At 55.4% G+C, this 121,896-nt stretch overlaps 2 protein-coding genes across 11 annotated transcripts; both read left to right on the top strand.

Moving 5' to 3' along the window:
• The first annotated feature begins 13,469 nt into the window (after positions 1 to 13,469).
• Positions 13,470 to 87,894, top strand: POC1A (POC1 centriolar protein A). 3 transcript variants are annotated; one of them, XM_057705580.1, is made up of 11 exons: positions 13,470 to 13,864; positions 17,436 to 17,520; positions 18,502 to 18,673; positions 19,058 to 19,237; positions 20,646 to 20,753; positions 21,724 to 21,839; positions 29,421 to 29,554; positions 40,840 to 40,908; positions 43,181 to 43,279; positions 67,081 to 67,224; positions 87,690 to 87,894. In XM_057705580.1, exons 1-11 carry the CDS (start codon positions 13,643 to 13,645, stop codon positions 87,786 to 87,788), a joined length of 1,428 nt encoding a protein of 475 aa, XP_057561563.1. In that variant the 5' UTR covers positions 13,470 to 13,642; the 3' UTR covers positions 87,789 to 87,894. The 3 variants fall into 3 exon arrangements, with proteins under 3 accessions (XP_057561563.1, XP_057561564.1, XP_057561565.1); XM_057705581.1 differs by lacking the exon at positions 67,081 to 67,224 and having other exon boundaries at positions 13,503 to 13,864; XM_057705582.1 differs by lacking the exon at positions 13,470 to 13,864 and having other exon boundaries at positions 17,437 to 17,520; positions 18,506 to 18,673.
• A 1,031-nt stretch (positions 87,895 to 88,925) lies between these two features.
• DUSP7 (dual specificity phosphatase 7) lies at positions 88,926 to 121,461 on the top strand. 8 transcript variants are annotated; one of them, XM_057704502.1, is made up of 4 exons: positions 88,926 to 89,327; positions 102,026 to 107,790; positions 109,266 to 109,700; positions 118,893 to 121,248. In XM_057704502.1, the coding sequence occupies exons 2-4, from the start codon at positions 107,274 to 107,276 to the stop codon at positions 119,429 to 119,431; spliced, it is 1,491 nt and encodes a 496-aa protein (XP_057560485.1). In that variant the 5' UTR covers positions 88,926 to 89,327; positions 102,026 to 107,273; the 3' UTR covers positions 119,432 to 121,248. The 8 variants fall into 8 exon arrangements, with proteins under 8 accessions (XP_057560485.1, XP_057560484.1, XP_057560482.1 ...); XM_057704501.1 differs by lacking the exon at positions 88,926 to 89,327 and adding an exon at positions 92,165 to 92,224 and having other exon boundaries at positions 102,023 to 107,790; XM_057704499.1 differs by lacking the exon at positions 88,926 to 89,327 and adding an exon at positions 92,179 to 92,224.
• The last annotated feature ends 435 nt before the right edge of the window (positions 121,462 to 121,896 follow it).

Raw genomic sequence — 121,896 nt, forward strand, 5'->3', positions numbered from 1 at the left:
ATTTCTCTTTGCTCTTTGTACTTAACACTATAGCTTGGAGAGGGGCCTGTAAGTGAACAGAGAGTGTCCATCCTTTTTCATGGCTGCATAATACTCTACTGCACTGTGACTCATGGTTCACCTGCCTAGCCCCTTAGTGATTATTTGGTGGTTTTCAGTAGGTTGCAGCTACAAACATCCTTGAACATGCCTCCTCATATGGGGTGAGGACCTCTGTGGGATATTTAGAAATGAAATCACTAGGTCAAAGGTCACATTGAAGGTCAAAATCTTTGTTTTTTGGCTTTTTAAATTTTTAATTTTATATTGGGGTATAGTTGATTTACAATGTTTATTAATTTCAGGTGTACAGCAAAATGACTTAGTCATATATCTATTCTTTTTCAGATTCTTTTAGCATATAGGTTATTACAGAGTATTGAATATAGTTCCTTGTGCTCTACAGTAGGTCCTTATTGATTATCTAGTTTATATTGAGTTGGCCAAGAAGTTCATTCGGGTTTTTCTGTAACCTCTTATGAAAAACCCAAACAAACTTTTTGGCCAACCCGATATGTAGTAGTATGTATGTGTTAATCCCAACCTCCTAATGTATCCCCCCTCCCCCCTTTTCCCTTTGGTAACCATAAATTTGTTTTCTAAGTCTATGCATCTGTTTTTGTTTTATAAACAAGTTATTTGTATCATTTTTTTAGATTCCACATATAAGTAATATTATATGATATTTGTCCTTTTCTGTCTGACACTTCATATCATCCTCTCTAGGTCCATCCTTATTTCATTCTTTTTTATGGCTGAGTAGTATTCCACTGTATATATGTACCACATCTTTATCCATTCCTCTGTCGATGGACGTTTAGGTTGCTTCCATGTCTTGGCTATTGTAAATAGTGCTGCAATGAACACTGAGGTGCATGTATCTTTTCGAATTATGGTTTTCTCTGAATATACGCCAGGAGTGGGATTGCTGGGTCAAATGGTAGTTCTGTTTTTCGTTTTTTAAGGAATCTCCTTACTGTTCTCCACTGTGGCTGTGCCAGTTTACATGTCCTCCTACAGTGTAGGAGGGTTCCCTTTTCTCCACACCCTCTCCTGCATTTATTGTCTGTAGAGAAGGTCAAAATCTTTGATTCCAACTTTGTTTTTCTCTCATATGGAATTGTATGTGTTCTTATAAAAAGTCTCAGATTCTTGATGGAGTGAGGTAGTTTTCAAGAAAGAGATAGATAGGTTTACTCATTCAGCAATTACTTATTGTGCACCTACTGTTTACCAGGCATTGAACTAGGTTCCGGGGTGGCAGCTGTGAACAAGACAAACGTAGTCCTGCTCTCATGGAGTGGACAGTCTAGTGGGGAAGACAGACGTAAACACAAGCCCATCCAAGCACGTTCTCACATGAGAGTGAGAGCTCACATGAGTGGTCTGAGTGGCCAGGACAGGGACTGCTTTTTTGGGGGGGCTTGGAGAGGCATCCTGAGGATGGGACTTTCCAGGTGAGTCCTGAAGAACGAGAAGGGCCAACCAGGTGATGGTTGGGGAAGAGCAGGCCGGGCCGTGGATCCATGATCTCGGGTGCCTCCAGCTCCGGTCACGGTGCTTCATGATATGGGCAGTTGGAAACATCATCCATCATGCCAGGCACGAAGGAGGTGTTGGATACATCTCATTATATTGCTATTATTATGAGTAAATTGCGAACAAGGAGGCATGGATGAGAAGTTGGCGGCCGTGGGCAGTACTCAGAAGATGGGCTCCGGCTCTCTAGGCCTTTGAGGACCCTGAGGAGGGAGGGTGAGAAGGAGCTGGAAGGCCTCCAAGAACTTGTTGAAATGACAGAGGCTGGTGTAGCTGGTGGGAAGGGGCACAGGGGGCAGCAAAGGCAGTCTGGGCCCAACTGAGGGGACCCCAAGAGCTAGTCAAGAGGTGGATTTTATTCTGTGGGGTCTGGGATTGGGGGAAAGCTCTGAAGCTTTGCAGCCAATCCTAGGTGAAACAGACCCTGGGCTTCAGGTAGAGTGAAGTGCCAGGCCCAGCCAGGAGAGCCTGGGGTCAGAGCAGGGCAGTCATGGCATTTACCCAACCTGCACAGCCCATCCGGCTTGATGCAGAGACCTGGTTGTGACACCAGCTCAGAGCTTCCCTCCAGCTAACGGGCACCATCCCACCCAGCCCCTAGGTTCCTCTTTTCTGAGCCACCCACAATGAGGTCCGTTGGGACTTCACTTTCATTGCTTTAACTTGGGGGGCCTGGGCGGTTAGAAGGGTCAGCAGAGCTGGTGGCTCAGAGGAGGTGCTCCATGGGCATTTGGTGAATAAATGAATGCATGCGTGCATGCCTGAATGAATGGAGTGGGTAAACAGATGAGGATTCTCCATGGACTCTGTGTGAATGCCTGTGTGTGGTGGGTTCTCAGGCCCCAGAGCTGGGGACAGTTTGTGGGCAGGTTGTGTCAGCAAAGAGGCAAGTGTGGAAAGTGGGAAGGCGATGGCTGGTCAGCAGATAGCCCAGAGATGGGCAGGAGAATCTAAGCAACGTCATTACCAGGCAGCCGGTTGCTTGGGCATTCGCGCGAGTCTGCCCCCCAGGGGGATCTGTGAGCACCCTGCCACCGCCTACCCTCTCACCCACGCACAGGCTCACAGGGCCCCCCCAGGTGTCCGTGCCATCTTCTTCCATGCTATCGCCCTGGGGCTGGCTGTGTCTGATCCTGGTCCTGGTCTGTGGACTGAGTGTGTGATCAGGACCCAACTGAGGCCCCATGGAGCTGGGCTGGGGTGGGGGTCGGGACAGACTTGGGGCAGGTGGCAAGTCTTCACCATCTCAGACCCTATGCTCTCTCCTGGTCCTTCTCCCGCTGCCGTCTGTGGTCATCAGAAGACGACTGTGGGTCTGGGTAGGAAGGCTCCCACTTTATATCTGGGTAACTACACTTAGAAAATAGTTTTTCCACCGCCTGCCCATATCTTAGCAAACAGAAAATTACTGGCAGCTCTGAAGTGACGATTCAGGTTTGGGAGCTCTTAGGGCCAGAGCAGCCTGCTGGCTGCATTCACAGTTGCACACACTGGATGTCTCTCAAATTCACACGTGATCCCAGGCCCACAGGTGCCAGAGTCGCTAACACCCCCTCGGGCACAGCCACACGCCCAGACACTCTAGTTACGGGAATAGCAACATACATAAAAACAGCCACATGTAGGGGCAAAAGTCACTCTTGTTGCAGGCAGACATACAAGGACGGCCACCATCCACCATGGTTGTGACATGGTGACACGTAGCGTCTCACACACACGTGGGCTGGGCAGTGTAGAGTCACAGGGTTGTGCATATTTCTTCACCTCTGCCCTTTACTGCTCCCCCCACGAGTGCTCACTAGCTCCCTGGGATGTGGCATCACTAGCCCATCCCCCCCCCCTGCATCCCTGATGAGCTCGGGGCTATGATGTGTGTCCCCCTCGGGAGCGCGGGAAAGGCCAGTGGGTTTGTAAATCACCCGAGTCCTTGGGACGTTCATGCACTTTCTAAAGGGTTGTTGCCTGTTAGGCACAGGCAGGAGTCCAGAGAAGACACATCGAAGTGCACATGACCTAGCACTGGTCTGCAGTCAGGCTGTTTAACAGGTGTTCTCTGAAGAAAACGTTCTGTGGTCAAGCAAGTTAGGAAAGCGTGTTCTATAATTCAGCTGGGCTGAGCAAAGGTGAACCGGTTTCTCGTCTGTGGGTTTTGGCAGGGCCGTGTGCTGCCACAGCCTTCAGCAGGGTGTGGGGGATGACAGCGTGGGTCCCATTTCCCACCCACGCTTTCTTCTTGGAGCCTCTGGTGGGCTGGGACCACTTGAGCAATGTGCTTGGGGGGCACCAGCAATCCCTGGACTGCCCTGCATCCCACCCCAGGGCTCCAGATTCAGCAGCGCATCCGAGAATCTGCATTTCTGCAAGTTCTCAGGTGGTGCTTCTGGGACCACCCTTGGAAAACCGCAGACCTTAGAGCAGGCAGAGGGACCTTTTCAAGGCAAAAATTGCCTGGGGGATTCTTCCTCTGCTCAAAGCTCTCCTGTGGCTCCTTCTCACTCAGCGGAAGCCAAGTCCTCATGGGAGTCTGCCAGGCCTACGTGGCCACCCCTCTCCCGCTCTCTTTTTCTGTCCCTTACCCCACCCGCAGATCCTCACCTCGGGCCTTTGTGTTGCTGCCCCTCCTGTCTTGAGATGCTCCTCTCCCAGATCTTAGTGGGGACAACCCCTCCCTCCCTATTCCTTCCTTCTCACCCCTCCAGCCCTGTGCTCGTACCCTTGCTCTTCCAAGAGGCCTGCCGTCACCGCGGCAGCCTTCTGCAGCCCTCTGCGTCCACTCCATGAGGTCAAGGCCATGACGTCTTGTTCTCGGCTCCATTCCCAGTGCCGAGCACGGCTCTGGGGGGCAGGGAGGGTTGGGTGCTCTTAGATGAACAGAGCTAGAGCAGCCCAGGGGCCAGCAGGGCTGAAGCTCGGGCCAGCCTGGCCTGAGCAACTGGAGCCCTCACTCAGGATGACCCCAAGTGGCGCTCTCTGGTCCGATGACAGGTCTGGTACCCTGGGAGGCGGGGGAAGTGGGGAGAGGTGCCCAGACTGGGGCAGTGGGGACTGGCCCAGTGGGCAGCCAGGCTGTGTCGCTGGCTCCATGTTCCTTATCAGTGCTGACCTGTGTCCTCTCCTTGGAGCACTTGGTATGCTGTCACGTCTCCCCAGAGGTCATGGCAGTGCAGATGAACTCAGCTCACCCCCACCTCACAGTGACCCAGGCGAGGCAGGAGAGTGTTCCATGGCAGAAACCAGAAGGTTCTGAGGAACTGGGGCCAGGCTTGTTTTCCCCATCACACCCTCTACTGGCTCTGGCCTGGCCTAAAGGTGGCCCTAGTGGACAGCTGGGAGAAGGAGGGTTAGTCCAGGCCTGTCTGACTGTCAGGTGCATAGGCGTGATGGGGAGAGGATGGGGGAGGGGCGGAACCCCACTAACCTAGTCCTCTGTGGGGTCTGTGGGTGGCTGCCCAGAATCTGGGGTCCCCGAGGCCTGTCTGATTCTGTGTCCTGCCTCCCTCTGAAAGTGGCTGTGCTGACTGTCCCCTCACAGTCCTCCCCCATAATGCCAAGGCTGTGGGTTTAGGCAGCCTTGCGTGTCAGGATAGTCTGCGAGTTTGCCCATGATGTCAGTGGTGGCCTTGCTCAGGACTCCCAAGGAATCTTCTGACAAGCAGGAATCTTTAATTAATTAATTATTTTAAAATATTTATTCTTATTTTTGGCCATGCCATGAGGCATACGGGATCTTAGTTCCCTGACCAGGGATCAAACCGGTGCCCCGCTGCATTGGAAGTGCAAAGTCCTAACCACTGGACCGCCAGGGAAGTCCTGACAAGCAAGGCTTTGACTTTAGTGTCCTCCTGCCCAGGGAGCTGGCATTAGGCCCCGAGCCTTGCTCTGAATGGCTCTGCTTGGCAGGTGGGCTGCAGGCTGAGGTCTCTAGGTCACCGGTCCCGGCCCTCCTGGGTGTCACTCCGTGAGCAGTGTCCTGCTTCCCATGTACCCATATCTACCCAGACACACATATGCACGTGCAGGAAAAGCCTGCAATCTGCACCCCTGCACCCCCACCCTCCACCCCTGCCTGCCGTTCTTCTTTTTGTTTTAATTGACAAAACCTTAGTTTCAGATGTACAATGTAATGATTCGATATTTGTATGTATTGCAAAATGATCACCACAATAGGTCAGTTAACATCTGTCACCGCACACAGTTACAAAAAAACTATTTTTCTTCAGATGAGACCTTTCAAGATCCACTCTCCTAGCTATGTTCAAATACGCAATAGAGTATCATTACCTATAGTCACCATGCTGTACATTTCATCCCCACGAAGTATTCATTTTATAACTGCAAGTTTTCTTTTTTCAGCTACCATTTGCTGAGAGCTGATTCTGTGCCAGGCCTGTGGTTTAATCCTCCTGCAACCCTATGCCACAGGGTTGTGTGCTCCCAAAAGATATGTTGAAGTCCTAACTCCCCATACCTGGTAATGTGACTTTGTTAGGAAACAGGGTCCTTACAAATGGAATGAAGTTAAAATGAGGTAATACTGGATGAGGGTGGGCCCTAATCCCACAACTCATGTCCTTATAAGAAGAGGGAAATTTGGACCCAGAGGCACATAGAGAGGAAGGCCATGTGAAGAAGGAGGCAGAGACTGGAGTTATGTTCCACAAGCCGAACTCCCGGGTCTACCAGAAGCAAGGATGGGTCCTCCTTTGAGAGGCTTTGGAAGGACCCTGCCAACACCTTGATTTCTGACTTCTAGCCTCCAGAAGTAGGAGAGAATAAATTTCTGTTGTTTTTATTTATTTTTATTTTATTCTATAAATTTATTTATTTATTTGTTTGTTTATTATTGGCTGCGTTGGGTCTTTGTTGCTACACTCAGGCTTTCTCTAGTTGTGGCTAGTGCGGGCTACTCTTCGTTGTGGTGTGTGAGCTTCTCTTGTTGCAGAGCACAGGCTCTAGGCACGTGGGCTTCATAAGGTGTGGCTCAAGGGCTCTAGAGTGCAGGCTCAGTAGTTGTGGCACATGGCATTAGTTGCTCTGCGGCATGTGGGATCTTCCCAGATCAGGGCTTGAACCCATGTTCCCTGCATTGGCAGGTGGATTCTTAACCGCTGCACCACCAGGGAAATCCCAATTTCTGTTGTTTTCAGCCAGCCAGTTTGTGGTGCCTTGTTACAGCAGCCCTGGAAAACTCACACACCTAGTGTCTGTTAGGATCTCCATTTTACGTGAGGAAATAAGGCTCGGAGAGGTAAAGCTCTTGCCCGGCAAGTCAGTGTTGCACCTGGGATTGGAACCCAGATCTGCACAACTCCAAGCCTATGAGCTCAGCCTCTCCCCTACAGACCCCCCTCGGCTCCATTCCCTGACCCACTATAGCACCCCACCCCCTGCAGCCTTAGGGGGCACCCCATCCCCTCCCTGCTGTGGCCTCTGGTCCTCTTCACCAGCTCTGAAAACTCCTCCGTGTCCTGGCTTCCCCATGCTCTTGTCTTAACTTCCCCAGCAGGCTTCAGGGTGCCCTTCACCATCCCCCTGGGCCCCATACGGCCTCAGTCCTTGGTGCTGTTCTCAACTGTCCCCGTGGGAGTTCTGGTCCCCGCACTGCCCAGACCCCCGATCCTCCTGCACATCTCTGTGCGGTCATGACCTCCCTGCGGCTGCACCCCTTCTTGCTGCTCCTTGGCCTCCAAAGCCAGGCCTCCTGTCCCCAGACCTGTTCCCCCTCCAACCCTGCTCAGGATGGACCTTCTGAAGGGGAGCACTGACTGCACCCCCTCTCTGGTGCCCCTAACTTCCAGCATGCCCCACTGACCCCGAGTGGCATTTGAGGCCACTGTCCAGGCTCCTGTGGGCCGCACGGTTCAGACAGAGGAGGCCCCGGTTGTCTTCGCTGCAGTAGGGCCTCCCCCATCTCCCTGCCCCCAGCCTGCTTTGACCCACCGCCTCCACCCTGGTCCAAGAGCAGAAGCCGCTCCTGCCCAAAGCATGTCCAGGTCTATTCAGCCAAATGTGGCGGGGGCCCGGCTTAATTTGACAAATCCTGAGCCAGCCTGTTCAGGGGAGGGAAGGAAAGCAAGGCCAAAGCTCGTCTGATGTTGTGATGACCTTCCCCTGGCCCAGCGGAGGTTTGCACAAGGAAAGTTCATTGGAGTTCGTGTGTCCTTGTGACGTAGCTGGGCAGCGGCTCGTACACAGGAACACAGACACGTGGTGTAGCGGCTGGTGTCAGTGCCCCACCTACTCCCTCCCACTTATCGTTTTGGGTCACGCAAGGCTGACTTCTTGCTGCCAGTACCAGAGACCCTGTGCTGAGGGCTTTCTTTGCCCCAGAAGCCCCTAAGCCTGGTGTAGGACCAGCTGGAAGTGCCAGGTTGTCGAGTGTGGGAGGACCCTCAGGTGAGAGGACCCTGAGGCATGTTCTGTACTGAGTCACGGGCTCTGCAGCGACATTGGACCCTGGTCACCCGAGGTGGTAACTTGCTTAATAACACCCTTCACTGGCTGCTCTCCCTCCTCTGTCTCATGCTCCGACTCCCTACTGGTGTTTTCTAGAGTCACCTCCCAAATAAATGAATTAGGCTTGAATCCTTTCTCAGCTTCTGGAGGAACCTGAACCAAGATACACAGGCACAGGTACACACGTCAAGGGTCTCCCACAGGCATTCACACATGTGCAATGGACACACAATCACATACAAGCAGTCAGAGTCACATGTGGGCACACAGACACACAGTCACATGCCTTCATCCATTCCATATGCTCTCGAGAGGGGGCCAGAATGAACTGACAGGACCCTCCGTCTAGAAGCACTGGGATCCTTAGTATAAAACCCCTCCTGCTTGTCCTTCAAATCCCCTTCTCCTGGAAGCACCCCCATCTCTCCTGCCAACAGCAGGACACCTTCAGTGCTGAGCCAGAACCCCTGGAAGGACACTCAGAGGGCTCAGGCTGCTCGGTGGTGCTTTCCCTCTCTGGTTCCCCTGGAACAGAGGCTCTGGTTCATGACCTGCCTCCCCCACCAAGCCCGGCACAGGGGCAGCTATATAGCTGACCCTCCGTAATGCCCGGTGACCCCAGAACAGCGTGGGGCATGCAGCTGGCATTGCACGGACCCTGCTGGAATAGAATTGTCTGCTCCTGACCCCATAGCAAGCCCCTCTCTGAGTCCCAGCATCACTGGGGACCTTGGGAAGGATTTACTGGTGTTCCTCAGGCCCATGGGTTCCAGGGATTGAATTGTCAGCCAAGTTTGGTGACTTTTCCCTGTGCCAAGCCAGGGCTGAGTGCCCAGGACCCCCCTGTGATCAGTAGGGTGTGGTCCCCGCTCTCATGGAGGTCATAGCCCAGGGGGAGACAGATGAGAAAGCTCTCCAGCATATAAGCAGTGAGGGGGATGGAGGCATGAGGGGTGTCTGGGGTGGGGCCAGCAGAGGTGTCTCTGAGAAGGTGATGTCGAGGCTGAGGCCCGAAAGACTGAATGAGCAAAGTGATCAGCTGGGGGACGAGCAGCCAGGCAGAGGGAACAGCCAGTGCAAAGGGCCTCAGGAGGGTCTGAGCATGAGGGAGGCCAGTGTGGCATGATGAGGAAGGGGAGACCAAAGAGGCCTGCCTACAATTGCCTCCAGCCCTTCCTCCATGAAGTCCAGCTGACCACATCCACCCATTGAGGCCAGAAGGGCCTTAGAGGACACCTATGGGTGTCCTTGTTGTACAGACGGGGAAACCGAGACCTGAGATGTGATCACAGAGCAGGTTGGGGTCAAAGCTGGGCCTTGTCGAGTCTGGGTCCCTGGCCAGGGCATCATAGCTGAGTGACCGTCCCCTGGCTCCTCAAAGGCAGGGCAGGGCTGTCCAGGCCCTCATGGTGACTAGGGTACCTCAATCATGTCCTGGGACTACCACATCAGGATCACCGGGGCACTTGTTATAAATGTGGGCTCCCAGCCCCACCCAGACCCTTGGTGTCAGAGGCTCTGGCTGGTCTGGGAGTTGGCATTTAAACCAGCTGCACACTAGATTCTGGAAATGCGTGCCCCAGGGGCCTGGCCTCAGCAGTCTCACTCTCTTTGATGACCAGCTGAATGACCCTTCTATGGCCCTGCTTCTCAAACTGAGGGTGGGGGGTGGTCATGAAACCACAGGATAAGCTGGGGCATCTTCCTGAATGTCAGTGAGACTTGGAATTAACTGGTCCATCATTAAAACATTAATTTGATATTAAAAATATATTAAAAAGAAGAGTAGATGCTAAGCTTACTTGACGATTTAAGATGAAATACAAGACAACAAAGGACTTTCTGGTGTGGTGTTGGCTGCCTTGGGAAAGTTTCAGCCCCCATCCCTGCTGTTGGGGCTCTCTTAAATTTTACCGGGGCCTGAACTATTTAAGGGTTCTTTGTTCTTCTTCCTGTAGTCGTTAGGATTAAGGGTTCAGGCTGTGAAGACAGACAGGCTTGGGTTCAAATCCTGGCTCCCTATTTACTAACTCTGTGCCTCAGCATCCCCATCAGTAAAATGGGCATAATAGTGTACTGCTCCTGGGGTTGTAGCTAAAACTTCACACAGCTTTTGGTCTTCAGTGACTCCTTGGTAAATGAAAACTGTCAGTTATCTTTTTTTGCTGGCCCTATTGCAGGCTGGTTCACCATACCACAATTCAGGGCTGCCTGGAAGAGAGAAATCTGATTATCCTCTGGTTTCTTGGGTACCTGGCCCTATCTTCCCACCCCAAATGTTCTGGGGGCCCCGAGGAGCTGTGGCCTGCATCCTTCTATCTTGCCCAAGTTCCCTGGGCGTGGGCTGATGTCTCCAAACTCCCCTCGTCTGGGCAGTGGGACATGAGGACAAAGAGTTGCTCTGGCTACTATAGACAGGACACTGTGCTCCCCCTGGCCTCACCAGCAGACTGAAGTCCAAGGGGTTCCGTGACTTGCCCAGGGCCACAGAGCCAGCCCACAGTCTAGGGCTGTGCAGTCCTAGGGCTACAATACTGTAGCCACCAGCCACATGTGGCTGCTTACATTTTAATTAAATAAAATTGAACAAAATTTAAAATTCCATTCCTTAGGTATAGTAGCCACATTTCAAGTGTTTAATAGTCACATGTGACCAGTGGCTAACTTGTTGGGCAGTGCGGAGACAGAACATTTCCTCATCACAGAAACTGCTCTCGGTCACACGGATCTAGGGGGGCAGTTCTCAGCCTTGGCGCCCACTAGACTCACCTGGAGAGCTTTTAAGAAACACTGGCGCCTGGCCCCACCTGCAGAGGTTCGAGTGGCAGCCAGGTCTGAGAACTGCTGCTCTAAAGCCCTGTTTGCATTGTCTACTGGAGTGGTTTCTCAAACGGAAATGGTTCATATTGAATTCAGACCTTTTGTGAGTGTCTTCATCCCACTGCCAGCCCATGTGTACAGAGCCAAGGCTGGGGGGTAGGGCTCAGTTTTGTGGAGTTCCCTCTCTTACCACAGTCTGGCTGCCTTGGCCCTTTCCCCTTTCCCTGGGCAATGTGAAAGGGAGGCCCAGCATCTCTCATGGGGTTGCCTGAGGCTATGGGAGAGAGGCCATGCGTCATGCTTGTCATGCTTACAGGAGGCTGGTAGAAGTACCCAGAGGCGTCCCTATCTGACTTGTGTGGATGGTGTGGAATGTGGCTACCGGCCAGCTCTGTGTCTTTCTGGAAACTTGTCCCAGGGACCCCTGGGTCCCTTGACATTACTGTCCCAGGAATTGCCATGGCAAGTTTAGTCATGCTACCCACTGTTCGCTACATGCAAGCACAGGCCCAAGCTGGACGCTTACCCAGAGTGGCCACTGCTCTTGGATGGAGGTGCAGGGCTAGATGAGGTTGAAGGTTTGGGGCTCCATGGGACCTCTCCCCACTTTGAGGTGGGCCTGCCACATAGAAGGCTGACCTGCAGAGGCACGCCAATTTCACAGCGGGTTCCCCCAAGGCCCAGAATTGCAATGGGTCTTCCAGGAGACGGTCACCCAGCAGGGGTCACTCTCACAACAGACCTGGTACCAGAGCTCCATCTATGAGTGGTCTCTTTTGACTCACCTCAGCCCTAGGAGAGGACATGTACCCTTGAGCAGGTGGTCTGGGAGTGATGACAGGGTGAGAGGCCCTCGCAAGGGGCCCTGTGTTTGTACCCTGGGCTTTGTACCAGGAGAGAGACACTTCTGCCATAGGGGGGCTTGGAAAAGAAGCTCTCTTTGAGCCCCCTCACCATGGAGACCTCCCCAATATTAAAGCTCTTCCAAACCTGAGCGTCCCCTCCTCCCATGGAGGTCCCAGTGAGAAATGGAGTTCAATCTGGTCAAGGTGGCATGGGGTGGGGACTGCTCCACCAGCACATGGAGGCACCGATCTTGGTTTATGCGGCTGTGCCAGTGGTGGATCCTAGGTTGTCCATGTGGTTTTGGCAGAGCTGACCTCTGCATTTTTATAGTGAGTAAATGAGCAAGAGGGAGTGGGGCATCCCCAGCTCCTCCTCCCTGAGGGGTAAGGAGAGTAGACAGTGGGATCTGGAAAGACCAGCGAGGGTGAGTAAAATCTTCCAGTGCCTTTCATTTCGAGCAGAATTGACATTTGAAAATCATTTTACAGAAGGGTTTCATAAATTCAATTCTGTAGATTATGAACTTTTGTAGACCAGGGGTGTTCTATAGCTAGAACTGACAAAAACCAAACCAAACCAAAGACAGCACCTAACAAGAAGAATGAATGAACCCTTATGTGTAATACATACATTTTTTTGTATTTTAATTTTTTTTCTTCCTTAATGTTTTCACTTTAAATGTTTGGCCAGTAGGCAAGAGAATAACTGAATAAAATGCAAATGTTGGTGGGAAGGCTTGAAAATTGTCATTTGAACGGTGCTGAACAATTTCAGGGTGTGTGTAAGTGATACTATACATGTTTTAAGCGGAATTTCATATGGTATAACTTAAGTGAGCCTGAACATTTCTAATATACAGGAACCAATTTTAAGTCAAACCACAGCAAAGATGGGATTAAATGTATTTATTTCCTGTGTCTGGCCCCAGACCTTCCAAGTGCAAAGAGACTCTCTTCTCCACATGTCAGCTCCCCCCACTGCCAGTCTCTGAGTTCACTGGATTGGGCTCTGGTTTGGAGGTCCAGGGACACACCATCTTAGGTCTCAGTATGTCATGAGAAACCTCAGGGCCTGGCCAGATCTTAAGCAGTGTTGAAGTACGGCCAATCCATACTTAACCAGAGAGGTCATGGAAGGTTCCCAAATCTTGAAAAATTTCCAGTCCAGATCAGGTCCAGGTTGGGAAGATGCCCAGAGTGAGGTGGAGGGATGGGGGCGGGGAGGAAAGGTCCAGGGACAGCAGAAAGTGAGCAAGGACGGCCTCTGGTGGCCAGGCCCTTGGATTGTCTCCTTCTCTTTTAAACATGTAATTTACAAGCGGACCCTCAAGGCTGAGGGTCCTGAGACGGCCAGGCTGCGTCACGCTCTCATATCACAAATGGGGAAACTGAGGTTATTTTTCCTGAGGTCACACAGCGAATCAGGGCAAGAACTCAGAACAGAACCCAGGCAGGCCTCTCCACTCCACGGATGTGATTCCGAGTGACTAGCGTCCTTTTAAACGGACACCTGTTTTAAGCGCGTTCGGAGGAGCGAACCACTTAACAGAATTCCCGAAGGGCGAATACTTGGCTCTTAATGGGGTACTGGGACAAAAGCCGGCCTCGCGGGCTCTTTAAGAGGACACAAACACAACGAGCCACAATCTCCACTTCCGGGATCTTTAACGCGTTCACTAAGGCTGGTTAATCCCAGCCCCGCCCTCATGGCATCTTGGGAGATGTAGTCCCACCTTCCTCCAGACACAAGGACGAGGGCGCCTCGGAACTGCATTTCCCAGAAGGCCGTGGTCGCCATCTCGTTAGCCGGGCAACGGGTCGGTAGGGCGAACGCCTCATCCTGGACTTTTTAATTTCTCAGGGGGGATGAGTGACGGTGGACATAGGCCTTTGGCGGCACCGTCCGTAGGCTGCCTGGCCTGGTGGCGCTGGACGCGGAGACTATGGAGCCAGCCATACAGGTCTCCTTCCGGTCGCGGGGCGAAAAGCCGAGGCGCCGCGTTTCCTTTAACCACGGTGGGCGGGGCGAGGCGAAGCGACCCGCGTTGCTATTGGCGGCGGTTGGGGGCGCGGAAACTGAACGGGACGCAACGGCAGCCGCTGCTTCCTCAGGCTCGTCCGGCGCCTTGGGCGCTCCCGGCCCCGCCATGGCCGCGCCCTGCCCGGTAAGTTCCTGCCAGAGGCGGCCGCCCGGGCCTTAGTCTCCCCGCGTAGCCGGACGCAGGGTTCGGAGCCGGTCTTCTCTGGCCCCAGTTTACCCTCTGAGCAGGGGGCGCTGAGTCTGGGCACCTGGTGAACGCTTCCTGCAAGCCAGGCTCTCGAGCTACCCGGGCTGATAAACCAGACTCTGCTGCCAGGATTTGCATCCTTTCGGGGGAGACACTAGTACGGCCCTACTGGAGGTGTGACCTGGGGCCAGTGCCGGGTCTCTGGCTTCTGTCTCGTTATCCTGAGCAGTGGATGGCTGAATGGGGGCTTGTTGAGGGTGCACCCTGTTCCGACGTGTGGGAACAGAAGGCCCCCGGGATGCCTGGGACAGCCCAGGCCTGCAGTGTGACCTGGGTCAGGCTGCCCTCTCAGAGTCCCAGGACCTTTCGGAGGCTAGAGGCGAGCGCGCCAAAGCCCCTCTTTTTGAGAGGTTGTTTTGAACATGAACCTGAACCTGCCTGGTCCTCTGGCTGGGTTGAAAGTCAAGGAGACTGTGTGGGGGCCTCTTGGCTTCCTTAGGTGTCTGGGTATGTGAGTAGAGGGCCCAGAGGAGGAACCAGGCCTTTTGACTCCTAATGATGTTTCCTCCATCACCCCAATATATAAACCACCTTTGGGGGAGATGAGGAACCAGCAAACCTGTGGGATTGGAAGAGAGGGTGCTGGGAGATTTCAGGCGTCCCTTGGTTAGGGGCGGATTTGAACTTGCCTCTAGAGAGTGTGCTGTTTTACCCTTGTTTTTCCAGCAAGCTCAGGTGGAGCAGTTTCTGCTCTGTGCCCTGCTCTCCTCCAGCTGCCATTCCTTCTTTTGCTGAAAGGGGGACTCAGGCAGGTGTGCTGGGGGTGGAGCTGGGCACGGAGCCGTGGGAGCCTTTGTTCTGGTTACAGCTCCCTGGAGTCCTTGCTCTGCCCCAAGGACATTTTTTACCCCAGGAGGAGGCTTTGCTGGGCTCCCTGGTGCCCCCAAAATGCTTCTTCGAGGTTTAAGATATTTGGGGTAGGGGGAGATGTTTGCAGGACTGGGCTATAACTCTCCAACATGAATTGCTGTTGGATGGAGAGAGTCTGGAATATTATCTCCATGTCTTCCTAAGCTACTGCTTCTCTAATGTAGGGTGGAGCGGAGATAGTTGTAAAGCCACCCGGGGCTTCTCAGGGTTCACTGGCCAGTCCGAGGTGGGATTGAAGGTGTGGGATCTGATTCCTGAGATGGGGGGTGCTGAAAGTTCCCATTTTCTCTCCTTGGGTCTTTTTTTTTTAAAGATTATTTATTTTTACTTATTTTATTTTTTTATTTTTTGGCTGCATTGGGTTTTTATTGCTGCGTACTGGCTTTCTCTAGTTGTGGAGAACAGGGGCTGCTCTTCTTTTTGGTGCGAGGGCTTCTCATTGTGGTGGCTTCTCTTGTTGCGGAGCATGAGGTCTAGGTGTGTGGGTTTCACTAGTTGTGGCACCGGGGCTCAGTATTTGAGGCTCAAGAGCACTAGTAGTCGTGGCACACGGGCTTAGTTGCTCCGTGGCATGTGGGATCTTACTGTCCCAGGGATCAAAGCTGTGTCCCCTGCATTGGCAGGCAGATTCTTAACCACTGTGCCTCCGGGAAGTCTCTTCTTGGGTCTTTTGAAAAATAACTGAGATGTTATTCACATAAAATTCACCCTTTTGAAGTGTAAAATTTAGTGGTTTTTATTTTATTTATATGTATATATTTTACTACAATTTTTTTTCCCCTTTTGGCTATGTTGGGTCTTCATAGTTTCACGCAGGCTTTCTCTAGTTGTGGCGAGAGGGGGCAACTCTTTGTTGCAGTGCACCAGCTTCTCTTTGCAGTGGCTTCTCTTGTTGAGGAGCATGGGCTCGAGGCGCATGAGCTTCAGTAGTTGCAGCACACAGGCTCTAGGGCACAGGCTCAGTAGCTGTGGCACACGGGCTTAGTTGCTCCACCACATGTGGGATCTTATATAACAGGAATCGAACCTGTGTCCCCTGCATTGGCAGATGGATTCTTAACCACTGCACCACCAGGGAAGTCCAGTTTGGTGGTTTTTAGTACACTCACAATATTGTGCAACCATCACTGTCTATTTCCAGAACCTTTTTGTCACCCCAAAGAGAAGTCCATACCCGTTAAGCAGTTGCTCCCCTTCTTCCCCATTCCCCCATCCCCCCAGTCCCAGCAAACACTAATCTGTTTTCTCTCTATATAGATTTGCCTATTCTGGACATTTCATATAAGTGGAATCAGACAAAATGTGGCCTCTGGTGTCTTTCATTTAACATAATGTTTTCAAGGTTTATTCTTGTTGTAGCATGTGTCAGTACTTCACTCCTTTTTATGACTGAATAGTATTCTGTTGTGTGGATATACCACATTTTTTTTATCCATTTGTCTGTTGATGAACATTAAGGTTTGTCCACTTTTGGACTATTATGAATGACACTGCTATGAACATTTGTGTACAAGTTTTTGTGTGCAAATGCTTTCAACTCTTATTGGTATTTTCCTACATTTGCTGGGTCATTTGATAATTTTGCTTAACTTTTTAAAAAATTTTATTTATTATTTATTGGCTGCATTGGGTCTTCGTTGCTGTGTGAGCTTTCTCTAGTTGCAGTGAGTGGGTGCTACTCTTCGTTGCCGTGCTTGGGCTTCTCATTGTGGTGGCTTCTCTTGTTGTGGAGCACGGGCTCTAGGCTCTCGGGCTTCAGTAGTAGTGGCATGTGGGCTCAGTAGTTGTGGCTCGAGGGCTCTAGAGTACAGGCTCAGTAGTTGTGACACACGGGCTTAGTTGCCCCACAGTGTGTGGGATCTTCCCAGACCAGGCATTGAACACGTGTCCCCTGCACTGGCAGGTGAATTCTTAACCACTGTGCAGCCAGGGAAGTCCCTATGTTTAAGTTTTTGAGGAACTTCCAAACTGTTTTCTACAGTGACTGTTTTTCCTTTTTTTTAAAAAAATATTGTTTTGTCTATTCTGGCTGTCATACATTTTAAGTGAATTTTAGGATGAGCTTGTCAATTTCTACCAAAAAAAGGCACCTGAGATTTTGACAGGGATTCTGTTGACTCTGTAGATCAATTTGAGGAGTATTGCATCTTAACAATATTAAGTTTTCCCAGCTATGAACATGGGACGTCTTTCCATTTATCTAGGTCTTTTTATGCTTCTTTCAGTGATGCTTTTTAGCTCTCATATATATATGTCTTGCACTTCTTTTGTTAAGTTATTCCTAAGTATTTTGTTCTTTTTTACATATCATAAATGGAATTGTTATCATACTTTTATTTTTCACATTGTTCATGGTTGGTGTACTTGATTTTTGTATATTGATTTTTGTATCCTGTAACTTTGATGAACTTGTTTATTAGTTCTAATAGTTTCTTAGTGATTCCTTGGGATTTTTCTATGTACAAGATCATGCCTTGAGCATTTTTAAATGCTCCTGGCTGTTATAGGAAGAATCTTGGCCCTGGGGAAGCCCGTTTCTCATCCATGCTTCATACATTTGACCCTGGCTCTCCCTCAGGAGGACCCCTCGTTGGAGAGGCATTTTAAGGGCCACCGAGATGCAGTTACCTGTGTGGACTTCAGTCTCAACACAAAACAGCTGGGTAAGAGAGGCATCTTGTCCTAGGCACTACATTATGAGCTGAGAAGGTCGAGTTTCTACCCGGGAGGTGTGGCATTGGGGGAGCAGGGCACAGTGAGGACCCAGGTGCCCTGTGTAGACTTCCCTCCTGCTTCAGCCAGCCAGCTCTCTGGGTGCTAGGCTCTATGAGCTCCATTCTGCATGTAGAGTGTGAGGCTCAGAAAGGTTGGAGGCCTTGCTAAGGTCTCACAGCCTCTGAGGGTAGGACCTGGTTCTGGGCTTTTCCCTGCACACCCCATCCACCTCTCAAGTCTGGCCTGCAGAATGGGCCCTAAACAGTGGCTTTTTCCTCAGGTCTTTATTGATTCTGTTGCCCACAGTAGCACGGGCACAGCTTCTTGTTGGAGATGCCTCCCAGTGAGAAGGATGTGGAGCAGAGCCGGGTGCTCCCCTCCCCCCACCGCCCTCATGCTGCAGCTGAGCTCCCTCCTTGGCCACTTGTGGGTTCATACACAGCTGTCATGGTCGCAGCTTTCCTGTTTCTATGGACCAGGCTCCCGCTTCATCCAGTTGGTCAAGGTCCCCTGCTAGAGGCGGCTGGTCTCACGATAGGCTGGAGATTAAGAGGAAACCAAAGTCATATTTGGTCTGTTCTGGGGACCTCCGCTAGGCTTCTGATGGGTCCTCTTAATGGTAAAATGCCCACTGGGTCGAGCTGGCGCCCCAGTTTTGGGAGGACTTGCTCTTTAGAACCTCAGAGTGTGCCTGTGGGGAGACCTGGGGCCCTTGGTTACAGCCCAGGGCTGGTTCCTGTGTGGGCCTGCTGCCTGGAGAGGTGACAGGCCATAGGTTCTCCAGACTCCCCCTCAGCAGTCACTGGAGGTGGCCTGTCCCCATGGGGCAAGCAGAGCTGGACTGTCCCAGCTGCCCCCCCGCTCCGGCGTCCTGGTGGAGGCTCCAGGCCCTCCTGAGCCGAGGGTCACGGCGTGCGCTCTCTGCTCAGCCAGCGGCTCCATGGACTCGTGCCTCATGGTGTGGCACATGAAGCCCCAGTCACGCGCCTACCGCTTCGCCGGCCACAAGGATGCTGTCACCTGCGTGAACTTCTCCCCTTCGGGACACCTCCTTGCCTCGGGCTCCCGCGACAAGACTGTCCGCATCTGGGTACCCAACGTGTGAGTTAAAGACTTGAAAGGGCTTATCTGAGTCTGGGCGCTGGTGCTGGACTGGTCACAGTGGGACATCTGCCCCACTTCCGAGAGGTGCCATCAGAAGCTGGGGCCTCCAGTGGGGCCCTCCCTGCAGGGCCAACAGGGAGATTCTGGGCTGACCTCAGCCACCCGGGAAGGGATCCCACCCGGTGCTGCTTGCACGAGGGTGAGGCAGGCGGGGGGCTTTGCTTCTGTGGGGGAGGCTCTGGCTTCCCTTTTGGGGGACTGGGGTACTTAGGCCTGGATTGGCTTTGGGAGGGTCCTCAGGGGTAGGGAGAGCTTCGATGTGCCCTTATGTTGCTGTTATGTGTTTATGGGCTTCCTGACCCTGGATACCTGTCCCTGCAGCAAAGGCGAGTCAACAGTGTTTCGTGCACATACAGCCACAGTGAGGAGTGTCCATTTCTGTAGTGATGGCCAGTCCTTCGTGACAGCCTCCGACGACAAGACAGTAAAGGTGTGGTCGACTCATCGCCAGAAATTCCTGTTCTCCCTGAGCCAGCACATCAACTGGGTCCGCTGTGCCAAGTGAGAATCATCCTATGTGGAGACAGTTGGAGGGACCCTGGGGGTTGGGGGGACACAGAGGAGTTGCCAGGTGCCAGCATCACAACCTTGGACAAGTTACTTAGCCACTCTTTAATCTTCCTGAGCCTCAACTTCCTCATCTGTGAATAAGAACAATAATAGTTCTCACATCGTATGTTGTCCGAGCTTCACGGAGCTAACACGTGACAAGTAAGTTAGTCCGTTGTCAGCCACGATTGACCCCTGACGTCCATGCTGATGCAGCCCAGGGTGAATCGTCAGGGGCCATCATTAGCAATAGCAACAACAAGATAACGTCGGTACCACCACTAGACATTTTCTTCTAACTCCTCATAGCAGTCCTGCAAGTAGGTAGCATTGTTGCCATTTTGCAGATGAGGAAACTGAGACTCAGAACAGTGCACTATCTTGCCATGGGACACATAGGGAGTAAATGGTAAAGCTGGAATTGGAAGCTTCTGCCTCTAAGGCTTGCCTCCTTTCCCCTGGGATGTTCTGCTCCTCAGAGGTTGATTTTCCTTCAGAGCTGCCAGATGGGGGCCCAGGCTTCTGAGGGGAGTAGGTCTGGAAGCCAGTTCTCCCTTTGGTGTAGGGGCCAGTGCTGTGGGGATGGGGCCAGCTGATTCAAAACACTTTTCAAGGTCTAAGAATTGCAGACACAGCTGTGCCTTCGTCTAGCTTATTCTGTTCTTTTCAAACAGCGATCTCATATGCCACATCTCTGTGCTCTGGAGGAAGAGGTTGGGGTGTGTGGGGACACTGGGAAACCATGGGAGTCTGAGGTCGGGGACTGTTGAGCTGTGTTCTTCTGGGGACCCCGTGAAGTTACTTGTTCTCCCGGGCACCCACTCCTCTGTCCTGGGAGGTGCCTGATTGTTCTGAGAGGCCCTCACCATTGGGCTCCTGAGAACAGAAGAGGCCCGGCCAGCAAACAGGTGTCAAGCCCACACCAGGCCTTTGGTGGTGGGTCCCCAGAACCTGCACCCCTGTTTGTTGGCAGGTTGGTTTTGCTGACCCATTCTCAGAGTTAGGTGTGGGCTCAGGGCACCTGGGAACGGGGTAATGATGCCATTGGTGGGCTCTGGGCCACCTTGATGCTGTAGTACCAGCAGTCAGCACGCATGTTGCCATGTGCCGTCTGCACTGTTGGGGGCCTCGTGTGTGATGCTACTGTCTACCTGCTTACCAGGAGGTAGGCACCTTCTGACCCATCTTGCAGAGAGAAAGGCACTTGCAAGATCATTCAGGGTCAGAGCAGAACATGTGGCCCCTGCATGTTCCTGAGGTCAGGTGGTGGGCAGCTTGGGAAGGGTGGCTGTGGAAGGTGATGTGTGTTGCGCGTGACGTCTGTTGATTGGTGGTGTGACTCGTGCCACTCCTGGTTCAGGTTCTCCCCGGATGGGCGGCTCATCGTGTCCGCTGGTGACGACAAGACTGTCAAGCTGTGGGATAAGACCAGCCGGGAGTGTGTCCACTCGTACTGTGAGCATGGCGGGTGAGTCCCCAGACCCTGTCCTCCTTCTGTAGGCGCTCGAGAAAACCACAGACCTGGGCGTGAAGAGGCCTTAGGGGCCTCCGGTGGCGGCAGTTGGTGCCCACAGCCACGTCTCTGCTGCACCCTGGCTCCGTATCTTTTCGTGTGTGGGTGGAAGGTTCTGCCTCATCCCCATCCCCACAAACAGTAAGGGCGCTTAACATCAAGGTATGAAACTTTTGGGGCCTCTCTTTTCTCTTCACTTTCTAGTTCTCAGAATTGTGACATGTCTGTCTAAAGAAGTTGAATCCAGGCCCCCAAAGGGATGTTAGTATGTTCTCCATGGTGACAACTCTTTAAGTGAAAGGCTAATCAGGTTCTCGAAGCAGATGGTGGCTGTTCATATCATGCTGCGTCATTGAGTGGGACGAGCCTGCATCTGAGCAGGGATTCACCCAGCCTGGGTTCCTGGATGAACCCCAGCTTCTGCCCCTTGTTAGTCTGGGAGCCCCAGGTAAGGGCCCCTCCTGACGGCTGGCCGCGATACCAGGCTGGGTGTCACACATGAGTACATTGAGGGCCGTTGGCTTGTCTCCTAGAAATAGGCGAGCCAGGGGCTCTGGGACCCTGCGGGCCCTTCACGTCTGGGCCTCAGTTGGCGGGGCCTGCCCTGCCTCCTGCTCAGGTGGGGGTGCCCGCTCTAACGGAAAGCCCCTGAGCAGCTGGCTGACCTTTGGCCTGAAGACCACTCTCCCTGCTCGCGTTTAGGAGCGGGTGCTGGGGCTTGCTCCCTGGTCAGTGCCCCTCAGGTCCCTGCTGACCTTCCTCCTTGCCCTCCCTTGGCTGCCTGGTAGAGACACAGGGCAGCAGGGAGGTGTTCTGAGCTGAGGGGACAGCGTGAGCGGCCCCGCAGGGGAACACTGCGTGTTTGGGAGTCTGTTCTGAGCTGGGGCAGACCTTCTACAGCATGTGGTGGCGCCCCTCTTTTCAGCTTTGTCACCTACGTGGACTTCCACCCCAGCGGCACGTGCATTGCCGCTGCCGGCATGGACAGCACGGTGAAGGTGTGGGACGTCCGGACTCACCGGCTCTTGCAGCACTATCAGCGTGAGTGTCCCCTAGTGGCTGCGGTGGGACTGTGCCCTGCCGGGCGCCCGGCTCGGGGCTGCAGGGCTTACATGGGCCTGAGGACAGCCCTGGCCGGCGTGGGGGAGTCCTGGGGCTGCTGGACTCTCCAGGGGTGGGTAGTCTACGACATGGCGGTCCTGGAGCCTCGGCTGGGAGAGAGAGTGTGGTGCTGACTGGCCTGCGCCGGTCCTTTGGTGTCCACTTATGAGGTGGCAGGGCCTCATGCACGCTGCGGGTCAGGTGGGGCCTCAGTGGGGCTCTGGCCAAGGCTGCTCTTGAGGGGCACTTCTCAGGGGCTGCCTGTGCCACTTGCCTCCCCCTGTAATGTGCGCTCTGTCCTCCAGGGCCAAGGTGACAGCCCTGGAGGTGGTGAAGGAGACAGGTCTGTCAGAAGAGGTCAGTGTTGGTAGGACCCTGACCACCTCTGGTTTCACGGTGTCCTCTACAGATGTGGAACCATGAGCTATATGGAGGGTCGATGTGGGGGAGGGGCAGGCTTGGACATCAGCCCCTGGGCTCTTTCCCCTTATTTAATTGTAGCTCCTGGAAGGCAGGCCAGCGGGCTGTCAACATGGGCTGATGTCAGGCTCCAGGAGGGAGGTGGGGGTGGAGGCGGACTTCGGTGAGCTTACAGTGTGAGAGCTGAAGGTACTGGGGTATGGAGCTGGCCCCAGAACAGGTGTGACTGGGCAAAGTCATGAGTCACCCCAGTTGTGGGGATGGGGTCCAGGGAAGGGAGCTGACGAGGGGCCGTAGGAAGAACTGGGAGTTGTGCAGGAGGCAGAATGGGTGGGCAGGCCTGGGGGAACGCTCAGGCCCAAGACCAGGGAGAGTCAGAGCTGGAGTTGTTTGAAGAACTGTGGTTGTTGACTTGGGACTAAGTTTCAAGTCCATGGGCTCACTTCCAAAATTTGCACCTGAAAATGGAAAGGACATATCTGGACAAAGGTGTGGGTTGTGGGGTTTAGAGCTCTCCCCTTGACACCCCTTACAAGCCCTTCCAATTCTCAGATGTTTGAGGCCAGCACTTTCTTGGGATAACAGAGGGAACAGACCTTCCAGGAAGGGGGAGTGGATCCTGGTCTTGAAAAGCACATGGTGGAGGGTGGCTGTGCACCCAGCTTCAGCATTTTTAGCTGCGTGACTTTGGGCAGGTTACTTGATTCCTCTGGGCCCCCTAGGACAATGATAAGACCTGTTTCATAGGTGGTGTTGGGAGGGTAATGGGTTGGTCCATGACAAGAACTTACAGAGGGCTTTGCACAAAGAGGGAACCAGGTACAGTGTTAGTGACAATGAAAATGATGCTAAGCCTCAGTCCTGGAGTCAGGAGATCTGGTCTCCCAGCAAGGCAGGCCTAGTTGGTCCAGGCCTGCAGTACTGTACATCACCACCAGGTGGCAGGGGCTGGCTGCAAGAACGATTCTTCCCTCGACAGGGAGGCCGGGGTTTGTCACTGATGCTGTTTCAGACAGAGGTTTCTAGAACAGAGCCCCAGCGGGGCCTGCGCTCTACTTGGAGACCATGCCTCTCCCTCCTCTCCTTCAGCCTGAGAGGCCTTTCTCCTCCTGCTCTGGGCCAGGCCTGAGCTGGAGACGGGTGCATCTGCACAGTTGACGGTGGGGAGGCTCAGAGGAGTGCTGGGTGGGAAGGCTGCCTCTTGAGTATGGGGTCAGGAGGGAGTGCTGAGACAGGGAGAGATGGGAAGGGAGGTGATGAGGCAGAGCAGTGGTTAGGAGTACGGGCTCTGTTTCCTGTCTGTGAAGGGCTGGTGGCAGACTGCCTGATGGAGTTTGTGAGGCTCTGATGGGAGGGTCCCCATGAGGATTACAGTGCTGTACTGGGTGCGTGGTTTGGACCACATAAATCTTGACAGTGGTGAAGAAAACCTCCAGGTTTCCTCGGGAGAGTCCAGGCCTACGTCCAGTGCATTGGGAGCCTGGGTCTGGTGGTGGCGGGGTGCAGCAACAGGTACCCCAGGGGAGGGCCTTGAATGCCATGCTCTAGCCCAGGGTCCTAAAGATACAGCCTGGTGGGAAGTGCTGGGACAGAGGCGAAGGGGTGAGGGGCATCTGAGAGGACAGCGGTGCTGAGAGCCTGCTTGATTAGGAAGCCGTGTGCCTGGGTGACTGGAGGGCGGGCTGTCCATGCCCGATGTCGGCTGAGGGCTGGGCATCAGAGTGGGGCAGGGGCCAGGCCCAGGGGGTGGGTTTTGGAGACTGAATAGAGGCAGAAGCTGATGCTATGGGGTGGAGGGGCCCGCTGGGCCTGGGGATCTGGGGTTTGAGAAGGGCTGAGGCCACATCTTGCATCCCTGTGATTGAGGGGCCGTGGAAGAAAAAGGTCCATAAGCAGCCAGAGTGAGGGGTGGGAGCTTGGTCTCCCTGTGATGGAGGGCCAAGGAGAGCAGAGCCAGGGGAATGAAGGGAAGCGGGGTCTCCTAAAGAGGGTGGTCAGGGGGTGGCATGACGCAGAGCAGTGGCGGAGAGTGGAGGGTGCTGGGAGAGGTTCCTGGTATTCTTGGGGGAGCAGGCTTGGCAGTGGGTGGGGGTGGGAGGTCAGTGACTGGCAGGGGGTGGGGGTGAACTCAGACGGCATCAGAGGTCAAGTCCTGAGGGGACCTGAGGTGCATGAGGCCGACAGGCTCCGCAGAGAGATTTCAGTCTGCTTTTGCTGCTGTCCTTTCCTCCTGTGACAGAGCCACTCAGCGAGCCTGCAGCATCTTATTCCTAAGCCACCCCTAATAGAGACCAGAGGCTTCGGGGGGCCTGGAGTACCCCATAAATAACCTGGTTCCCTCTGACTCCCTGCCCAGTGCATGACACACGATGGGTGTTCACAAGGCAGCAGACTCCTCCCACCACCTCTGGGCTCAGCCTCCGGGGCTCAAGGAGAGCCTGGCAGGTCTGGGCTCATTGGTTGGGGGGATACCTCTCACCCTCTTTGCTGGGGAGGGACCTGGTCAGGTCTGCTCAGGTCCAGCAGCTCCCCTAGAGTGCTCCGTGGCAGAACCTTCTACCTGAGAGGCGCTCCTAGACCCTGAGTAGCAGCTGTCCCTCCACCCACAAGAGAGGCTGGGGGATCTCTTGGGAGGCTGATTCCCCAAGAAGGGCCCCCCACCCCTGGCAGCAGGCACCTGAGCTGTTTTCTGTCCCTGACTCCTAGGACACCCCTAGGACTACTCAGGGGAAGTGTTTAAGGACAGTGACATCCAGTGTCTCCCTTGATTGGGCTTTGGGTACATAAGACTGTTGGGCTCTTCTGAGGGAAATTGGTTCATGGTACTGCAGTGTGGCCAGCAAGCCCAGCCTGCCTGTGGCCAGCCCCCATGATCTTGCTCCATGGAGGGCACTTCCGGTCCCGTGTTGGGTTGTTGGAATCACTTTGGGCTACAGCAGGCAGGTGGCACCGTTTGTCTCAGGCGAGGAGTTTCTTGCTCTCGCCTGTCACTGCAGGGAGCAGTTCTGATTTCCCAATTCAGCATGGAGTTGGTGGGGTGCTGGAGCCCTGGGCGTGCCAGTCCCCACGGAGGTGGGTTGGGCTCCATATGCTCTGAGCCCACACTGAGACTGTTCAGACATCTGAGCAGCAGCCCTGTCCCGGACTCCTTAACGTGCTTTGCAGTTTCCGGGCACGGGTTCATTATCCAGGGATAGGCCTGAGTGGTCAGCAGGGCAGGGCTACTCCCCGTTTCACAGATAGGGTGTTTGAGGCTTGCCCAGGTCACGCAGCTGGGAAAGCTACGGGTTCCTCACACCGTGTTGATTTTAGTCATTTGTTTGCCCAAGGCCCCTGAGTGGGCTTGGCTTGGCTCTCTCCAGAAACTCCAGTTAGAGCTCAGAGTCCCAGCTTCTCTGTCCACTGGTCCTTAGCACACCCCTGGACCCCCTTCCTACCCCAGACATGGTCATGGAGGATTTTAAAGCTGCTATGCAGCCAGCAGGGCAGGCCTGCACGCTTTTTGGTGTTTGGAGACCGAAAGGGTTGATCAGGAGGCCGGGCACTGTCCCACGTTATCTGGCCAACTCACCGGCCCTCCCCCACCATCCCTGAGCGGGCGTTCATACAGCACTCGTGAAGAGGAGTGTTTGGGGTGTCCTCTGCTGCTGCGATCAGAGCACCTTCATTATGTACACCCACAGCCTCTCGTAAGCCCGCAGCCGCGTGTCCCTGGTCAGGCCGCGTGCATTGTGAGAGGCCACCCTGGCAGAGCGAGCCGAGCCCCTTGTGATGGGGAACGTGGGGGGCTCGGTGCTGGCGTGGCCTGCCCCAGAAAGAGGCCTCCTGCTTGGGCACCTGGGGTCTGTCTGGGCCCCTTGGCCAGTTTGGAACCCATTGGGCAGTGGGCCAGGTTTGCTGAGGGTTCTACAAGCAGAGCCGGGCGGGCAGTCGTGGATACCCAGCTCTCTCCTTAGGCCACCTGCTGCCCGCAGGCTCTGGCCTAGTCCCAGTACTTGGGGGCAGGATCTGCCATGGCCTCGGTCCCACCCTCCCTGGCATCCTGGTGACCTGTACCGCTGGTGCATCTCTGACCCTGAGTTGGAGTCCCTTCTTTGGGGTAGCCATGGGGGTGGGGTGTAGCCCACACTGTGCCCGAGTGGCAGCCTGCCATCAGCCATCACTCGTCTCTGCCATGGAGCCAGCCGGAGGGCCTGCAGCTTTGGGCGTGGTGAAAAGTGGATTGTTCGTGTGCCGTCACTGCTCAGGGCTTCGTGATGGGAGGCTCACCCCCTTGTGGGGCACCTGGTCCTCTGTGGGGGGCTGTTGTGCAGGGCTTATTCTTACAGTGTGGCCTCCCTGGCACAGCCCCACCCTCTGCAGAGCCGGAGACGCTGCTCCAGGCTGGCAGGGCGGGTGGGTGAGGCAGGAGAGCGAGTGGGGAAAGGTGGGTCTGGCACATCCTCAAGAGCCTGACTTGCCAGGCTGAGCCCTCTTTTGGAGTAAATGGTTCCAGATATTTCTACCCCAGCCAGGAGGCCTTTGCTATTCCTGCCATTTATAGTGGAGCAGGCCCTTGGGCACCCTTCCTCGGGCTCCCTCCCTTGGGTGGGCTTGAGTGGGTGGGAGGCCCTGGTGTGGTAGCCACGCCCTGCTGGTGCTGGGCAAGCCCTGTGCTCCCTGAGCTCGCCTCCCCCAGCCCACCGTGCTGCCGGCTCTCCCCTGCCAGCTTCGTCTCGGGTGGTGTGGGGGTGACCTTCGTGCCAGCACAGGCTGCCGGGGCTGCGGAAACAAGAAGGGCGCGCTCTTCTCCAGGCTCAGGGAGGCATTTAAATGTGCCAGGAGCAGCATTTAAGGAGGCCCCAGGGGAGATTGGGGCGTGGTGCAGGGCGGCTGCCTCTCAAAGCTGTCCTGCTGTGGGGCCTGAGGGGTCGGGGTGGGCAGGACTCGCAGAGGGGATCGCGCGGTGTTTGGGCCCCTCCCACCTCCTTCCCCTCCGGTGTGAACCCTCATCCTGGGGAGCACAGCCAGCCCCTCAGGAGCAGGGCAGCGGCTCGCAGCCTGTACACGCACAACCGGAAGTACACGCACAACCGGAAGTGCCCGCGGGACCTGGGTCTCCTGCTCCCCAGACATGACACACTTTTTTGGCGGGGGGGGGAAGGATTCACTTTTTATCATTCGCTCAGTTGTGTAATCATAGTGACTGTACTCTGATGCTGAAAAAGTCTCTTCTGGAAGTATGTAGAGTAACAATTAGAAGTCCCCCTATTCCTCTCCTCCCCAGAGAGAACCGCTGCTCTGTGTCTGGAGCTTCTGTCCACACGTTCCTCTGGGTCTGCACACGTGGGTGTGCCCTCCCACACTTGGGGACTCGCGGTCACACCGTGTGCCCTGTGCGCCACTAATATCCTTTCTGTTACTGCTTGTGGCCCATGCCTGTTCAGTTCTGCTGGGGTTGGCTATGGCTGTTTTCTTCTTCTCGTCATGGCCCACTGAGGGTGCCGCCCCCTGCCTCACGGCCCTGAGTGTGGGAGTGCGTCTGGCTGTGGGGGCTGGACTCTGCCTCCGGGGGCTGGCTCTGGAGACCCCATCAGCCCCGCTCCAGGCCGCCTCTTGGAGTTCCTGGTGCTAAGAGAGTGTTCAGACCTAAATGTCGTGTTATGTAAAGCCCTGGCTGTCTCCCCGAAGTGTGCTTGGGAACATGAATCCACGCTCCCCGGTACGTCCGCACGTCGGCTGGGCTGGTGTCTGAGGGGGTCCCCGCACCTCCGTCAGCTCTGCTGAGGGCGTTTCGTGGTGGGTGTGCTTGCTGACCCAGCAGAAGCTCCTGCAGTCTCGCGGTGCCAGGGTGAGGGGCAGGTTGGGGACTTGCCTTTGTGTTTGTGGCAGTCCTGGCTCGGTGGGGTCATGGTTCTCTTAGCCCTGCTGGCTTCACTCAGGAGGCCTGTGCTAACGGGTACGAAGGCACTCAGGTCTTCCTCAGCAGCTCCTCTAAGAAGCTGTGATGTGGCTGGTCGACACACTGCCGTCCCCATGTGGCCTGCCTGGGTCTGGTTCACCCACTCACCAACTGCTTTTTGAGTCCCACCTGGTGTCAGGCACCGAGCCAAGAGCCAGGCGCCCAGCACAGCCCCTGTCTGATGGAGCACGTGGTCTCACGGGGACCCAGCCGGGAACCAAACAGCTGCACATAAATGTAAAACCTCTGCTGTGAAGAGACTCATGGTGCTTCAGGAGGACCAAACAAGGGGGCAGCCCTGATGGCCAGGCCAGGGGAGGCTTCCCTGAGGAGGTGACTCTGAGCAGTGAGTGGCAGGGTCGGAGAAGAGGCGGGCAAGCGTCTTCCCAGCCCAGGGGGAGCAAAGGGTGGGAAGGCCCCACAGCTAGGGAGCTGACAGGGCTGGGGGGGCCGGATCTTGGAGAGCGAGGGACAGCAGCATGGATGATGGGGCTTGGGCTGGAGCAGTGGCGAAGAGTCACGGATGGGCTTGAGTTGTTGAGTGGGTTCAGTGGAAGGACCTGGGGTGCCTGGGACAGTGGAGGGGGACATCAGGGCTCACTCTGTACAGAGGCCTCACAGGCTTCAGCAGCATCCCCGCAGCACCCTAGCTTGTGGGCGCTGTGCCATAGAAGGAGAAGGCTCAGTGTGTCAGGGTGCTCGCTCAGGGTCCCGGGGTGGGCCAGTCGCGGGGCTGGGATCAGAACCCGGGCCTGACTGGCTCCCGAGAGCATGTCTTAAGCCGTCTTCTTGCCCAGCCTCACGCACATCCTTTCCCTCAAGGCAGGGGCATCATATTGGCATTGCAAGGGCTTTCTTTTCCATTTGGTTTCCCTGAAGTAGCCGCATGTGAGACAGAGTGAGCGTTATGCTTGAGCACTCTGTTCGGCTCCAGCTTGACTGCTTGGTGAGGAGGGGGAGGCGGAGGAATGGCTTGATCCCTCCGGCCTTGCCACACGTACTCCCGCCTGCCCTGCGTCTCCTGCCTGCCCTCAGCTCTGGATGAGTCGCTCCTGTCCTGTGTTCCTGCTGCCCTCCTGGGAAGTCCTTGCAGGGCTCCTCATAGCAGCTCTGGGCAGTGGCCCTGGCCAGCCTGCGCCTGACTGACCTCCTTTCCCCAGTGCACAGCGCAGCGGTGAACGCCCTCTCCTTCCACCCGTCGGGAAACTACCTGGTCACGGCCTCTAGCGACTCGACCCTGAAGATCCTGGACCTCATGGAGGGCCGGCTGCTCTACACACTCCATGGGCATCAGGTGAGGGTGTTAGCCTGGGCAGAGTGGCATGGAATGGGGTGGAGGCCCTTCCTTTGGAGCCTGATGGGGGGTTTCTGTGTGCCCCTCACAGCCTGGGCAGTGGAGTGAGGTACAGAAACAGGTTTCCCACCCACAAGGCTTGTGACCTCTGGCAGAAGTGCTGGGCCTGGTGCTGCAACTGAGAAGGGAGTACAGGGGTTCAATTGGGTGGGGGGTGGGAAGGGAGGCATCTGGACACGGTTGACAGATTTTTCCCAGGGGCTGAATGGAATCTGTCCCCAATGACTCAGGCATCACTTGGTCCAGCAGTTGAGTACAGCCCTGGAACTTATGCCCTGAATTGCCATTGGGCCTCCTGGGGCCTTTTGGAGGCAGAAACAACAGGTGTGTCGCAGAGGCGGGTGTGAAGGAGGAAAATCTTCCCTCACATTCGTTGGGGAATTCCCAGAGTTGAATCAAGGGAGAGGGGCCTTCTCTCTGAGCAGCTTTCACCAACGCATCTGGTGCCCTGGCTCCCTATGTGGGCAGTAGCTGGGCACGGGCCCTGGTGGATAGGCTGTGGGAGGTGGGCTGCTTGCGGTTCTCCCCTGCAGCTGGCCTGGGTGTGGCTGAGCTGTCTCCTGCCAAGCAGAGCAGTCCTCAGAGCATCTCCTGCTGGGACGTAGTTGCCACACCCAAGTGGGACATGGGTGTAGAGGCCAGAGCGTTTCAGTTCGTCTGCTTCTGCGCCCGTGAGCAGGGGCAGGTGGGATGGAGAGTGGGGACAGGTTCTCGAGGCCTAAGGGAGGTCCTTGGGGTGCTCATGTCTCTCGGACCAGCAGCCAGGTGTGAGGTGTGTAGCCCAGGGCTCTCTGGATCCCTCTGCCATCTGAGTTGGGTGCATGGGGCCTTGGCCATGGCTTGGAGTGGGGGCATGGCCCTTTCTTCTGCTTCCTTGGGACCTGGAGGCTGCTTGCCCGCAGCCCGTGGTGACCTCTCCTCTTGTCCTCTCTGTCAGAGACATGTCTGGCGTGCAGGACCAGCGGGCCTGTTCCCCTGGTGTTGACACATCTAGGTGTCATGTATGGCCACTGGGCCGAGGTGACCCCTGTTCCTGTTGTCAGCCTGTGGGGGAGCCATCTTTATTAGCCTTTTGGCAAGTCAGTCATTTAGATTCACACGTAACCAGCTTTGGATCTTATAACCAGGAGAGCATTTGAAAACCACGTGAACGCTGCTACCTCTCCTGAAAAGGAAAGAAAAGCATTGCACAGAAACACCGTGCAGGCAGGTACATACCAGGTGATCACCCAGCACTTTCTCTTTTCTTATGAGTGTTCTTTAGACAGCTGACTCACCTCTCAGCATAAGAAGCGTTGAATGTGGCATCTAAAAGGTCATTCCCATGTTCAGGCCCAGCATCAGACCATACAGGAAACCTGTGGATGTTGTTCTCCTAGAGTAGTGAGACAGGGGCCAAGAGAAACCGTGCCGTTGCCTGTCTGCCATTGAACCTGGAGATGTGGGAGATAGGCTAAGGGACAGCTGGTGGTTTGGGGGTGTGGAGAACGGGAAATGGCTCCAGGAATCTGTTCTTCCTTAGGGCACCAAGCTCGCAGTGCCCAGAGGAAGGGGGAAGAAAGAGAAGTGAGCTCACTTCTGTTCACCCTGCTGTCTGTTTGTTCATCACCTGCTCCCCAGCTCACTGGGCTGGGTACAGGGGTATGAAATCGATGTCGTGGTCCCACCCCCTGGGGCTCATGGCCTGGAAGCAGGGGACTCCTTGGAGATATCAGCAGAGCCGAGGTGGCATGAGATGTGTTAGGAAACCAGGAGAGGCACGTTGAGTCTTGTGTGCTGCTTGGATGGGTGGGCTTCTCCCCCCAGGGTGCTGCTCAGATGAAAGTGGGAGTTGGAGTGTGAGGCTCACGTTTGTTTCTGTTCCAGCTCCCCAACATCCCTATCAAATACAGAAACTTAGCATTGGTGTGCCATGGGTCTTAAGGGCTCTTCTTCCTGGGATACCCACAATGAAGCCCTACTGTGGGGTGCAGGGGGTGGGAGCCCTGGGGCTTGCTCAGTGTTCTGCAGACCGATTCTGGGAGGAAGGAGCTGGCTAGAGCACTGCACTGGCTTTAATCCCTCTCCTCCTCCTGGAGAGCTGATTCTTTCCCTTTCTCTTCCTGCTCCTCTTCCTCAAGGCCTGTGGGGAGACTGCTGTGCGCTCACCCGTGCCGGCTCAGTGCTGTGTTCTCCAGTGGGCCATGTGAGCAGGCCTGGCCCACTTGCTTTGCCCTCAGTGCCTCCAAGGCACTTTCTTTTGGGCACAGACTCTTGAAGAGTCTGGTCTCCGGGCTGATGTCTGGGGGCAAGTGCATGGTGCGTGTTTGGGGGTGTGGTGCTGCAAAGCCCAGCACGCTCTCTGTGCCCCCGGTCTGCCAGGGTTTGCTTTGGCTCCTTTTTGGGTCTGGCTCTGCCCCCAGGTTTGGAGCGATTCAAAGTCAGCTAAGGGTGCCTTCCTAAGGAAGGGTAGTGTGGTTGAGCAACCTTGATTTGGGCAGTTGTTAAAAACAGCCCGCTAGCTGGACCAGATACCTAGTGTGGGCGGACGGACATCAGGGCCAGGAGCGGCTTTGCTGTCCCCAAGGGGACAAATCTGTGAAAGTTGGGCCTGTGTTGTCACTGGCAGCCAGTGTGCTCTGAAAATGTCCCTGACCTGTGAGGATTTGTGACATGCTGTCAGGCTAGAGTGGCTCAGCTCCAGGAAGAAGTTCTTTGACACCCCTTTGGAGGATGTATTGATCCCTTTGGAAGATATATCACCCCCACCAAGCCGCAGGGAGAGGGCTTGCACCACAGGCTGAGGAGTGGGCTGGAGCCCTGCCCAGATGCTCTGTGCAGTGTCTGGTCCTCTTAGGCTCCCCCCTTGTGAAGTCCCCTCTCTGTCTGCTCCTTCCAGGAAGATGCTATGCTCCTTGGTGACTTGAGCTTCCACATTCTGTTCCAGGAGGTGGCTAATGGCCTCACCAAGCACAGCTGTCACCAGCCACTTCCTGAAGCCTGTGGTGCTCACAGCTCCCAAGTGGTCCCGGATGCCCAGGGAGTCTGTCCTCCAGATGAGGTGGCAGATTTGAAAGCTCCTTTGAGTCCTGGTGGGGGAACTGAGGCCCAGAGAATGGTCTGGACTTATAGGGAGTCTCATGCGGCTTAGGGTTGTTGAGCTGGGACAAGTACCCACATCTTCAGTTGCCACCACACGCGCTGACCTCACTCTTGTTTTTGGATCCCTGGGCTGTGTAGCAGGCTTTATGGCTTCTTGTGTCCCAGCCTTGCCGCTGGATGACAGCGTTCTGGTCTGTCAGGATAGGATCCCCATGATGCTTTGGTTTAGACTTGGAGGACGTCCTTGTGACTGCCCTTAGGCACGACCCCAAGGGAGCCGTAGAGGGAGGGCTATTGAGTTGTTCTGCCATGTGGAGCAGCAACCCCCTGAGGCCTCCACTTCCACCTGTGAGAAGGGGCACTGCAGGCCTGGGGTCAGAGGCCAGCTGAGAGGAGTCTGCCATGCGGAGCTGGTGCTGGGGTGAGCCAGACCTTGCCCAGGAGAGGGGGCTCTGTGTGTGCCAGCGAAGGGTCTCCATGTCCTGCGGGGGGACTGGCCTGAGCCAACCCCACTGGGGGAAGAGTGAGGAAGGGTCAGGGGAGGCAGTGCTGTTGGGCAGAGGCCAAAAGTCTCCTGTGTCTCCTAAAGGCGCCAGGAAAGGCACGTGCCAAGTGCAGTGCTAAGATCAGGATCCCCGGATGTGGCCCAGGTCTCCTGGGCTGGGCCTGCGCCCTGTCACTGAGGATGACTTGTGCGTGCCCCCAGGAGTCTGACCGTGCTGGCAGTTTGGTGGTTCTCTGGCGCGTGCGTGATTCATCACACTTCCATCGGCCCATGTGAGGCCGGCTTACTTGTAGGGCTGGGTGTGGACATCGGTTGCAAGTTTGTTGTGAGCTTGAAGGATTCTGGTGCTTCTCCCCTGCAGTCCCCGCTTTGGGACTCTGAGCCACAAAGGGCCATCCACAGGGTGTGGCTGGTGACTGAGTGAGGCTCCTGCCCGGTGGGAGCTTGATGCCACCTGCTGTACCCCAGAAACGGCTCCTTGGCTGCAGCTGGGGCTCGTGTGGCTCTTCAGAGGCTTCCATGGGCTGAGTGTCCCCAAGTGATTTAGGGCACAGGCCAGAGAGCTGGGCAGGCCCATTGCTGACTCCAACCCACACAGGCCCTGGCCCGTCGACAGCCCTGCTACTCCTGTTGCGTGGGGGTGACAGGTTTCCAAACTCAAGCCAAGCAGACACCAACACCTTTGCCGGGGCAGGGCGGGTGGGATAGACTGAGGAGCCTGTTGGGGCTGAGAGGCTGGGTAGCCCTCTGCCTCCAGACACACCTGCCCATCCAGGTGGAGAGTGGACAGAGCACTGGATGTGGCGCGGTGTCCTCCTTCCTCTGTCCCCGCCCCTGGGGACACCGGGTGATTTCTCTCTCAGTGATTGGGCTAGAAAGAGCCTGCACTAGTCTCTTAGCTGCTTTGACTGAGGCCCAGTGCTGGATGTGTTCAGTTGGGGAGGGTTCACAGCCTTGTCTGATGCCCAGCTTTGTAAGGAAACACCCCAATATTTCCAGGGACGAACAGCTTGTATCCACCTGTTTCTGGTTTAGAAAACGATGGGTGCTCTCCCATCTTGTTCAGCAGGAAAAGCCTGAGTCGGGGGGGCCGCAAATGGGAGGAAAGGGCTTGGATGGTGGGGTCAAACCATTCTGGCTCTGCCTCCTACCCTGTGACAGTGAGCAAGACCTTGACTTTGCCGAGCCTTTCCTCCTCTGTAAGAACGACGCCCGTATCTGTCGTAATGGGAGAGGACGTGTCTATGTTGCCCGGCACCAGACACAGTAGGTCCTCACAAAGGTCAGTCCCTGTTTTGTGCAGCTCTTGGAAAATGATCCCATGCTGTTCTAGGTGAGAGCTCTTTTTTTTTTTTTTTTTTTTTTTTTTAATATTTACACACTTTACTACATTTGTGTTATAACTCAATAAAAATTTTTAAAGTCAAAAATCAAGTAACAAATACACGAAACAGAATGTGATCACTTAATGTGGAATAACACATAAAGGATCCCCACATTTGTAGGAATTAAGAACAATATGCTGGAAAAAAAAAGCTTTTATTTTTAATTGTAAATGGTACAGTTCTAGGAAGAGCGCACACGGGATAGAGAACACCTTGGGACTGACCTCATCCACATCCCAGTGACCCTGGACAGTGCCTTCCTGGACCTCACTTCCTGCAGTTTTAAATTGGCGGCAATAGTATTTAAGCTAATAAAATCTGAACCTGTCTAATACAGTATCTGCACATAAAAAACTTCAATAATGGCCAAAGCAAATATGTCAGTGTTTTCCATAGTGACTCCCACATTTTTAAGTGTGAAAGCCTATTTCAATTTTTTTCCAATGAATTTTTTTTACCTTTAATTATAAACATTTACAATTACAGAGAAAAGTAGAAAGACAAGTATTGTTATAATGATCACACTAATATATCTATCAAGCTATTTAACAATGTTAACGTTTTCTTTTATTTGCTACATTGTTTTCCTGAATTAGTCTTTTAAAAAAATCCGTCTTATTATGGCAAGTTTGAAATGTTGAAAATAAAGAAAGAGAGAATAGTGTGATGAACTACCATATCCCCAACACCCAATCTCAATAATTATGAAGTCATGGCTAATCTTGTTTCTGTTATAACCCCATCTGTTTTTCCACCTCCCATCCCAAAATTATTTAGAAACAAATCTTAAATATGACATCATCTCATGCACAAATATTTAAGTACATATTGCCAAAATAGGTGAGAGCTCTTATAAAGGCGGTTTATAGTTTCTGTTATGGACGTACATGGTCCTGGCACCGTGGGTGGGCAGTGTTTGTTAGGAAACTGACTACATGGTGGGGGGTTCTGATGACTTAGCCCGCACTGATGGGCACAGGGCCATAGCCGTCAGCCCCTCCCCCTCCGGGATGGGGCTCACCCATTTCCCCCCTCCCACTCACCCAAAGAGTGTCTGAAAGGTTTGTCTGACTTCTTATTTTGTTTAGGGTTGTTCTCATCTGCCCCAGAACATCCCCTTGCTTGGGCTTCTCTTTTGTCACACAACTCCCCAAATCCATCCCACAGTGGGTGGGCCGTAGTGATTCCTCGACCCCAGAGTGCTTGTCCCCACCAGCTACCCTGGGTGGGTTCGGCCAGCTGCTGCCTTGGTCTACAGGTCTGCTTGCTTTGCCCTTTCTCAGTCCTGCCCGTGGGGTCTTTTCCAGGGCCTGACTCCTGCAGGACAGGCCAGGTATCTGAGGACACCAGGCGGCCCGGGCGGTGCCAGCACTCTCTCTGAGGCTTTGGAAAGTCTCGCTGTGGGGATCTACCGCGACCGGGACAGTGAAGCAGGAGGAAAGGGAGCCCCGGCTTCTTGCTCGATCCATTACAGACTTAGGGGTGTCAGCTGCACGGGAGCCTCCTCATTCCCCCAACCCCTCACTTTGCAGTAGGGAAGACCAGGAGCGGGGAGGGCTTTCCCACCAATGGCAGCTGTCTTTTGAAGCCCTGCACCCCGAGCAAGGCCCCCATAGTTCTGTGTGGCAAATGTGGGGGCTTTGTGTGAGAAATACAGATTTATTTTTCTGTATTTTCCGAAACATAATCCTGAGCCATGCTCATTTGGTTTTAGTCCCCGGAGCTATTTGGGAGAGGAGGGTAGGCGGGGCGTGGGTGGGGAGTTAAATCTGGTGTTTGTGGCTGTGCAGTTGGTGTTCGTGTCTCTGTGGAGTGACTGAACGGCACAGAGACCAGCGTGCACGTGGTTCCCTGAACCTCAGCTGGCCCACGGTGGGGTGAGCACCCATCACCAGGGCCCAGAGCCCAAAACCGGGGCAGCTGTGTGAGGGGCTGTGCTCAGTTGTCGAGACATCATAGGCTCAGAGTACGGGGTCGGCCGATGCTACTGGCCGCTTGTGCCTCGCCGGGGCCTAGGCTGAGGCTGAGGAAGTGGCAACAGCAGGGGCTCACCCTCCAGGAGGAGAGGCAGCTGTAGGACAGAGTGGCCTGGGCGCTTGGGCCGCCCCCGGCTGCCCCAGGTGGAAGGAAGCTCTCAGAATGGGCCCCGCCCGCCTCATTTCTTTGCGCCCTGCGGCTCTTGTGTAGTCAGTTCATTTTGGAGACTCCCTTTGCTGCTTGAGAGGCTTAGATCTGGCTTGGATGGTTGGGCACCTCCTGTGAAAGGTGAGGGGACATTAAGAGGGAGAGTAGCTTGTTTACTCCAACTAAGGTAATCAGAGAGCTCAGCCTCACCCTCTGTCCTCTGCCGGCAGCCCAGGGTTGAGGCCTGGGAACGGGTGTTCTTGGCCAAGGTCGGCAGGAGCCTAAGTGGCCGCTCCTTGCCCGCGGGCCCCACAAAGGGACGTAAGCACCAGCCTACAGCAGGGCTAGCGAGCCGGTGCAGAGCCTCCCTCACGGGGGTGTGTGGAAGACTCGGCCTCGTGAGCTGGGTTTTGGTGTCTCTGCCTGAGCTCAGGGGTCAGACTCAAGAGCACCCATGCCAGATGCCTCCTGGGTCCCCGTGTCTCTGTTTGATGGCCACTCTTCTTTTATCTCTGACGTGGGGCGTGTGGTGTGACATTCCTTTTTGCTTACTGGCAGCCATTGAAAAACATATCAAAACCCTTGCGTGGTGGTGACGGGGATGCCTATCCGGAGAGGGTGAGGCCAGCGGAGAGGTCTGAACAAGTTGCAGGAGCTGCAGAGTGACAGTCATCGGGAGCTGTGGGATCTAAACACCATGGCATCCTTTGTTTTGCCTTTTCTCCCCCCTCCATTGACGCTTCACCATTTGAGAGTGAAGGAACCAGCCCGTGTGGGTCCGTTGGGTCTGGAGGTTGGCAAGGCAGAGGCGGCATGTAATGAAATGGCTGGGTGTGAATCCAGCCAAGCTCAAGGACCATGTGTGGCTGGGTCTGGGGAGAGAGAGAGGCAGGGGGCCAGGCCACATCCAGTGCTCACGATGATCATCTTACAAAAGGCTCCAACTGGCCAGATGCGCAGAGGGAGGGAGAAAGGATCTGGATGAGCCCATGCAGCGTCCCTGCCAGTGGACCTGGCCTGGAGCCAGATGGGGGCCAGGACCTCAGGCAGGTGGGCACCCCTGGCAATCGCAGACAGGTTGGGCCCGCACTGCCGATGGTCCAGCCGAGAGCTGCTACTCAGAGTCAGCTCAGGAAGTGCTGCAGAGGCCTCAGGCCTTGCCTGTGGGAAGAAACAGCTTGGCAACATGCCTGCCCCGAGCCAGTGAATGAATGCATCGAGAGTGACTAACTGACTGAACGGAGAAGATGGGACAGTCTCAGAGAACACGCCTGATCACCCCTGATCCCTGCCAGTGATAAAAGAGACTCACCCACACCCCAGGGTTTGGAAACTAGAACACACTCCTAAATGACTGCTGGGCTAAAAGAGAAAATCCCAGTGGAAAGGAAATATTTGGAGATGAAGGACAGTGAAAATATTGCATATGGGAAACTTTGGGGATCTAAGATCTAAGGCGGTAGTCAGAGGCAAATTTGTAGCCTTAAAGGAATTTACTTAAAACCAAGGAAGGTTGAAAATAACCAAATTCAGAGCTCAAGGCAGGAGGCTGCAGAAAGAACACAAGATGCGGCCTTCCTGAGCCGACGCTGTTTGCAGAGCAGTGAGCAGTCTAGCGGGGCTGGGGCCCTGATGGGGAGGGCAGAGGAGGGGCCTGGTGAGGCTGCTGGGGGCCTGGGTGGTCTAGGGCCCCGAAGGCCCAGCAAGGTTTGGGGTGAAGATTGTCAGCAGTGAAGAGCCCCTCTACACTGCAGTCCTTGAGGACTGGCCCACAGCGGAGCCCAGGGCTAACCATTCTGTGGGCTGTGCTTCAGGTGCCCTGGACTGCTTTTGTGGGCCTCGGGTGCGTGGCTCGGAGCCTCTGTAGAAGGCCGCCCTTTCTACGAACGCCGAGGCACCTGGTGCAGGAGCCATGCAGTCCTCTTGGTAAACGGGCGCCACTGGGGAGGACTGCGGGCCTCGAGAGTTCCCCAGAGTGCCCTTGTCACTCGCATCCTCCCTGGAGTTTCCTGGGACCCGGACTCCGGGGAAAGTTCTAGCTCTTCGTGCCTGGAGGGCTCCCAGCACCTGCTTTCTGGTCCTGATCCCCCTGCCAAACTGGGCCGCTGGCCACATTCTTCAGGGGTCCTGCCGCTGCTTGGCCTCCAACATGTTGTCCCCAGCTTGGCATCTGGTGTTGAATGACAACAGGAAAGAAGACTGACCCACGAATATTTGTTTGGTTCCTTAGTTGCTGTGACCTCTTGGAAACCTGCCATTCCTCAGCGAGCTCTGGGCAGGCAGAGAGCCTGGCTTTTTTTGACGCTCCATGTACTGTTTTCCTTCCTTTTTCTCTCTTCCCTCTGTTTTCCCTGACAATGAAAACAGTTTTGTCGTTAGCTTTTTGTATTAATGTAACGACACTGTCTACTTGTTAAAGAATTCAAAGTATGGGGAATCACAGAGATTTCTAAGACTGAAGTAAGTCACCTGAAATTGCCTTCCTGCTTCAGTCCTGGCCGCCTGTGGTGCCTGTCCACCTGGCAGGGCATCTGGGTGATACGCGGCCTGCCCCCTTCCTGCCCCCAGGCCCTGCGCCTGCAGCCCGGGATGCTGTGCTCCAGCCGTTGCACACTCACTGACGCGAGTGGACGTTGTTCCCCATCAGTGCCAGTGGATCTCTTTTGTCCTGATGGATGGTTGCACAGGACTCCTGGGCTGCTGTGATCCCAGCCCCTTGGGGCCCCACCTGCACGAGAAGGCAGTGAGAGACACCACTAGAAGTTTCATCTCTGACCCCTCGGCCCTCTTCTCCCCTCTCGGACATACCCCCCGAGGATTAAGTGAGTCAGTGCAGGTGAAGTGCTCTGGGCAGCTCAAGCACTTGGTGGTAGCCAGCCTTGTGCTTCTTCTTCATCACCCTCACTATGGGCAGCCCAGCGAGGAGGAGCTGTGGGTAGGTTCCAGAAGCATGGGCCGACATGCTGCCTCCTGCCCAGTGTGCCTGGGCCCAGGGGGCAGCTCTGTCTAACTTGCCTGTCTCTTCTGGTCAGGCAGAAGCTGGCCTTGCTCCGTGACCTCGGGTCCCTTTCCAGCCCACAACCTGTCTGGTCTTTTCTGGCACCGAGTAGAAGTGCTTCCCAGTATCCCTGCTGTCCTCGGGTCCCCGCCATGTCTGCCCCGCCGCCGGAGGCCCCTTATATGGGCAGTTGGGGCTCCTGTTGCTCCCTGCCCTGCTCCTGGCAGCTGTGCTGCCATCATCTAGGAGAGAACCTTTGTTTGGGGAGTGCCAGGTGTTGCCACACTAAAAGTTTGGCCAAAAGAAAGCGGTGGTTTGTGGTGGTGGCCGAGCAGACTCTTGCTGTGGGCATCTTTCAGCGATGGGTTTCAGGCGTGTGGGGAAGAGCCCTCCCTCTTTACCGGGAGATCATCCCCCCTGCCCCAAGCTTGGATGTACTCACTGGTGCGGCCACGGTGCAGGCCTGGCTGGCATCACCCTTCAAACGGTCGAGTGGACCTTCAGCACGAGAAGCCAGAGCGGCATGTCTCCTCCCAGGGCCCCAACATGAGGGAAGTGACATGCCCGTTAGGGGGACATGTCATGTTGCTCCCCAGCCCAGGCACCTTCGGCAACCATCCCCGTCCTCCTTCTTGCCCTGGTTCTGGCCTTTTGGGTTGCCTGGGCTCCCCAACTGCACTCTGCCTCTGCTCATTGGCTCCTCTGTGGGGCTCCGCACTTCTCTGGTGAGCTGCAGGGTGGGGTGTGTGTGGGGGGGGTGGGTATCGTGGCCTGGATCAGGGGGACTGAGTTCTGGGCCCAGGATAAGTCAGTGCACCTCTCTGACCTCTGGCTTCTCCTTGGGAAGTGGGGACAGTGATGTCAGCCCGGCAGGGCTGTCATTGTGTTCTGTCCTGCTCATTCCTGTCGGCTCAGCCCTCAACCTTGTGGCCTGGCCTTTGTCCGTGGTGCTCGGGACTAGAGTCTCAGCAGGAGTGCCCGTGCTTGGGGAGGCTGGGGGGGACGTGGGCTGGAGGAGGTGCTCAGCCTTTTGTCCTTCTGCCGCTCTCACTCACGAGCTTCTGATTTCTTCCTGTGCATTGAGAATCTAGAGTGACCTTTGGTGTTTGTTCTTCTTGGCTTGTTCTCCTAGGGTCCAGCCACTGCTGTTGCCTTTTCAAGAACGGGGGAGTATTTTGCTTCCGGAGGTTCCGATGAACAAGTAAGTAAAGAATGATAGGGGTCTCAGCTGATACTGAGCAGAACAGAACAGGGCGCCGAGGTGTCTTGGGGACAGACAGGCTGAGTTTCACCAGCTTCCTTGGTGGCTTTTGGTGATGAAGCCTGGATCTTGTGGTGGGGTGCTCAGAGCCGGGCCCTGGCCTCCCCAGAGCAGCTGTGCTGCAGGTACCGACCCTTGGCAGCATCTCAAAACCCTTACAGCTCAAACCAGCGTGGGCTGGAAGGAGTCTGGGCCATCGTTGCCATGAGAAAGTTAAAACAGAGTTTTTAAGAAACTTCTTTTTCCTGATTATAGGTGAATATAATTAGGTAGTTATTGGATGCTTAATGTGGGCAGCACGGCAAGAGCATCACCCCTCATTCAGTCCTCCGGGCAGCCCCGTGGGGCAGGCCTTCTTGTCAGCTGTTCTGTGGGTGAGGAGACCATGTCTCGGCTGCGGCAGAGCTGGAGGCTGTGCTAGCGCCTGCCCTCCATCGTCTGCCGTCCTTTGTTCCTGGCTGCACGTGTGCTGTTTGAGGGCTCAAGCGTTTTCCAGCTCCACAGCCGTGGAGACAGGATGTGTGTGAGGAGGTCCTGTCCTGCCTTGTCACCCTGTCAGCTGCCTTGGTGCCTCCTGCCCAGACCGCTCAGCCCTGACGAGCTGTCTCCTGCGGGGCACCCTGTCCCTGGGGTCTGGCCCAGAGTCTGGCACCTGGGAGGCTGGCCTGATGGACAAATTTTGGCTGAGTCCCTGCCAGTAAAGCAGAGGGTGGTTGGAGGCACAGTCTGGCTAAGAGATGGCAGGCATCTTCCCACACCAGCACCAGCTCCTGTGCTAACCAGACAAAGCGGGAGGAAGGCAAAGGGGACCGCTGAGCCTTCCCTGGGCGTGGAGGCCTGGCTCATTGCCTAGAAGACTAGGGAAACTGGTATAGTAAATTCACACCGTCAATAAAGTCCTAGTAAAAGAAATTCACGTAGTACAAGAGGCACCCTGGTAGGATGCAGGACTTTTCTCACCCTGACCCCTCCTCGGGCAGCCACTGCCTTCTGATTGTCTGCTCTGAGAGCCTTTTGGGAATGACATTTGACATTCTCTCTTCACATTCCTGATGGCCATTCCCCGGCTCAGGGTCACTCAGCAGTTAGAGTGTGCAGTACACAGGACCCTATAAACAAAGGGGTGTGTGCCGACGTCCCATTTGTAAAGGGGACAAGTGAGAGCCTCTAGACGCCTGTCTGTAGGGGAGCGCTGCACAGTGATGCTGCTCTGGGGGTGGCGAGGAGCCTCCCAAAGAACCAGGCTCATGGCTGCGTCCCCATGGGGAAACCGTCCAGGTCCTGTTGAGTTTCCACCTTATGTGGATCCGGTGGTTCTTCTGTGGCCTCAGGTGATTGCTGGCCACGATTCACAATTCCTGCCATCCTGGAAGTGGCCCACATGTGTCCGGCACCCTCCAGCAGGGAGCGCTCTTGCCAAGTGTTTGTTGGAGGAACCTCAGGGCATGAAGACCCTCCCAGTGGGATGTAGAATAAGGGATGTCTTATCGACTTCTCCCTGGGGGCCAGTGTCTATGCCAGACTGTCTCCTTGAGCTTCACTGCAGCCCTGTGAGATGGGAACTACGATCATCCCCTTTCCACAGAGGAGGAAACTGAGGCACGGAGAGGTGGAGTCCCTTGCCTAGAGCCATGGAGTAAGGGGTGGAGCCAGGGTCTTAACCCTAGTGGTCTGGCCTGGAGTGCGTATCTGAACCACTCCTCACAGTGAAGCTGGCCAGGCCGCCACCCTAAAGAGCTTCTGTTTTAGTGGGAGACAGATGATAAACAAGGAGAAGGGACAAAGATTAAATAACTGCTGACTCTGGTGCTTTGAAGCAGATAGACAGCTGTGGTCAGAACTAGCAGGAGGGCCAGGGAAGGCCTCTCTGAGAAGGTGGTGTGAGAGCAGACTCTCCAGCCTGAGGCGCCAACTGCACAGAGCTTGGACTTGGGGCGCCCCAGGCGCCGGGCGCAGCCGCCGCAGAGACCCGGTGGTGGCGGTGACTCCCCATCTGTCGGGTGCAGCACCGATCCTCCCGGGGCCTGTTCAAAAAGTCCGCTCTCCGGGGAGGTGGGGCAGGTCCCAGAGGCTTGTGGGGTGCCAGGTGGCGACCACAATCCCACCACGGACCCAGAACTTTGGAGGTGGCCTCTGGGCCCGTTTTCTCAGTGGGGACGGACAGGTAAGGGTTCTTCCCTCCCTGATTCTCAGTGCTTGTTGGTCTCGGCAGGTGATGGTTTGGAAGAGTAACTTTGATGTTGTCGATTATGGAGAAGTCCTGAGACTGCAGAGGCCTCCAGCCAGGCTGGCCAGCTCCTCCGGGACTCTGGTAAGTGGCTCGACAGGCATATCCTGAGCCCTTTGACTGGTGGGCCGGATCATGGTGAACAGCACTGGGCTCAGGGATGGTGTGGGGGTGCTGCAGGCTTAGGCTGGTCACAGGGAAGAGACCCTGGTAAAATCTCATCGTTTACCAAAAACTTCTTAGGTGCTTGCTGTGCTTTGTTTCAAATCTGCAATGAACAAACAAGACATGAAAAGGCTGTTAGCCTAGACGGCTAGGTGCCTAGGCCCCGTACTCTCTGGTGGGGGACTATTTCCAGGGTACAGGCCTCTGGTTGTTTGAGGCCTGAGGAAAGGAAGGACCCGTCCTGATGTTGGGTTCCTAGAGGGTGCGGGGCCTGTAGCCATAGCTGGGACAAATGGGAAGGGCCCCAGCCCTGTTGTTCTCACTTCCTTTTTTTTTTTTAAACCATGGAAAGGAAGTTCCTCAGCCACAAACCATTTTTAGTACCTTTGTTGGTAAAAGGGCATTCAATGTTTCTGAATTAAAATAGTTAACAATATTTTTTGGACGTGTATTTGGGGAAAAAAAGATAACCGATACACTCTCACTGAATAAGGTCACATTCAGCTTTGGCTGAAATAAACAGCAAAACTAAGGAGGTGGAGCTCTAAGAGTTGTAAGCTCTGGTGGCCACAGGCTGCTTAAATCTCTCCCTCCTGGACCTTAGAGACAGCGTGGCCTCTCCCACACTCGGAAACTGGCCTGAATAACAGGAAGCGGCTTGCCCAAGGCCCCCAGCGAGTCAAGGTTGGCCCAGAATAGAACCAGGAAGCCTCTGAGTCCATTCCGGGGCTTTCTTTGGCTCCAGCAGAGGGCCCCGCCCTGCCCACGCTCCATCCTGTGTGTTGGGGCTCCCTCTAGGAACAGGCCAGGTTGGGATTTAAAGCTTTTCTTCCAAGGGTTGCCCTTGGCCTAGAGGTTTTATTCTCCCTCTGCATTTGCTGAGGAGTGGCTGGTTCTCAGCTTTTGGGTTCATGGGGTGGGGGCGTGGCTGGGTTGCATGGTGGTCTGCTTTGCTACCATTTCATCTTCCACCTAGAAAGGCATTTTCCACACTGTGGGGTTGGGATCCTCTGGGGTCCATGCCCACTCCCCTACAGCTTCCCATCTTTTGGGTATTTACGGTGAGCCAGGACCTGCTCAGGCCCTCAGTGTATCGCCCTGTGTGTTCCTTACCTTGTCAGCATGAGTGGGTAAAGTTGCTGCTCTCATTCACAGATGAGACACCTGGGGCTTCATCTTCTGCCCCAGTGCCTGGACCTGGGGGCCTACCATGCTGGTCCCTCTGAGCAGGGATGAGTAAGCTAGAAACTGCAGGCGGCAGAGGGCCACCTGGAAGCAGCAGGGGAGGGCCCTGCCGCCTGTCTCTTGGGAATGGTTAGTAATCACCAGCAAAGGGAGAATCCCATGCTCCTTTTCTTGTAGCTATTGAGAAAGTCACTTGGACAAGCTTCCTCTTATCCCTTCAGTCCTGGCTCAGAGATGGGGTGTGGGGCACCCTTGCTTGCCATGGCTGCGGGGCCTGATCATCTAGGATGAAGGTTGTGGGGTGGGGAAAGCCAGCAGGACAGGGCAGAATAGGGCGTGGGTGGCCAAATCATTAGCCGGGCTCGGGAAAACCATTTGTTCCCAGACTACCCTCGGGCCCTCTGCCCAGTGGGCATCACCACGTGGAGCTCAAATCAGGGAAGGGATGTGGACCCTGGCTGTGTGGTCCCAGGTAAAGCACCCACTCTTTGCAAGCCTCCATTTCTACCGTGGAACCCGAATACACCCACAGGCAGGTTCTGAGAACTCCATGTGTGATGTAGGTGACCTCTGCTAACCTATGAAGTGACTTGACTTGTTAATCCTAAAATCATTCTTTGTTTAGGGCTTTTTGCTCCTTTCCTCACAGGCCCCTCTGAGACTCTGCACTGACATATAGGTCCTTCTCTAGACACACCATGTCCACACACGCGTACCACCGGTATACGCTTTCAGGGGCTGCTCTGGGCTCAGGACTCCCAGGTCAAGAGGAGAGCTGAGGGGGTTGTTTTGTTTTATATACGTAACATAAAATTCACCATTTTGCCTCTTTTTAAGCGTACAGTTCAGTGGCATTAAGTACATTCACGCTGTTGGGGAACCATCACCATCGTCGTACACGGAATATCTCATCTTCCCAAACTGAAGGGAGCTCGTCCGTATAGCGCGGCTCAGTGCTAGGTTTTCCCCTGAGATGGGGAGGCAAGCTGACAAGTGTGGTCTCGCCCTTCCTGTCCAAGGGCTTCCCTCACACTAAGATAGTACTGGTGACTGATTCTGTGGCCGGCCGGGGTGTCTCAGCGCCTCAGGGAGCCCCCACTCCTCCGGCTCTGTCCACATTCCATCCTTCCAGCAACCCAAGGGTTCTCAGCTTTGGCGCTGTGCATCCTTTGGGCCAGATGAATCTTCGCTGTGGGGCTGCAGGGTGCTTAGGAGCATCCCCCAGCTGCTGGTAGCACCCCGCCAGTGGTGACGATCAAAGACATCGTCAGACATTGCCAGGTGTCTCCTGGGGAGCAGCGCTGTCCCAGGTGAGAATCACGGCAGTAACTCCTGCCTCGGCAGTGAGCCCAGAAAGGGGGCTGCCATAGCAGTGGGAGGTGGGTGGGCGTGTGGGCGTGGCTGTCAGGGTGGGAGGAGCTTAGGGGTGGCACTGAGGACTCTGGTGTCTCTGCTCCTGCTTGATGGGCCAGATCTATGCTCTCCCCCAGCAGCTGTGGCCCAGGTCTCTCAGCCTGGCTTTCTAACACAAGCCCATTTTGTAGAAATGTTTGGCTTATCAAACTGTAGAATCTTCCAGAGGTGATGGTAAACAACAAAAAAAGACCTTGAGCAACTTGGTTTTCTTCACTACACTTGGAATGTGTTCCTGCCCTTCTTGCCTGCGGGCTTCGCTGGCTCTGAGGTAGTACCTGGTGAGGGATTTGGTGGCTTGGCTTCTCGGAGAGCCCACAGGCACCACCGTTGTGTCCCAGGAGCTCTCGAACCTGATGGCGGCCTCCCCCTCCAGCTCTCTCTACACACTGGGCCTCGGATTCTAATGCAGCACAAGTCACCCCTAGGCATTTGGGGATTTTAGAAGCGTATTGGGCCAGGTGGTGGATCTTGAAGTCTGGACCACATGCCTATTAGAGTTTGGCAGTTTAAAGCCAGAGGGGCAGACCATGGCAAGGGCAGCCCTGTGAGCCTGGGACAGCCCCTGCCCTGGACCCCTGCCCTGACTGCAGCATTCAGCTCTCGCTCTTGGAATGAAGGCCATCCGTGAGCCACTCTGAACAGAGCTCTGTTCACTGCCGGAGCTATTTTCAACCTCTGGTTGAAATTCACAGCTTATTTTTAGACACATTTCATGTTGAAAAGCAAAAGCCATTTCCCAGCCCTTCAGAACGAGAATAATGGGTTCCATTTTCCCTCTGTTCTTGGCTGAGTTGTGTTGAGGAGGGATTTCAGGGCTGTGGCTGGGGAGCTTTCTCTGCTTGGAAGGCTGCAGAGGAAGGACTCCAGCCCATGCACTGGGCTGCGAGGGTGGGCAGGAAACTCCACGTTCTGCCCCATGACACGCTGCGTGGCTGGAGGAAGGTTGGAAGGTTTTGAGCAGATGAATTCCTCTCAGAGGGGATTGTGTGGGGGCCCCGCGAGCTGTCTATGGTAGAGGCTTGTGCTGGTGTTTCCAAGGGGCTGGTATTTAGCTCTGTTCCCTGCTACAACCCTGGTCATCTCTCCCTCTGTGCACTCATCCTCCCGGTTCTCACTCCCTCCTGCTGTCTCTGCTTTTTGGTCTGTCTCTGAGGCTATGGACCACTGTGTCTTGGTTGACTTTGGATTTGGCACCTGTCCCCCAAGTCCCAGCCGCTATAGCTGACTTCTGTCTCAACCACAGAAGCTTTGTAAAACCATTTTTAATAGCAAAGATATTTGTTCTGATATAATCTTATTCTTGCCCTGCCTCCAAACATCTGAGAACCCATTATGCAACAGGGGAGGAAGGTTGTGCTGGGGGTGGCGGGAGGGGAAGAAGGCCGAATTCTAGGTAATTCAGTAAAACTAAAAAACCACTTCCTGAGTTCTCTGGGTTGGCTGCCCTCCAGCTCAGAGAACCTTGAGGTCTAGGGCCGAGGGCTTTTCTCTACTCACCTCAAATGGGGAGGTGCCAGGTCCTCCTTCGTGAGATTTCACGCAGTGGTACATGCCAAGCAGGCACTTGGAACCGTGCCCAGCATGTGGCAAGAGCTCACCAAGCTTTAGCTATTTTTAAAATGTTCCTTTTCCTTCCTGTGTCCGGCAGAGCTAGACGAGCCCCCTGCCCGGGCAGGGGACTTATGTATTCCAGACCTGCTGGGGTGAGGGACAGCGGTGGGGGTGGAGCCCCTTCTGACCTTTGAGGTTGACTCCACTCAGCAGACTGTCCCTGTGAGGGCCATTGTGGCTTCTAGACTCTTGCAGGCGTCAGTTGTGCTTCCTGATAAGTAGCCCGAGTCCTCTCTCCTCCCAGACACAAGAGCAAATCCATGAGGTGGGTGGAAACAGGCCTCTTTCCCCACCCCTCGCCCCCGTGACTCCTCGGGGCACAGTGCCCAGGATCAAACAAGCCTCAGTGCTAGGACCGTCCCCAGGAAGAGGAGGCCGAGTTAGCCTAAGATATCTGGTCCAAGGCCTCAGCCTTCCCTAAGGATGGCCCACTTCTTCTTCCTAGTTCCTCTGGTTCTGAAGGGGGAGCCCCAGACACCCCTGGTGCCCCCTTCAGCTCCTACATTTCTGTTTTGGGGTGTTACACAGAGTGGGCTTGACTTAGGGGTTCTTGGGCCCTGATTCCTGGCCCAGAGAGTCTTGGCGCTGGATCTCGCCCCACGCTGAGGATCTGGGAGTCCTGGGTGGCATTTGCTCAAGATCTGGGTTCTCACGCAGGCACCTGGCCTGAGGAGTCATTGGGTCCAGGTTGGGGAAGGGACTCGTTTCCCCCTGCCTCAGAGATTTGCTTTCTCGCTTGGGAACTTGGACGACTTGGGTCTCTTACGGAGTACACACATTTCTGGCTGGCATTTGCTTTTCGTAGTGAGCAGAAGTCTGGATTGGTAGATGGGGCATTGTGAGTATTTAGAGCAGAAGTTTACGTGTCTTAGAGGGGAGCCTCTCCCTCCCCCACTTGAGGCCAATTCTGGCTCTGAATTTTCCAAGCTGTTGAAGGGGGCCCTTGGCAGCAGATCCTCAGACAGTGGATGCCAGGTACATAGGCATCTTGGAAGAGTGTTGGTTTCATGGGGCCCAGACTCCTAACACATTGGCTGTCCTTGCCCTGGGCTTGGGGCATTTGTAGGGGTCGAGATGTGCCTCTTAATGTGCCGGGGGCTCTCGCTCTGCCACACCCTCTGGCTGAACCGCTGGCCTTCCACAGTTCCTTCATCCAGGTGAACAAGAGCCTGGTGAGAAACACAGGAAAGCAGACCCTCCCTGGACCCTTCTAGCACCTTCTTGCCTGGTCTGGCCGTTGTTGGGCCTGGCAGGGCCTGGGCTTTGGGGGCTGACTTGGAAACAGTGGGGACTTTGTTTTCATGTTTCCTGAGACTTAGTGGATGACTCCTGTGGGATAATTCATTCCTGCCCCTGTGCTGCGCAGGGGAGAGATCTGCGCCCAAAGGTCACCTTCTGGTCAAGCCTGTGCCCCTGGGTCTCAGCCCTTTTGTTAGCGAAACTGAGAGATCCTAGACTGGAAACGATCAAGAGGTATTCTCCCCATTTCTCAGTGGGCATCCTAGCCTCCTCAGCCCCTGGGATAGAGATCCAAGCCCAGTACAAGACAGACTCTGGTGACTCAGAAACACAGCTCTTGGACTTCCTAGGTGGTGCAGTGGTAAAGAATCCGCCTGCTAATGCAGGGGACGTGGGTTCGAGCCCTGCCCTGGGAGGATTCCACATGCCATGGAGCAACTAAGCCTGTGCGCCACAACAATTGAGCCTGTGCTCTAGAGCCCATGAGCCACAACTATTGAGCCCATGTGCCACAACTATTGAAGCCCACGCGCCTAGGGCCCGTGCTCCACAACAAGAGAAGCCACTACAATGAGGAGCCTGTGCACCACAATGAAGAGTAGCCCCTGCTCTCAGCAACTAGAGAAAGCCCGTGTGCAGCAATGAAGACCCAACACAGCCAGTAAATAAAATAAATAAATTAATTAAAAAAAGAAAAAAGAAAAAGAAACACAGCTCTTCGTCACATTTGTGTGCGTGTGTGCTTGTGTTGAGCCCTGGCAGCACCGCCTCGGGGCCTCTGGTGTCTGCATGCCCATCACCGTTGGTGAAATTTGACTCCCCAGTGCGGGTCCCTGTTATTACCCCAACTAAGACCCTAAGGTTCCTGTTCTGTGAGGCATCTCCAGATCACCTGGAATGGCCTAGGGCTGGGCGTAGTGCAGGCGAACAATAAGAGGCCTGGCCCCAAGCGCTTCCTGGGGTAAAGACAGCAATCTTACTAGGATGGCTATCCTGGAAAGGATTCTTGGGCAGCCCTACTAGGGAGGTGGATGATGCTGGAAACTTCTGGCTCTGGGAGCCACTTTAAGAGCTTGGGTGGCAGTACTGCGCCTGTATCCTGTTCCAAGCCGAGGCTGGGGCCTGGCCGGATGTGGCACATCTCCTGTAACCTCAGGCAGGTCGTCTGGATTCTCTGTATCCTGATCTCTCCCCCTCAGCATACGTTACTCCTCTTCGCATTTTCCATTTTATGGGCTCACTCTGCAAAAGACTGTCCTGCAGTAGTGGGGGGCAGGGCAGCCCTAGCAGCCTTTGCTGACTCTGCGCAACAGAGGCCCTCAGACAGATGCTTCACTCCACACTCGGATTGCATTTCCCCACCTTTACCTGAATGGAAGTCGTGCAAAGTGCTCCAACTTCCTTAGTTTCCATGGGAAGACAGAGGAGACTAGAAATAAAGAAGATTCAATATTTGTTACCAAACTACAATTTTTAAAGAAAGTTTCCTGCTTGAAACAGAGCATCCTTGGACAGTAGCTGATGGTAACGTGGCTGTGCATGGTCTAGGAGCACCAGAGATTCCGATGCCCCTAGCAGAGGGGCAGCCTGGGCTCAGGGATCAGGGGTGGGGGGCTGGGCCCTCCCCATTGACCTGTTTCCAGTACTGGGAGGCAGCTGGGATCCCCTCTCCTTTTCCTTCCAGAGGCTACAACTGACATATTGGGGGGTGGGTCAAGGCTGCTACCAGACATGTTAAATAATTACTGTGTTTACCAGAAGGGAGGGGTTGCCTTTGACAAGCACGAGAACAAGAACGATGTTTGCAGAAATGCATCAGGAGGAGTTACCGGGCTTCCTGGCAGTGTAGTGAGGAGACAGGCTTTTTAACATTTGACATTTATTGCAGCAAGTCTCTTGCAGTGGTTCTCAAACTTTAGTGTGCATGAGAATCACCCTGAGGGCCTGTTAAAATTCAGCTTGCCCCGCCCCCAGAGTGTCTGATTCAGGAAGGGATCTGCATTTCTAACAAATCCCTAGGTGACGCTGATGCTTCTATCTGTTGGAAAACAGTCTGGCTGATTGAGACCCTGGCATCCCTTGCAGGGAGGTGGCTGGAAGGAGAGAGTCTCTGTCCGTCTTAGGAAGTTTCTATGGTCATGGGGGCTACAGCTTGGGAGAGGCACCTGGAGAATTGGTGTCCCTTCAGCCCAATTTGGAGAATTGTAGTCTTCCTCTTCCCAGAAGAGGAAAAGCGGTGTGGTTGGTTCTGATCTTGGTGCAGTGTTAAAAGAAATCCCAGTGCTGCCGTGTGGGCTCTGTAGACCTAAAGGCACTCTTTAAACCCACTGGGCTCTGTTTACAACTGGACAGGCAGATGTGTGGTTTTATTACCAGCCAAGGACGTCAGTTAGAGGATAGGACCCAGGGTAGCTCTCCGTGGGCCTCTGCCAGACCTGTCATCCTCTCTCAGCTCCTGTCCCAGCTGTTAATGCTACTGCAACAGTGCTTGAATCCATGTTCTCCAGGCCATCTGCCTCCTGCGTGGTCCTCAGTGTCCACCTCTTACCCTGCAGATGGGAATGCCTGGGTCACCTCCTGTCCTCCAGAGTCTCCTGGGCCTTTAGGGAAGCTGGTGGGTGAGAGTCTCTGACACCTGACCTTGAAATGGCCTGGGTGCTTATGGCCCAACATTTAAACCCCCAGGTGGAGGTCTTCTTTGCAGAGCCTTTTGGGGAAGTGCCTCCAGGTAGCAAGAGCAGGAACAAGCCCCAATACAGCGATGACAGCAGTAGCACCAAGAGTGTGGAGCTGTGGGATGGGGCAGAAGCTGAACTCCCTTCTCTGAGCTGCCCTTTTGAGGGGCTGATGGTAGTTTCCTGCCACTGGAAAATCCCCTTGCATTTCACAAGATTCCTGTCCAGGGGAGAGTGGCACAGTTCTTAGGAAGGAAGCCCTACTAATGACTTAAACCAACGGGGGATGTTGCCTCAGAAATCCAGGGCAAGGTGTATTAAGATAGTCACAGTGTCATGAATAAGGACGAACCCGACTCTGGAATCCAGATGAAGCCTGGACGCCCTTGTGTCCAGCCCTACGTGTATCGGGACATACCTGGGGCATGAACTTGGGTGCACACACACACCTTTGAGAGCTCTCTTATCTCTTTCAAGGGTCTCAGAACTGTTTTGGGTTTCCTCTCTCTCCCGCAGCCAAAGCATGGGTTCTAGATCAGTGGAGATTCCATAGTTGCAAAAGGGGGATTGAGCCCAAATCACAGGTCGGTGGGGTCTGACATTGTGGTGCTTTACTATGAGGTGCACATGGCCCTGGTCAGGGCATGCTGCGTGCCTTGGAGTGCCTTTGTTTCAGCCCTGGGGCCACTGCTGTGATGCTGGCATTTTGGTGACAGCAAGAATAAGCACCCACAGCCTGGTCAGGGCCCGCTTACAAGTCCCCTCCCCACAGAGCGCCAGCAGAGGCCGTGCATGTGAAGCAGAGAGGGTGGGCAAGAACTGAGGCCATTGCATTTGAGAGCTAGCCTCCCTCCCTCCCTTCCTCTTTTCCTTGTTCCATGCTGCTTTCAAACCCAGAAACCTGAAGATGGAAGAAATGAGCCACAAGTGGAAATAGACCCAGTTGCTTAAATCTGGCTGTGATTCTTGCGCCCCCACCCTGCATTCCCCAGCAGAGCCATGCTCTTCCTTTTAGTCTTTCCAGATGGCACCTCCTCCATGCAGTCTTCCCGGGAAGGGCAGCAGATTGTGAATTCTTCCTGCTCCACCTACCCAGAGCACTCTGCTTGCTGGAATAGCCCCTCTCTGCCGCAGTTATTCGCAGGCCTAACTTCTTTCCATGTGGTGCCCAACATGCGTCTGGAACACAGAATGCTCAGGAAATCATAGTTCCGTGGACACATGTCTGCTGTCTGTGGGCAGCATGGGTTGAGTGTGTGAGGCTGGAGGTAGGCTCTGGCTCTTTCTTTTTGCCACGTTTGATGGTCCTAGGCTAAATGGAGGAAACCACTTTCTGGCCTGGTTTGTCAGTTTGGGGGCAGGTGGCATGGGGTGGTGTGGGCAGGGTGGGGTGGGAGAATCTACATGTCTGGACTAGAAGTGTTAGTCCTTTTCATTTTCAATGGAAAAAGGCCCTTTGCAGCTTATATTTTCCAGATTGGATGGCAGCATTGCCCATGTGGTATAAGGGTGTTGGATAATGCTTGTGTTTATGTTCTCATTGGTTACCATGGAAAAAATCAGAATAGGTGGTTTCCATGGAGATTATCTTAAAATTAGTTTCTTTGAAGGTCCAGACATTACTGCAGGGTTCACTGAATGCTCTTGGTGCCATCAGGGCTCTCTGTGGCAGTGCCAAAGGCTTGTCCGAACATTTGTGGGTTCAGCCAGATTCACCTCCTGTGCTTGAGAGTGCCAGGACGCCAAAGTGGGGTGATCCTGTGCCTCTGCTTCCTCCCGGGGTCCCAATTGCCTGGGCTCTGCTCCACCGCTCATTCCAGTCGCCTGGGAGCTTTTTTTTTTCTTTTTTAATTAAAAAAAAAATTTTTTTTTAAACCAACAAGAAAACCCCCTTTGTATTGTGGAAATTTTCAAGCTAGCACAAAAAGTAGAGAGGATGCTATAATGACCCCCCCCAGCACCACCATGTGCCCTTTACCTGGCTGTAGCATTTTGCCATTCTTATTTTGTTCATCTCTTCCCACGTTCTTTTAGAAGAGTTGGAATATTTTTGGTTAATCCAGACATATTTTGTTACCCTAAATAAAGACTTTTCTTGATTAAGTGACTGCAGTGCTCTTATCACATCCAACAAAACTAATAATTCCTTAATATCAGATGTCTAGTCCCTATTCACATTTCTCTGCATTGTGTCAAGAACGTTGTTTTGTGCTCTTTGTTCAAACAGGGACATGGGAGCCTTTGAGAAAACCCACGTCACCCCTCCCCACCATAGTACTGGTACATGGAGAGGTTGAGTGCTTTTAACTTAGGGCTGCAGTTGGGCTGGGCCAGGCGGAGCCTAGAGGCTCCACCCTGCCACTGTCCTCAGGGAGAGTTGTGTACTCTGAGTTCCAGGACGCCCTTGTCCCAGCCTGGAGATGTGTCAGCACAGGTGGGCCAGCTACTGCCAGCTGTCCTGGGGCAGGCGTCCGCTGGGGTGTGCTGTCCCTCTTTGCAGCCTGTAGGGGGAGGGAGGGAGGGAGAGAGGTGATGTAACCTTGATTCACAGCAGCTGTGTGGAACTTCATTTTCCAGAAAAGGGAGGCTGTGCGACCCCAGGAAGGAGGGGGAGGCAGCCACCCTGGGCTCCTCCGTGGGCAGCACCAGGGTGAGGGCTTTGGCTCACCGGAGGGCGGCCGCCTCTGTGGGGTGGGCAGAGCCCGTCCTGGTTATCTGTCTTGGCAGGCTTTGCTTGTGCCCTGAGATGCTGCGCAAAATATGAATTGCCGAGTGGTAGGAGTGGTGCCCGGGGATGGCTGGTGCCTCTAATACTCTCCATTGAGCTAAGTGCAAGGAGAGTTTAAAATAGCCAGTCTTTGTTCCCGAGGTTTTAAAAATTCAACTCCAGTAGTTACAATGAGCTGTCTTCAAGTGGATCTATAAATAAACTGCTACTGTTGCTCTTTGTCACCAAGAGCTTCGGCGTCTTCCAGAGACGTCGGCTCTGCCGCTCCTCTTCATTAGATGCCTCTCATCTGTGGGGCAGCTGCAGGCGTCAGCAAGCTTGGCTGACATGCAGCGTTCGTAATGACAGCCACACGTTCCCTTTTTAAAAAACCGCTGTCCCCCATGATTGACTACACAGGGAAAGATGTAACTTTGCACTGGAGAAACCTGGCAGGGAGGTCAACATCCCCATTAATCGAGGCCAACATCACTGATATATAAGACCTGTCTGCATGAGCCCTGTGGTGTCACGCACATGGCTTTTGTGGTGCTCTTGTCAAAAATGCGTAACCTCACCGCAATTGTGAGAAAACATCAGACCCAAACCGAGGGACATTTGAAAATGTAACTGACCATTACGCTTCAAAAGTGTCAGGGTCATGAAAGACAAGGGAAAACTGAGGAACCAGACAGGTTGCAAGAGACTAAGGAGGAAAAAGTAAATGCCGTGTGAGATCCTGGATAGGATTCCGGACCATCAGGATCCGAGGATGTTACTAGGTAAACTGGTGAAGCTCAAATGGAGCCCTTCCTTGGTTTGGTGAATGGAATTGTCCTGGTGTTAATTCCTGGTGTGACCATTGTGCTAATGGTTATGTAAGATGTTAACACTGGGGAAGCCTGGGGGGGGGATATATGGAAATTTTCTGTACTATTTTTTGCAGCTTTTCTCTTAGTCTAAAATTAGTCCAAAGCAGTTTGATTTTTAAAAAACAAAACAAAAACTACAGTCAACACTTGAGCTTTATCAAAAGACTTGATCTCCCACCCAGCGTGTCTTGGTTCAGGTGTTTGGGGTGGGGAGGGCAGGTGTATTTCTGTCTCAAGGTAGGAGGTAACAACCCGAGGTACTCAGCACGCAGCCTGGAGGGGGCCCTTGATGAAGTGTGTGGCTCTGAACTGCGCAAGAACCAGCCCTGCAGGAAGCAGGTCATGTGCAAAGGGAACTCTTACAAAGGTGTCGGTCACCAGCATGAAGAGCGCAGGGCGGCCTTGTCTGCTTGCCGATGTCATTTCTCAGCGTGCTCCAGAGGTGCACCTGCTCCAGGAGCTCCGGGCAGACGGGCAGCACGCGCCGCAGCATCGCCTCCTCCTGCGGCGTCCCTGGGCTGCGCCGCCCTGCCCTGCCCTCTTCCTTCTTGTCCACGTCCCTGACCCCTGGGCTCTGCCTTGCTGCCTATCGGTGTGTGTTTCTGGCTGTACCAGGTGTGAGGACCTGGAGGGCTTCTGCCCCTAAAGGCCCGGGAGGGCCAGGACCTCCCCCGGGCACAGGAAGGTTCTCGCTGCATGATGGGCTGCTTGCTTTCTCATGGCCGCCACCAGCGTGCAGTTGCTTAGCCTTCCTCTCCCCATCTCGTCCTCACTCCCTTCTCGCCGCAGCTTCCCTCACCTGTCATTTCAGCAGGACAGTCCCCTCCAGCCCTACGTGTTTCTCCTGGGGGCATATCTGGACATTGGAATGACTTGCTGTTTCCTGCTTCTAACCAAGGCTGTCCTTTCACGCCTTTGAAACATTTGGCTTTATTAATCAGCCCTCTTGTGTGTGGGGAGATACTTGGAGACCCTCGGAGAGCACAGCAGGGGAGTCAGCAGGAGATGACTGGGGTTGAGCCCGGGAGTGGCGGACACAGCCCTGGGGGTGGGGGCCTCGGTCTTGCTTTGGGCCTGAGTGAGGAGATGGAGTTCCTTGGTTTGTGCATTTAACATCTCTCACATTCCAGGGAGGCCTGTGACCCACACAGGTGTAATAGGATGACAGAGGCAGCTGTGGTTCCTGCCTCAAAGGGACTCTCAGGACAGGACTGTGAGGTGAGAAAGTGGGCCAAGCTGCCTGTGGTCTTGGGGTCTGGACGGCACTGGTTCTGTGTGAGGAGGCCTGGGTCGGGCATGTGGATTCCTCATCCTCCAGGTTAGACCCATCCTTTGGCCTCTTCACAGTCCTTTCAGAGGACACCTGTCTGCTTCCTGTTGGTAGGAGCCTGGGGTCACAGAGTGGCTTTTACACTGAATTGGAATCTGTCATCTTGGAGAGTCTGATTGGGTTCAGAGGATGCTGTCCAGCCGCATGTCCCTGAGCCTCTTGGCTCACTCTGTGTGCACAGGTGACTCAGGGCCCCACCCTCCTTGGGAGCCTGGTGTGGGGAACACATGGAGGCACCCTGCACATTCATACTCTAGACAAAAGCCAACAGTGGTAACCAAGCCCCATACACATCCTTGGGCTGGCTTGGAAGAATATTGGCAAGATTGCCGGACAATTAGATGATTTTAAGAAACCAGAATTCCTCTTGAGTTCAGGGCTATGTTTAGAACCAGAAGTTTCCTCTCTTGTTGGACTCCACGCTGGAACCCTAAATTATAGGGCAGACAAGGCTGTAGTAGATCTAGTCCACAAATATGTGTGGGGAATACAGTACCAGGTTTCTTTTGAGCTTTGATTTGAGAAAACAGCTGTATCTATTTCCACTTGAGAAGCTGGAGCTCAGCGGAGCCCAAGTGAGCTGCTCTCTGTCCCCTGCTCTCCTTGCCAGGGCCAGGTTTAGCAGACAGGGAGGCAAGCAGACTAGACACCTACTAACTTTCTATGAGGCAAATTGTCAAAGCCAAAGGCCTGAGGTGAAAACCAAGGAATATGTGTCTGTGAATCTGCACCCTTGCTAAGCAGTTCGATGAAAGATTAAATTGGAAAGATTTAACCATGGTGTGTGTGTCCATTTCTTTGTTTTGCACTCAGGGTGTATACAAGGAGGGTACTGGTGAGCCAGCCCAGATCTTGGGCCCGGGTCACCTCCCTTTCCCGTCTCTAGCCGGATCCAAGCCTTGGACCAGTTAGTTCCTGAATACTTTTGTCTGTTACGGAGTTTCTGGAGCAGGCTGGGCAGGAGGCAAGGTCCAGTGTTAGAGATTAAAAGAAAAGGAGAAATTTCCATCTGAAGCAGGTGTTAATAATTGACCACCCCACCCAACTAGAGAGGGGCATCCTGTCAAGTCAGCTCATGACATCTTTATGGTAAAACGCCAGCCACTCCTGGCTGCCGGCCAGGTGTATGCAGACCTCACTCGCTTATGACTGTCCAGCTGTGTATGGACCCCTAAGCAGCTGAGACCTGAAGTTCCATAGACTGGGTGGCTGCTGCCTGGGAAATCCTGCCTGGGATGTTTGCTGACAACCAGGAAGTCACTGAAATGTGACCCTGACCTGCATTTGGAAACCATCATCGCCAGACCAGTGGTGGACCTCACAGGCCTCACCTGTGGTCTTCAGCCTTGGGTTTTGCCCATTGGTAATGTCCTGTGGCGAGGCAGTGATTTTCACCTTGAGTGCACAGTGGCAGTGATGGGTAACGTCAAGTGTAGTGTCACGTGATGGGCCAGTTGGGGTCCTAGGGGCATTTCTGTGGTAACTGCGTTTTTTTTCCTTTTTTAAGTCAGACTTATTAATATACAAATAGTAACATTCAGCATTTTAAAAAGTGAACTTTTCTGTGGTTTCGACAAAAGGTCATGTAATCACCACGATGATCAAGTTATGGAATATTTGCATCAACCCACTAAATTTCCTTGTGCTTCTTTGTAGTCAATCCAGTCCCTCCACCTCCAGCCCCAGGCAACTACTAATCTGCTTTCTGCATTTTTCAGAATTTGATATAAATGAAATCATATACTTATATATGCCTTTTTTTTTAAGCTCTTTGTTGGAGTATAATTGCTTTACACTGTTGTGCCAGTTTTTGCTGTGCAACAAAGTGAATCAGCTGTATTTATACATCTATCCCCATATCCCCTCCCTCCTGCGACTCCTTTCCACCTTCCCTATCCTACCCCTCTAAATCATCACCAGTCATTGAGTTGGTCTCCCTGTGTTATGCAGCAGCTTCCCACTAGCTATCTGTTTTACATTTGGTAGTGTATATATGTCAGTGCTTCTCTCTCACTTCGTCCCAGCTTAGTTATGTATTCTTTTTAGTCTGGTTTCTTTCAGCCCAATTATTTTGAGATTCACCCATGTTGTGCCGTTTATCTCTTTTTATTGCTGAGTACTACTCCATCGAATGGATATACAATTTGTTTATCTGCCTGTTCAGGAACATTTGGGTTACTTTCAGGTGGGGGCTATTAGGAATAAAGTTGCTGTTAACTTTTATATGCCTGTCTTTCTATGGACATATTCTTCCATTTTTCTTGGGTAAATAACTAGGAGTGGAATGGCTGAGACATGTAGTGGGTATAACTGTCTTCCAAAGTTGGTTGTTCCATCTTGCATTCTCCCCAGCAGTGTATGAGAGTTCAGTTTTCTCTGCCTCCTCGCCAGCACTTGGGATGGTCTGTCTTTTTAACTCTAAACCGTTGTAATAGATGGATAAGTTAAAATCTCAGTGATTTTAACTTGCGTTTTCCTAATGACTAAAGAAGTAGAGCATCTTTTCACGTGTTTGTTAGTCATCTTCATGTGTTCTTTGGTGAAGTGTCTGTTCAAATCTTTTGCCTATTGTTAAAATTAGGTTGTTTGTCTTATTGAATTTTGAAAGTTCTTATGTATTCTGGATGCAAGTCCTTTACCAGATATGTGTCTTGCAGATATTTTCTCCCACTCTGTGGTTTGTGTTTTCATAGGCTTAACAGTGTTTTCAAAGAGCAGAAGTTTTGAATTTGGTGGAGTTCATTTTATTGGCTTTTTTTTTCTTCTTTGGATCGCGCTTTGGTCATCATATCTAAGTAATCTACCCAACCCAAGGTCACAAAGTTTTTCTTCTGTGTTATAGAAGAAAAATTCATACGAGTACTATAGTTTTAGGTTTTACATTTAGGCCTGTGGACCATTTTGAGTTAGCTTTTGTATATACTATGAGATATGTACTGAAATTAACTTTTTTTCCCCACATGGATTCCAATTGTTCTAGCAATTGTTGAAAATATTATCTTATCTTTTCTCTGGCAAGTTGTATACCTTTTTAAGAAATTAATTGACCAGATATCTGTGTGTATATTTCTGGACTCTACTTGTTCATTGATCTATGTGTCTATCCTTTCACCAATACCACACTGTCTTAATTGCTATAGCTAGACTAAGTCATAAAATCAGGTCATATGAGTCCTCTAGTTTTGTTCTCTTTTCAAAATTGTTTTCACTTTTCTAGTTCCTTTGCCTTTCCGTATAAATTTTGGAATAAGCTTTTTGATTGTTATATAGATGATTTGGGGGCGAATCGGCATCTTAACAGCACTGAGACTTCAATACATTAGCATGGTATATCTCTTCACTGATATTCGTCTTTGATTTTTCTCATCAGTGTATTGTAGTTTTCAGCATACAGATTTTGTACATCTGTTGTTTGATTTATATCAAAGCATTTTGTAGTGGGTTGAATGGTGCCCCCCCCCTTCCCACCGAAATATGTCTGTATCCTAACCTCTAGAACCTGTGAATGTGACCTTACTTGGGAACAGCACCTTTGCTGGTGTGATTAAGTTAAGGCTCTTGAGATTAGATCATTTTGGATTATTAAGTTGGCCCTAAATCCAATGACAGGTGTCCTTACAAGAGACACACAGAGAAGAGGAGAAGGCCATGTGAAGATGGAGGCAGAGAGTGGAGTCATGCAGCCATAAACCAAGGAATTCTGGAGCCACCAGAAGCTGGAAGAGACAAAAAAGGATTCTCTCTTAGTGCCTCCAGAGGGAGCGGGGCCCTTTTGATATCTTAATTTCAGCCTTCCAGCCTTCAGAACTCTTTGAGAGAATAAATTTCTGTTATTTTAAGCCATGAAGTGTGATAATTTTTTCGGAACAGCCATAGGAAACTGGTAACACATTTCATGTTTTTTGGTGCTATTGAAAAGATAATGGTCAAGAATTTTTGGAAAATAATGAAAGGCATCAAATCACAGATCCAAGAAGTTCAGAGAAAGGACAAGCAGGCTGAAGAAAAAACAAAACAAAACAAAACAAAACCCCACACAAATTATATTCAAGCTTCTGAAAGCGAAGATTAAGAGAAATTCTTGAAGGTAGATAGAGAAAGGAGACTCATTATATACAGAGGATCAAAGGTAAGAATTACAGAACTCTTCTCATAAAACTATACAAGCTGGAAGATATGGAAGTAACATTTTTAAAGTATTCAGAGAAAAAAACTGTCAACCCAGAATTCTATATGCAGGAAAAAAATCTTTTAGAAATGGAGAAATAAAGCCTTTTTCTTTTCCTTCAGACAAACCAAAGCTGAGAGAATTCATTACCACTAAACTTGTACTGTAAGAAATGTCTCTTTTCTCTTTCTTCTCCTTCCGGGATTCCAGTCACTCGTGTGTTAGACAATTTGATATTGCCCACAGTTTATAGGTGCTCTTTTCTGTTTTTTTCCCCTATTATGTTTCAGTTTGAGGAACTGATCTGTCTTCCAGGTCATTCGTTTCTTTTGCTCAGCTGAGTAGAGCCTACTACTAGCCCAGCAAAGCCATTCTTCATATCTGGTATTGGGTTTCTTATTTCTAGCATTGCCCTTGACTCTTTCTTATCATTTCTACCTCTCTGCTGAAACTCCCCACCTGTTCATGCACGTTGTCCACATTTTCCGGTAAAATCTTTAACATATGAATCATAATTATTTTAAATTCTCCATCTGAGAGTGTCGACATCTGTGTCATCTGAATCTGATTCTGCTGATTGCCTTGTCTCTTGGCAGTGGGACTTTTCTTTTCCTTGCCTTTTTGAGTGTCTCCTAATTTTTTACTGAATGCCAGACGTCATGTTCAGGAATGCAGAGACTAAGGTGACTAGTCTTATCAGGAGTTGAGCTTAGTTTAGCCTTACCTTGCACTTAGGGTGAGGTCTGGGTGTTGGAGGATTTTTCTTAATGTTCCTGTTCCGTCCCCAGCTTTCAGCCTACCCTGGCGGCCTGCCCCTCAGAGGGTCTCTGTGTCCATGGTCTTGTCCCTCCTTCAGCAGTTGGCCGCTGTGGCTTGTTACGTGGTGCTTGCTAGCTTTGTTGGAGGGATTCTCTGCTGTCCTGGCCCATCTTCAGTCTTAGTCAGGCCCTGTGTCCCTGGGTCTCAGAAGTAGGGCATTCTCAGTAGTCCGACCCCTCCCTCAGCCTTTGAAGACCTCAATGATCCCCACTCAGGATGGTTTCCTGCCTCTCCCACAAGGAAAGAGGGTGTTTTATCTTTTTTTTTTTTTTTTCGCCCTCTTCTCCCCAGTAGCTTAAGGATTTTGTTCTGTAGGTGAGCAGGGTCTTGGCCAGGCTTCATGCCATTTCTGTTTACTCTCCGCCTCCAGGCCTGCACCCTCAAGGATGGTTTGCTCCCATCCACTGCCCTGCCCCTCTCCCCCCATCTTCCTCATGAATGCCCAGTGGAGGTCTGTGGGGAAGACCCTGAGAGCAGGTGCAAACTTCCCATGTACCCGTGGCTCCCGGGGGCTCTTCACTCTCACCCTGGCCATACTCAGCCTCTGCAGGTTGTTAGCATGTATAACTCAGTTCTTCTCACCCACTTATATGGCACTCAGTGTCCCTTCTTCCCAGGCTTTGTCAGAAGTGAGCCGATGCTCACTTCCTGTTTTCCTTGGAAGCGTCTGCCTTTCCTTTGATTTCAGGCTAGTTGTTTGCGCTGTGATCTCAGGTCTCTGACTTAAAGTTGAGGTCCTTTCAGATTGTTGGCTTTTTCTTGTTAGGATAGGATTAACTCTTCCCCTAACTTTCTGTGTCTTAGGCAGAAGCTCCTTATCCATGCCTGCATCTTTTTTTTTTTTCCTCTTTACCTTTATTTTTATTTATTTCTTTATTTATTGGCTGCATTGGGACTTTGATGCTGCACACGGGCTTTCTCTAGTTGTGGTGAGTGGCAGCCACTCTTCATTGTGGTGCGCAGGCTCCTCATTGTGGTGGCTTCTCTTGTTGCAGAGCATGAGCTCCATGCACGTGGGCTTCAGTAGTTGTGACACACAGGCTCAATAGTTGTGGCTCACAGGCTCTAGAGCATAGGCTCAGTAGTTGTGGCATGTGGGCTTAGTTGTTCCGTGGCATGTGGAATCTTCCTAGAGCAGGGATCGAACCCGTGTTGCCTGCATTGGCAGGCAGATTCTTAACCACTGTGCCACCTAGGAAGTCCCCATGCCTGCATCTTGATGAAAAAGACCATAGTCAATCCAGAGACCAGTCAAGAAGTTATTTCAGATGGATTGATTTCTTGTCACAAGGAAGACCTGTAGGCTCTGCTCTTTTATTTTGTTTCTTTAATGAAGATGTATGGGTTGCTTACCTACGTGTTTGAGTGGCTGAGAGCAACCACAGATATTTATGCAGTTCCTACTGTGCACAGTGCTGAGCTCCCGGTAGCAACAGAAACTGAGGCAAGCAGATCGACTTACTGGGAGAGCCCAGGATCCCACACCAGGGTGGGGACACCTGCAGACCCCAGCTGAGATGTCCGCAAAGTTAAATAGATTCACCTATTCTGAGTTTCACGAGGTTTTTTTTTTCTTCTTTTGATGTTAAGATGTTTATATTTGGTAAAAGTGAAAGTTGTCGACTTGGTATGACTCTCTAAGTATGTATGTGTGGGTTAATGTGGTTGTAATTTTACTTGTGAGAGACCTAACTGAGGATCACCAGGCAGGGCCCCTAGTACCCTTTGATTTTGAACAGACAAAGCACTGGTAGGATTTCTCCTCTTAAACGCTTGTTATTCCGCCACTGTCATTATTCACAGGCCTGGCATGTGCCTCTCTTCCTACTCTTGTCCGTCATCTTCCTGTCTCTGCTTTATTACTTATTTGCCAAGCTCTCAGGGAATGCCACATCTGCAGAGTGCTGGAGTGCAGGTGAGCGGCTGCGATGCTGGGTGGGGTGGGACTGCTGGCCCTTTGCCTTGGGGGGAGGTATCATTACACAGGAGTGTCACCATGGTGAGCTTGGCTCTTTGAGGTGTTGAGTGTGTGTGTGGAGGGCCTGTGCTGTGTTCAGCTCTGTGCCAGGCAGGCATTCCAGGGCAGGTGGGGTGGGGGAATGATGCAAAGGTGTTAGAGCCAAGAGTCTCCCTGAGGATGGAAGAGAGGAGCTGGGTGCATGGAAGCAAATCCACAGGCGATGCCACCTGTCAGAGACTGCTTCCTGTCAGGAACTGCCTATACTTTGGGTTCAGATCCCAACTGTCATTTCTTGTATTAGAGCAAATGATTTCACCTCCCTGAGCCTGCTTCCCCATCTAAAAATTAAGGTTAGTAATGCCTGCTGTGAAGGGTTATTGCAGGGATTAAATGAAGTGACGTATAGAATGCTGGCACACAGGTGGCAAGTAAGCCACAGCAATGGCCATCTTTATGTGCTAGACTGGCAGTGTGTTACGTGCTGTAATGGCTGTTGGTAAGCGTGGACAAGGTTGCGGAGAAGGGCTGCGTCCTGGGTGAAGGTAAGAGCAGGAGCGAATGGCGGGCCAGAGGAATAGGCCAGGGTAGGCAGAACCCTGGGCTTGTGAGCAAGGCTGGAGGCTGGTACCTTCTGACAGTCACTTCCGGTCTGAGCCGCAGGTTCCTGCAGCCCTTTCTTCCAGAGGCCACCTCCCTGGCTCGGGCACGTGGCTGCTGTCCTCAGTATTCTTTTGGAGCCGGCACGGCTTGCGCTCAGAAGGGGGCTCCTGTTGCTGAAGTTGGTGGCGCTCACCCCCCACCCCTGCTTCCAGAGGCTTGGCTCCGCACTGCCCATTTCTGGGCCGTTCTGCAGAAACACTCAGAATTTCCATCCCCTCCTTCCCAGGCAGCAGGCAGCGCCCATCTGGCCACTCCTTGAGGATGCCGGCTGTCAGCACAGAGGGCTGCCAGGTTCCCAGCCTCCCTCCGGTGGCCTTTCCTGAGGGAGCCGGGGGGGGACGTAGTGTCTGGAGGAGGAGTTTGTGTGTCTAGAAGGGGGTCCTTTGGAAGTCGTGGGCGCTGGCTTCTCAAGAAAGGCCTGCAGGTGATTTGCCGATAAATGCCTCTCACAGCCCAGCCCTTGGAGGGGCGGGCCCGGTCGCCCCCATTTTACAGATAAGGAAGTGAAGACCCAGAGGGATTAAACCTCTTGCCCAGGGCCACCTAGCCGGTCAGATGTCGACCACGGCCTGAGTCTCTGTTCTCCCCCACTGCCCTCTGCTCTGTCTCCTGACAGAACTGCCTGGGTCTGGGGGCCGCTGCCGTGAGGTGAAGGCCAGTCAAGGCTTCTAAAACATTTCCCTTTGGGATGGGTGTTGAAAGCTGGAGGACTGGAAGAGCCCAGCCCTGGTGGGCCGAGGTCTTACAAAATGGCCACAGCAGCATAAGGAGACAGGCCGGCCGTGGGCATGTGGACATGGCACTGCTCGTGCTTTCAAGAATACTCCTCAGGCTTGATTCTCACATTCAAGTTCTCTTTAACCACCAGGGCCTGCATTTTTTCCAAGTTCAAATCAGTGTGTACTTGAGAGTTTGTTATCTATGAGATTAGAACACTCTTCTAATAAAGGAAAACATGCAGGTGGGGTCCACATGCTAAACTGCCTTTCTTTGCTGGTTGGGAATCCTCTTGTGGGCTGATTCTTTTTTTTTTTTTAATTTTAAAAAATTAATTGATTTATTTATTGGCTGCGTTGGGTCTTCATTGCTGTGGGCGGGCTTTCTCTAATTGCAGTGAGTGGAGGCTACTGTTCGTTGTGGTGCACAGGCTTCTCATTGCGGTGGCTTTTCTTGTGGAACACGGGCTCTAGGTGCACCGGCTTCAGTAGTTGTGGCATGTGCACAGGCTTCAGTAGTTGTGGCACGTGGGCTCAGTAGTTGTGGCTCTCGGGCTTAGTTGCTCCATGGCATGTGGGATCTTCCTAGACCAGGGCTCGAACCTGTGTCCCCTGCATTGGCAGGTGGATTCTTAACTACTGCGCCATCCGGGAAGTCTCAGGCTGATTCTTTTCAAGGACTCTGAGGCCTGCCCAGGTGAGTATGTCCAGGGCAGAGCATCTTCCCAGGGCTGGGCCACTGGATTTGTCCAAAAGATGGGCCAACTCAGAGGAGATGCAAGCCTGCTGATGGCGGGTGTGCAGGCATCGTAGGTAAGCCCCAGTCACAGCCAGTAATCTTCAGTGACCGTGGCACCGGGGGGTGGAGGAGTGCTGGGTGCAGTACCCTGGGCTCTGTGGTGTATGAGGAGTTGACAAGCTAGTGATGTGTCCTGGGTTTAGAAGGGAGAGGAGTAATGAGTGCAGGCAGGAGACAGGGACAGGGACACAGGCACATGGGCAGGTGGTGGGCCCTATGGGCAGTCTGGCATTGATTCATCCCGCTCATGTGTCCTGGCCCTGGAGATTCAATGGCTGGAGGAACAGGGCAGGGGTGGTGTAGGCCCGGGTGTGCGGGAGCACTGAGGAACTTCTGATTGGGTGTGGGGGGTTGCAAGGTGAGTGGAGGACGGGATGCTCAGAGCAGAGGAAAGGAAAGGTGGATGAGGGGCCCTGGGAGATGGGCATGGGGGCACAGAGGTGGCAGCGGAGCTGTGGAAGGAGGCAGGCTGGAGCAGGATGCCCCATCTCAGGGCTTGAATTTTCTCCCGGCACCAGTAGAGAGCCCTGGATGACTGGCAAAGCCAAGAAACGATGTGATAACATTTGGAATGTCCATCAGTGAGGTTGTGGTTGAAAACACTGAGCCCCAAGTGTGGCTGCGTTTATGGGTTACTGGTTGGGGCTGGCCGAGAGTGTCAGCCTCACCAAGCATGTCATTCCCATGGGGAACAAGTCCACAGAGGAATTGTAGGTTCCTGAGCATCTGCCCACCGAGCCCTTGGGAACTGGGAGGCTCCCGGCATTCTAGCCTGCTAAACACGTGCACGATGCTCCTGGGGTCAGGAGAAGCCTTTGTCTGTGTGTAGAGCAGTGCCTGACTTTTGGGAGACACGTGTTAGACTGGAATGAGTCACCTTAGGAAATCACTTGTCCTCAGTGGTGGTGGAGGAGGATGGCTTCTGCATTTGGGGGCTAAGGATCTTAGGCAGAAACATTAAGTCCATCATGTTCTTGGAGTCTTGTCTGAAGAAGCCTGGGGTGCCTGTCCTGTGGATTCTGACTCCCATCAGCCACTGGGGCAGGACATTCACACAGAATCTGTTTTCCCAGGGGATCTGGCCAGGGCAGGGTTGGAACCTCCTCCTGTTTCTGGGCCATCCCCATCCCCAGGGTGGGAAATTGGTGTTGAGCTAACCAGGAGGAAGGGTGACTTCAGAGCCAGGCTGGGCTTCAGGGGCCTCGAACTCTGAGAGGCTTAGTGGAGGGTGTGCTGTGTGAAGAGCTGGCAGCCCCCAGACTCTCTGAGGGCCTCCAAGAGCCCACGTGCACATCCCTCCCAGGCTCCTGCAGCCTGGACTGCCAGGTACTGTGATTCCGCTCCTCACTTATGGCTGCTGCTCAGAAAGGAGGGCTGGAAGGAAGCATACAAGTCCAGATGTGGGAGTCCCGCCACACCGCCGTTGCTCTCCAACATTTGGAACTGGTCTTCTCAAGTTTGCTGGTGGTTTTCCAGTTGATCCTTCAAGGGACTCTTCCTTTCCATGTTTCCTCAAGCACTGTCTCAAGACTAAGGGGTTCTCTTTCCTTTCATTGTCTTTAGCCAGAAGTGGATTCCCTCGTCCCACCAGACAGGGGCAGGAGTCAGGAGTCAATGCAGAGCCAGCCCCAGGAGCCTGTCAGCATGCCCCAAACGCTGACCAGCACACTGGAGCACATCGTGGGCCAGCTGGATGTCCTCACCCAGGTAGGCCATGATGTGAATTCACCCCATTGTCTGCACTTGGCCTGGCATTTGGACCATTTGAAGTTGGCCAGCGAGTGCTGGGTTTTTAAAAAACATAATTATAATGTACCTATTTTGCAGCCCAGATGAATGAAATAGCAGTGCCTGCCCTGGGATCCTGGCTTTCAGAGCCATCCGATGCGTGGCCAAGCCACTGGACCCCAAAATTACCAGCACTGAATCCTGCCAGGGAGTGCCCACCCAGTGCTGGCCTGGGCCACAACAGAGCTTTGAAAGAAACACTGTCCATTCATTCGACTCTTCACTAGGTGGGCACTCCAGGGACATGCCAGGGAACTGCGTGCAGTGAGTCAAGGCATCCAAGAGCCCAGACTCTGGGTTTGAGCTGGCACTGCTCCTTATCCTCTGAGTGACCTTGGAGGCATCTCTTCGGCTCTTCAAGCCCTGGTGTGTTTATCTGTGATGAGCTTGCCATGTTTGTAGTCAGGATTTTTTTTCTTTTCTTTTTTTGTAATAATTATTTACTTTGCTGCATCGGATCTTAGTTGCGGCGTGTGGGATGTTCGTTGAGGCATGCGGGATCTTTCCTTATGGCATGTGGGCTTCTCTCTAGTTGTGGCGCACGGGCTCCAGAGCACGCGGGCTTAGTTGCCCTATGACATGTGGGATCTTAGTTCACTGACCAGGGATCAAACCTGCATTGGAAGGCAGATTCTTAACCACTGGACCACCAGGGAAGTCCCTATGGTCAGGATTATAGGAGATGAGTCTGCAGGAAATGTTTGGTTTGTACCTGGACCTAGGTAGCTGCTCAGTAAATGTTAGCTACAGCACTGACCACTCTCATCAGTAAAATCGACATGGTCCCACCACCACCAGGAGCGTAAGTACATCTGGCAGCTCATAACACAGCCTTGTAGTGTGGCTGTTTCAGTGAGAACAAGGTGCCCTGACAAAAGGTGGCAGCCAGCACTGTGGGCATGCCCAGTGGGGCATCTCATCCTGGAGTGGAAGAGCGGTCCTGCAGAGGGAGCAGCATGCCTGCGGGTCTGGAGGGGCCATGGGCACATCCAGGCAATGAGCAAAGCCCAGCGCAGCTGACATGGGGCATGTAGGTGGTGGCGGCGGCTGGGCCAAGGTAGGACTTAAAGATCCTCAGGCCCCTTCCCTCCTGGGCTCTGGGTACAGACCCCCTCTCCTGTGCTGGCTCACGGGCAGAGGGAGAGTGCAGGAGGGAGGCCAAGGACCCTTGAGTCTCTGACAGAGGTGGAGCTGAAGTGGCGCGGCGTCCCTTCCCTACCTCTGGATCTGGGGCTAAGTGCGAAAAGCTCCTCCACATCGTGTCACATGGTCTGCGGCGTGTCACAGCATCCTAGCTGGTGCTGCACACCCTGGACGCATTGAAGGAAGGATGTTTGAGGGGAAAGGTCAGGCATCGGTGACTAGGGGATGGTGGGACTATGCACACGTCATACAGACATTGCTGAGAGCCCGTCAGCCCTGGAGGAGAAGGTGTGTGCTGAGAGAAGGGAGATGAGCAAGGACTTAGAAAATATCCCCCACCTCAGAGCCATCAGAAGCTGCCTCGTGCTCTTCACAGCCTCGTCAAGTGAGAGATCATGGGAGGCGGAATGAATTAGAACTCTATAGGATAAAATTGGAAATTAAGTCTGAGAAGGTGGTTAAAAATAGCTTCATTGGATCCAGAGGAGTATAACACTGAAAACATTTCCATGGCTGTGTTTTAAGGGAGTACGTGGAAGATTCTGTTAGGTGTTAGCAGTCAGGAGTCTGATAGTAACTTTGTAAGAAACGCACCGTAGGGAATAACTGGAGCCTTGCCCACGGCCTGGGCCTGTGGCTGGGCTCACACCATTCAGCCCCTTTGCAGATCCAGACGGCGCTGCGCTCCCGACCAAGGGCCCAGCCCATCAACCAGTCACCCGCTTTGCCGGCCAGTGTGCATTGCTGAAGGCCACAGAGTGCAGCCTGTTCCTGATGGACTCAACATATTTATTTTTTAATAATATGATATAGACTTTTTAAAAAATTTTATTTATTTACTTATTTATCCGCTGTGTTGGGTCTTCGTTGCTGCTCACCGGCTTTCTCTAGTTGTGGTGAGTGGGGGCTACTCTTCGTTGAGGTGTGCAGGCTTCTCATTGCGGTGGCTTCTCTTGCTGCAGAACACGGGCTCTAGGCACGCAGGCTTCAGTCGTTGTGGCACGTGGGCTCAATAGTTGTGGCTCGCGGGCTCTAGAGCACAGGCTCAGTCGTTGTGGCACATGGGCTTCGTTGCTCCACGGCGTGTGGGATCTTCCCGGCCCAGGGCTCGAACCCATGTCCCCTGCATGGACTGAGGTCTCAGAGGGCAACCCATTTTCAGAATGGTGCGTGGGGGGGTCGTCTGCACTAATTCGTGTGCCACCTCGGGCTTGGTCGCTGGTTGTTTTCCAGGCCAACGTCCTCCTCCTGGGACCAGCCTGGCGCTGGGCAGCCCCCTCTCTGGAGGCTCTCCTGAGGCCCCAGCCCGGTGACCACAGCCATCCTTCTCCCCATGCGGGTAGCCCAGCCAGGGCTCTGAGCCTCCGTGGCCTGTGAGTATTGGCCTTGGATGCTTCCCTCTCAGCAGTGCTCCACACCCTCCTGGCATGCGCCTGTGCTCTGGAGGAGTGGGGGTGTCTCGGCCACCCCGACACTGACTCCTACGTCAGAGCCCTCCGTCTGGATCATGTTATTCTCCTCCGTCCCACCCCATCACTGCCCCTTCCCTCCCCAACAAGGAAGTCAACTTCTGACCGGCCTCCGAGAGGGACACGGCCTTCCAGGTCCTGTGAGCCTCTGTCCTAAAGAACATCCTTCAGGGAAGAAGCCCGGGACTGCAGTGGGCAGTGGCTGGGATGTTTACTGAGTGAGTCACAGAGCCTCCAGCCCTGGGTGACAACAGGCGCCCCGCGGTGGAGGTTCACGGTCCTCAGAGCCTGCCTTCCCGCTTGGCATTCCCAATGATCTCATCCTCTGTGGAGGCGTGTGGCCCATCTGGAAGCGGTCTAAAGGCTAGGGACCCAGCCTCAGTCCTCATCAGTGGCCACTCTGTGCAAGCCAGAGGCCCAGAGGTCAGGCGGTTGAGCGGGCCTGGGGGAAAATGTGGCTCAGAGCTTGTTTCGGTGCGAGTTCCGGCTTTCCCACTTCTAGTGACTTTGGGCAACTCACTTAACCTCTTCGTGCCTCAGTTTCCAGTCTGGGACACAGAGCTGATAATTGCAGCCACTTCATGGGCCTCTTGTGCGAATGAGAAGCGTCAGCCTGCGTGAAGCTCTTTGCACGGTGCCCAGCAATGCCGTGTGCCGCTGGTGTGTTCAGAGCTGCTCCTGCTGCTGCCCCGTCACCATTCAGGGCCTGGCTGGTGCGGGTGCAGGGGGATCCTCACAGCGGCACCAGAAGCAGCTCCCTAGTTCCCCGCCCTCACCGCAGGCGTGGAGGTTCACTGAGCCTTTTCTGTGTGTGGGGCCCTGCACGAGACCCAGTCCCGCCCTTAGGAAGGCCCAGGACTGAATCTGCTGATGTCAGAGCCAGGCCTCCTAGGAGGAGCAGGCAGCCGGGACTGTGGGAGACAGCTGGGCAGAGGACGCCAGCTGGGAATCCAGTGGGTCAGGTGGAGAAGGCCAGGCTGTTGGCTTGGGCTAATGGAAGAAGCAGCGTAGGAATTTGGGCTCCTGGTGGGGCCACTGAACAGGGCAGAGTCGGGCCGGACCCACGCTGAGGGTGTGGCATGGGGTGGAGATAGGGACACAGAGAGGCTGGGACCTGGGCAAGGGGTGGAGCTGTCAGGGCCCTTCTCCCAGGAGGCGACTTCCGCAGCCGCCCTGGCTCGGGCTAAGCTCAGAGCAAGGTTTCACCGCAGGAGGGAGGAAGGGGGTGAGGAGACGAGCAGGACAGCAGTCAGCCCCTGCGAGGCCCCTGGGCTCCTGAGGGAGTGGGGCACTTCTCTAGCCTCCCGGGAAAGCACATGTGCAGCATCTGAATCCAGCCTTTTAACTTCTACATTGGGGTTGTGCGGTTTTATTTATTTTTAGGAATACCTTTTCAGTAAAGTACATACATTGTTTTTCAAAAGTATATTTATTCAGGGAAATAGGATGGGATGGCCTTGCAATGTCCAAAGCCCTTCGCGCGTCTCCCGAGCGTGTTCGCTCTTCCGTCTGTCCCAGGCTGTCAGGTCTCCCCACAGTGTTGTTTTAGATGGAGAGTTCTCAGAGTGTGGGGATCACATCCTTATCATAATATTCCCCCTGATGTTTACCTGAGGCCTGCAGCTTTCCAAGAGCTTTCCTCTGCAGCCCTGGGTTATCCTCCCACCTGGTGCCCACAGCTTGCCTCATGCCTGGTGCAGATAAGGTGTTAGTACCGGCTTATTGTGCCTGGACCAGCTCTGGGCTCCACAGCCTGGGGCTTCTCCAGGATGCCAGGTGATCCTGAGCTTGACCCTCTGTAAGTCAGAGCTTCCCCAGCTTCCCTTGCTAACCAGTTTCGGTGTAGTTAGGGAATGGCTTCATCGAGAAGTTTATCTGCAAACCAAACTTGACCTTCCTGAAAGTTAAGGCCACAAGCCCTTGCTCAGTGCTTTGTGATTACAGAGCCCAGCAGGTCCGGTCCCTGAGGTCACTGGCCAGAGAGCACGCCCCCTTGCCCTGGCCCTTCTTTGTGTGAAAGAGTCCCCCCATTGCCCCTGTGAGTTTGCTCTTTGGGGCCTCACGGTTTCCTCCACTGAGCTCCTCAGGACCTGGATCCCAGCCGGACACTGTGTCCTGAGCAGCCAGGGCATGTTTGGCCTCACACGTCCCTATCAGCTGTGGGGAGCAGAGGTCCCCCACTTGGGTGTGAGGGCTGCTGTGCTCAGCCCAGTGAGCCACTGCCCCTTAGCCTGGGCCTACTTGCCCTCCTGGTCTTGAGGGCCAGCTCCACTGCTCATCACCTGGGTGACCTTGGGCAGGTGATGTTGCTCCCCAGAGCCTCAGCTTCCTCGCATGTAAAGTGGGGTCAGCCAAGCCTGCTCATGTCCTCTAAACACTATGGTGTAGCTCCGGTTACCTGAGTACGCTAGGCTGATGTTGGCTGCTTGTGAAGCGTGACATTACATCAGTGTTCTCCAAGGGTCAGTGTGGGCAGTCACCAGCGTGGTCAGGTGATACAGGAGTGGACATTCCATGCATCTCTGTAACTGCTGGAGTCCCAGGAATGCTTTTGAGCTGCCAGTGAGACTCTAGTGGTCTAAATAGGCATTTGGATGAGAGGGAAACAAAGAGGAGGTCTTTCCCCAGGTCCAGGAAGGAGGAGGGCCCAGGAGGTGACTCGAGGGACAGGGGTGCCTGGGGACCATTGAAAATCAGGGATGGGTCATGGGGCCCATTAAATGGGGTCCTTGAACCCAGACCCAGGCATCAGGGCCGAGATTGAAGCTCTTCAAAGATATATATGTATCTTGTGATAGCCATCCTTAGAATTGAGTTACCGTAATGGTTGTGGGGGGAAATATTTTTCCTAACCATGGGATTTAGATTTTTCTTTGGGAGATTTTTTGTTTTTCAGAACCCTCATGGGAATCCTCAAGAGCATCTAAGAGCTGAGGTCACAGGTGTGGGTGCTGGGTACCATGTGTGTGCCCCCTCTCTTCCTCTCAGAAGCCTGTCCTGGGTCTCACCTTCTCCCCTCCCCTTCTGGGGAGAACACACACCTGTCCTGCGGCCACCCTGGTCACTGTCCTGCTGGGCCTGCTCCAGTCTTCTCTTCCGGAGATAGAAGGCTCGACCTCAGAGGCCCGCAGGAGTCAGAGAAAAGCTCAGATCAGGAGTCGGAAGCCCCAGATGCTCTGGCACAGCCTTGCCTCTTTCTGGGGAAGCCGTGGTTTCCTCCTCCGTAGAGGGGAGACTTTAGGCCCTGCCCATCTGTCTGTCCCCTGGGGTGGGCAGCAGAAGGCAGCGTCTCCGGTGGGGCTGGGACTGCTCTTAGGGCCTTCTCTCCGTGCGTCACCCCTCCGCTCCGCCCCTGGCCTGGCCCCTCCCCCTTGTGGCCACTCCAAGAGGAAGGGCTCCAGAGTGGACCCCTGCCAGGCCTGCCTGCTTGGTGCTGGGCATTCCGTGGGTTTCCAGACAGAGGCCCTGACCTTTCCCCTTGTGTTCTTGTGGGGGTGCCACCAAGTGATTTAGAGGTCCCTTTCACAGGTGCTGGGAAGCTAAGCAGTGAGCAGGGAGAGGCTGTTTTCACAGCCAGAGTCCCCTGTGAGCTCACCTCCCGCCTTGGCCCCCTTCACTTCCTCCACAGACTCCTGAGTGACAGAGGTTGGGTAGTGTCTGGAAATTGCAGAGGCCCTAGGTCTTCTTCAGGGGCGAGGGCATGGGGCGTGGTGATGTGGACAGTACCCGGGAGCTGGGGAGGCTGCAGTAAGGGGCCCAGGCCTGGCAGGCAGCCGGTGGTTTCGCCTCAGAAGCCCACAGCAAAGTTATTTTTGACTCCGGTTTCGCATCTTGCTGCTTTTTAAAAATACCAAGCCATGAAATTCCTGCTCCAACTGTGTTTTTTCATGGCAGCCGTGCTTGAGGCTGGCCACAGCAAGGCTGTGATGTCACACATTCAGGTTCCTGTGACTCATGGGGGGCCGCTGGGCTCGGGTTCTGGAACATGTGAGCCGTGGGAAGCAGGCGAGGGCAGGCCCACCCAGCCCTGTGGCTTAAAGGTCCTGGTGGTTGTGACTCTGCTGACCTAACTGAACAAGGATAAAGATTTTGGCCTGTTCACTTTGGAGAGTCAGGTGGAGTGACCTGTTGCTTCAAGACACCCTGCCCCGGCCCCCCACGGGCCTGGCCGTTTCTTGTCTGATGGGCTGCTCAGGTGAGGCATCCCGTTCCACACTGGGGGGAAGGTGGGAACACCGCGCCCACCCGGCGAGGGCCACGCTGCCTGACCACCCTCAGGCGCGCTCGGTGTCCCTCTTTCCTGGACGGATCAGCTGTTGTTTGTGGAAGCAGACTCCAGATTTTAGAGCAGTTGTGCCATTTTCCCTGGGGGAGGGTCCTGCCAGGTGTGCCCAGCCGCCACCCCTCCCCAGAGTGACCCCTGTGTGTGGGGTGTGTGCAGCCCTCCCCACGGCGCTTACACACGCAGGCAGGGCCGCGGGGGTGACTTGCCGGTTCCCACGCGAGTGGGCCCCCGCCACGGCAGCACGTCTCCCCGCCCGGCCTCCACCGTGTGTAATCCCCAGTGGGTTTAGCCCGCCTCCTCTCCATGGGTATGTAGGGGCTGCCCGCGGGCCAAAGTCGAGTTCAGGACAACCTGAGCTCCTGCCACTTGGGGTTTGGAGACAAGAGACTTGTTTTTCCTCTGTTAAGAGGCTGCTTCCTGGGGACAAGGAACGGAAGACACTGTGGGTCTGACTCCAGCCAGTTGTGGAGGGGCTGGGCCCTGGCCCTTCCCCAGCCCTGTTATTCATTTTGGCAGTTTATGCGCAGGCTTCTCTGGCTTTGCAAATGCAGAGGTGTGGGGAGCACCACATCAGGGCCGGTGTGCTGGCAGCACTCAAAGACAGGCGAGCTTGTGTTTATCGCGTGAGGGGTCTGGATGGCAACTCCATCTTCTATCCTGTCTGTGATTGTAGCAAAAAGCACCCCCTTCCCAAAGAAGCTGCAGATGGAAGGTCCCCGCCCACCAGCTGGGCTCTGGATGGCTGTGGTTACCTCTGGGGCCTGGGAATGTTCACGGTCTTATGAGATTTCTCCTGTGAGGCCCAGAGCAGGCCTGGAGCTGGGGGAGGGGGAGCAGGGACTGAAGCAGGAGAGCTAGGCCCATGCAGGGATGCCTCATTCAGACTGACTCTGGATGACTCTGAGAGGAGGGGGTAAGGGCACCCAGGCAATTTGCTCTCACTGCTCTGGGGACCCAAGGGCCCTCCAAAGAAGGGTCAGGCACAGGCCATGGGAGGGGGCCTGTGAGTTCTAGTTATGACAGGCAGCACCAAACAGGCCTACGCGGCTCTGAGATTCACCAGCCCCAGCTGCCCTGTGGCCACTTGGTGCCCTCCTGAATGAAGCGCTATGAGAGCTGGGTCGGGAAAGGCCGCAGTCGGGCCTGCCGTGGCCCTCCGCCCGCTCTGCAGAAGGCCCTGTCTGAGCCTGAACCGTGGCTACAGACCCTCACTGTACCCACAGTAGCCACAGCTGGGTGGAGGAGAAAAAGCAGGAAGGAGCTTTGAACTCAGCAGAGCGTGGCAGTTGGGGGAGCGGTTCTGTGCCCCCTATTCTAATCTGGGCCTAGGTGGTAGCTCCGGAAAACCAGCCAAGACGAGAGGCTGGGTCTCCCACTGTGGCTCAGCAGGTACTAGGCAGGGCAGGGTGAGCCTGTGAGCCTTCGTCCCTGAGGTGGGCCTGTTGGACAGTAGCCACAGCCTGACTTGCCTGTACGGAGGTTTTCCAGGCCCCCAGCAGGCTACCAAGCAGTCTCTCTGACTTGTGACAATTGAGTTTTATCAGGTGTTGGCAAATTAACTATTTTATACGGATTGCTGAAAAAGCGAGCATCTGAAGAAGTGGGATAGTGAAGGTGGCCATGGCCAAGGTTCATGCCCCACGCTTAGCCCTGTTTGGACTCACCCTGGAGCAGAGGACAACAGAGCCTGTGGCTGAGCAGTGACTGGCCTCCCGTACCTTGGGGCCTGTCCTTGTCAGACACTTGGCTTCCCTGGTGGCCTGCTCGTGGCTGGCAAAGAGATGAGCTTGAACCCAGGCCAGGGTTGATGAGGCGTGTGGCTCAGGTCTTCCTCCTGGTGTACGTAGCACCCTATGGGTCCCTGGAGCATCCGGATTTATAGATGGTGGTGAGTGGACCTGCTTTTTACAGCTTCTTCTTTGAGGGTAAGCAGTAATATGGAAAAGCCTGCATTCATGTAAAAGGAGTTGCTATAAAGCCATGAGGAAGGTAAATTAGCCAAGATTCTTTAATCCTATAGCTAATCCAGCAATAGGAAATAGTGTTTCATGTGCTTCTTGAAGACAGCTAATCCTCGTTAGAGGTGGGGGCTGGGGGATGCAGAAATGCCGGAGAAATCCTATGTCCCTGAGATAATGTGAAGCAGAAACGCGGACCTCTGGGCTCAAGGGACAAAAGGTCATTTTGTGTTGTTAGCAGCAGACTGTGGGGTGACGAGGGTGGTTAAAAAGACAGTTGTTGAGCCCAGAGAGGTTGGGAGGAATTTATTTAGCAGCTTGTTTTTCTGTGCATCAGCTGTGCGTGATCCTGGACAAGTTAACAAGTTAGACATCAGCACGAGCAGGAATCTGCATTCCTTCCCCTCTGAAGTTCAGGCCTCGAAGCTTTTAGTCCTCGTCAAATCAGGCAGGAGGCGGGGAGGAGGAACTGGGCTGCTTCCTGGATTCCTACCCCACTTTGCACATCCCCACTTCCTGCTGAGGCCAGGAGGCTTCCTCCCTCCCAAGACCAGCTGGTGGTGGACCCTCGGGCTCCAGCCTGCCTGCCCTCCTGTCCCTTCTCCGCCACCCCCTCAAGCCCGTCAGGTCCAAGGTCCAAGCTGGGGGGACGTTCCTCACCAGCCAGACAGGCTCATTCCCAGAGAAGGGCTGCCCCAGGCCCAGGGGAGCTGGACTGGCTGGTGTAGAACCTGCCTTCTCTGCATTCCCTTGGCACTCAGGGTCTGGAGTGTGTCCCTCCAGCACTCAGTGTGCACGTGTGATGTGCCAGGAGCTGTGCCTGGAGGCAGGAAGACAGTGGTGAGTGAAAATAGGCAGAAACCCCTGTCCTCGTGGGGCTGGCACTCTGATGGCTGTCAGCAGGCTGCTCCAGGGCCGGCACCCACACCTCTGACTCAGAGGCCCGTGTCACAGACCTTCAGGCTCTGGGCAGAGGCTGACCAGCAACCCCTGTCCCCCGGGGAGATGAGCTGGCCCCTCCGGCCCCCATTCAGCCCTGACGTGTGGCAGCGGGCTGGCCAGGGCCCCCTCAGCAAGCCAGGGCCTTGTGTGTGTGCGCATACGTGTGCACGAACACCGAGAGCCAAAGCCGGAGCTGCCGGGAGACAAGGCAGAGCCAGGCAGGCGCTGGGCCCGGCAGCCCCACTTTGTTTTGATAGCTCACAAGACCCCACAGCAAAGAGATTCCCCTTTTATTGCATCTGTTTTAGATCTTTAGAATCTGAGTGAAGTCAAAACCCTACTACAGGGGAGATTAATTCCACATTTTTCCATCTGTGCAATGAAACCATAGGAAAGTTAGACATTCTGTGCGGCACAGTCGAGACGGGGGCGTTGAGCCAATGGCCAGCTCCTGGCTGTCTCCCACAGCCTGGCGCAAGTGCCTCCATTGGCATGGCTGGGTTGACTGTGCCCTCTCCCTGAGACCCAGGGCACCTGGGCCCCTGTGCCCCCCAGGAATCTGGCTCCTGTGTTGGGGGAAGGGGGCTGGGGTGGCCAGCCCGTCTGGGAAGACCGCCTGGAGAAGCCAGAGTCAACCGCAAGCCTGGAAATGATTAAAAGGATCTTTCCGTCCCTGGAGATCTTTAAGAAGCAGCCAGACCACCACGTGCCCTGATGGCTCAGACCCTACGAGGCCTGACCACAGGCCACCTTCTCTGGGGCCTCCTCAAGCCCCATCTGTGCCTAGGGGTCCCCCTCCCCCGCCAAACAGCCCGGAGCTCAGCCATGGCCCCTGTGAGCTGGGGGAGCCATGTTGCCCACAGTGCACCCCTGCCCAGAGCAAGTGCCACGTAAATATTAGCTAGTAATAAAGTATCGAGTTGGCCAAAACGTGCATTTGGGTTTTTCCGTAAGATGTTATGGAAAAACCCAAGTGAACGTTTTGGCCAACCCTATTACAATGGCTTGACAAGAGATGTGTTGCACAGACGAGGAATCTGAAACCCTGGTCAGATAACTTGCCCAAGACCACTCAGCAAGTTGGTGGTCAAGTTCATGTTTGAACCCAGGCAGTACAGCTCCAGAGGCTGTGCTCTTACCACCCAGGACAAAAGTGGAGACCAGGAGTCACTCTGACAGCATTTTTCCAAGACCCACACCTGTGTCACAGCCATGACATGCTGAGAGAGGAGGAGGGCAGGGACACTAGCGCTGGGACGGGGATGAGGAGGACGTCTTGGGGGAGCAGGGCCGGGTGGTGGGCTTTGGGCAGGGAGAGCAGCAGTGACAGGCAGCACAGGCCTTGCGTGCCATGTGAATGCTACGCCCAGGAGTCTGGCCTTTCTTCCTGAGCTCTTGAACGGAAAAGGAATATAGCAGAAGCAGTGTGGAGGGCAAGGGGGTGAGGCGTCACCGGGAAGCAAAAGGCAAAAGGATGGGTGGGGACTGAGAGGAGCAGTCACCAAGTGGGACGTGCCCGGGGCCCACACACTGACTGTGTATGGGGGGCCCTGGGGCAGGGGGAGCCTGCCTGGGGCAGGTGAGGAGACCCCTTGGGCAGAGTCCTGACACGACTACCACGCCCAGCCCGACACAGGAGCCAGAGGGGGCTTGGACATTCCCTGCACCCTCGTCAGCCCTTCCTGTGGCCTCCCCCAGCCGCTCCAGGGCCCTGTTGTGCCTGCACCGTTCCCACTGCCCTCCCCGCCTTCTCCCAGGTGCTGCCTCTGCCCTACACGCATCCCTTCTCTCACCCTGACCTCCTCCCCGCGCTGTAGCAGGTGTGTGCTTGTGTGGCCCTCCTGCCCCAACCGTTTCAGCCCTCTTGCTCCATTCAGACACCGAGGCCCCGGTCTCCTGGCTTCCCTTGAGACTGCCATCCCAGAGCAGTTTTAATTCCCCTCAACACAAGGCAGAGTGCTGGAAGGGGCACGTGACTGGATGTCAGCTCTCAGCCTCCGTCGTCTGTCTGCCTCTGGCCCAGCCACCCTGTCCACCTCCGTGCCACCTGTCTTCCATGTTCCAGGGAGGCCCAGGAGCACCTTCCAACCATAGAAAACAATACCACTCACCCAGGAGGGGCCCCAGGCACCCTGTGGGGTTCTGCTTAGACATGGAAGTGGACGTGGAAGTGCCCTGACTGGGGGAGTGGGGACTGCTGGGAAGAAGGGCTGCCCCAGAGCTGGACAGCACTGGGGAGTGCAGTGGAAAGCCTGGAGTGAGTGAGGCCTGCACACGTGGATGCGTTTCATAAGGAACTAGCCAAATAGCTGAGAAATGTGGAGAGAACAGCTGGCTGGTCACCCTCATTCTTTTCCCTTCCTCCAAAATGCTATTCACTACTAATCATTGGCAGCCTTGCCAAAAGCCCGCCCAGGTAGGACTGGCACTGCATCCCATCAGTGCCTAGAAGCCCCTAAGAGCCAGAATTTATTTCTCGGTTGCTGCATGTGATGGGCACCTGACAAGTGTGAGGGTGGATGATGATGTCAGGAGGGCTCGTGGGGGTTCGGCGGCCCCTCAGGGCTTCGGGCTTTGTAGAATTTATGGCTTCAGTTTTCCTGCTCCACTTGCACCCCAGTATGTGCAAGAGGCCTTCAGTAAAGGTGGTGGCAACAGTGGCTCTGGAAGGAGGAGCTGGAAGGGACCTGGCTCGGGGGGTGCACCTTGGTCTGTGTTCTGAAGTGCCAGTTCACTCCTTCTTATTTCACCACCTGTTGTGAAACTAGGCAGCCATGATCAGTTCCCAGGCTGAGCCCCTTCTCCCAAAGTCCACTCTGGATCCAGCTCTTGGAAAACTGGCCACAAGCATGCAGGAGCACCATCCTCCCTGGCTGTACCTGCTCAGATTTGTGAGTCTGTTGAGGCAGTGCCAGGGAGTGGAGGCTTCCCATTCCTGTCCCTGTTTGGCTAAGAGCCCTGGGGCGCCTCCTGCACCTTCCTTCTGGCCACCACACTCTCTTCCCTGTTCAGTCACTCCAAACCAACCACACTGGCCTCCTGACAGTGCCAAGACTGTACTCTGTTCTTCTCTGCCTCAGGGCCTTTGCACTGATTGCACCTTGTACTTAGAACACACTTCCTTTGGCCTGTCTTGTGCTATCTCCTCACAGAGGCCTTCTGGGCCTCCTGTCAGGGTTGGAACTCTCCTTCCCAGGTCTGCCAGCCCCGGCATAAGCCCCAGAGCAGGGGAGCCAAGTCAGGGGTCTGGACTCCACGTGGAGGTCAGTCCCTGTGGGCCACATCGACACATCTTGCCCTTTTTCTCCTTGCCGTCTCCCCAAACACAAAGTGAAAAGGGAATGAAAAAGAAGCCTAAAAAGGAGGCAGAAATGAGAACAAGGCGGGGGAAGCTAAGGAAAAATGCAGGACAAGCCCGCTTCAAGAGGAAACCAGGCCGAGGAGCAAAAAGAGTTTGGCAGGGCTGAAAGAAGGGGAGGCCACGCTGTGAGGATGTGGGGGCCTGGGAAGTGGGCAGTCAACGAGAGGAAGGGGGACAAAGGAAGGGCCCGCAGAGCCCAGGGAGAGCACGCGGGCCTGAAAGGACTGTGCGCTGCTCCACGAGGCTGCCGGAGCACCACCCCCGTTCTGCTCTGTTCCACCTCTTCCGAGGGTGGGGGATCTATTCTCCCAGGGAACATTGGACTCTCGCCTCTTCCATGCGATGCCTGCACAACTCTTCCCTGGACCCACTCGAACTATCGCGGCCCCAGCCCCTCGCTGCCCAGGCCCTCCCGGCTATACAGTCAGGCCCTGCAGACCCACTTGGGCTTCTCCTGGCATCATAGATTCATGAGGCCCCATCATAGGAGTCAGGGGTGGAGCCTTTTCCCTTGGCCACCTCGTAGGCCAGTGGATGTATATACACATACCCAGGCTCTGTCCTACGGAGGCCAGTTTGGACCCTGCAGGGGTGCAGACACCTGATGACTTGATAGATACTGGTAGAGCAGGGGACCGCAACCCCCAGGCCTCACAGCAGGAGGTGAGTGGCGGGTGAGTGAGCTTCACCTGCCCCATCGCTCACATGACTGCCTGAACCATCCCCCACCCCCAGACCCCCCCATCCGTGGAAAAATTGTCTTCCACAAAACTGGTCCCTGGTGCCGAAAAGGTTGGGGACTGCTGCGGTGGAGAAAAGGCATCTGAGGCAGCCGAGTTTGGAGCCGTGGCTCTGTCAAAATGTCCCCCGCGTTGTGTTCCCTCCCACTTGGAGTTGGGAGCCCCGGGTGCCAGACTTATGGCCGAGGACTGGCCTTTTGGTGCAGCTTCTTCAGGTGTCACTACAATTCTTAGGGGACTGGAGAGAAAAGCCTGTCACTTTAAAGTTGGTTGCTCTCACCCCGCACGCAGAAGGCCCTTCAGGGTGTTTCATAAAACATCTTACACTGTTGAACTGTGAGGGAGAGAAGCTGCTCACCCTTGTTAATGTTGCCCCAGTAGGAGACAGATCACAATGTCTTCTCCCCCCTCAGCAGGAAAATCAGGATTCCAACGAGATGGCCTTGCTGAGCCTCTCCTGGGGGGATTTTCCTTGGAGAACTCCAGGGGCGAGTCATGACGGGAACCCCACCCTCTGGCCTGAGCTGGCCTCCCCCATGCTCTTGGGTTTGGTCCCCAGTGCCTCCAGCATCCTCCTTCCTGTCGGGTCCCTGGGTTGGGCAGTCTCGCCATCCGTGCCCACTGAGGGGCCAGGCTGCTTTCCAGGGGGCTTCAGCAGCGTCACTGACTTGGTCCCAAGCCCTGGCTGGAGCCCGCAGCTCACCCGCACTGGATCCTCCTCTCCAGTGTCCAGGGGCTTGTGGGTTCACTGCCCTCTCCCTCTCCCTCTCTTCCCCCCAGCCCCCTCTCCCCCCATTAATGAGGATGTTGTTTTGCAGAAATGCAGAACAACACGGCTGCTGGCCCAGGCTTCTTCTGCCACCACCCCAGGCCTCCCTGACCCTCTCAGAGGGGCCTCAGCCTGTCCAGCGTGGAGCCCATCCTCGTCCTGTGTTCTCAGCCCCGGGAGCACATTCTCCTCTCTCTTGTTCCCCATCTGACTCACCACCAGGTGGTGGTGGTTCATACCCCTTGGATAGCTCTGACTGTGTCCACGTTCCTCCTTAGCCCCCTCCCCCGTTCCAAGCCACCGTCATCTCCTCTCATTCTCTCTTGCCTCCGTTACGCCTGATCACAGCCACACAACCACTCCCCAGACCGTCCCCATGTAGCAGTCAGTGGAGTCTCATCCCCCCTCGGTCTCAAACCCCCAGCACCTTGCTGCTGCTCTGAGGCCGAAGATGGGGCTGCCGGGCATGGCCTGCAGGGCCCGGTCCCATCTCCTGCCTCCTCTGAGGCCCCTCTCCTGCTTGTTGCCCTCCCTCCCACCTCGGGGCCTTCCTGCCCCTCTCACTTCCTAGAGCCCCCACCCCGGCTCTGACCACGCAGCGCCCTCTGTTTCCCCAGCACACCCCGCTGGTCTGTGCAGCTGCTTAGCGCTTGCCTCTTCAACCCGCCGCGCACCCTGCGCGCCCAGCCGAGTCTGTCTGCTCTGCGCCATTGTCACCCTGGGCCTTTCACAGGCCAGCACAGGGTGGTGTCTGGAGAGGATCTGAGTGAGTGAAGAGAGAGTCTAGGGCAGGCGTCGGCACACTTGTTCTTAATGGTAAACATTCTAGGCTCTGTGAGCCAGAGAGTTGGTCACAACTACTCAACCTGCCACTGTAGCCAGGAAGCAGCCATAGACAACACGTAAGCACACGGGCATAGCAATAAAACCTCATTTACAAAAACAGGCAGCAGGTCGAGTGTGCCAACCCTGGGTCTAGAGAAACAACAGAATTCATTCAACAGCAAACGAGAGTGTTTCTAAGGGAACGATTTTCCATGAGAAGGGCTGTGGCTTCTTGGAAATCGCTGGTAACAGCAGGAGAAGGTGGTTCTGAAACAAGCCCCCAGGTGACCCTCTGACAGGAGTGACTTTGAAGGTGACACTTCTGGGTCCCCTATGACCTTGCCCCAAGAGGCTCCCTCATGGCTCACAGGTGAAGGCCGTGACCCTGGGAGGCAGACAGTGTTGGGTAAGGAGTAACAGTGTCCAGGCGTGGAGTCTGAATTCTTCCTGTTGCTCCCATTCATGGAGGGAGGTGCCTTGTTTAAAGCCCAGTCTTGTGAGGGGTGGGGCGCCAGCAGTGACCTGGGCGAGTACCACAGTGTGTCTAGGGCCTGATTTCTTACACTGTAGTGACACAGCACCCCAGTGAGAGGAAGCATGTAAAATTAAGGTGTTAGGGTCATTTCTCATTGCATCTCTATTAAAAGGTTCTTGTCAGTATGTCCCTTTTATTCCTATAATATTGCCTTTTCATAGCTCAGAGTTGTGACTTATGATAATTCCAAACCTAAATGTTTAGCCAGATAAGAGACTCCACTTCATGGGCACTGGGGGTGTCTGAGGCCTAGGAACTGCCTTGGAGAGTGACCTAATGGTGTGAGGGCGCTGCTGGGTGACCCTGAGGGATGTCCTTTCCAACTGCTGCTTTTCATTTAATCCAGAGCCATCAGACCAAGTGGCCTGGACAGGACAGAGTGGGGGCTGCCACTGGGTGAGAATAGGGATCCAGGAGCACGTCCTCAGACTGCTCGAGCTTGGGCACAAGCAGGTCTCTGGGTCACAGGGCCGATGGCCCTCAGGCACTGCCAGTGCAAGCAGGGGCAGAGGTGGGGGACAAGTAGGCTAGGCCTCTCCTTATATGCGGTGCATGTGGACAGAGCAGAGGTGAACAGTTCCTGATGCCTTAGCCTGCACTCTGAAGCCAGGCCACCAGGGTTCACAGTGCAGATTTGTCATTTATATGCTCTGTGACTTTTGGCAAGTTTATGTCAGCGTGCCTTGGTTTCCTCATCGGAAAAAAATGGGGGTGTTAAAGGCTCCCACCCCAAGGGGTCATTGTAGAGAACAGAGTGCTTGGCACATGGTGAGTGCTCCGGGAGTGTCAGCTGCCAAGAGCCACCCCTGGAGCAGAGTGTGTCAGGAATCAGGGTGGCCCCCCAGAGCCCAGTCCTAGGTCTTCCCTCGAGTCTGGGCTTCACACCCAATTACAAAGGTGACCTCGTGTCTGGATGGTACAGAGCCAGGGGAAGGGCATGAGCTGCCTGGTTTCTCCAAGGTCCACAGACAGGAGGCCTCTCTGTGGAAGAGTTTGGACCCCAGAACGAAGGAGTCCCGAATGATAGACACCTTGCCCAGACAGATCTGCCCAGCAGCCAGGACACCAGACTCCTCAGCCCCTTCTCCAGTTTCCCTTTGCCCTACTTAAACTTAAGTCCCTAACCTTACAGACACTCATGTCGGGCAAGGCCATTTCCTTCTTTGGCACCTACCACCCCACCCAGTCCTCCTTGGGGACTTGGTGAGAGGCTGGAAAGCGAGGTGACTGGGCTGGGAGCGTGGACTTAGAGGGACTGCAGAGGTGTTTGCCTTTCCAGTGCATCTCCTCACCTTCCAAGGCAAGTGGGCCTTGTCTCCGGGCCTGGGGATCACGGGAACCATGTGGCAGGAAGAGAATTCCCAGGCCTGGACCAGAGCACGCGGTGGGGTGAGCCGCGAGCAGTCTGCTTGGCGTGGCCCTGGGCCTCAGGAGGGCAGGGCTGAGGCAGCACACACTCACAGAGGCTTGCTGTGCCCCTGACACGTGGTTGTGGGGATGTTGCTCTGAACCAACAGGTAGAGGCCACACTGCAAATGTGACCACACGTGACATGGCCCAGAATCAGTCCCTGCTAGGGATGCTGCTCCCTCCTCACATGGGCCCCAGCAGCCGGGGTGGTGGCCCTGTGGTGGCCTGGCTGACTCCCTGCAGGTGGCCTGCCTGCCCTCTCGCTGTCTGCACCGCCAGCCCTGAGCATGTCTGACCTCTGCTACTTGGCTGCCCTGATGGGAGTGTTTCCATCTCTGGGGAAGCCCTCTCCCTGGTGGAGAGAAGGTGCGTCAGCAAATCGGAGATCAGGGTTTCCGGTCTTCACTTTTATCAGGAGGGATATCCGTTTCCCATGAAAATGAAGTCTCATGCTTTAATAGAATGGGATTTTTAAGACAAATTTGTGAAGCAGGTACTGTGTTCTAATGTACAGAAATCCAAAGTATTCTCCTGGGGACTTCCCTGGTGGTGCAGTGGTTAAGACGCCACGCTGCCAATTCAGGGGGCCTGGGTTCGATCCCTGGTCAGGGAACTAGATCCTACATGCATGCCACAACTAAGAGTTCGTGTGCCACAACTAAGGAGCCCATGAGCCACAACTAAGACCTGGCACGACCAAATAAATAAATAAATATTTTAAAAACAAAGAAACAAACCAACAAAAAACAAAGTGTCCTCCTCTCCCTGGCCAATGCTTCCAGCTTGGAAGGGGTTTGGGAGGGGTCCCATGTGACTGGGAAGGGCCCCGTGGGCCGAATCGCTGGGTGGTGGCTGCCACCCCGCATCTTGGCAGAGTAGGCGGGGGGCTCAGGGAGTAGTGGAAGCGGAGACCAAACACGTAAATGACATGGCTCTTCCGGAAGCTAGCCTGGGAAAGGGGAGAAGCTGCAGGTTTGAGAGGGGTGGACTTTTTTTTTAGCCTGTTTGTCTGTAACATGCTGTGAAGCATCCCCTCATAGCTCCCAAAGGAAGGACCCCCCCAACACCCTCCCTCCATTCAGGGGGCTGGGTATGAAATAGGTGATGCTTTTCTGCTCAAAGAAATCTAACATTGTCAAATTTAATGCCCTTATTTCTACCAAGCTGGAGTATGGGCTGCTCCATGGAACTAAGTAGAGGCCTCATGAAATGCGTGGCACCCCTGGTATTGACACTGGCCCAACACCCACTGCCTCCACATTTGGAAATTCAGTCCCTGTGAAGAAAAAAAATTTGTGTGTGTGCGCGCGTGCGCGTGTGTGTTGTTGGGGGGGGGGGTGCTGGGCAGAGGAGAAAAAGCTGGCTGGCTCCCCCACTGGGGCCTGCAGTCCGGAGCCATCGGAAAAAGTCTGGATGAGGAATGATTTTGGAGCTTGGCTCAGTGTGAGTTTTGCAGCAGCCAGTGGAAACTTCCAGGAATGCTGCTCTGGGCCAGCTGGGGGCTGTTTCCGCCGCCACTTTTACGAGCTGCAGACCCCCTCCATGGCCGGCCGGCTGGCCGGCCGGCCAGCAGCGGGGAATGTGACCGTCTCTTTCAGCTCAGCCCTGCCTCTCAGGGTGCAGTTCATATTCCATGGGCAGCAACTTTTCAGGCTCTGTCCTGTGCCCCAGGGCTCAGAGCCCTTGCAGCCCAGCCGGCTCATTTAGAGGGGGCCAGCTGCGAGGAGGAGCAGCCTCCACGAGCAGCCGACGTGCCTGTGGGATGCTGCGAGAATTTATAGCAGCCTTAGAGGGGAAACTGCCTCCCAAAATGTTTCAGTGTTTTATTAAATATGTGAGAGGAAAGTTTCCTTTCTACTGGACCAAGGCCCAGAGCCTCCGTGGAGCCTCAGGGAAGGTGGCAAAACCTCTTGGGAAAGCCTACAAACGAGTAAAATTAATAGAAAGTTTTATTTCTTAATCTGACCCCTTTCTGATGCCTGTAGGCTGCACAGCACAGGAAGCATCGTTCACAGTGGACTTGCCCAGGGCCGGCTGTGGGCCTGGACACCAGTGCCCCTCTGCCAACACTATCCAAAGCCAGAGGAGGGGGCAGCTTTTTGCAGCTTTGTCTGGGAGCCAGATCCACAGACCAGCCGTCATGCTGGGTATGCAGGAGAGGCCAGGGAGCAAAGGCTCAGCCTCTGGAAGCCAACACGACAAGCATTGTCATGGTGGCCAGTGCGAGTCAGGCTACCGAGTGCTGGGCACCGTGCTGGGCACCATGCTGTCACCTCACAGCCTCCAGGACTCCTGCGAGCTCGGCATTATCCTTCCCATCACAGCGGAGAAAATGGGCTCAGAAACCCATTAGGGGAATTAGGGCCTAACCCCAGGCAGCACATTCCTGCAATGGTCCTCAGTGGAATCAGACAGACAGAGGCCCTCGTGGGCTCAGGGGACCCATCTGCAGCCTGGGAAGCCCCTCCAGGTGTAGAGACAAAGGGCCTGAGGCGTGGGCAGTACCCAGATGGGGCGCCTTCATTTGTGAGTGCAGTTTTCTCACCTTTGGAACAGAGATGCTTGATGGTCTCTGGTTGGTTATGGGCAGAGCCTGGCCCAAATGAGTAAGGGCTTCTGCTCTGGAACTCCGGTCTAAATGCCAGACCACCAGGGCTGGGGATTCCTTACCCTTGGCTATCTTGGGCAGTGACTGAGGTCTGTGGGACCTGCTGCCTATTTTCCCTCACTGTGTCCTTCCCCTGCCCGACAAACATTAGAGAACAACCATCCCGAACCAGCAGAAGCGGACATGAAGACTAGAGACAAGGCGCCAGGCAGGAGCCCTGGGTGGGAAGAGCTGGCCTTTGTTCAGCGGACTGAGGCAGCTGAGCAGGACCGGCTGAGGGCAGCCCCAGGACATCCCAGTGGCCCCTCCATCCTCTGAGCCTGACCGTTTATTTTGCAGACAGTCTCCATCCTGGAGCAGCGGTTGACGCTGACGGAAGACAAGCTGAAGCAGTGTCTGGAGAACCAGCAGCTAATCATGCAGAGAACGCTACCGTGATCAGCGGGGGCAAGAATCAAGAGCTTGGTCGATTTGGGGGGCAGCAGGCCGGAGATTTGTACTGGGGGACTTGGGTAAATAAATAAAGGGGATTTAGCTCTGGGAATCCCATCCATCCCAGAGCCCCAGGGGTCATGCACCTCTGCCCTCCACCCAGCTGTCCGCACCTGGAGACTCTCCACCTGGTGGTGGGGGGCCCCCATAGGCGGGCGGGGCCCCCATAAGCACAAATGACCACGTTTAGTTTAATGTGAAGGAGCCACTTGAAAATGTTTGCTACCTTGGAGTCCTAAGGAGCCCTAAGATGGAGGAGGAGGTACCCCCAAGCCACCCTGCTTTTCACTTTTCCCTTACCAACCTTTCTACCATGTGACTGGCTTCCCCCCACCCTCATCCAGGCGTAGAGATGGACTGCTTATTGGTTGGATGAGCCAGGAGTTTCCTATAAGTCTGACAAAAGGCCCAAAGTGGGCCCATCTGTGTGTTTTACCCAGGAACAAGCATTCTGGAGAGGGTGGTGGCTTTGCAGTGGCCTTGATTTCTGCCCCACATGTGTTCACTGGGGCCTGATGGCTTCTGCCTCTGCATGCATGAGGGCAAAGGAATCTGAAGATTAAAATGGACTTGATGGAGCTTGTCCCTGAAATGGCTTGTTCTGAGTGAGACCGAATCAGTCCCCCCCCACCCCCAGGGCCCATAAAGGGAGAATGAAAGTGGTGTCTTGAGACGGCCCCTGCCAGGATCACCTCTGAAGCCCAGCACACCCTGTTTGCAGCCATTCGGGGTCTTCAGAAGCAAGGACAGCCAGAGCCCCTGCATACACCCTGTCCCTCTGGCTGGCCTGCCTTGCTGCTTCAGCTGGGACCTGGAGGCCTCAGGCACCTGCCTTTCCTCTTGAGGGTCCCATAGGCTGCTTCCCTTGCTTCCTTGCGGGAAAGCCAGGCAAGTGTTTCCCATATGTCTGGGTGTCGTCCATGCCTTCTGCATTCAGCTTCTTGGGGCCTAGCCATCCGAGGCGGTATTTACCCTCCAACACACCTGCCTGGCCCTGGGGCCTGGGGGGAGGACGGTGTTAGATCTTCCCAGGAGCTGTCAGTACCAGGCAGCTAATGAGGTTCCCAGCCTCTGCATCTCCCAGGTGGGAGCAGAGTGAATGCCTAAGAGCTTGGGCTGACAAGAGGCAGCCTATGTTGAGTCCTGTTGAACAACAGGCCTGGGGAATCTGCCTCTTCTACCTGGGTGGAGAGAGCTGCAGTCTGGAGTTAGGCCTCAGGCTCTGCCTTTGGTCGAGCTGTGTGATGGTGATGTAACCTCTCTGAGCCTCAGGTTTTTGTGTCAGGTGGTGTTGAGGTAGGTACTCAACAGAGGCCTGTGGCTCCCTGCCCCCACCAATCCGAGGACGATGAAGGCTGCTGTAGGTGGGGAAGAGGCTGCTGGCTCAGGACATTTTGGAGGCCCCCAGGAACCTGCTGCAGTGCTCCCATGTGGCCCTGCTGGTGTGTAGAAGAGCCTGGAAGTCCTGCTGGTCTAAATTGGCAGGTAAGAGCCTCAGCTGCCTTGGGAGGTCATGGGCTCCCCATCCCTGGAGGCTTTTAGGGAGAGTCTGGGCAACCCTAAGTCAGCTTGCTCAGAGGGGACACAGCTTGTGGGGCCAGGCTTGTCATCCCCTCCCATGCTGGCTGCCCTGTTGTGGCCAGTGGAGCAGGAGCGTCCAGGTGTTGGGGCTCTGGTGATTCGAGCAGCCAGCCCAGGCAAGGCCCTCTTCAAAGACACAGATGGTGACCCTTGCTGGGGACAGCAGGACAGGAGCAGGGTCTCCAAGGCATTGTGTGGCAGCTCTGCTCACAGGCCAGGCAAGGGTTGCCACCCATCGCGTCTTCAGTTTATACCAGGATCCAGTTTTGAATTTCTCTCTGAAGTCCCCCTTTCTCTGTGGGAGAAAACGTGGATGTGAGGGTCTGCTAGGGATTTGGGAAATGGCCTGGGAGGTAGTGGTGTGGTGTTTTCCCCTAGAAGCCCCACCACCATTATCAGACGTAACCAGTCTGGAGAGGGGTACTCACCCCCTGCACACACCACACACCTTGTCTGGTAGGACAATATCAGCGTGTCCTGGACAGTCTGACCTGGGCCCTCCCAGATGGAGGCGGGCCAGAGCCGTGGCCATGGGCCGCTGGGGAGGGTTTTGCAGGAGTGGCCCGGGCCAGGCCCTCCTGAGGGGTTTCCTGTCACTCACACGCCTGCCTTGATGGAGCCACCAGCCAGACCTGAAACTGGGGAGAAGATAGTTCTTGAAGAGCTGCGTTTGTCTTTATTTATTTATTTATTTATTTTATTTATTTGCTGTGTTGGGTCTTTGTTGCTGCTCTGGCTTTCTCTAGTTGTGGGGAGCAGGGGCTACTCTTCATTGCGGTGCACGGGCTTCTCAGTGCAGTGGTTTCTCTTGTTGCAGAGCACAGGCTCTAGGGTGCATGGGCTTCAGTAGCTGTGGCACTCAGGCTCAGCAGTTGTGGTGCATGGGCTTAGTTGCTCTGCGGCATGTGGGATCTTCCCAGATTGAACCCGTGTTCCCTGCATTGGCAGGCAGATTCTTAGCCACTGCACCACCAGGGAAGTCTTTAAAACAGCACAGAGACCTGCTACCTCCAAGCCTGGGGGTCAGTGTGTATGACCACGCCAAGGCAGAGCCGTGGGGGGGGCTCAGGCTTGCGTTTGGCCATGTTCTTCCCCCAAAGAGTTCCTTTTCTTGCTCATGTGGGGCCTGACCCAGGACCTCACTGCCCTGAGAATCTAGGGGTCAGGTTGCTTCTAGTGGGAGGGGGACAGAAAACCCTCAGGCTCTCTGACACTCTGGGGACTATCTGTCTAGCCTCAGTGACAACCCTCACCCCCGTGGAGGTGCTGCAGGACCCTCAGCTTGGCAACACTGGGCTGGTGGCAGGACTGGCTCTGGGGGCTCTTACAAGCAGAGGAGGAGTGTGGGGCCTGGAGGGGGGCTTGAGGTGGCTTGGCCCGGTTGGGGGCCACATGACAGGGCCTTTCTTGTGGTTCTCCCCAGATGACACTCCCCTCCCTGCTAGCCCTCCCCAACAGCTCCTCTGTGGCTGGGGCTCTTACCGATCCCCCCCTCGTGCTGCCCAGCTCCAAAGCAGCCCTCTGGAGATGTAAATACCTCAGCTTAGCCATCATCTCTCCTAATTTTGGATTTTGGTAACTGAGCTCCCAGAAAACCAAATTGCAGATTTTTAAATTTAATTTAATTTAATTTAATTTAATTTAATTTAATTTTAATTTTTGGCAAGGAGGCTGTGTTTAGTTTAGTGGGTTTCTTGTTAGGAAGTACATCTCAGCGGCAGTTCCCCACCCCCACCCCCATCCCTTCATGCCCTAACTTTCCTAACATGTGAGATGAAAGAACAGGTGTCTGTGATTTAAATTGCAATCCCCCATCTACTACCCTTTGCCAGATTCTCAGGGTTCCAGGGGTGAATCTGTACTTTCGGCCAGAGAAGCTGAGGGAGGCAGGTCAGGTGGGCTGGACAACCAAGCCAGAAAGAAGCAGCTGAGTCCAGCCTTCCCATGGCAAGCCTGCCACCCTTCATTCCTGAGTCACCACTCTCAGGAGCACCTGACAGGCTAAGTGCTGATGGGTCCCTGCAGGCCTGCCGGTGTCCCTCCAGAGACCTGAGTGGCACGAGCCAGCCTGTCCTGGAAACTGCCATCCTCCCACCCAGCAGCATCCTGGTCCCCCTGTCCCGTGATCTCCATGGTGGTGTGCTACGTTAGAGCAGGCTGGCAGGAGGGCAGAGCAGGGGAGACGGGGTCGCTCTGGGAGTCAGGAGCACTGCCTGAGTCCAAATCCCGGCTCTGCCCCCTGCTAGCTCCATGACCTTGAGTGAGTTTAGTAACCTTGTGGAGACCATTTGTGAGCTAGTGCCCGTCTCACTGGGCACACGAGGTGCTCAGAGCAAGAGTGTGGTCAGTGTGTGACTGGAGGGAGGTTTCTGGTGGGTCAGACCCCTTCCCTGGAACTTGGCCTGTGTGTCCATGGGGACGGGGTCTGATGGTCCTGGAGTCCTTCTGGCTCTGAAGTTCTAGGTGGCCAGAGTTAGTCTCTTGACCCCGTGGCCCCTGCCATGGGCATCCCCATTGGTGAGGAGGGAGTTGGGCTGGTAGACAGCCCTGCCCCACCTGAGGAGGCGAGCCCTCCAAGGCCACCTCTTCGGCTGTCTGGCTGTCGCTGAGGCCGAGGCCAGGCTGCCACTAGGGCGGCCGGGCTGGGGGGCGGGTGTTTGTGATTGCCGGGAATCCCGGAAACCCGGCCCGCTGAGCAAGCACGAGCGTGGTGAGTCACGCTGCCCCGGCTCCCTGTCCTTAACCTCGTCTTCCTAAAGGATCTGCTCCAGATGGGACCCTGATGGCTCCCGCTTTAATGGGTATGTGGCCATTTAAGGGGGACAGAAATCAGCCCCGGGGTTTTCTCCAAGCACCCCCACTCCACCCCACCCCCCCCCGCCTCAGCCTGCCAAGGAGGGAACCACCTTGCCAAGCCAGCAGTGGCAGGCTGGCGGCCCTCGCTCGTGTCCTGTGAGCATCACCGCCCTGACCCAGGGCCTTGTCCTGTTGCTGGGTAGGCGCCAGCCCACCCCAGCTGACCACCCTAGCGCCCTGGGCTTGCTTTACCAGCCAATCTAGGGAAGTCTTTAGAGGCCCAGAATGTGGGGCCCTCACAGCCATGCTTAAGATGAGACTGGAGCCAGGCCAGACAGCCTGGGGCAAAGCCATTAGGAAGCTTTCTGTGCCAGCCCCTCCTCCGGCTGGGAGCTGCTGTGTGGAAACACTCTCCCAAGAGCCTATTTATAGAGCAAGGCCGGGGAGTGGTTTCACTTCAGGTGAGGCCATCTCGAGCCCCTTCTGCCTGGGCTGCTGCTTGTGGCAGGAGCCCTGTCCACCCCCCACCCCCACCCCACCCCAGTCATGAGACATCTGAGCACTGCTGGAGAAGGAACCTGGGCAGGAGAGGAAGTCACGTCTTCCTGCAGTTTCCCTTTCTCACTCCTTAGCTGCTCCTTCCGGCACAAGTGCCTGTTCCTGAAAGTGGGACTTCGGTATCTCTCGTGGGTGCTCAGTGGGCAGAGGCTTGGCCTGCAGGAGCTGGGCCCATGTCAGCAGTGTCCCTCAGTCACGCACACTGACATCTTCCCCTGGCCATCTCCATCCTTCCTCAGCTGGGCACCTGAACTTAGCTTAGGAATGGAGACTGACTTCGGAACCATGGCCATCCCTGAGCACCTGGGCCCATGTTCACCCAGTCCATGTTGTTCTCCTGATCTCAGGCCTGGCCAAGGGCACAGGTGTCCTGCAGATGCTCTGCTCAGTGGCCACTATTCCAGACCCTTGCCCTGCCCCTGCCCTCCCCTGGCTACGCTCAAGCCAGGGCCTTGCCTTGACCTGGCAGGCCTCTCAGGAACCATCCAGCTCCCCCAGAAGCTCCTATGGTGCCCCACCCCATCTCTGAACTGAGCCCCTCAAACTGACCCCAGCCAGAGCCGCCCAAGGAAATGCCCTCGTGCCCCAGGGTCAGCACACCCCCCACCCCCACCCTCAGCTCAGCCCCCAGAATCGTTCTCCATCACAGCTGCTCCTGGATTGGCTCCCCCAGAAGCCTCTGGAACTTGGAGCAGGAGAAGCAATGTAATTAGTCTTCCCAGACCCTCCAGGCAGCCGCTCATATGTGCCTGCTAACTGGAAACAGAAGGTGCTTTCTGTTGCAGAGGCCTGGGCTGGCCCGCATCTGGGCTGCTGCTGTGGGACTTCTTGGCTGTAACTGTGAAATTGACCTTTGCTCCCAGGGTTGCCCTGGTTCTGGGGTTGGGTCCAGTTCCCCTCATATTGAGGTGTGCTTGGGAATAGGGCCATTTGTGAGGTTCCACAAGGATGCCCATGATTTTTGAGACATGTCCCAAAGTCTCCTTTTTTTCCAGTTTTAATAATTTTTTTATTGAAGTATAGTTGATTTACAATGTTGTTAGTTTATGCTGTACAGCAAAGTGATTCAGTTATACATATACATATTCTTTTTTTTAATATTCTTTTGCATTATGGTTTATCATAGGATATTGAATATCGTTCTCTGTGCTGTACAGTAAGACTTTGTTTATCATTCTATATATAAAACCTTTCATCTGCTAACCCCAACCTCCCACTCCATCCCTCCCCTAATCCCCTACTCCTTGGCACCCACAAGTCTTCTCTACGTCTGTGATCCTGTTTCTGTTTCATAAATAGGTTCATTTGTGTCATATTTTAGATTCCACATATAAGTAATATCATATGGTATTTGTCTTTGTCTGACACTGCATTTAGTGTGATAATCTCTACTTGTGTCCATGTTGCTGCAAATGGCATTATTTTGTTCTTTTTTATGGTTGAGTGATATTCCATTGTATATATGTGCCACATCGTCTTTCTCCATTCATCTGTTGATGGACATTTAGGTTGTTTCCATGTCTTGGCTATTGTGAGTAGCACTGCTATGAACATAGGGGTATATGTATCTTTTTGAATTATAGTTTTGCCTGGATATATGCCCAGGAGTGGGATTGCTGGATCATATGGTAATTCTATTTTTAGTTTCCTGAGGAACCTCCGTACTATTTTCCACAGTGGCCGCACCAACTTACGTTACCACCAACAGTGTAGGAGGGTTCCCTTTTCTCTATGCCCTCTCCAGCATTTATTGTTTGTAGAATTTTTGATGATGGCCATTCTGACTGGTATGAGGTGATATACCTTGTAGTTTTGATTTGCATTTCTCTAGCAATCAGTGATATTGAGCATCTTTTCATGTACCTATTGGCCATCTGTATTTCTTCCCAAAGTCTCCTGTTGGGATAACTGCCTCTGGTTTGGGGGAACCTCAGCTCTGAAGGCCGCTCTGGTGAGGGAAGGGGGCTTAGGCTGGGGCAGGTCAGGTGAGAGCCCTTCCAATTTGCCCACCACTCAGGCCATCCCAGAGCTAGCTCCCCAGGGAGCTAGGACCTGCTGAGGTGTTGCCTGCGTCTTTCCTGCCTGGTGTGCTTCTGCCCTTGGCCCGCTCCATCTCTTCAATATAGCAGCCAGAGTCAACTAAGCAGTAAGATTAAAAAATAATAAATAATGAAAAGAAAACTTGTAAGACAGCTCATGCCATCCCTGCTCAACCCCTTCCAGAAGTTCCCCAGCCTCCTTCAAGTATAGGCCACAATGCTCACCACAGCCACGAGGCCTTACTCAATCCTGCCCGTTCCACCCCACCTCTGTCTCCTGCCACCCTCCAGCCTCCTTTCATGCCCCTCCAGCCGTACCAGCCTCCTTATTGTTCCTTGAACACACCAGGAACATTCCAGCCCCAGTGCCTTTGCACCTACTGTTCCAATTGCCAGGAATGCTGACTTCACTTTTCTGTGCCTTGACCTCCTCATCCACAACATGGGGTAAGAGTAGTAGTAGCCTCATAAGGCTGCTGGAAAAATTTGCTCTGACAATTCACACAAAGTTCTCAGAACAGGCTTTGTCCCTGCAAGGGCTCCGATCCATGCCCTGGGAAGGTGGCTGGAGGTGGGGGCTAAAGGGCTAGGCCCCCAGCATCAGAATCCTACAGGCCATGACTAGTGAGCGAAGCCTTCTTGGAACCTCCAGACCAGCGCATCACAAGCTGAATACCGCCAAGTAACCTCATTGAATCGCACATGGAGGTGGAAAATTACCCAGCCGTATCCTGCCTTAATTCCTGACCCACAAAATCATGTGGTATAATAAAATGGTTGCCCCTTAAAAAAAAGGAAGAATCCTACAGGCCAGCCAGCTGGCTACAAGGCCTACTCCAGGCTGAGCCTTGGTCGGCTGGCTGGAAACCTGGGGCTCAATCAGTGCTCCTGGGAGGGAGACACATTGTACCCCACGAGGCCCTCAGTCTGCTCCCTTACTGCCATGGGTCTCTCACTGGAACCCCCACTCCACATGCCAGCATGGCTCCTAGGCAGCCTTTTCCTAATGAGGCTTCCAGCCAGCAGGCCAATCTGAATGCCCAGACACAGCTCCCAGTGGACAGTGAGGGAGGGTGGAGTAGCCAACCCACATGCCAGGCCTCCCTGCCCACCTGCTAGCTGCGAGGAGCAAAGGTGGAGGTCAGGGCTGACAGGTCAGTGGCCTCGCTGCACTAGGGCTCTGTGGCGGGGCAGGGGCAGCTGGGCTGGATCTAAATGAGCATCTTGCTGCTGGCCAGGTGGCTGGCTGTGGAGGGGCTTCCTCATGCCCCCGTGGGCCCTCCCACCCACTTGGTTCTATCTTGCCCTAAGGGCTCAGAACCCCAGTCAAGCAGGGCCAGGGATTTAGGGATTTTTCTGTCTGAAGGAGAGGAGTGGGCCCTCTAAGGGGTCTTTCCTACTGCTTCCCTCACAGACTGCTGGCCTGGGGGCCTCCTGCTGGGGCTGGGAGCCTGGCAGCCACCTTGCGGGGGGTGGGCACCAGGACTTCTGGGGACAGTCTTCCCTCCTCCCTCCCTCCCTTCCTCCCTCCCCCTGTCTTCTTCCTCCTCCAAACACATGTTTCCTATCCCCTCTCAGGCCCCTCTCCCCCTCCCCAGCCCCTTCCCATTTCCTCTCAGAGGCCCTCACTCGCATGTGGAACTCATTAGGAGACCCTCAGGGCTCGTAACCCAACTCTGGCCTGGGGATGGGGCCCTGTCCACAGCCCCCATGCTGAGAAGAGCAGTCTCCCAGTCTGGCCCCTGTCTGGCCCTGTGTAGCCTTGAGCTAGAGACCATAGGAGCTGGTCATGGCCAAGAGCTGGCTGGTGCTGGTTGGGGGAAGCATGGCCAGGCGTGTGGCTCATCTCTCCCCAGTTCCCATTTAATCTTTCTACCCTCCTCAGGAGCCAGGCCGGGATGACTTCCGGTCCCACTGCAGCAGCCCAACCTGCTGGTGAAAAGCAGACCTCAGGGCACCTAGAGCAGACCAGAGGGAGGGTGTGGGGTTCTGAGCAGTTACTTGATGACCGTCAGCTTCTCATCTGAAAATGAAAAGGGATGTCCAGGGAAGAAAACGTAGTATGAGCAGCCACTGGGCAAAATAAGGCCATTTTCTCTCCTGAAGGACAGGCTAAGGGCACAGTCCCATGGGCTGGGAGTGGAGGTTATGCAAAAAACTGATGCTGTGGTCACCAGAGTTTGGGAAATGCCAGATGAACAAAAACCAGCTATATCCCTGCAGGACTCTTCAGAGCGTTTAACACACTCCTATGCTATGCAGTGTTTCCCAGGCATTTGACAATATGACCCTTTTTATCAAGGTGTACCTGGTGGGCCTAGCATTCTTAGAATCCCACTTTGGACAATTCTATAGGAAGAGCCCTAAGGAGGCAGGAGGCATGGGTCCATGCCCCTGTTGGAAAGCCTCCCTGAGGGTCAGGGCAGGGGCAGTTGTCTGCTGGGTCTGAGCAAAGGGTGGGAATTGAATGGTGGTGACAGCTAAGGAAGGGGCAGCAGGAGGCAGCAGGGGGCTGGTGTGGCTGAGACTTGGATGTGGGACCAGATGTGAGCTGTGCCAGGGCCCTGGTGACTCCAGTTACCTCCGTGCCCTTTCTCATGGGAGGTGGGTGGGCAGGCATGGGCACAGAGACAGAGGCATGAGGCTGGTGGGCAGGGTCTTGCCCCATGGGATGTTTGTTGGGCGCATCCACACCAGCCTCAGGACGGGGCAGCCACGGGCTCCAGGTTCAGAAGAGTCGCTGTCTCCTCTGTCCCTGTTCCCCTTCGTGTTGGAGCCAGCCTCTCTGCTCAGAGTCCGTTCTGCCCACACTGCCTGGCACAGCTGCTTAAAAGCCCCCTTCCCAGACCTCCATTCCAGGAGCCCTTCCCTCGGGGGCCACTGTCTGCCCCCGGGGCCCTGTCGCCACTATCCAGGCACGAGAGGGCTGAGCCGGGGGTCATGTGCTCAGCCCTGGGCTGGACCCTTCACATGGCACGTTTCCTCCTGTTTCACAGCAGTCCCGCATGGTGTATGGTACCCCATTCTGTAGAGAAGGAAACAGGCCTGGAGAGGAGAGGCTGGTGGTGGAGTCAGGATCGCAGCCAAGTCTCTCGGGCAGGCTCCCCAGTCTCCAGCCCTCCCACCTCACCCATGCCCTGTCCCAGCACACATGGCAGACTCACACGCTGGTTGTCTGAGGGCCACATTGGGTTGTCCCTCTTTGTCCAGCACAGGGTCTGGCAGGGGGTAAGCACTTGACCTTGCCTGGTACAGGTGTCAGGTCAAGGCACTCCTGCAGTGCATGGGGGTGGTTGGGAGACTATGTCCGGCGCCTCAGGACAAAGAGGCCCTTCCCCCTGACCGTTCTGATGCAGAACCTGCCTGGCTGCCCCGCGCCTCTGGGAGTTAGGGTAGGCAGAAGGTATTGCCCCACTTTATCGATGGAGAGGCTGGGGCACCCAAGTGCACAGCAGCAGCCCAGTTCTGGGGGTTCCAGCTCCCTCCTCCGTGGGAGCTCCGTGTCCCAGTAGTGCTCACGGCCTGGGGAATCCAGCCACTCCCAAGCCTGAGTTCTTGGGCCCGGCCTGGTGGTTCTGGGGAGGTTTTGACAGAGGGCTCCAGCTCTCGCCAAACTGCCCTCTCAATGCCTCAAGCGCACCAGCCCCAGTCTCAGAGCCACCGCTATGGCTCAGGCCAGAGGGCCGTGCCATCTGGCAGTGGGGATCAGGACGGTGCTGGCTTCTACTGGGAGAGTGCATAAGCCATGGCGAGGGGCAGGGAAGTGGGCAGGGGGCCTTAAGCAGAGCTGACCCCTAGGCCTCCCTGTAACCAGCTCAGAGGGCCCCACTAGGAGCCCTGTGAGTTCACTGGCCCCTCCTCTCTTGCAGGGTCCCTAGTCTTTGCAGGGAGGGAGTATCCCAGGTTTGGGGGCATGTGCCCCTGGGGCAGGAATAGGGCCGGGGCAGGCCACACCAAGAAGGGGAGTTTCCCAGACTGTTTCCTAGTGCTGTCACTCATGCCTGCCTACCTGGGAACACGGCACATCCAGTTCCAGGTGGCTGCTAGGCAGCTGAGCCCATGTGGGATGGCGCTGGGCGCTGAGGCCTCAACACAGCCACCTCGTGTCAGGGCCAGGCCAGTTGGCTCGCAGGCTGTTTCCCCAGCCTCATGGTCACATGATCACCATTCCTGTCACCATCAATGCCTTATGGGAGGAATTCCTGAAAAACAGGGCCGTGTGGACTGATTGGGGAGGGGACCAGACAGGCCCAGGCTGGCAGTAGGCAAATGCTAATGAGGCAATTAGGCCTGGCAGCTACAGAGAGACATACCAGGCACCACCTCTTGGCCCACCTGAAGCGGACCCAGCCCAGGCCCCTGGTATATCCGCCTGCCAGGTGCCCTGGGAATTCCCAGCCTCCTGCACTCTCCCAGCCTCAGAGGTTAGATTGGCTTTACTGTCAGAAGTCTGCCACTGCTGGCTCTCCTAATCGGAAAACCATAGCTGGTTTGCCAAAGGCGGACCAGGGCACCACCCCGGACTCCATCATTGCTCCTTGCCTTTCCTCTGCCTGAGAATCCCTGCCTAAGGCACCCTCCTGCCCCACACCCCTGCTCAAACCGCAGGGGCTCCTGGCAGAGGTGGCTTCAGAAGGGTCAGAAGCTTCAAGCACGAGGCCAAGAGTGATATAGTGGCCAGAGGCCAGCAGCTAAGGACCCCTGCTCCCCTAAAGCCCTGTCTTCCATCCCTCGGAGCCCCAGGTGGACACATGAGGTGCTTCCCACAAGCCCTAGAGTATCATAAAACAGAAGGGGGATCAGCCCAGGGCAAAGACTCTGGGGAGGGCATGCAAGAGGAAAGGGCTTGCCTTCACCCATGACTTTGAGGCAGGGAACAAGCCCACCCAGGCTTACCTGAGTCCTTTTCCTCTCTCCTCTGCCTTCATCCAAGCTCCAAGGAAATCAGAGCCAGCTGCCTGGTTTCTTGGGGCTGTTGAGCTGTTTCTCCTGGCCCTCTAGGGATGACCTCAGTGTCGGCAGATGTGCTTCCCCCGCACAGCCCAACCCTTCTTCCAGGCTTGCGAGTGGAGGTGTGCAGGACCGGAACCCAGGCTTGGGACCTGAGGGACCCCTGGCTCCACCAGGAGGTGGGAGTTTGGGCTCAATCTGCAGAGGAAGGATGAGCTGCACCAGGGCTGGATGGTGGAGCTCTCTCTCTGAAACGGAAACTGAGGCCTACAGCCCAAGGACAGGGATGAGGCCCTGTGAGGCACGGTGGGAGCGGGGAGCCATCCCTTTATGGTAAGAAGGCTTCTGACTCTGGGCAGGTCATGCAGGACAGGCTGAGGCCCTAGTGGGGAATGGAAGTGAGAGGTTTGTGGCAGAGAAGTGGCAGAGGCATTTTAAATCATAGGACCATGTGCTCATGGCTGACAGCACAGAGTCCAGAAGGAAGTCTGGATCCCAGTTCTGACTCAGCCACTTCCTGGTGACCATTCTGGCTTTGGAGGATGAGCGGGTTTGGGGGGAAGGATGAGCATATAGTCAAAGGAGAGAGCCAGGACAGGAGGGCTCCAGCAGGCGGACTTGTGAGTACAAAGACCCTAAAGAGAGAGCAGGCAGGACGATATAGGGCCCTGGGCTGGGGGAGCGAGGGAGAAAGAGTGCAGGGCAACCAGAGACTCCTGGGCCCTGAGGGGAGGCGAGGAGGTGGGGAGAGGGACCATGCCAGATCACTGAGGGCCATGCTGGCCTGTGCCCTGAATATGGATGTGAGGCTCCAGAGGAGGGGAGGACCAGGTCTGATTCTCAAAAGATCCCTCTGGCTGCTGGGTGGGGAATGGACTGTGAGGATGGAGCAGGGGGCTGGGAAATAGGCTAGTGAGATGGTCCAGGGGAGAGATAGGAGGGCCTGGACTGTGGACTGTGTAGCGACAGTGACAGATTCTGGGTCTGGGAAGGATTAGCCATGCGAGTAGAAAGAGCATTTGATAGCACACATGCTACGTGCAGGATACAGCCCCCTCTCCTTATGGGGCAAGTGGCTCGCCCATGCCCCCAGGCTGTCCCCCACCCTGCCAGTGTTGGCCCCTGCCATCCCAGGGATGGGAAAGAGCTGGCAGAGCAAGGGTCTCCCTATAGAGCCTGGAGCCACAGTAAGAGCCAGCTGGAAACCCCTGGGCTGGGGGCAAGGAGCTCTGGGTTCTTAGTCTGGCCACAGCTGGGGTTGTAACCACGGGCCTTAGTTTCCTCACCTGTCAAATGAGTTGACAACCCTCCCAGGGCTGGTGCAAAGTCTGGACATGGGACCAGAAGGAAACAAGACTTGAAACCATCAGGTGGGCTCCTGATCAGTAAGATCACAGGGGCCTGTGTGTGGGAAGCCCAGGCAGGCACAGCCACCCTCCTGCCAGACCATCCTTCCTACTTGTTTGTGTTTATCTGTTTCCTTCCTATCACGTGGCCCACCGTGACTCACCCCAGGCCCCATGGATAAGTGAGTAACTGGCTGGGCTTGGAGCCAGGCCCTTGGGCAAGATATTTCCCTTCCTAGGGCTCAGTTTTCTCATCTGGAGAATGGACAGACAAACCCTGCTCTGCTCACCTCACTGAGGACTCTGGGGCAGTGCTGTGTTGGTGAACACTGCACTGGCATGAGGGCGATGGGGAAGGGCCTTTGTGCTGGGACCCAGCCTGCTTGACATCAGTCCCAAGTCAGCCAGCCCTGAGAAGGGCTTGAAATGTTCACTTGCCCAGGCTGACCAGCCCAGCAAACCCCCCTACTCTGAGGGGAACCCCATGTCCAAGAGAGCCTGGAACAGAGGGCAGGTGGGGTCATGAGAAAGGCCTGGCTGGGCCCCAGGACTCTGGGTGGCCTTGTGGGGGACTCCAGTGGTGAAGGAGGCTCACAGAGGGGAAGTCACAGAGGGGAAGTCCAATGGGTAGAGAGTGGAAAGTGCTGGGCCCTGCAGGGGAGCATTCGGAGCAGGAGCAGACTCTGCTGAGGTTAAGCGGGGCAGGCTTCCTGAGGCCATGGCCCCTCAGAAGCTGGAGAGAATTTCAGAGGTGGGGTGCGTGGAATGAGGAAGTGTGGGGAGGCAGGGGTGCTGTGTCTGCGGCAGGAGGTCAGAGTGAAGTGAGCTGGGGGTGGGGACAGAGAAGCATAGTTGGTCTGGCTGTGAACTGAGACCTCAGCAAAGAGGTTTTATCTCTCTTGTCTACCAGCAGTTAATCAACTGGTCCTGCCTGCTCAGAAGGGTTTTGAGGCCAGAGGAAGGTTCAGCAAGTGCTCTGATTGACTAGTAATGCCTGCCAGGGACAAAGCATGGCCATGTGGTAAGTCTTCCACACTCAGGCTGGCCCCAGTGGGCTGGTGTGTGGCTGGGAAAGGCACCTCTCAAGTGAGTAGCCCCAGGGAATCCACCTGGGGAGGTTGGCCAAAGGCCTGAAGTCACTGCTGGGTGGGGAGCTAGGAGAGGGAAAAATTACATCTGTCTAGTCCCCCTCTGAGGTCCCAGTTCACTGTCCTGCACACTCCCATGCCCAGGGCAGGTGCTCAGAAAATGAGCCCGAATGGGAGGGGAGTCTCTTCACTCTTCCCCTCCGCCTTCTCCAGGTGGCCTTGGGGAATTCCCAGATCTTCTAGGCCGTGGCTTCCATCCTGCCAGGTCTTGTTCTCTGATTTTCCTGGGTGTGGCCCTCTCTCCCACCTGCTCCCCGGGGCCCTGACCTCCTACCCGCTCTGCCCCAACACCTGGGCATGGCAGGGCAGGGGGAGGATGGATAGGCTGGCTCCCAGCAGTAGAGCTGTCCCAGGCAACAGCCTCCCTGTGCCACACTGCCATCACCCAGGGCCTGGCAGCGCCCCCGCCGGGAGGCAGGCAGGGATGGACTTCTGTTCCATCCAGAACTAGTCACCATGGAGATCCCAGGAACAACCAATAGGGAAGAGTGAGCCCAGGTGACCGGAGGACTGTGGGAGAACATGGATTCCACCAGCCTGTAACAACCCCTCTGGGGTATCTGTCTGTGGGCACCCCGCCAACAAGAGTGGCAGGTGCCCAGACGTACTGGGTCTGTTTGTGTGTGCATATCACAGTGAGTGTGTGTGCACATGTGTACTGTACATTTCTGCACTTGTGCATAGGTCTGTATTTGTGTATTTCTACACACACACGTATGTGCCTGTGAGCATATATGCATGTGCAGGTAGATCTGTGTGTGTTTGGGCCTGTATTGTGTGTCCTTATGTGTGTGTGTGTGTGTGTGTGCATGCACACACATGGATGTGTACAGCCAGGAGTTCTGTCCAGGGCAGGAGAGTTGCCAGGCCTTTCACAGTCCACTCCTGGCCTGGCTTAGACGCTACTTGTTCTGATCGCAACCTAGCCAGCCACCTCACCAAGGGATGCGGGAGAAGCTGTCCCAAGGTTCAGAGGCAAGCAGGGTGACCCCTAGTCTGGGTCTCAGGCAGGGCTCTGATGGCACATCTCCCCCAGCCTGGCGCAGCTGCCCTGGGCAGAGACTGGCTCTGTCACCAGCAGCAGGCATCATGGACTGGAGTGCCCACCCCCTGCCCACCCCCTGCCCCACCCCTGCTCAGCTCTCATAGTGGGAAATAGACCTTGATTGGAAAGGTGCCCTCCTGGAAGCAAGCAGGAGCTCACCCCAAATTTGTGGTAGCCTCCTTAGGATAGGAGGGCAAGAAACTGACCCTCCTCCCCTCCTGCCCCTCCAGCATATGCCATTCAAAACGTGGTGGCCCATCTCTAAGAAATCCAGGGGCACTGGTGGGAAAAGGAAAGTCTGCTTCCAAGATGCTTAAATTATTCTTGGTGACACAGCTCCTGGGTCACCATGCCATGTGGACATGTGTGTTTAGGGGGGCAGGGTACACACCAGTTCATATCTGTTCAGTTCACATCAAACATCCCACCATCACAGCTAAGCCTTGCCAGGCTGGGAATGCCCCTTTGCTGTGTGGTTCTGGGGATGGATACCTGCAGACAGGGGAGGTAGCTCCAAACATGCCTCATGGGTTCAGGCCTGGCGACTGGGGGACAAGGGATGAGGCAGAGACAGCAGGAGGAGGAATGGCCTTGAGGAGGGGCAGACATGCTATTAGACATCCAAAGAGAGAAAGTCTCGTGGGGGTGTAACCATGACTGTGATAGAGTCCAGAGCAAAGATGGGGGGCAGGGGTCCTGGGATCACAGAGCAGAGGGGCTGATCTAGCCTGGAGGATCAGAGGAAGCCTCCCTGAGAGTGACACCTGAGCTGGGATATTCTAGAAGGCAGGCAAAGGATGAGGGCAAAAAACGTCCAGGCTGAGGGAAGAGCACGTGCAAAGGCCTGGAGGGATGTGGGAGAGGGGTACAGCCCACAGAGGAGTTCAAATACACCCCACCCGCAGCTCCCCTCCTGAGACCCGCTCACCCTCAGGGATCCACACCTGTTCTGGGGCCCCCACCCTGCTCCTCAGGGAGACCCTAGTGAGTGGGGCACCTCTCCCAGGGGCTGCAGGTGAGGGAGGGTCTGAACCTTGAAGGGCAGGAAAGGCCACATTCCTGAAGAAGAGGAATGTCTTTGATCCCAAGGTCTCACCCAAGGTACCAGGTCCCCTCTACCAGTATCCTTGAGGGAGGCTCTCACAGTTGCAGAGCAAGGCCCTGGGCAGGGCAGCTCAGGCCTCTTGCTGTCTGACCATAGGCAAGTGCCTGTTATGCTCTGAGCATGTATGTCAGAGGGTTCTGGCCACCGCCCCCTCCCCCAACACTCAAGGGCAGCCCTGCTGGGCTCCACTTTCTGCATTGTGTCTAGCTGTTCAAGAATGGAGGCAGGGCTTCCACTCAGGAACCAAGGCTTTGGGGCGCTCCTCCAGGCAGGGTGATGGGGGCCCAGGACCATTCCAGCATCTCACATCGCCAGGTTCTCTTCTACCCCTTTGCTTCCACTGTCACCCTCCTCCCCAGATGCTCTCCCTTCTCCTGTACTCAGTCAAACCCTGCCTCTTTTTATATCCCTGCAGGAGGATGCCCCTCACCCCCCCGGGAGTCTTCCCAATTCCACACGTCCTCACAGGTCTCTCCTCTAGGGTGGCTGTCCCCCCTAGAGGAGTCCGGAGGGGGAGGGAGACTAGGCAGCCATCATTAGCTAATGTGAGGGGTAGCGGGCCGCTTTCCCTCTTCCAGGAGAGGCTTCCTCGTGCACAGGGGATGGACCCTGTGGGGGCACAGTGGAGGGTCCCCTCTCAGTTGTGCCCCCATTAGTGAGAACAGTGGCCATTTCCTCATGAGGCACTGCTGTAGTCAAAGCTCCAACAGGCCCCCCCCAACAGGACTGCCGAGGAGTGACTCACTGGCCAGCAGATCTCCTCCCATGTGGGTCTGCTCAGGCCTCTCTTTTGAGAGCTGTCTCCATCCCAGACAACCAGCACCTGGACTGCTGGTCAAGGTATCTGGCTTCAGAGAAGCACCCTCCCAGCCTGACAGACTTGTGATGGGCTGGTTGGGCACTGTCCAGACCAGCAAGCTCCCACGTGGGGAAAACTGAGGCCCAGAGAGGTGAGAACCAGATACAACACGTCAGCAGGTGGCAGGGCAGAATCCGCATCTGGGCCCCTAAAGCCCTGAGACTTCCATGCATCCTAGGTCCCCAGGGAAGTAGGCTCTGCCCAGCAACCCTAAGACAAGCCTGCGCAGGAGGCCAGAGGCCCGATTCTCCTGTCATCTCTCTGGACATCTATTCTCGGTGATAAGGCCACCTGTGACTGCAGTGCTGTCCTCTTGCTGGGAGTGTGACTGTGGGAGAGATCCCTGCTTCTTTGCGACACAGCCCTGCAGCTGGGATGAAACCCTTAGACTATCCTTCGCAATGGACAAAAGGGGATGGGGGGAGGTGGGTAGAGGGGACTGCCCCAGGGCCGCCCCTCTTCGTGCCCTCTGGTCAGCGGAAAGCTCAAATCCTGCGGGTTCCAGAAGCACTCCCTTCGGCAAATCTCAAGCACCACCGCCCTTCATCTCTGACTGTAACTCCCTCCAGCTGGGTGTAAAGGCAAGGTGGCGGGGAGCCGACCAGCCTCGAGCAGACTTGAGGGGGTAAATCCCAAGGAGGTGGGAAGACTCCGCCTGGCAGGGAACTGACCAGACGGACCGCAGGATCATCCGCGAGCTCCCTCCCGGCGGAGACAACCCTGACTCCGTAGGGAAAGCGTGGCAGGCCCTGCGCAGGCGCGCCGCCCCAGGCGAGCCGCTTTGTTCCTGCGCTACCTTGCGGATCCATTCACCTCCTCCGCCTAGCCAGCCAGCGAGCCGATACACAGCAATCGCTGAGACCCCGCCCACTTCCCGCGCTGGGTGGAACTCTCGACGGGCCCCGCCTTCCTCCCCCGCCCCACCGTCTCCTTCCGCCGCGATTGGCCATCTGCGTGGCGCACTCCCGCCTACCACGAAAGTTGATTGGTGCGTTGGGAAGGAGGTGGGAGGTGGAGAGCCGATTAAAGGGGAGCCCCCTCCCTCCCTCGCACCCGCTTGGGTGGAAAAGTCACGTGGCGCTTCCCTCGGCGCCTGTAACTACCCCGCTTGTAAAGCTTTCTTAAAGGGCCCGCTCTCTCTTCCCAGGGCTGGTCCTTACAGGATTCCTCCACCCCTGCTCGTGGAGTGTGGCACGGCCTTGGGCCGTCCTACTTCGCCAGTCGCCTAGGTGCTGATTGCCCCTCAGGCCTGCTGGGGTTAGACTACCCTCAGATCTCCAAGCCTGTAGCCCTCATTGGGACTATGCAGTCGCCTGAAACGGTGACCGCCTAAGCTCAGAGCATGGCGCGTAGTAGGCGTTCACTTTCCATTTGTTGAATGAACTCGCTGAGAATGAATGAATGGAGTTGACAGGAGGAGGGGACTTTGACTCAGCTTGATCGTCCCTTCTCTCTGCCCCATCCCCTGGGAAACTCTGCTTGCGGGAATGTAGGGAGGGGCTGCCACACGCAGGATGCCCCCAGGGCAACCCTTCAGAATAGGGCACAGGAGCTGGGAGCGCAGGGAAAGGGGACCCGGGAGGGTCTTGGCCCGGCCCCCAGGCGAACCATAGCTAGTTCAGGGCAAGGCCAGATCGCGGCAGCGCTGAGGAGGGGTGAAGGCCGCGGCGCAGGTCTCCGGGCGCACGGGACAGCTCGCGCGCCCGCGTACACCGTGCGGAGGGGCGGCGAAGGCTCGGTGCCTTTAAGCTCGGGCGCCGGCCCCGCGGCCCCGCCCCCCGGAGGACGCCTCGGCGCGCGGCCGCCCGAGACGCCGTTTAATTGGGGCTGTCAGGTCGCGGCGCGCGCGGAGGGCCGGGCGGGACGGAGGCCGGGAGGCCGGGGCGGCGGGCGTGCAGCTCGGCGGGAGGCGGGCGCCCGGAGACGCGGCTGGGGCCCGCGCGGCCGGGGCGCCGTCCCAGGGCAGGGCTGCCCGGCCCCGGCCCCGGGCCACCCGCGCTCCCGATGAAAAACCAGCTCCGCGGCCCCCCAGCGCGGGCGCACATGTCGGCCTCGGGGGTGTCGGCGGCTGGGGGCACCGGGGCAGGGTCGGAGCCCACTGCGGGGTCTGGTTCCGGCACCGGCACCGGGTCAGGCGCGGCGGCGGGCGCGGGGGCCATGCCCTGCAAGAGCGCCGAGTGGCTGCAGGAGGAGCTGGAGGCGCGCGGCGGCGCGTCCCTGCTGCTGCTTGACTGCCGGCCGCACGAGCTCTTCGAGTCGTCGCACATCGAGACGGCCATCAACCTGGCCATCCCGGGCCTCATGCTGCGCCGCTTGCGCAAGGGCAACCTGCCCATCCGCTCCATCATCCCCAACCACGCCGACAAGGAGCGTTTCGCTACGCGCTGCAAGGCGGCCACCGTGCTGCTCTACGACGAGGCCACGGCCGAGTGGCAGCCAGAGCCCGGCGCTCCCACTTCGGTGCTTGGCCTTCTCCTGCAAAAGCTGCGCGACGACGGCTGCCAGGCCTACTACCTCCAAGGTGAGAGCAGCCCCGAGACCCTGTCTGGGATTGGGGCGCTCCCGGGTGCCCCAGCTGGAGGCCGTTTTCTCTCCTCGCGCCGAGCTTGCCCGGCCGGCGCCACGTCGCCCCCGGCCCGCATCCTCCCCTCCCGGGCGCCCGGCCCCAGCTGTGCGGGTTTAAGGCTGGCATGGGGGCCTCCTCAACACGCCTTCCTGGGCAGGATCTGAGTGGGCCGAACAAACTTTTCCCCACCTGCGCTTTCCTTTTTTGCTGTTGTTGGGGCCATGGCAGCTCCCAGGTTCCCTCTGAGCCCCTCAAAGGAGGGAGGATCCTCTCCTGGGCACCCAGGTTCAGCTTCTCCAGCCTGGAGTGCGTGTCCCTGGAAGGCCTCGGTTAGGACAGGAGCTTTTCATAACCATCCCCGCCCGCACCGGGGCACAGGAATCATTTGGGTTGGGGGACTCCGGGCATTCCCGCGTGGGTCTCATCACTTGGGAATGAGTGGAGGCGCTTGGGGCAGGACTGTAAGCAGTGTTCCTTGCCCCAGCTCTGGTTTTCTGGGACCCCCAGGTCTTTAGCCTGCCGCCCCAGAGATTGTGGAAGGCGGAGGCAGCGCCGGGAGGCGAATGGATGCAGCCGGTGTTTCCAATTAACATTCCAAAATGGCCTCTTGCTGGCAGTGGGGCGGGCAGGCGGGAGGGGAGGGGAGGCCTGCGGCACCCTCGGGCGCAAGGCCCATGCTTAGCTGCAAGGCGCTCCCCATTTCTTGTCACTGTAAAGCCCCCAGCAGTCTCCCCTCCTGTGGGTCCAAGGCTGGGGAGGACCTTGTCTTCTAAGGGGGTTTCTGGAGAGGTGGACCTGGGACCCCTTTTATGAAGTTGCTCCTTCTGGGGACGGAGCCAGCCAGTACCTTCACACCACCCACCCTGTGGCTGAGCGTGTGGGGCAAGCACACACCCGATGCCCAGGCAGGGGGCCCAGGCCCTCGCTGCCTCTAGCAGACCCAGATGTAGCTGTGGCCCCTGGCAGTCTCATCTGTAAGAGGGGTTTGCAGACCCACAGGTGTTGGCCTGAGATGGGGTTACTTGCTTTCCTTTACCACTTAGCAATTACTGAGCACCCATGGGTGCCAGGTGTACACGGGACCTGTGGAAGAGGAATGAGCTGGAGTCTGTCCTCAAGTGCCCTAAAGCTGGTGGTATGGCTGGGGCCTTGAAGCCCTATGGGTAAGGGCATGGAGCTCAGGCATGTTACTTTATCATCTGGGGCCTCCGTTTCCCCATCTGTGAAGTGGGTCATGGGATAGATATGGAGAAAACAGGAGAAGGTACACATGTAAATACTGAGCACTGCCCTTGTCCATTGTTGGTGTTATGGTGCTTGCCATGGGGAGCCCTGGCTGCTGTCAGTCTTGTGCAGCCTGTTTGGCCTGGGGACACTGGCCAGTGGCATCATCAGTCTCTCATCCAGGCCCTGTCTCACCCTGGGCGCAGGTGGTTTCAACAAGTTCCAGACAGAGTACTCAGAGCACTGTGAGACCAACGTGGACAGCTCGTCCTCTCCAAGTGGCTCGCCGCCCACCTCCGTCCTGGGCCTGGGGGGCCTACGCATCAGCTCTGACTGCTCAGACGGTGAGTCGGACCGAGAGCTGCCCAGCAGTGCCACCGAGTCAGACGGCAGCCCTGTGCCATCCAGCCAACCGGCCTTCCCCGTCCAGATCCTGCCCTACCTCTACCTCGGCTGCGCCAAGGACTCCACCAACCTGGATGTGCTCGGCAAGTACGGCATCAAGTATATCCTCAATGTCACGCCCAACCTGCCCAACGCTTTCGAGCACGGGGGCGAGTTCACCTACAAGCAGATCCCCATCTCTGACCACTGGAGCCAGAACCTCTCCCAGTTCTTCCCCGAGGCCATCAGCTTCATCGGTAAGTGCTGCTGTGCTTCAGGCAGAGGAGGTGGGCTTGAGTGTCAAGGTGTGTATAGGACTCTGGGTGTCGCCCATGCCTGGCTGGGTACCTCTGGGCTTGTCAAGGCCTGTGTGTGCCCTGCATGTGCCAACGTGTGCCCATGGGTGTACCCAGGTCCGCTGTGAGTCATCGAGGCCCTCAGGGCCTGAGCGGTCCCCTGACTCCCAGGCTCCCTGCAGCTGTTGGAGCCTCGTGGACTCTGCTGTCCAGCTTGGGTTTTTCTGGCAGTGCTGCTTCAGGCTCAGCAAGCTGAAACATCCCAGCCCTCAGCCCTCCCACGGGTCTCGCTTGCTCTGCATCTCACCTCATCACACATGTCTCTTTAGGATGGGGCTGTCACGGTGCCTCTTTGGGCTTTACTGTGTACCTGAGGGGGCTAAAAGGGTGGCCTGGAGCCAAAGTCCTACCCAAAACTGGCAGCTGTTGAAACATGGTGACCCAGAGGGCCTCGGCGGGGCCTCAGATGCTCCTGTGTGGCTGTGCGGCTTGTTTGGCATATAGGGGGTATCCACAGAGTATGGGGGGAGGCTGAGGAAGGCCTCCCCAGAGCAGTGTGTTCTGCTGTCTGGCTTAGCGCCCTCTGAGCCCCCTGCATCCGCAGCCCCGGCTGACTCGGGTTCCTTATCTTTGACCTCCCATCCTGCTTCCTCCTTGGCCAGCTGGAGGCTGTTAGACAGCAGGTCATCTTTCCTGGGCTCGGCTCTCACCCAGGATTCAGGAGAGGGACACAAGATCAGGGTTCATGTAGACCCTGGCCTCTCCAAGCCGGGTGAGCCAGTGTTCTGCCCAGCCTCTGCTGGCAGGGAGGGGGTGGCCCAGGCAGTCTTTTCCCACTGGCGGCTGTGTCCAGTGGAGGGCGTTTTGGTGTCAGCTGGGCTGGGCTCACTTTAATAACAGGAAGTGGGAGGCTTCCCCGCCTCATCCGCTTACTGGGAACCAAAACTAGGTGCCTGGCTGGGAGGAAGGAAGGAAGCGGAGGCCTGGGGGAGGGGCTGTGTCGGGGGCTATCTGGAACGTCCCAGCTCTGTGCGGAGGACACGGCCAAGAGGGCTGTGGGTGCCGTCTCAGCATTCGTGCTCTCCCCAGTGAGGAGGAGAGTGAACAGGGGGCCCCCGGATTTCCCAGGGCTGAGCCTGGTTTCTAGATGCTTTTATCCTTCTTGAAGGCCCCTTTACATCTGGGGAGGGGGCAGGATAGGGTGTAGCGGTGCAGGGAACTGTATTCCCTGTTTGACAAGTGGAGGAGCTGAGGCCCAAGCATCCCATAGGACTCAGTGGGGCAGGACTGAGCGCCAGCTCCCCACGAGGCTCAGGCACCCTCTTAGAGGGCTAGAAATAAAGGCAGCGGAAGTGGCTTTACTTTGGATCACCCAGGAGTGGCTTTGGGGACCAGGCCTTCCCCGTATCTTGATGTGTCGCCACTGGAGTCTTGTCTCCACCACCCCTTTCTCCTGCCCCAGATCTCAAGGTCAGACAGCGTGGTTCCATGTGACTTGGCAACACCTGTCTCTTCCCCTGCTGGTCTTGCCCCCAGTTGGTCCCCGAGTCTGGATGAAGCACCTACTGCATGCTTAACCCTGGGAACCCTCATGGGGGTTGGGGAAGGGAAGTCCTGCCAGGCCGGAGGCAGTGAGCGCTGTATGAGGAACAATTTGTGAACCTGTGGCATCATCTTGTAGGCGTGCGTCCTGTAGGAGTGTGCGTGGCTCCGAGTGGGCTCGGGCGGGCACCTTGAGGGCCGCAGGGCTGCCTCTTGTTAACCTGTATTCCTGGCACAGATGCGGCTGCGCTTGGGTCTAGGGGAGGAGAGGTGACAGGACTGAGACGGTCAGTGGCTCAACCAGTATTTGAGCTCCTGCTGCGTTGTCAGGCGGAGGAGCCTGAGCCCCGCACGGCGGGGGCGATCCTGGGGGGGTGGAGGGGAGAGTGGCAGAACTTGGCTGGCGGTGGTGGGAGATGTCCCTGGCACATAGGCCATCCGGAGCAGGCCTAGAGCCCTGGGGACTGGCTGGGCCCAGGGCAGAGCTGAGCGCGCCCCACTGTTCCCTAATGGAGGCGCCTCCGTGAGGCCTGCGTCCGAGGAGGCTCTCGGAGGGGCCCATAGAAGCTGCCCCAGGAGGGCGAGCTCAGCCCCGAGCCCCAGGTCCTGGGCTAGCAGGGGTCGGTGCCAAGAGTTAGAAGGAGCCCTTGTGTGGCCTTGTGCTCGTCACTGTGTCTGTGCCTGTTTCCTCGTTTATGAAATTAGCTTGGTAGTCATGGTGCAGGTGACCTGAGGGGATGCAGGTGACACCTCAGCATGTCCTAGCACAGGTTAGAGCAGCAGGAGCAGCAGGGAGCAGTGTGTGTGGAGCCCTCACTCGGCTCGGGTCCTTCTCAGAGCGCTGTGAGTGAGTGGGCCCGTCTCAGAGAGGAGAAGACTGAGGTGCGGGAATGTCCGGTGACTTGGAGCTACTGCGTGGCAGAGCCGTCTCCACTGTCATGCTCTCGACCTTGACCCCACGTTGCTGTCCCACCCGCCTGGGATTTCACCAAGCCCCTCAAGAGTTGGGCTGCACCAGCCAGTCACCATGCCCGTGTCCCAGCCCCACCCAGGGTGGCTCCCTGGAGGAGGTGCCAGCCTGACCCGTGCCTGTGTGTTTCAGACGAGGCCCGCTCCAAGAAGTGCGGCGTCCTGGTGCACTGCCTGGCAGGCATCAGCCGCTCGGTGACGGTCACCGTGGCCTACCTGATGCAGAAGATGAACCTGTCGCTCAATGACGCCTACGACTTTGTCAAGAGGAAAAAGTCCAACATCTCACCCAATTTCAACTTTATGGGGCAGCTGCTGGACTTCGAGCGGACGCTGGGGCTGAGCAGCCCGTGTGACAACCACACCCCCAGCGAGCAGCTCTACTTCTCCACGCCCACCAACCACAACCTGTTCCCGCTCAACACTCTCGAGTCCACGTGAGGCCGGGGGCACGGGGCAATGGGCCAGCCCCTCCCGGGCCTCCGCAGGGCCTGCTGGGAGGGCCCATGCCTGCTGCCTCTGGCCTGAGACACCCGGATGTCACCTTTGCCCAGAGGTGAGCTTCCCTCACCGTCCCGGGGAGGGTGCAACCCATAGCCAGGCCTCCCCGGCAGGACTTTCCGGAGGGACCCTCAGCTCTCAGGCACACGGCGTCGGGAGCCCAGCAGGGCCTCGTCCTTGTCCCAGGACACGCCTTTCTGCTGATGGCCCAGCCAGTTTGGCTGTTTTTTTAAAGACACATCCATGGACCTGAGTTTACTTTTTATTTTTGGCAGGTAAATCCGAGCTCCCTGGAGCAGAAAGTGTGTTCCAAGCTCTTCTTGATTTTTTTTTTTTTTTTTAATGAAAAGTGTTATTTTCAGGCTACATGCAACAGTGGATTGTATAAACCAGTATTTCATCCCTTTCTTGATCCTGCAAGAGAGAGAGAGAGAAGTGTTATCAGTTTGTTTTTCTTCCTATTTCAAAAAGCAATTCTTGGGTTTTTGTTTTTAACGGAAAAGACAAACCCCATGTTGATTTTGACCAAATGCGTTTTGCACATGTGTGAAGCCTCCGTTTCTGCAGCGGCCCTTAAAGGGGTGGCTTGCTCCTCGCCCAGCATTGGACTCCCAGGCCTGCCCACACCTCCCGCCTCGACCCGGCCTGACCTGGCCCAGCATTTGCCTGTGATGACTGCCGTGAGTGGTGGGCTGGATAGGTGGCCTTTGCATTCTCTGCCCACCCAGCTGCCCTTCTGGTGGTCCCTGCAGACTGCCCCAGGCAGGAGAAGGAGGCCCTGCCGCTGTCCTGCTGGAGGTGGGGCCATAGGGCACTGCCAAGCAGTAGCATTAACCCTCTGGGCTCAGCCCTGAGGGGGGCCTGGGCCCCGGGCCCTTTTTATACGTACCCACTACTTCTGTCTCTTTCTCTGTTTGTAGCTGAGTGCGCAGGCCCAGTGGCTGGGGAAGCTTAGGCGGTGGGGCCCTGCCCTGCCTCCCAAAGTCTCTTCCCTCACCCTGGTTGTTGCTTTGGTTCAGCCGCCGCTCCCAGCCCCCTCGACCCGTGGAAGCCTGCCCTGTGCCCATCTTGCCCATGCCTTCCATTAAACTCACACCCATTTCAATTCCAGGGCAGTGCAAGGGGTTGGGGGGGGGGTCGGCGAGGATGGACAAGGAAAGGGGTGTGAGGCTCTGTCCGTCCCCCCCACCCCAGCCCCCGTGTCCACAGAACAAAGCCACGGATTCCGTTATCCTGCTCCAGTTTTGTTCCTTCTCCAGCCTCAGTTCCCCCAGGTGTCAGGACTGCATGGGGGCCCAGGGAGGGGTGCGCGGTCGGGCCGGGGTCCCTGAGCACGCCAGCACTCAGCACGTGAGCGAGGCCACGGAAACTCCGCCCCCACTGCATCTTACCTCACGGGGGTGGTTTTCAGGGATTCTTTAAGGCAGCAGATTAAAATCTTGCCACAGTCGAGAAATTGACAAAAAGCTTCCATGCTGTACGTGGTTCTCTTTCTCTCTCTTTTTTACCTTTAAAAAGAAAAACCCAGAAAGATGCGTCAGCTTTGTATAAATGACGGTATGCCAAGAGGGTGGCCAGTTTTGCTTTATGATCTTATGAAGGAAAATTTGTGACCCTACATATATACACACACACATACATATATATATATATATATATTCCCGAACCAGCAACGGGACTTTGTTTATATTGCAAATAAATATTATTTTTTCTTTAAAATGAGTTGCGTCTGATGAGGGCCAGGGGTGGGGGCAGTGCGGAGGGGCACCGTGGCCAGTATCCCAGTGCCTGCTCTGCGAGCGGCAGCAGCCTCGTCCTGCCCAGGGCCTGTTGGGCACTTGCTTTGACTGGTCAGAGGTGCCCAAAGCTGGGAAGGGAGCAGCTGGGGTGCGGGCATTTCCCCAACCCCTCAGGCGCAGGTAGGCAGGGGCGTCTGGGCTTTTTCCATGGGCTTTGGCCCACTGGTTGACAGGAGATGGAGGCTTGGAGAGGTTCTGTGGACCAAGGTCACACAATTAAGCCTCTGCTCGCCCAGAACCACCCAAGGCTGTCCGCTTGGACATTGACCAGACTGCCCCAGCGCTCCAGGCTCCTGACCTGCCCCCCTGCAGCCCCGGGGCCCTGACCCTCTCTCTTGCTGCTCTTGTGGACAGGACACAAGGGTGTACGTTTATCAACCGTCCTCCTTCCCCTGCTGTCCCTGGGATGCCTGTAGGACGTGAACCCTTGTCAGTGAGCGGGTCGGCCCTGCTTTGCTCCTCAGGAGCTGGGTGGCCTCAAACAGGTCCCTCCGCGTCCCTGAGCCTCCGTACCCATTTCTGTACAGTGGGGCCCGTCCCACCCAGATCCCCAGTGCTTTTCGTGTTTGGGCACGATGAGCACCTGACGTTCATTTCCTGGCCTGGAGCTGGGCTGCAGGGAGGACGGGGCCATGCCCAGCTTCAGAGCAGATGAGCATCAGCCCTCCATGCAGGCCCCTCTGGAGGCTTAAGGCCAGGCCCCAGGGGGAGCAGGGGGCAGGGAAGGGGCCTGGAGAAGAATGACGGCCGTGGCCTGGGAAGCGAGGCCCGCAGTGGGCCCGCAGCCCCATGCTACAGATGGGGAGATGGGAGCTCCGCGGGGGCTTCCCCTCTGGCTGGAGTGAGTCCCAGTCATGAACTGAGGGGAGCTGGGTGCTGACTCCGTTTCCCCATCTCTGCCTCTCCCCTGGCTTTATGCCTTCTGCTGTGACCAGCACGGGACGGGCCCCGCGTAGCAGGTAGGTGGGCAGGGCCGGAAGAGTGAGCACTCAGCCCCTTCCCCAGGGCTCCCCTTTGGGCCGCCTCGGCTCTGCCATCCCTGTCCCTGCCTCACATCTCCCCGTGAGATACGTCCGACCAGAACAGTCACACCTTCACGCGCATGATGAGGGCTGTGTGGGTTCACATCCCTGCTGTGTGGCTGCCCGCTCCTCAGCCCTCTCCCTCAGCCTTCTCATCTTTAGAATGGGGCAACACTGCAGTGCAGCCAGCAGGCCTGTGGGAGGGGGACGAGGAGGTTCTCACAGCGTCGGCAGAGGGGTGGGGGCTGCTTTTGCTCTTGGGCTCCCTCGGGGCCCTGGTCCCTCTGTGCCAGGGCCGGGCAAGGGGGTGGGGGCCTGAGCAGGCAGAGACTGGACCTTTGTTCCCTCTCACTGCCCTCGGCCAGGACTGGGGAAGCCCGCGGGTGCAGGGCTGGGGGCTGGGCCCTCGACAGGCCGAGTCAGTGCCTGGCGGTGCCCGCGTGCCCAGGCACAGGATGGGGGGTGGGAGCAGCAGTCTCCTGAGCTGGCTCCTCCAGCCGAGGACTGAGGGGCTTTACCCTTTGTGCGGCCTCAGGCCGGGTGGCCTCTCTGACCCTCAGTGTCCTCCTCTGTGGAAACTTCCACCTCACTACCATGCCTGGCTGAGGCTCCCTTCAGCTTCCTTCTGGTGGGGACAGAGGGATAGGTCGTGGCTGGGTGACTGGGGCCCCGGCTCCTTGCTCTGACCTTGGCCTAGGCCACGCTTACTCTGGACCGCCGTCCCCACCCTGGGTCCCAGGCTCCTGCCTCATGGTCCCTCACTCTGAGCTCCTGTTATTCCATCCTGTTTTGGCCGTGCTGTCCCCCCATGGGCCCTGTCTCTCCCAGGCCATCTTTGGCTGAGGCCAGTGGAGTTCGAGGAAACCTGGCTCTCTGGGCTGTATCTGTTTCATCTCTGTGCCGTCAGTCCCATCTCTTTCCTCCTGACTCTTTTTTGCTTCCCTTTGGGTCCTCATTTCTGTCTCCATCTCAGCCCAGGCCCTGAGTTCCCCTCATCCGCTTCTTAGCGTCCTCTTGGGGGAGGAGCTGAGCCACACGCACGCGCTCGCTCGCTCGCTCACTCACTCGCACATGCATCCGGCAGCCATTTCCTGTGCCGACTGGGCCGTCCCAGGAGTGGGAACATGCCCGAGGGAAGTTCATGGATGGCAGGCTGGGTGGCAGGAGAATGGGGCCCTCAACGTGTCCTCTGATACATGAATCAGGTGCAACAGCAGGAGTGACTAAGGCTGGACACAAGAAAGGACTTGTGGCATTGGGGAGGAGTCACCTTGAAGGCGGTCTGACGAGGAGACCACAGAAGAGATGAACACTTCCCTAGGGTAGTCCTGCTCTGAGCCTGCGGTGGGGGAGGCAGCCCTCGGGAGAAGGGCCACCCTCCCCGGAGTGCAAACACCGTCATCCCTCATGAATGGGGCAGGGCGGGGCAGGCAGCAAGCCTGAGCTGGAACCTGCCCCCACCCCTGCCGCCGCTGCCACCTGGCACACGCAGGCCTGCCCCCGGACACTGTGTCTGCAGTGGGCAGGCCCTTTGCATCAGCATGGATGTGGCCAGGAACAGTGGCACCCACACCCAAACCCTTAACAGAAGCCAGAGACGCTGAGTAGCAGCAAGGCCTCCCCACCCTGCTGCCCCAAGTCTTTTCACCCAGGTCCTGCCTCCCACATAAGGCTGGGAGCCTTCTCCCCCTGGCCCTATGAAAGACCAGATACACGAGCGCACACACACTGCCCCCTCATTTCTCAGACAAGGCAAGCCCAAGCAGGTCTCATGGTGATGGAGGAGCCGCCTGCCTCTGACTCCAGCCTCCTCTCATCAGGGTGTGGCCCAGTGAGGTCATCCCTTCCCAGGCAAGGCCATTAAAGACCATCATTAGCAACTCCCTAGTGGTAAGAAGAGGCCTCAGCCCCACTGTCTCTGGCTGGGCCAGATGAGCCCTGACAGGCGACAAGGGACTCCAACCCCTGCCAAACCCCCTTTGTTCAGGCAGGCAGCCCCTCCCTGGGGCTGCTCCCTCATACACATCCAGGAGGCATCACCTACCCCAAGGTTTCAGTGCATCTGTACCATCTCCATCTGCCCCTCCACATCCACACCTCCTCCTCCAGCCTGAGGCCCCTCCACCCCTGCTGCAGGCAAAGGAGGAGCGTAGCCCCTTCTCCAGGGCTGGATGGATCAGGAGGAGGGGTGCTGGGGTATGGTCCAGAGGACAGGGGAGCCACTAAAAAGCTTTAAGCCCGGGGCTGGCAAAGTATGGTTGTCACTAGAAAGATCCCCTAGAATGTAAGTTGGTGCAGCCACTGTGGAAAACAGTATGGAGGTTCCTCAGAAAACCAAACATAGAACTACCACGTGACCCAGCAATCCCACTCCGGGGCATATACCCAGATCAAACTAGAATTCAAAAAGATACATGCACCCCTATGTTCATAGCAGCACTATTCACAATAGCCAGGACATGGAAACAACCTAAATGTCCATCAACAGATGAATGGAGAAAGAAGATGTGGTACACATACACAATGGAATATCACTCAGCCATAAAAAAGAACGAAATAATGCCATTTGCAGCAACATGGACACAACTAGAGATAATCACACTAAATGCAGTCAGACAGAGAAAGACAAATACCATATGATATCACTTATATGTGGAATCTAAAATACGACACACATGAACATATCTACGAAACAGAATCACGGACATAGAGACAGACTGGTGGTTGCCACGGGGAGGGGGTTGGGAGAGGGATGGAGTGGGAGATTGGGGTTAGCAGATGTAAGCTTTTATATATAGAATGGATAAACAACAAGGTCCTACTGTATAGCACAGAGAACTGTATTCAATATCCTATGATAAACCATAATGGCAAAGACTATTATAAAAAAAGAATGTGTGTATACGTGAATCACTTAGCTGTATAGCAGATATTAACACAGTATTGTAAATCAACTATACTTTGATTTAAAAAATATTGATCAAAAAAAAGATTCCCTAGTTTGAGTTGAGAATAGGCGAAGGGGCAAGTGTTCAGGACAGAGGACACTGAGGAGGCTAGGATGGTCAGGGTGGGTGCTGGGGGCTGGACCACTGCGGCATAGGTGTAGAGGAGGAGAGGACACAACTGCAGAACCAGCAGGACTTTGAGCCTCATGGGAGGCAGGACCCATGGTGTGAGCAGAGGGTCCCAGCGTAACTGAGCAGGACCCTAGGGGGCTCTTCCTGGTACAGGCCCCTCCACCATATCCTCTTCTGTAGCTCCTCTCTGAAGTACTCAGAAAATAGTATCTGATGCACATTTCCTGAGTTGTTTTACAGATGTGAAAACCATCCACCAGATGGAAGATGTTAACTACTTAATGATCATGAGGACAGCAGCCCCCGGACCTACTGGCTCCCAAGCATCGATAAGGTTAACCCCTGTGACACCGCCCTGTTACCTTACCATCAACCAATCAGAGAACTGTGCACAAGCCGATCACATTTCCTGCGACTCGCCTCCCTCCCTTGCCTTTAAAAATGTTTTGCTGAAACCCTTTGGGGAGTTCAAGGTTTTTGAGTACCAGTCACCCCTTCTCCTTGCATTGGCACCTTACAGTAAACACTGCACTTTCCTCTACCACAACCCAGAGTCAGTAGATTGGCTTCACTGCGCGTGGGCAAGCAGACTTGAGTGTGGTTCTGGCCACTGGAGTCTGAGCCCCTGCTCACCCTTCATGGTGTGCCCACACGCTGATCGCCCAGAGAGACGCAGCGGCCACCAGGGCCCGCCCTCACCCTGGCAGCTTTCCCGGAACAGCACAGCCCTGGAGGCCCCTTTCAGAGCCTCACTTCTCTCATCTGTACAGTGGGGATAAGAACTGTGGCTCTAAGAGGAGAAAGCAGGATGAAGGCTCTTCCTCGCGGTGAGGCCTTGGGAATAGGAGCAGCGGGGTGATGCTAATCTAACTGTGACCACCCCCTGCTGAGGGGCACCTCTCAGAGCCCACCATTGCTGATTTCTATGTGCTCTTAGACAAGCCTCCTCCCCTCGTCCAGCCCTCAAGTCCCCTGTTTACACAGATGCCAGAGGAGAAAAATGACCCCCGGGGACCCAGCCATCAGACTCAGGACTCAGGGACTGTGGCCCAGACTCTCAGTTCTATCCCAAGGGCTGGACAGCTTGGCATCCCAGGAGTAGCCTAGGAGTCAGTGTCCAGCCTGAGGACAAGGCTGGAGGCCAGGGCTGAGGGGCCTTGGCTGGGGGTGGGGGTGCTTGGGCAGCATGCCTGGCTGGGCAGGGGTGAGCCTGGCCAGGCCCCTCTCTGCCCCAGCAGAGCCTTTTACTGCAGTCCCTTGAGGACATTTGCTCCTTCCATTTACCTGCCCAGGGGACTCCCCACGGTCCCAAGGCCCAGAGAAATTTAGAGTACTGCCAAGCAAGAGGGCCCCCGGGGGAGCCCTGGCCCCTGGTCACTGCTCCATGGTCTGCCCCTCCCCCCTACCAGCCTGCGTCTGGGGATGGTTTGATCATGGATTCTAAGTGTCTTCCAGGGGCCATCAGGAAGGGCCTTGCTCTCAGCCTGCTGCCCTGCTTTCTATTCCTTTGCTGTTTCCTACGTTGCTTGCCCGAAGACCCTCCTCACTGGCCCCCGAACTCCCCAGTCCTGCCCGTCCTCAGCACTGCACCTGTCCTCTGCACACTGTCTCTGTCCTCCACTCACACAGACCCCAAGCCTAGGCTTGCCAGTAGCTGCGTCTCTGCCCTCCCCAAGAGAGCCCAGCCTGGGGGCTTGGGCTTGGTGCTCCTGGCGGGGGAACAGCTGGCTTGTGCTTTTCCTCAGGCCCAGGCTAGGACCCTGCAGCCCTCTCCTCTGCCCCTCCCTGATCACTGGGTCACTGCCCCTCCCTGGTGCTTGGGTTGCCCCACGTTTTCATTGTCCCATGGGCACCTCTGGGCCAGGACCCCGGGTGCAGTGTTTTCTGCATCTCAGACTCTCCTTGGGCCTCATGCCCAGAAGTGGCATTTCCGGGGCCAACACCTGTGCTCTATTTTTTCCAATTGGTTTCCAAAAGGAAAACAGTATGGATTGTCTTTAACGATTGGCTATTATTGTTGCTAATGTAGAGACGCTGTGTATCTGCAGTGCCAGGCACCCAGCAGGGGCCCAGCAAAGCACTGGGGGCTGAACCATTCCTCTGCTGCATGCAGCCCCTGCTTGGGGCCAGCGGCCCCAGCTGCCCTTCGAGACTGTCCTGCCTGGGAGTTTTGCTGGTATCTACTCCTCTGGCATCTCTAATTGCAGTAAGAGTAATAACAACACGGACGCATGGCGCTCGCTCTGGCTTTACAGGAGACACTCATTTAATCCTCCCGGCAGCCCTGGGAGGGAGGTGCTGATTACCTGCAGTGGGCAGACGTGGAAAGCAAGCTGAGAGGGTCCACACTGGGGCCTGGGTGCACGGGTGACTGACTGCAGAATCCCTGCTTTCTGTCATAGGGAAGAACAAACCTGACTCCATATTGGACCTGTTTCTTTTACTCTAACCTTTGTATTTTGCTACAAGTTAAGGTTGTGGCCTATAGCCTGAAATATATAGGACAGCCCATTCTCAAGGCTCTGACTTTCAAAGGTATAACACTTTTCCTTTCACATAGAGATAAAAAGTGGCAGAACAGAGAATAACATTTGTCTTGTTGGAAGTTTACAGGAACATCGTGACCCGAGCTCATGGACAGCTACAAGAACGGAAGGATTCTGGCACCAAGAAGTTGCAACAACCAACCACACCCCCTCCCCTTTCAATATAAAAGACACCTGAATTCTAACTCTGGTAAGCTGGTTCTTCGGGACACTAGTCCACCGTCTTCTCAGTCAGCTGGCTTTCTGAATAAAGCCCTTACGCCTTGCACCAACAAATTGTCTCTCAATTTATTGGCCTGTCATGCAGCAAGCCGTACAAGCATGGACTCACTAACACTCTCAACTAGTTGAGGCCTAGGAGGTCCACAGTAGCTTTGGGGTCTTTGAGCCCTCCCAATGCCAACACCACCTGGGCTCCTACCAGTGCCAACCCTAGGAAAGCAGCATCTTGAGGGAGGGAGCCTGTAACCCCCTTTCTGAAGGGATTACGATACATCTGTGGGTTCTCCGGGCTGGGCTGGGCAGGGGAGGCAGAGGAGGAGAGCTGGCCTCACCTCGGGGGGCTTGGGAGGGAGTGTTGAGTCCGGGCTGTCCCAGAGTGCACAGGCTGGAGGGGCAGAGACTCAGGGACACCCAATTCTAATAGGTAACGCGTCTGGGAGGCTTCCCAGGAAGGGGCACCTTGTGGTGAAGATGGA

This window comes from Hippopotamus amphibius, chromosome 13 (assembly GCF_030028045.1).
Source record: "Hippopotamus amphibius kiboko isolate mHipAmp2 chromosome 13, mHipAmp2.hap2, whole genome shotgun sequence".
Classification (NCBI taxonomy): Eukaryota; Metazoa; Chordata; class Mammalia; order Artiodactyla; family Hippopotamidae; genus Hippopotamus; species Hippopotamus amphibius.

What these genes read in the sequence shown, in the direction of transcription:
- POC1A (XM_057705580.1), top strand. Translation starts at nt 13,643, where the DNA reads ATGGAGCCAGCCATACAGGTCTCCTTCCGGTCGCGGGGCGAAAAGCCG. An exon ending in TCTCAACACAAAACAGCTGG is followed by an intron (nt 17,521 to 18,501) that starts GTAAGAGAGGCA and finishes CTCTCTGCTCAG; the next exon opens with CCAGCGGCTCCATGGACTCG. An exon ending in TCGTACTGTGAGCATGGCGG is followed by an intron (nt 20,754 to 21,723) that starts GTGAGTCCCCAG and finishes CCCTCTTTTCAG; the next exon opens with CTTTGTCACCTACGTGGACT.
- DUSP7 (XM_057704502.1), top strand. Translation starts at nt 107,274, where the DNA reads ATGAAAAACCAGCTCCGCGGCCCCCCAGCGCGGGCGCACATGTCGGCC. An exon ending in CCAGGCCTACTACCTCCAAG is followed by an intron (nt 107,791 to 109,265) that starts GTGAGAGCAGCC and finishes CCCTGGGCGCAG; the next exon opens with GTGGTTTCAACAAGTTCCAG. An exon ending in CGAGGCCATCAGCTTCATCG is followed by an intron (nt 109,701 to 118,892) that starts GTAAGTGCTGCT and finishes GTTGTTTTACAG; the next exon opens with ATGTGAAAACCATCCACCAG.